Genomic DNA, 144,179 nt, shown 5'->3' on the forward strand with positions numbered 1-144,179 from the left:
AGCAATTTGATTTAATCTTATTCTTTGTGTTTAATGGATCAGATTGCTCTTGCAGGAAACCTAAAGCCCAACCAAATGAAACCCAACTCAGTTAACGAGAAACTTGGAAGAATAGAGAGATTGTAGCACTGAAAGGGGATAAACAAGTGTACTACAATACAAGAGCCAGAAAAGCAACTAGTAGAATGCATCTACGTCAGCGTCAGCAGGGAATGTGGAGGTAGCACCCTCACTGTGCAGATATCGTACGAAAAGAATGAAAAGAAGAAGGGGGACCACATCTGCAATGGGGCTGAGATGGCAAGGAGCAATGCTATGATTGGAGAGGATTTAAAGAAAGCTGGACCATGGATTTAAGGAGCAGTTGAGATTGAAGATGAGAGCCTGATATAAAAAGAAAGGAATATCAAATCAGGGGTCATCTTCAACCTAGAGTCTTAGGATATTTTTACAGATTCTTTTATTTTTGCAGCAATTTTAGTTATGCTCCTTATGAGCTAACTTTCTTTAGTAGGTCAAGAATGAGGTAGAAGTAGCCCATTTTGTCTTTGGATAAATTTGTTATGGAACCACATCTCTTTTAATGAATTATGAGATGTTCCTTGGTTTACTGTTCTGATTTTGCAATACCCTTTGGTTTACAACTCATCCTAGGACCACTTGGTCGATTAAACCCTCACAAAGCAGTGCGGAGTAAGATTAGAAATCATAGGGTATTTTATTGTGAGCCAGCGAAATATCCAGAAAGGGGAGCACTGTTATGTGTAAATCACTTTTGCTAGTGATCCCTTCAGCTATGCTCTTCTGAGAAGGCAGACATGATCTCGCTGAGTTTCAACTCTATAACCTCAAAAGTAACGTGTAGCAACAAGCCTTTGCTTCAGGTTATTTTTGACAAACCGTAATGGTGATGGGAGCATAGTTTAGCTAAGGAAACGTGCAACGCTGCAGGTTTAACCAAGAGGGTGAAAAGACTGATCTTGAAAACCTACTTCCTTAATCTTTGTTTCAATTCTCCTAATAACAAAAAAATTAAAAACCAAAAGATACAATTGATATTAGTACTTCCTAGTTACGAATTTTGATAAACTTTGTTTTATTGCTCTCATAATGACTGTTTCCATTTAATGCTCTATTCTTACTGTTCAGTAATGGTTAAGAAGGATACCTAACATTCAGCTACTTAGATTGGTTAACATTGTTTAACTAGCTAGTAGAAAATGCTCTTTGGTGATTTCTAACCAAGAACCATTATTCTTTCATTTTCGTTTATTTATTTTTGTTGTTTCTTCTTTTTGGACGCAAACTTTTACAATTGTTCCCTGAGGACGATAATCTGGGGCTCTTTGAAAACCATGTATTGCTTGACGCGTGCGCTTGCGTTTCTCGGGAAAAGTTGCTCCTCTTTTGATTAATTTCTCCTCGTATTAATTTTTTCTCCTTATTATCTTTTGCTCTTATATTATCCTAGAGCACATCTCGGCCCGAACAAGCAATTGGCGCCATTGTCGGAGATCATTTGGCAAAAGTAGGCATTTTTAAGGGAAGCACTTTTCGTATTTGTTTAATTTAATCTTATGCTATGTCTCATTGCTCCCGTTTTCCTACCATTGTATGGACACAAAACTTAAGGACTTTGGACTAGAGATAATACTATTTGACCTAGAACCTGAAAGAACTTTTAGGAACAGAAGAAGAATTCAAAGATTAAGATATAATACAATGGTAGAAGTTATAAACAATGGTGACAACGGTAATAATGGGAATAATGTAAATGGAGAAGGACCGAATGAAGAAAGAGGGCCATCCTTGAATGATATGGCTGCTCCCTTCAGGAATGGTCCAAACAGAGATTATATTCCTCCACCTCTTAATGTCCCTAACTTTGAAATAAAACCAGCAATGTTCCAGATGATTATGAATGTCGGTCAATTTCATGGATTGCCCATGGAAGACCCACATAGTCATCTGGACAATTTCACTGAAATGGTTGATAATTTCAGAGTTCAGGGCATTCTAGAAGAAAACATGTGAATGAGGCTATTTCCATTTTTCGTAGCAGGAAAAGCTAAGGAATGGTCAAGGACTTTACCCCCTAATTCAATTACGACCTGGGAGTAACTCACAGAGCAATTTGTAGCTCGATTCTTTCCTCATGTGAAGCAAGCCCAAGTAAGAGCAGACATAGCATCTTTTCATATGTTTGATGGAGAAAGTTTACATGAAGCTTGGGAGCGATATAAGGAGTTGTTGTGAATATGCCCTAACCATGGAGTTTCAGATTGGGAGTTTATTCAAACTTTCTATCATGGGTTGACACCTCAATTAAAGGCCACTGTTGATGCAGTTGCGGTGGAGATCTCTTGGATTTCACTTATGATGAAACAATCCGTTTACTGGAAAAACTATCAAAGAAACATATTTAATGGCCCTCGGAGCGAAGAAATGCTCTCAAGAAAACAGGAATTATGGTGTTGGATACAGCTGATGTCTTCTCTGCAGAGTTGGATTTGCTCAACAACACCATAAAAAACTAGAAACTCATGGAGCAATCTAAACCATCCAACTCACCTGAACAACTTTACTTGAGCCAAACCAGTTAAAATGTTCTATTTGTAATAGACCCCATAAGTCTGGTGAATACGGTAATGATTTAGCTACTGTATGTTATACAGGTGGTTACGACAACAACAACAACAACAAAAGCAATAACCAGTATCAGGGACATAACAACCAAGGTTGGAAGAACCAGAACAATGCTGGAAGCAGTGGAGGGAACTATCAAAATAGAGCCTCATTCCCATGACAAAATAACCAAAACTGGGATAGAAGTGAAGGTAGAGTTCAGCCCCTAAAGACCATGTCCAAGGAATACATGAATCAAAATAATGCTTCTATAAGAAAAATCGAGACACAGGTTGGTCAACTGGCCAATGTTCTTAGCCAAAGACTGCAAGGAGCGCTCCCCAGAGATACAGAAAAACCTTTCCAGGACACTAAGGAGCAGTGCAATGCCATAAACTTGCAGGATGGGAAGATCCTTCTACCACTTGAGCCTTTGGTCCATTCCCATAAGTGTAAAATAGAAAAGCAACCTGAGGAAAAACATGAAGCTGAAGCTCAAGATGAGCAAGTACCTCCAACCACCAAAGCTGATGAGATCCCTGATAAGAACGACAAGGAAGAGGACCAGATGGAACCAACAGATTCATCAGCATAACAAAAAGATGAATCACAAAAAAGTGAAAGTGGGAAAGCAACACCTGTTGCAATTACTTCCAAAGATGCATTAGAGACACAAGATGTTGATAAACCAACGGTTGTACCATCTTATATTCCACCATCTAAAAGGAGGAGCGAGCCAATCAAACCTCCTTTCCCACAGAGGTTAAAGAAACAACATGAAGATAAGCAATTCAGCAAATTTTTGGACTTAATGAAATAGCTTCACATAAATGTACCATTGGTTGAAGCCCTGGAGCAAATGCCTTCATATGCAAAATTTATGAAGGACGTTCTGTCAAAGAAAAGAAAAATTGAGGAATTTGAAACTATAGCTCTAACTGAAGATCGTGCAAATATCTCACAAAAATTCCACCTAAGTTGAAAGATCCTGGAGTGTTCACAATCCCATGCACCATTAGGAAGAATTATCTTATAAGAGCACTATGTGATGTAGGCTAGAGTGTGAACTTGATGCTGGCCTCAATATTCAAGCAGCATGGTCCACTACAATTACTTTGCAACTTGCAGATCGATCCATAGTCAGACCAAAGGGCAAAATAGAAAATGTCTTAGTTCAAGTGGACAAATTCATCTTGCCTGCTGATTTCATCATCTTCGACTTTGAAGCTGTCCAAGAAGTTCCCATAATTCTTGGTAGACCGTTCTTGGCTACTGGTGATGCAGTGATAAATGTCAAAAAATGAGAACTCTCCATGAATGTTAATGGAGAGGAGGTGAAGTTTAACGTCATGAAGGCAATAAAGTTTAGTGAAGACAATACCGAAAAATGCTCCAGAATTTCAACTCTTGATTGGATTATAGCTGAGGAGCAAGGAAAGGAATAAGAAGAGCTGCTGCAATCAGAAATTGGCAAGATAGACCATTTAGGTTTATTGCCTCTTGGTTAGATCATCCCAATTTTAATGATCTGATGCAGGATAAGTGGGATAAAACGATTGATTTTAATCAGATGATCAATGGTTTCGTCCCGCATCTTAAAAAGTGGAACAAGGAGGTGTATGTGAATATAGGCAGGAGGAAGAATATTTTAGTTAAAGACATTGCTTCAGTCCAATTAAAGAGATCTTACGCGGATAGCCTGAACCTTCAAGAGTTGGAGAATAGCTTGCAGAACAGTCTTGACCGAGTGCTTGAGGAGGAAGAAATGCTGTGGTTTCAAAAATCTATGCATAATTGGATTGTTGATGTAGATAAAAATACGAAGTTCTACCATTTGAAGACTGTTATCAGAAGAAGCAGTAATAAAATCTCCAGGCTGCGAAACGAGAATAATCAATGGATTGAAAATGCTGATGAGTTAAAGGAGAATGATTGCAGTTCTTATAAAAATCTGTTTACAGAAGAAATTGAAGATCATAGATGGCTTTCGTCTGCGAATTCCTGGACGTCTTCAACTAGTGAACTTAAGGAAGATATAATCAAAGTTCCTAGTATGGCTGAGGTCACTAGGTTATTGAATGGCATGAATGCTTTTAAGGCTCCGGGATTAGATGGCTTCCCTGTAATTTTTTTCCAAAGACAATGGAGCAATGTGAAGGGACAGGTTTATAAAGCTGCCAATGATTTGTGGTTAAACCCTAATCGGGTAGAGGAGCTTAATAACACCCTTTTGGTTCTGATCCCTAAAGTTAAGAGGCCAGAATGTATCTCTCAGTTCAGGCCAATTTCTCTTTGCCCAGTTTTATATAAGATTCTGTCTAGGGTTATTGTTCATCGGTTGAAACCAGTTATGGATAAGCTAATATCTCCATCTCAGGTTAGTTTTGTCCCGGGAAGACAAATACAAGACAATATTGTGATTGTCCAGGAGCTGATCCATTCAATGCATAAAATGAAAGGCAGAAAAGCTTTTATGGAGGTGAAGATAGATTTAGTTAAAGCTTATGATAGGGTTTCTTGGAAATTTTTACGTAAGACTTTGGAGGAGATTCAATTTCCCATGTCGTTCATTAACCTAATTATGCAGTGTGTTCAAACAACCAAGATCAAAGTCTTGTGGAATGGTGGGAAAACTGAGAATTTTAGCCCTTCTCGAGGTATTCGGCAGGGTGATCCTCTATCTCCATATCTCTTTGTTATTGCATTGGAAAAGTTAACTCATTATTAATACGGCTGTGCTGGGTGGTCTTTGGAAATCGATTCGGGTTGGTAATGGTGGACCTCGAATATCTCATATTGCATTTGCAGATGATCTGATGATCTTTATGGAGGCTAAGGAAGAGCAAATTGACCTCTTATTGAAATGCCTTCACTTATTAGAGGAAGTTTCTAGTCAGAAGCTTAGTGTTGATAAAACAAGTATTTATTTTTCCAGAAACTCTAGTGAGGATGTCATTTCAAGAATCACTCAGAAAAGTGGCTTCAAGCGTGTGAGAAACATGGATAGATACTTAGGTTCTATGATGCAGCATGGTAGAGCTTCTAAGGAGTTATATGCAGGGATCATCGACAAAATTAGAGATAAGATGAATGGTTGGAATCAACAAACTCTTTCGCAGGCTGGTAGAATCACTTTGTCTCAGTCGGTGGTGGCTTCAATGCCTTATTTTCAAATGCAAAGTTGCAAGATCCCAGTGTCTGTTTGTAATGATATTGAGAAAATGCAGAGAAGTTTTATTTGGGGTGATAAGGATGGTAGAAGAGCTAATCATCTTATTAATTGGAGTACCATAACAAGGTCTAAGGATATTGGGGGTCTTGGTCTTAAACGGTTGGAGGTTATGAATGATGCCATGATTGCTAAAAGAGTTTGGAGTTTTTCTAATAATCCTGATCACCTTTGGGTCCAGGTTTTGAATCGAGGAGTAGGAGAGCTGATGGTTTTGTGGTTTGTAATGGTGACTCTTCTTTGTGGAGGAATATGTGTCGCATTTGGAGGATGATGGAGGGGAGACTTAGATGGGAGGTTGGAGATGGTAAGACTATTTCTTTTTGGAAGGACAACTGGCTTTCATTGGATCAGCCTCTTCACGAGCTAGCCATAACTCGATTTCAAATTTTAACTGTGATATGTGTGTAGCTGATATGGTCAATCCAAATGGAGAATGGAATTTCGATTCTCTAGTCCATTGGTTTCCGAGTAGTATTATTGATATTTTTCGTGGGACATTAACACCAGTTGCAGATGATGGTCCTGATAGTAAGCATTGGGATCTAGATGGTGGGAACACTATATCAGTGAAGGAAATTTATAAGGTGCTTGTTGGTTAGGATTCAACTTCTGTTATCGTTGCTGATAGATGGCAGCGGGTGTGGGATTGGAGCGGGCCACAGAGGATAAAGTTGTTTATGTGGAAAGTCTTTCACAAAAAGCTCCTAACTAGAAGTAGGACTGCTCTGTGGGGGAGTGGCAGTGATTTTTGTCCTATTTACTGTGAGGAGGGTGAAACTTTGTTACATGCTATTCGGGAATGTCATGAGGCTAAATCAATTTGGTCTTACTTTGTGCCTTATGATAAGATCGATAATTTCTTCTTTGGAGATGCTGATCATTGGATAGCGTTTAATATTGATATGGACAGGAATAGGATTGAGAATGGTTGGATGACTTTGTTTTTTGTTATTTGTTGGAGAAACTGGAAGTGGAGAAATGAATTGGTGCATGGTTCTACTATTCCTAGTTTGAACGTCAGAAAAGGTATTATTTGTAGCTTAGTGAGTAATATTCAAATTGCTTCGGTCAATGCTCGTGATAGATTGCCAGCAAAGATTTCAATGCAGATGGATATCAGTTGGCAGTTCCCTAGAGTTGGCTATGTAAAGATTAATATCGATGGTACTGCTAGAGGTAACCCTGGTCTAGCTGCTTGTGGGGGTTTGATACGTAATTCGCAAGGTAGGTGGCTGGGGGGTTTTTCTTATAAATTGGGATATTGTTCTTCGTTCAAAGCTGAACTTTAGGGTGTTCTTCGGAGTTTGGAGCTAGCTTGGAATGACGGTTATCACAATATCATTATTGAGAGTGATTCATCTAGTGTGATCACTGTGCTCACCAGGTCGGGTGCAGCAGCCCGTGAGCTCCGTTACACGGACACGTGTCCGACACGGACACGCTCGGACACGCGGTCAAAATTTGGGGACACGCGGTCAACTCTCCGACACGTTCCGACACGCGGTCAATATTTGGGGACACGCGATCAACATTTGGGGACACACTCGGACACGTTTTTTTTTTTTTTTTTTTTAATCTTAATTTTATTTTGTGAACTAAATATAAAAGAAATAATTTATAAATTAATTTTTTTCTGTTATAAAATTTGACATTAAAAATTAACAAACTACGAAAAATTATTTATATTTATATTTATGTATGAAATTTAAATATTTAATTGGTTATATGACTTATTATGAATTCTTATATGTATTAAATATAAATCATATTATATATATTAAAAATTTTATTTAATATCAAAACATGTCCCAACGTCTCCAAATATGACATTTTTTAGAATTAACGTGTCGGCGTGTCGTGTCGTGTCCCGTGTCCGTGTTCGTGCATCATAGTCCGTGAGTGTCATCTGATTACTCGTATACGGACATGGATCAACAGAAGCTGGTCAGTTACTCTGATGCATTCTTATAGGGAAGGAAATGTCTGTGCAGATTGGTTGGCGAATAACATGTTGGATACGGATGATTACATTACGTATCACTTTTGGAGGGATCCTCCCCCTGGTATTCTGCATCTTCTTCTTGGTGACTTTACTGGTGCCAGTAGGTCAATGGTACCATTTTCTAAAACGCCACCGTTTTCTGGCTCCTCATGGCGAACTGGATCAACCCCTTCTCGCTGCATAGTATATAAATTGATATCTAATTTTGAAGCGTGTAATTTATTTTTTTTACTTGCATTTTTTTCTCGCACCATTTTTTTATTTAATTAGTGATGTTTTATATTTAATTTATAATTTAGTATTTTACATATTAAAGACATTTTTTAAATTTTATATAATGAGAATATTTTTATCGTAATTAAACAACACATATTGTAACTATAATATATTTAGGCTGTAATGTTTAGGGTTTAGGTTTCTATATTGAATGTTTAAACCCTAATGTTTTATATTAAATGTAGATACATTATCTACATTCGTTTCAATTATTTTGTATTGAAAAATTAAAAAATTATAATAAAAAAATTATTATAATCTTAAAATAAATTATAATTATAAAAATATCTTAATTTCTGACTCAAAATAATGTCATTTATTTAATATAGATAAATTATTTACTTTAATGATAGAAAAGTGAATCCATAAATTTAACTGATAAATTTAAAATCATACAAGCTAAGGGATACATGTTAGCAAGTAGTGGGTAAGAAGTCATCTGAAGCACAGACGCAACCTTTTTCGGGAAAAAAGCGTGGCGGACATTGACACGTGTTCGACACACGGTTAATTTTTTAAGACACGTTGATTAGAGGGACACACGATTTTGACCGAATCCGACACAAGGTCAACTTATTTGAACACGTTTTGTAAAAATAAAAAAAAAATTACAATTTAAAAATAAAAGAAAAAAAAATTAATAAAAATTATTGGATTAGAAGCCTATGTTCTGTCTTCACGCTGGACGGCGCTGCTACTCCTTTTCTTCTTCATCTTCTCCGTCGCCTCTCGCTCTCGCTCTCGCCTCATCTCTGCTCGTCGTCTACGTCTCCGGTCCGAATCAGAAACCGTTCCTTCCTTTGATTTTGATTTCAACTGTTTAAGGTATGTAATGTTCTTAGGATTCTTTTGACCACAAATTATTAGAAACCGTTCCTTCTTCGTCATCGCCTCTGGACGCGATTTTGATTTCAATTAAATGGCAGATATTCTTATGATTATTATTTATTATCCGCTCATGGCAGCTATGCATACAGAGAGTCGCTGTCACTCCCAAGTGAATGTGGTGTAAGCATGAAAACACCACCAACAGAGACAAACCAGAAGAATTGCGGTATGTAATGTTCTCTAATTCTTTTGACCATTTGATTCCAATTTATCGAGAATTGTGAAGTTATGAGAAATGATGAGTTTTGGTGGGAATTTACGAATGCTGTGGAAAATAATCACCTGGTGCCTTTTGCTCTAATTTATTGTATTTAGGTGCCTTTTATTTTCTATAATTTATTTTTAATGTGATATCTCTAACTTTGACTTGAATTTATGGAGATATTGATGATATTAATCAGGTGACATAATATTGTTGATTTTAATAATCTGAAAGGCTTGAAACTATTGATGATGTGATTTGAATGTTTTTCTTGTCCTTTTTTTGTAACTTGTTCATCTCTCTATTCATCTTTCAACTGTTGATGTACAATTTATTATCTTAAAAGCTGGTGATTATCAGTCTTGTGTCTCTTGTTGCTTGTCTGTTGGTGAAGAATTAAGATACAATCTAAGTTTCTGGAAATGGAAGTTACTGAACCTTGGAATTGTTTCTCTTTCAAATCCTTTGCATTGTATATTTTTTAATATATTATGGTAGAAGTTTTGTGTGATCAAGATGATTTTGATTCCTTTTATGGAGATGAAGAAGGTCTAGATAGATGAATTAATTGCAGAATATGATTGACAGAATGTTCAGACAGGGTGTTTTGACATTGATGGTAACTTATAGGGAGTGAAGGAGATTTTTCAACAAAAAAGTGCTGAGGCTGAAAAAACTGTTTGTTTAGGCTTCGAAGATTCCAGAAAAGGCAAGATTAATTATGAAGATGATGAAGGTCTACTTCCAGATGGTTTAAGAATTCAGGAAGTGTGTGTTGACCTTGATGGTGATTTACAAGGAGTGAAGGAGCTTTTTCAACAACAAAGTGTTGGGGTTAGCAATACTTTAAGTTTAGGCTGTCTACCTGCCATAGAGGACAAGAATAGTCTTGTAGGGGGTCATTCTATTAATACTGGTTGTGAAAAAGGAATTCTGCCTTGTCTATATGTTGAAAAGCTGAAACCTTTTGGCCAACATTTGAGGGCATTGGACGTGGAAGTTATTCTATGAGGTCTTGAAGCGATGCAAGTGATTTGCGTGATCCACAATCACTTCTTGGTTCAATGGAGTTAGAGAGCTTCAAAGATTAGCAACACAACAACAGTAAATTATGGAGGGCCGAAAGGAATTAGAAGGCTTAATTAGGTTCTTTTGAGGCTTTTGGATTGTCTTCTTTGTTGAACACAAAGGTGGTGGTGCTTTTTTGTTTATCTTAATATTAGCTTATCCCTTTTGTTGTGTGTGTTGTGCGGAGTGAGTTTCCAAAGAGAGTTTTGGGGCATTTGTGGTGGCTTCCTTATCTATTTTATCCTTGGGTTATGATTTTTTACCCTCAGCTTTGTTGTTTGTTTTGGAGGACCTTCCTTTTATTTTCTCCTTCCTATCTATGTGTGTGTGTGTTCAGATATACAGTTTTATCTTTTATCTTTACCAAACAATTTACAGCTTCAAAATTGGCCTATTATCGCGGACCATTTTGAACAAGCTTTTCATAATTTAAAATTTGATGTTAATTAATAATTTTTTCCTGTAGATATTTATTGGTAGCTCCATAACATTCTTAATAGAGCAACATAATTTGAGTTACGCAAGCTCATATCCTGAGACAATGTTGGGGGTCAACAATGGTAATTCTGTGTTTCCTGTTTTCTTGGATGAGACTTAATTTCAGTATCAAATTAATGCAGCAAATCAGCTGCAGTTGTTTGTAAATAGTAAGTTTTCTCCTTCATTTTGCCATGAAATAATGAAATTAGAATGGGGTATCTCTTCCTTGTTTGTTGGACTTAACGCTTTTTTTATTAGAATATGTTTGTCTTTGCTGGTTCACTGTTTATAATGTTTCTTGCTATAATTTTCTTTGCCTGTATTCTTACACAAGTACTACTTTAAATATTGTACTTAAAATACTGTCCACCTTTAGCCTTATATTTGCCACAGACATGATTATGGCCTCTTTCCTCCGAAAAAGGAGGGAATGCAAGATTCTGGATTATGACTTCTTGTTGTTACATATGTAATTCTTGTTCTTGTGCGATATGTGTGGGCCTTATGTTATGGGTAATGGTAAGTACTGATTTCTTCACCTACTTACCATACACCTTTAGCCTTATATTTGACGCAGACATGATTATGGCATCTTTCCTCTGAAAAAGGAGGGAATGCAAGATTCTGGATTATGACTTCTTTGTATTCCATGATCCATGTGTAATTTTTTCCTTTTGCGATATGTGTGGGCCTTTTGATATGGGTAATTGTAAGTACTGATTTCTACACCTACTTATCATGCATCAGCTCTAATAAATATTGATATTGAAAGTTTTAAACCTTAATAATTCTAAAGTGACCTTTACATGGCATTTTATAAGCCAAAATGCATGTAACTGAAGGTCCTTCTTCTTACTTGAAATCTTGAATCATGTACCATGTCAAAAGCAATTGCAAATTAATGATGAAACTGAATAACTGATTGTTATTTTCCCTTTGAACCAATCATCCTTAGATGCCTCGTTACAAAGATGAGCCCCCAGCGGTTCGCGTCTACACTGTCTGCGATGAATCCAGGTCACTTTCTATTAAAATACCCTTCTTTTCATTTACCCATAAAATTCTTTCTTTCTTATATATATATATATATATATATATATATATATATATATATATATATTTTTTTTTTTTTTTTTTTTCCTTTTCATTCTCTGAACAGTTGGAAGCTTATTGTATTCTTTGGTTTGGAGGGTGCAGATATTTGACTGTGAAGAACGTTCCAGCATTAGGTTGTGGGGATGATTTGCTGCAACTGTTTTCATCTCATGGAGAAGTTGAAGAGTAATTTTGTTTCCTCACTTTGCAAAAACTGCTTCTTTCATTCATGTTTTTTATTTGAATCCTTTTTCTGTTTCCAGGTGTAAGCCAATGGATGCAGAGGATTGTGAGCCATTCACTGATGTCTATTGGATCAAATTCCGCCTTTTCAGCAGTGCCAGGTTCCGTTCTGTTTTTTTCCCTTGCCAGATGAAATAGTTATATTATAAATTTGAGTGTAGGGTATGTTATGTTGAGATGATTGAGTTGAGGGAGCATCTTATTTCCATCTATCATTTCAGGTTTGCGAAAAGAAAATTGGATGATTTTGTTTTCCTCGGGAATCGACTGCAGGTTTCATATGCTCCCCATTTCGAGAGCCTCTCCGACACAAAGGATAAATTAGAGGGAAGAAGAAGGGAGGTTTTAGCGCGATTGAACCGTAAGTTAAAGCCTGCAATGGTTGCATTTCAAACTTAGGCATATTATATAGGACACATGTTGGACTCATGTAATCAGACTCGTGCAAATATAAGTAAGGCTGCATGTTATAAACCCTGCCCAGAGTAGGAGTTTTATAGCACAGGGTTGCCTTTTTATATTATAAAGGATACACAAATGCTTATTATATGAATTGCTATAAAGGCATTTTTATCATTATCTACTTATCCATGTGTTCCTCATGATATCAGCTAGAAGATCCAAAGAGACTACAGCCTCAAGCTCCGGACCTCTGATTGCCTCAATGACTAGTTGCGTATCAGAACATTTAGATCCTAATGAAAGGTAATTTATTTTCTGTCTGCACTCTGCAATCCCGTGCTTCCTGTTTAAGGCAACGTGAATAGGTGATTCTCTTTTCTCACTGCAGGGATGTAGAATTCGAAGGAAGGTCACGCAGTGGTAATCTTCCAATAAGAACGGTTTCCTCTAATGAGGTTTGTTGCTTCTTTGTCATGCACATATTAAAAAATTTACTCTGTTCTACTTACTCTCACTTTTGAATTGAAGGAAACATTTTGGGTGGGGAAATGAACGAATTTTTTCCTTGGTTTTTAATGTTGCTGGAATATTTGCCAGGGCAATTTTAAGTAAATCGAGTTTCTTGTCGTTATTAACCTAGTCTCTGAGGACCAATTGGAAGAAACCTATGTTCAGTAGTATGTTTTAAATGTTCAGCTATCTTCATATCTCTGATGTAAATTCTTTTTTCACAGTAGTAGTTTTTGTTGCAATCTGTTGGTACCTGGATTTGTGGATCTGATATTATACTTTCCCGTTATTAGATATATTAATCTTGCTCTTACTTGGATGTTATGTGCAAAGCGAAAGGAATACTTGCTTTTTATCTATTACCTCATACTAACATGTTCTATAAACAGGATTATTTTGCTTCGCATTCCATGAATCAAACTGTGAGGTTTGTACGGGATAAGCTTGATAAGGTGATGTATAGTATACTACTGCATAATATGTTTTTGGAGTCTTCGTATAGTGTTGAACTTTGACAGAATTTCTTCTCATCCAGATTCGGTCTAGCAGCGAGCATCTACCAGCTGGATCTGCATCAAAGAAAACACGAGTTGATAATAGGAGGAGGATTTAATCTGTATAATTGGAAAGCAGTAAGTAATTGTGATGTTAGTACAGGTTCTTTGAGAGAGCCTAGTAGATATAGCAGTGGTTCCTAGCGAGTGGTTTTTCAGGCTTCATTTGTGTTAAATCAAAGTTTTCCAATATCGCAAAAGCTAGTTATCTTTACCTTGACTCTGATAATCATTGTAGGATCAAATGTTTATTAGTAACCGAAAGCAATAACTATTAAATAAGAGTGTAGTTCTTTTTCCTTAAATCCATTAGCAAGCGTTTTCTGACTTTTTTTGATGTTTCTTAAATTGTAGGAGATAAAATTATTTTTTACATACACATAAAAATGTACGGGGCTTATGTGAGGTAATGTGAAGAGAATGGAGAAAAAAAAATGAGTCTCGTACACTTTTATGATATGTAGGAGATAACATTATCTCTTACACACTGATTTTAAAAATTAAACCCTAAGTTATTATACATATACAGATATACTGATTTTAAAAATTATAAAATTCGCGTAAAATATTTTATGATATTATTAATTTAATTAGGGTATTATGTCAAAATATTCTTATTATACATATTTATTTTGTCCATACTATATAAAAAATTTAGAACTTTTTCGTAATCCCGTTTCATCCTTTATCAAATTGAAGGTATATGAATTCATTGAGTTCAGATAACTTTTTAGGATAGCTGGATTCATAGTTATATTTTTTATTATAAGTTTATGTGATGAAAAAATTAAATATATATATAATATTTTATTAATAAGAGATAATGAGTTTCAGTTTGATAAAAGAAAAAAATAAAAAATCATTATTAATATCTAGTAAAAAATTTGCATTAGTATTTATTTAAATTTGGCACCTACAAATACAATCCAGTGTGAAAGCATCTTGTCACTGGTTAACATGGGAAACAAATTGTTGGGAATTGTTCTTTAAGCTTAAGCAAATAAAATGATTTACATATAGGTAGGTGGTGACTGGTGAGTTTGTCCAGTGTGAGGTATCTGGTGTCCTCAGTGAAGACAACAATAAGGAACAGACCATCAAAGTCATGTAGTCATGCTTGAAGGTGTATAACTTAGAGGAGACAAGGAGGTTGGAAATGATGAATTTGATAGAACTGCCAGAAGCATGAAAAGAATGAAATACATAATATATATCTGAACCGCAAATTCCTCAAACTACTAATCCGAAAAAGAAGGTTATCAAATTCCCCTACATCGTATATTTGGTCCTTTTTTTTTTTTTCACTTTTAGTCCTTTCTATCACTGTTAAAAGAAAAAGAAAAAACGTATCCAAAAAAAAAATAGAAAAAAATAAGACAAATGATAAATAGAAGAAAAAGAAATTAGTTTTGTAAGTTTCCATCAGTTCTTTTTTTTCTTCAATGTGTTGTGCTTAGTTTATTTTCTTCTTTTTTTGATTTAGACATATTTGATCTTATTTTTTCTTATACTTTTTTTTGTTTCTTCTTTTTGATTTAGACTATTTTCATTTTTTTAACTTTTAGATTTTTTTTACTTCTATCACAAATTTATTTTCTTCTTTTTGATTTAGTTATATTTGATCTATTTTTTCTATTTTCATTTTTTTTTTTACTTTTAATCTTTTATGTAAGTGTTATAAGTTTTTATTATATTTAATTTTTTTTTCTTTTTTCTTTTTTGTTCTCACTTTATTTTCTTCAAGAAATAGGCAAATTACTTAAGTTTCTAACGGTATTAAGGATGAATTTGATTATAAAAATCATAGGGGAGTAAGTAATTAAAAAAAATAAAAAATAAATGTTTCAAAGCAAAAATATATGGAAATTTTTTAAGTTTTCCCTTATTTTCAACATATTTATTTACGAAGGACATATATTAAAACTTAAATTTTATTTATTTTTATTTTTTTTGTATGTAAAAACTTAAATTTTATTGGATTTGATGTAAAAGGAAACGGGTAAGCTGGGAGTAGCGTATCTGCGTATGTAATTCTATTTTGTTTAATTAATAAGTGTAACGCTAGTTCTACTTTGTTTAATTTAAAAGTGTAACATACGCAGCCATAATAGTGTTGGCCACACTTTAAAAAGGCACACAGTCTTCCATTTTCTTCAAATATTTTCAATACCTTCAAATCATCTCTACCAATTATTAAATACAATAAAACAAAGGGTACTTCTTTTCTCATGTTGTAAGAGAATTCTTTCTCTTACTATAGACACAAGATGCGATGGGTCCCACCTCTCATTAAAAAAAAAAAAAAAAAAAAGTTGTTGCACACATTTTGATGTATCACTAGTAGGAGAAATAATTCTCCTATAACATGAGAATTCTTTCCCCCTAAAACAAATCACAGTAACTTCCTCAATCCTTAAAAAATAATGGAAATGCTTTACTAGCGTAGTGAGAGAATATAAATGATTCCAAGACATTTGTTATCATTTATATTCTCTTTCCGTGTTACAACCCATCTCAACGTAAGGCCCAAGAAAATTAGCAAGAGGCCCAATTATATGGATCAGTACAAGTGTTAGAGAAAAGACATGAGTCAATTTAATTTTCGTTTTTCCTATAAGTGTTGGTAGTCTATGATATGTAATATGTGGGGTACTCAGGTAATAGTTAGCCTTGAGTCAGTTAAGAATTTGTCAGAATGTATTAAAGCTTTGATGAGTAAGGAAAATGACATGAAAAGTTTGACAATCTCTTCTCTCTTCTGCTATTTTCTCTCTCTTTCTCTTTCCTCTTCTCCCTATTCTTAAAAATTCAAGAATATTCCTAACAATTTGGTGCTTTCATTGCACTCAATTCCCTCCCAAAATTCATGGCAAAAAACACTCGATTAAAAGATGTTACAAATCATATGGATAATCTGCAAATGGAAGTCAATCAACGCACTGATGAATTGCAACATCGTTTGGAGATTTCTAAATCAATCCGTGAACAACAATTCTTAAACCTTCAAGAATCCCAATCACAAGTACAAGAAACTCTCACGTGTCTTCTGGCTCTTCAACAACAAAACTCGGGAAGCATCTCTTCCACGAGTATCTTAGGGGCTGGACCACACAATCACAATAATAATTCAGGATCAGACACACACAGATTCCGTCAAATTAAGATTGAGTTTCCCAAATAGCTAGCCCTCTGACGGATTTACTCACAAAAGAGGGAATCATTGGTCTGAGGAAACAGCGACAGCCTTTCAGAAACTAAAGACACAGCTCACTTCAACTCCAACTCTGGTCCTTCCTAACTTCAAGGAACCTTTTACCATTGAAACTGATGCCTCGGGTGTGGGCATAAGTGTTGTGTTATTGCAGAAGGGCCACCACCCCATCGCATTTTACAGCCGCAAATTATCCCCAACCATGAGGGGTAAATGGCGTCAATATCTTCTGGGGGTTCCCTTTACCATTTGCACCGACCACCAGAGCCTCCATAACATGATGAATCAGGTGATTCAGACACCTGAACAACAACAATTCCTCTCAAAGTTGTTGGGATTCAACTATACTATAATTCACAAGTCAGGCAGGACCAACAAGGTGGCTGATGCCTTATCCCGCCACCCCAATAATCAATCAAATGCAAATTGTCCCCTATTGGTAGCTTTCACAGTACCTATCAGTGATTACAGAGAGATATTACGGGATGAACTGAAGAGAGATCCATATGCTTCCTCTATTTTCCAGACCCTCAATAACAACCTCGCAGCACTACCTCAGTGGCGTTTTAAGGACAACTTATTGTATCATCATCGACGACTCTTCTTACCAGCTGAGTCATAGTTGATTCCTCATCTACTGCAGGATCGCACTCCTCGGTACAAGGTGGACACTCAGGAGTCATAGGTACACTAACACGAATCAGCCAGAATTTTACCTGGAAATCAATCAGAAAAAATGTTAAGAATTTTGTGCAAAATTGTGAAATCTGTCAAAAGATTAGGCCACCCAATCATTACCCATTGCGATTGCTTCAATCCATTTCTCCACCAGACCAAATTTGGACAAACTTGGCAATGGATTTTATTACCCACCTGCCTAGTTCATCTGGATTCTCTGCCATACTGGTAGTGATTGACCGCTTCTCCAAAGGTGCCCACTTTGTTCCTTTACCGCCTTAGTACACAGCATACAAAGTAGCACAAGTTTTCTGGAACACGATTGGAAACATGGAATCCCCCACTCCATTATATCTGACCGTGACCCCAATTTTCTAAGTAACTTTTGGCGAACTATCTTTCAACTACAAGGAACCAGTCTCAGGTTCAGTTCCGCATATCACCCCCAAACAAACGGAGTCACAGAGAGGTTGAACAGAAGCTTACAACTCTACCTTCGTGCCTTTACACATGACTTTCCCTCGTCTTGGGTCAAGCACTTAGCATAAGCCGAATACCATTACAACAACACCATTTATAGCTCTACGAGCATGTCCCCTTACCACATCATATTCGGTAAACCTCCACCAAATATGCTAGCATACACATTGGGGTCTTCATCAAATGAGGCGGTAGATTTAGAAATGACAACGCGAGCAGACATCATCGCAAGAGTAAAAATTCATCTGATTAGGGCTCAGCAACATATGAAATCAGTCGCAGACAAAAAAAGGAAATATATTACCTTTGAGCTTGGAGATCAAGTCCTGTTACGTCTTCAACCATATCGACAGCTGTCGGTGCAACGAAGTTCATCCCATAAGCTTAGCCTGAGATACTACGGGCCCTTTAAAGTCATGGAGCGGATAGGTCCAGTAGCATACCGATTGGACCTCCCTGCGTCCTCACGCATACACCCAGTGTTTCATGTGGCTTTACTGCGACCATTTCATTCCACCCAAACACCTCAAATTCATCAACTTCCTCATTCACTGACAGAATTTTCACCCATTCATAGACCCAAGGCTGTTGTGGCATCTCGGACCATTTGGCACAACGATGTCCAAATACCACAATTCTTGATCCAGTGGGAGGGTCTACCCCTAGAAGATTCAACCTGGGAAGATAAACGAGAAGTCAGGGAAAACCCTTCCCTTTTACCCGAGATTCCACCGAAAATAGAGCCAAGCTTGGAGCTCTCACCTTCCAAAACCCAATCCACACATCCACAAGAACCGAAAGCCACAATCTTGCAATCATCTCCTCGTAAAGGAGTAATCTTCTCAGAGCCCTCTGTTGCTGACTTAGAGTTGACAGACACACAACAACGCAACCCTAACATTCAATTAGAGTCACCACCGCCAATTGCAATCACAGCCATCCACCTCAAACCCAATCCCATTCATCCAACAGCTGTTAATGACCTCTTTCCAGCTCGCCACCAAACCACCGAAAAAACCACACTTGTCACTACTATTGACCAGGACAGCCCATATTCCAGCCACCTCAGGGACGAGGCGGATTTCAACAGGGAGGGGATGTTACAACCCATCTCAATGTTAGGCCTAAGAGGGTTAGCAAGAGGCCCAATTATCTGGATCAGTACAAGTGTTAGAGGAAAGACATGAGCCCATTTAATTTCCATTTTTCTTATAAGTGCTGGTAGTCTATGATATGTAATATGTGGGGTACTTAGGGAATAGTTAGCCTTGAGTCAGTTAAGAATTTGTTAGAATGTATTAAAGCTCTGATGAGCAAGGAAAATAACATGAAAAGTTTGACAATCTCTTCTCTCTTCTGCTATCTTCTCTCTCTTTCTCTTTCCTCTTCCCCCTATTCTTAAAAATTCAAGAATATTCCTAACATTATGTATTTCTTCCCTTCAAATATTGATAGGTATAAATTTAGGAGTAATAATTTTCAACATGACCTACTGACAAGACACAAACACGATACGAAAAATTCGTGTTCGGGTCGACCCGTTTTCAAATTTGTGTCGTGACTTTGGATTGACAAAAATTTGTGTCGTGTCGCGTGTCAACCAACGAACTCAAAATTGACCCGTGTTCATATTCCTACAGGTTATTCATGTCGTGTTGTAAACAGATTATTCATATCTTATCGTGTTATGTCGACCAGCATAATAAGTGATACGGTTTGGAGTTGATGGGTTATTCGAGTTGTGTCATATCGTGTCAACCCACATAATAAGTGACACGCTATATGTAACATCACGTTCCAGACCGGTCCGTTAACATACATATGGTAAAAAAGCAGCATAAATATATGCCTAAACGGAAGCCTTATATGTACATGTCAATCAATACAGAGTGTAAACATACGAACAAATTTATTTCTTTATTTATCTTTACCTAAAGCCTATAATAATCCTTTTTAAATTACTTACTTATCTGTGCAATCCCAAACCTGCACAGAACTCTTACTTACTTAATCAGTGACCATACCTAACGATCATCAACTATCCGAATATGATTACTAGTACCATTTCGGACAGAAACTTAAAGACAACATAACAGCTATAAACTGGACTAACCAGAGATCAGTTCCCCCAATAATCTTCAACCTGTAATCCAAAAAAGTCCAATATACTAAATATCCATATTAACAAATTCAGAACACATTCATGGACTCCTACTCAACTTGGCTCCATGCCAATCTTAGTAAACTTAACTTGTACATATCTATAATCTCATGTCGATTCTTATAAACATAACATATAGATATATCGCTCATAACCATACATTCATCCACTACTCATAATATAAAACATAAACATATGGGAAAAAGGTGTATCATTTTAAATGACACACCTTACATCCTTTCACTCGCACAAAGAGATGGGACCCACATCTTTAAAAAAATTTCCCCCACTCTCTCTCCTATGATTTATCTCTTTCTCTCATTTAAAATGACACAACTTTGTATCCTTTAAAATGATACACACTTTTCCCTAAACATATATACATATACTATTTCCATAACAATAATCGACTAACCTATTGCTATGTCTACTAACAATCATAAATATATCTCCTTAGAGAGCTTAACTACGACCTGAGTACCTGAAAACATTAACCCCAGACAGAGTGAGATATGAAGTATCAGTTAGCTCAAGGTTTATGGAAGGATTCTCCGCCCCTGAGTTCATTTCCTGCATGAAAGGTTAGAACACATAACATAGCAGAAACATATATCTTAACTTATCCAAATCTTAAAGACTTATCTTAATACACATGAACCTGAACACATATCTTGATACTCATAATATCTTAACACATAACTTAATACCTACTGATCCTTAACCTAGACTTAATACCTACATATCCTAAACCATAATTGAAGACATACAAATTCGTAATCATGATTTAACATATAAATCATAAATACTTAATTCAATGAACACAAATCCTACTATCCCGTATGGTTATCCTAATGGATTCATACACTAGCCGAAGCTACACCCTCTATACTTGATATATACATACTATAATCTCCTATATAAATCCCCTAGGATTCTATCATGAAGTTAAACCTCAAACAATAAATAATTCTGAACACTTGAGCCTTCACAATTGTTCTAAAGAACCAATCCCTTACGGAGACTTCATATAATTTATCACGTAATCACTCACATAATCCGATCATATTTCCCGGTCAATTATCTGGTCACCAAATCAAATCATTATACCCAGTCACATACTCGATCGTAATGTCAAACTTTAATACATAACGACAAGAAGTATTTTCCCAATATGGAAAAATCTGTATTATCATACATAACATATCCATGTAAATTCATACATAATATATTTGTATAAATCATACATAAAATATCCTTATAAAACCATACACAACATATTCGTCTTTCATATAAACATGCTAAGATATGACAATCTGAAAATGTAAGTCCTGCCTCAAATAGTCCATACCTACATCTAGGGGTGAAACTGGGCCGGGCCGGCCTACAAGGGCTTACAGCTCGGCCTACATCAGGCTAGACCTGACCTAGTATATTTTGTATAATAGGCCGGACTCGGGCCTTAAAAAAGTATGTTTAATAAAAAGGCCGTAGGCCCACTTTCAAAAGGTCGGGCCTATAAGCCTACAGGCCGGCCTATATTGTACTATTTATTTTAAATAAAATAAAATAAAATAGAGTAAGTATGCCTTGAAGAAGAAAAAAAAAGATATAAATTTAATCAATTGCAATTATTTATAACTTAATCATATTCGATTATATTTTAACAGAAATCTTACTTTATTTCTTATATAGGAGGAACCAACATCTCAACATGTTAGATTGTGTATATGAATATATTAAAAGATTTTTGGCAGAGGTTATACTTACTACAAACATCATGATGTGTTTGTTGGATTCATGTAGTTATTTTAATTTACATAGTATGGATTTGTTTGTTGGATCTGATGAAATATATGTTATTTAATTTGACCATTTTGCTTTTGAAAATGACTTAAATGCATATTGTATTAGTTTTGTTATGATTCATAATTCTGTTTGGACGTTGAAATTATGATTTTTGGTGTAGTAACAAAATTTGAGTACTTTGTAAAGTTGATTCATGGTTCTGCTTAGAAGTTAAAAATTAACAGGCTAACAGGCCAAGTTAGGCCATTTCTTTTTTTCATAAATCGGCCAAACAAGGCTAACAGTTAGACTCATACTAGGCTTGGACCGGGCCAAATTGAAATTTTTTGACGTAGGCTTGGACTTTTCGGGGCAAAGCTCGGCCCAGCCCAACCCAACCCACTTTCACCCCTACGTCTCTAAGCAACATAGTACTCACAGAACCATAATATAACATAATCTCCAGGCATCCTAGTACTCACGGAGTATGTTCATTGGCCAAGAACCGTAATGACATATTTTCATACGTACCTATTCAGACATAATAGCGTAACATATAACATATCCATGATGTGTGTTTTCCAAAACAGAAATTCCACACGTGAAGTATTCCCCAAAATAGCAACTGTAACATAACATGTAGCATATATATAACATATACACCCACTTAATGCTTTCTTGTGAACTCTTATTTTTTGCTTCTCTTCTTTCTTTATGAAAAAACTTAGTCAAACCCAATTTTATAAAACCTCTTCTCATAAAATGAGCTTTTTCTTTATAATGAAGAAAAATGAAAAAACCTCCCAAGAGGAGCTTTTCATAATATGTGTTTTAACTTTTTGAATTCTTATATTTATTTTTCAATTTTACTATTATTCTACACAATTTTTTATAAATTTTATCATTTACCCTAATAATTTATCCTAATAATAAATTATTTCATCTTTTCTTAAAAACGTAAGAACTTTATATAATTATCAAATAACTCCAAACTTTATTTTTCAAGCTCTTTTTTAACTTTAACTTAAAAATAGTTTTTAACTAAAAATATATGTGAAACATAGAAATGTAAATGGATCAGACAACTTATTAAGAGCCTAAGATCCAACCTACATATGCCAAATTTGGTCTATTATATATACTAAAATAAAACAAGCTCAAGTTTCTAAAAAAACCTTTTTAAAAAATAGACAATGTGCTTTTATTACAAGGCACGACCTAAAAATTTATAGGCTAACTTATATTATATTATTTATTTAAAATAAAATAAATAAATTTATTATTTAAATATTTTAAATAATAAAATAATATTTTTTAATTATTGAATAACTAATAAGCTTAAAAAACTAACAAGCTTAGGCCAAGTCTTTTATTAGAGTTATTTTCTCCTACTAGTAACCCTTCAATTTTCGAGCAGTATTTTCTTTTGTTTTTTTATTTTTTTAATAGATACGAGCCCCACATAAGACATGTCTACAACATGAAGAAAATTTCTCCTACCACATAAGAAAATCGAAACCCTTAAACCTATACAAGATTAACAAATCAAATTAGACCTAAAAAGTATTATAGACAAGTCTAGCCAATTTAAACCAAAAGTGAATCCGCCTAGCTCATTTACACCCCTATGTAATACGCTCTTAGACTAAAACTCGCCGAGAGACAGTTAAGAATGCTTTAATGAGATATTCTAAGCATGAACACAATAAAAGAGGAAATCGTGCAAATGTGAATGGGCATAACACACTCACGCATGCATCCGTACAGTTTCTGAAGCATTTAAAGATCTTGAGAGACGCACGCAAATGTAACTGGATGTAACATTCTAAAATACTTATGTTTCTAGAGTTAATAGTTCTGCGGCATAGTCATTTTAGATGCCCCTTGCTTGAATGATTTTATGGAGGGCGAGAGTTGCGATCTCCCTTCAACTCTTGGTCCTTGCTCCGCTACCATAGGTCAACCACAAATTCATACTTTCCCTCAATAATACAGAGATTAATAATCCTAGCAATCCTCCCTAGACCAGAGCTTCAGAAGCCTCTGAACACAAATACAAACATAAGCAAAGAAAGAACCCTCTCTTGAAATGTAGTTCCTGCATGCTTCCTAGAGTTAGGGTAAATTCAACCCACTCACCAACATATCAATCAATTAAAATAGTTTATCATAACACCTAGAGATATGAGACTTAAACCATCCACATCCCCCATATAATCAAACAAACTACTAGACTGAGGTCATTCTGCCTTATAAATATGTTGCAATTCTTGTATGAACAAGGCAAGAATTGCAACTTGCAAATGAAGTTATATTCCCAAAATACAAATCCATAAAACGCATTGAAATCAATTTTGAACTACATCAATAATCAAAGTTTTTTAAAACCATGTGCCACGTGTTTTCTAAAATTTAGTCATTCAAATCATTGTACTATCATTAAACAATTGTACATTGCACTGACTAAAAGTTAAGAAGTAATTAGCACAAGCTATAATAGCCATTCAATAACTGGATACAACCACAATCAATCTGAACATACACACAAACCAAATCTGCTTGATGCAAAACAATCTAGAGAAGGGGAGAAATTGACATGTGGCCCACACAACCAACATCTTGGTTATTTACAATTCCAGAAGCCTCCTTAATTGGGATCAGACTTGTCCAAAGCTGCAACAAAATGTAACATCAGTGTAAAGTGTAAACGAAATTATAATATAAACCAACAAACATGAGCAAAAAAGAATAACAGAGGGAGACAGAAGTTACTATTGTAATTCAGAAGCTTCTCAATGAGGTCAACATGAGTCATAAGCATGCGTCTACAGCAATAACGAACCAACCCCAAAGCATCCAGTGCATCTCTGCATCCCATCATTATGTGTTAATACTACAATATGAGAACCCTAGATACTAAAATGCTGCCAAGGATTCAAGAATTGAGATAATGCCACCTAATATCCACTTAAGAGATGCAGTTGGGGAATGGGGAAAAGCAATATTGTACTGTATGTGGTAATGCTTTTCAAAAATCTTTGCCAAATGCCAATAAAATTATTCTCAATAACAAACATTTTTCAACCTTTAAAAAAAAAAACCTGCAACAATTTCTTAATTTCTCAAGTTCCAACACATTTCATTTTGGGTGATATAGGAAATGAAAAGGGAACAAGTTAGTTATAAAACCCATGATCTTTATAATCAGGACTGGGGCTACGAGAGCTATCAGCTCAGTGACAAGTCCCAACAAGTTTATTTGCGGCTAAGCCAGACGCGTGGCATGTGTACACCATCACTCAAGTAACATATATACCAGCTAGCAATTTAAGTTGTGACCACTGAGGCACTAAATTTGCGACAATGAGGCAAAAATGCAACAAAATTATACAAGGAGATAACTTTAGAAATCTCAATAGACCAGACAAGTTTCTAGACACAAAGTTGTTTTTCCATCCATACCTGAAATGAGTGGTTCTAGGAAAGTCAACAATTTACAGAGAAACATCCTCATCCACAACATCTCTTACACAAAGTGCATTTAATGATATAAATACAAATTGATTATATGTTCATAATCACAAACGCAGTCCAGGGACGAGTCATGCTAAACTCAGGTAATGCTGATTGACAAAAGAATGTCAAACACAATTTAATTTAAAAATACAAACAAACACCATGATATCAATATAAGAAACTAAAACATTTACCAACAGCTCCACAAGAAAAACAAGGTATTAGCACGCCTCTCGCACAGACAACAGGAACAAATTCAATAACATCTCTATAAAAGGATAATCACTTAATCAAATACATAAAAAATTAAAAATCGGATTAAACTACTCAATCTCTGAAACCCCAATAGGACATATTCGATTTCAGCAAGCACAAGATAGCCAGCAAGAACCAATGACGGTTATGTAACATACCCAATAGGCCAACGAAACTAGAAAATTAAATGACTTGCCCCAATATAACAAACCAAAAAAAAATTGAATCTTTCGATTAAAACCTCTATTTTTTGTACCAAAAAATAAAAAAAGCACAGAAAAAAAAATAGAGGGGTTGATATTTGAGAAAGGTACCCTTCACTGTAGTCTGCCTGGAGAAGGTCGAGATAAGGATCCCATTTGTTTCCAATGACCTGAATGTGAGAAAACAAATTGGGTATTAATTAGCCAAAACCCTAAACCCTAATAAGTCTCAAAATGGTGAGTGAAAAAGGGCTTGTGAAAAGCCCTTTTTCTGTTTAGTGGTAATGAAAAGAGAGTGTCGGGAATGGAAGTAAGTACCTTTCCGCATGTGAAACAGCGAACAGGGATAATCATCTTGTTCTGTGCGTGCTCAACTCTCGCAGGTTCTTTTCTTGTTTGCTTTGCCCTGTGCTCACAGTATTCACTCCTTTGGTTGTTTAGTTTTTATTTGCAAGCAGGCTTTAAGCTACTTTAAGCCCAAAAGAAATTTACTAAACAGCATTATTAAATCCTTCAAAAATATACTGGCACAAATTTACAAACTTTTCCACGTGATAATATAAGTAGATATGCACTAATGTTAAAACTTTATAAATATTCACTAATCTTAACATGATTTCACTTTTCTTTTTCTTTTTTTTCGTAAGCTTATTTAATGTTTGTGTAAAGAGATATACACAAATTTTTTACGTAACAAGGGGCATATGTATAAGTTTTTTTTTCAAAATATATTTTAATGTTTAAGTTTGCTAGAACAAAAAATCTCTATCAACAAAGTTCAGCACAGTTGGTAAATAGCTGGATTTCTTAAGCATGCTGACAGGGATTCGATTCCTGGCCGTGCGTACAGAAAAGACTTTGTTGGAAGAGGTTTACCTACTTAATGTGATCTCCCGCCTCGAAATGATTAGTCTCCCACTGTTAGTTGTAGGATGGATACCATAGGAAACCAAAAAAAAAAATCTCTACTAGTGTGCATAAGTATATAGGTTTTGATTAAATTTAAAATATTATTTTTAAAATGTAAGATTAAATCTTAATAATTCAAATTAGTAATGTTACAGTATTTTTCTTGGTCTTAAGTGTGGAGGCAAAGAAGGAATTTTGTCTAATAATCTCAAATAAATAAATAAATAACGAGGAAAAGAGGTGGATAGCCCAGACTAACTTTGTATGTTCCTTGCATTTGATTAAACAATCATACATACTCATTGGATAATCCGTTGATCAATTTCATTGTCGAACCAAACTGAATTAGTTTTAATTGTTTGGTTGTTCAAATTGAAACGATTTTAGTTTTCAAATCGGTTTTTCTTTTCTTGAACAAATTAAGAATCGGTTTGGAACTGGTTGACCGTTAAAAATTGTTTTGGAACTAGTTCCAAAATCATTTTTGAAATCGGTTCAAAATTAATTTGTCTCCTAATTGATTATGAATCTGAACCCATTCTAAACTGATTTTGAATTTATTTCAAACTAGTTTTAAATCAAATTTTAGGATTTTGAGTCATTTTCATGCTTTTAAAATTTGAAATTATTACCTTTGACTTAGGATTGTGAGTTGATTTTATAGTAGGCTATATTCATAGAATGAGTTGTTACAATGATATTTATTTTTCTTTTGAATGATGATGTGCTCCAATCTATTTATCTTTTCTACGCAATAATTTTCTTTTGAATTTCAAGTTTTTAATTTGTAATTTATAGAAAGATATTTTTTTTAACAGTAACTTTTTTTATTTTTTACACAACGCTATATATATTTATTTATATATACACTATTTCAGATTTATATAATTTTATTATTTAATTGATACTAAATTTACATATTCTTAAATTCTAATTTTAGTACGTACTTTTAATATGATACGTTATGTAACATGTTTTTGTTTTTGAACATTATTCCTAAAATATGATAAGCTCACTTTGACGTAAATAACGTAGTTTTTTTTTTTTTTTTTAAGGTGAGCAATAAAGTAGGTTTTATTCAAAGAAAGATGGCAACCACAATCACAGTATTAACCCAATTAACTTTAAAATATTTAACAAAAAACTATTCATACCTCTTTATAAAATTAAAAAATATGAAAATGATACTTTTTAAAAAGTAATAATATTTACCCTTTAAAAAAATTGAAATAAATAAAAATATTTTTTAAAATTTTAAAAGGAAATTGAAATTTTCTTTAATTGGGTTAAAAATTAGTTTAGATCGGCTCTTTTGATTCTTAATCGAATTCAATTAAAATGATTTGGTTCATAAATCACTTTAGATAAAGTGATTCAATTTATTTTACCAAAAATAAAAGTGATTCAATTTAAAAATTAATTTAGAAAACATAAAAATCTTTTGTTGCAATTCAATTCGATTCTATTAGGTTGTTTTAAATTTCTTGCACGCCTCTACCTACAGTTTGATTACATCTAGTAATAAATTTGAAATCAGGATTATGCTATACATGAATGAATGTTGTAGATTATGAGTCATCTAACCTATTTCTATCGTGTTGAATTCGCCTTCTCCATTTAATCGCGCCCCGACTGGTCAAAAAATGTAAAATAAATACAAAATAAGTATTCCTAACATTGTCAATATCATATAATAGACAATATGCACTTTTCATTAAAACCACATTGTTTTAGGACGGAAATTAAGGTATTTTTATAGTTATAATTTATTTCAGAGTTATAATAGTCTCTTTCATTATAATTTTTTTATTTTTCAATCCAAAATGACGTCGTGTTGGGGATGAATGTAGATAACTTATCTACATTCACTATAGAAACATTAAAGCCTATATATATATATATAGGGATTTACATTTCTACAGCTGTTGTACGTGCAACAATCAAATACTTGCCATATATATACGTGAAAGCATTAAATGCGAGGAATCATAACCATACAAATGATGAAAGCATTAAATATGGAGAATCGTAACCATACACATGTCGTTGCTTACGTAAAGCGGCTGCATAAATGATTTTACTATATATATATATATACATATATATATATATATAGCTTATCGTTTCTCAAGCTGATTGAGACAATGTTATTTCCGGCTACTAAATCATAACCGTACGAAGATGGATCAATGGTGATAAAGGAAGAGAGAGAAAAAGGGAATCACAACCATTCAAAGGTGAATCAATTAATATAAAGAAATAAAAAAACAAATCGACGTAGTTTTGGGGTGGCCGAAGATAAACTTATCTCAAGCAGCTTGAGAAATGTTTTTTCCATATATATATGATAACCGTTAATTGGCGGAAATCAACGGTTAAGATGTGGTAGTAACATTATTTGGTTGTCACAATATCATATCCCATATATATATATATATATATATATATATATATATATATATATATATATAGACTTATCGTTTCTCAAGTTGTTTGAGCTAATTTTATCTCCGGTTACTAAATCATAATCGTACAAAGATGAATCAATAATGATAAAGGAAGAGAGAGAAAATGAAAATCATAATCATTCTGAAAGGTATCAGAATTCAGAGAAAGAAACTGAAAATGTAATCTTGTATATTTAGAAAATGAAAACTTAGTTATTGAGTATTACAAGTGCCAGCTATATATACTAAGCTATTCTACTCACTAAATGCTTAAGCATTGGTAACAGAATACAACTGTCATCAAACAGTTATAACTGAATATATCAGTTGCAATCCTAACTGATTATATCAGATACACTGTCATCCCCCCTCAAGCGAAGTGGTCAATCTTTTTGACACACGAAGCTTGGTTCGAAAATCAGAGAAAGAAGTGTTGGATATAGCTTTAGTGAGGCCATCGGCAAGTTGATGAACAGCTGGGACATGATGAACTGAAACAAGCTTGTTGATAACTTTCTCACGTACAAAATGAAGATCAAGTTCAAAGTGTTTTGTACGGGAATGAAACAGGGGATTAGCACTAAGAAGGACTGTGCTAAGGTTGTCACAGTAAATTGTTGGAGTCTTGATCAGTCCAATATGTAGCTCACTTAGAAGAGATCGTATCCACATGACTTCAGTGATGGTGGAAGCAAGGCAGCGATATTCTGCCTCTGTACTGGAGCGGCTGACAACTGATTGCTTCTTGGAGGACCATGATATCAGGTTGCCACCAAGGAATATACAAATTCCAGAAGTAGATTTGCGGTCATCAGGATCGGATCCCCAATCACTATCACAAAAGGCTGAGAGATGGAAGTGAGAAGACTGACCAATGTGAAGGCCATGAGAGAGTGTGCCACTTAAGTAACGAAGGATTCGCTTTACAGCCTTCCAATGTGTGTCAAGGGGGCAGTGCATAAATTGGCAGACTTTATTGACTGAGAATGTTATTTCTGGACGAGTGATGGTTGCATACTGAAGAGCACCCACTATAGATCGATACAAGGAAGGATCATGAAAGGCTGAACCATCCTTGGAGGATAAACGTTGGCCAGAAATCATTGGAGAAGGCATGGGCTTACAATCTGTCATATTAGCTTTCTTCAAAAGGTCAGTAATATACTTGGACTGAGAGAGATGCAGTTGTCCAGTGGAGGATTTATGAGCTTCAATTCCGAGAAAATAGTGCAATTGACCAAGATCTTTGAGAGAGAAGGCAGCATTCAGATCTTTAATAAGGGAAGAGATTACTTGGGGATGTGATCCTGTGACCAAGATATCATCAACATATACAAGAACAAAGGTAGTGGCAGAAAAGGCATAAGAAACAAATAAGGAACTATCACATTTGGTAGAAGTGAATCCCAAATTAGTTAAGGTAGAGCTGAGTTTTGCAAACCAAGCTCTTGGAGCTTGTTTAAGTCCATACAGAGCTTTAGTAAGTCGACAAACAAGCTGTGTGTTTGGAGTAGCAAATCCTGGAGGCTGTTGCATGTAGACTTCTTCAGAGAGCTCACCATTTAGAAAGGCATTATTTACATTAAGTTGATGTATAGGCCAACTTCGAGCAAGAGCAATAGTGAGAACAACTCTAATGGTGGTTGGCTTGACTACAGGGCTGAAGGTTTCTGCATAATCAAAGCCTTCAACTTGATGGAATCCCTTGGCCACAAGTCTAGCCTTATATTTGGAAATGGAGCCATCTGGATTATATTTTGTTCTGAAAACCCATTTGCATCCAATAGGTGATCTGGCTTGAGGAAGAGAGACAAGCTTCCATGTGTTGTTGCGGAGAAGAGCACTAAATTCATCCTTCATTGCTTGGAACCAGTGTGGTTGAGCAATGGCTTGAGCAGTAGAAGTAGGTTCGATGGAAGTGAGAAGTGCTTTTGGTTTGAAGATGCCAGCCTTGGCTCGAGTAACCATGGAATGTTTATTGTTGTTGGCAGTAGATGATGATGCAGGTAAATCAGTAATAGGTTCTATAGGTGCTGCAGGTGCGTCAAGGGGAGCATCAAAGTGAGAAGAAGTTGGTTGAGTATTCTGTAGAGTGATTCTGCACACAGAAGAAACCAAAGGCAAAGAAGGTGCAGGCAATGTAATAGTGTTAATGGTGTTAGTTGAATTGACAGCACTATGGTCACGGGTTGTTGGATGAGGTGTAATGTGAGTTGTGGGAATAAAGGGGACAGACACATGTGACACTGGAGTAGAGACAGGGATTGGGTTAAGTTTGGGAGTTTTAAAAGGAAAAAGTAACTCATTGAAAAGGACATGTCGAGAGAACACTACTTTTCCTGAAGTAGTGAGGCATTTGTAGCCTCTATGAGATGTGCAGTAACCTATGAATGTGCATTGATCGGATCTGTAATCAAATTTGTGTTTATTGAAAGGTCTGAGGTATGGATAACAAGCACATCCAAAGGGTTTTAGAAGGGAGTAATCTGGACATTGGTGAAATAGAATTTCAAAAGGAGAGATATTGTTTAAAGTTGGGGATGGCAGCCTGTTAATAATAAAGGTGGCAGAGATAAAGGCATCTTCCCAATACTTTAGTGGAATGGAGGATGCTGCCATAATAGTCAAGGCAGTATCAACAATATGCCTATGTTTTCTTTCGGGTGTACCATTTTGCTGATGAGCATATGGACATGTCAAGCGATGGATGATACCAAGACTTTGAAGAAGAGGAGTGAGTTTTAAATACTCCTTGCCATTATCCGTTTGGACAGCTTTTATTTTGGTTCCAAGTTGTAATTCAGCCATTGTTTTAAATTGGTTGAATGCAACAAAAGTTTGAGATCTGGTTTTCAAAGGGTAGATCCAGGTATATCTACTAAAGGCATCAACAAATGAAATGTAATATTTGGAGCCATATGAGCTATCAATGGGAGCTGGTCCCCATATATCAGAAAAGATCAATTCAAGAGGCTGATGATAGGTGGAAGTAGACAATTGAAATGGAAGTTGATGCATTTTTCCTTTACAGCAAGCATCACAAATGATGGCATCCATTTTATTTTCAAATGAAATTTTACAGTGATTGAGGACAGCTTTTACAGTTTTGAAAGAAGCATGTCCTAGTCTACTGTGCCACAAATCTAAAACTGACTTATTGTTTACTGTCTGTGTATACAAAGCAGAAGGAACAGAATTGAAAGTTGACAAATTGTTTTTCTTGAGAACTTTGGCACCATCAAAGGCATATAGTCCATTTCTAAGAGTTCCTTGGAGAAGAATCTCCTTGGTAACCTGAGATTTGACAAAACAAGAGTTAGCATGAAATTCAAAGAATACATTGTGTTCTTTTGCAAACTGTGAAACACTTAACAAATTCTTGGACAAACTCGGGACATGTAGCAGATTGGACAAGGTAAAGGATAAAGAATTGAAAGGAGAGTGAAGGATGGAATGACCTATGTGCTGTATATTCAAATTAGAACCATTACCTATTTGCACTGACTCTTGTCCTTTGTAATCTGATCTTGCAAGAAGATTAGATGCATCTGGTGTAAAATGGTTCGTAGCTCCAGAATCAGGATACCAAACTGGATCAAACGCTGAGTACGAATCTGGCACATCATCATTCTTGAATTGTTGAGAAGTTTGACTAGAACTAGCTATAGCAACATTTGCATGAAGTTTCTGGTTGCTGTTATTTTGTTGGCCAGTTGAAAACGGGTTTGGGTAATCTTCAGAAAAACGATGATGGCACTCCCATCCCATATGGCCAAATTTGCCACATACCTGACATTGAGATCTGCTATTTGTGCTATATTGATTAAATCTGCCTCCTTGATTGAATCTGCCTCTGTAACTTCTGCCTCCTGAATTGAACCTGCCTCTATAGTTTCTGCCTCTTGGATTAAAGAAATTTCCTCTGCTTGAACCATTGTACTGGTTATTCGATCTTTGGAATTGCATCTGTGCCATATTTGCTTGTAGTGACAAGCCTTCTGTTTTTCTATGCTTTTCAATCCTCTCTTCTTGAGCCATAAGTAAGGCTTCCATCTCATTAACAGAATAAGAGTCAGTTCTTGAAGTGACAGAAATTATAAAAGGATCATAATCCTCACCTAAGCCATCAAGTATAGCTTCAATATGATCTTCAGTAGAAACTTTGGAACCTACAGCAATGAGAGAATCAACAATTTTCTTGATTTGAAGTAAGTATTTGGAGATACTTCCTTCTTTCTTCATGTTCTTGAGCTGAACCTTGAGTTGCTTGATTTTGGCTTTTGTGTGTGAGGTAAAGAACTCCTCAAGATTTTGCCAGATTTCACAAGAGTTTCTGCATCCAACTATCTTTGTGTGTGTCGAGTCAGACATGGAGGCCAACAACCAAGACATCAGTAATTGATCTTGCTGTTCCCATAGATCATCTCCATACTCTATTCTTGCGGCTTCATTATTAACTGTGATAAACTTCTGGAGTTTGAATCCCTTGATTGTAGCTAGAGCTTGCTGTCTCCAGGGAAGAAAATTATCTTCACCAAGCTTGATCGAAACAGGATTCGAAAAATAGTGAATTGAAGGCTGAAAAGTTGCAGGTTGGGTCTGCGTAGCGGAAGGTTGGGGATTGAGTGTCTCCATGGATCAAGAGTGCTCTGATACCATGAAAGGTATCAGAATTCAGAGAAAGAAACTGAAAATGTAATCTTGTATATTTAGAAAATGAAAACTTAGTTATTGAGTATTACAAGTGCCAGCTATATATACTAAGCTATTCTACTCACTAAATGCTTAAGCATTGGTAACAGAATACAACTGTCATCAAACAGTTATCTCCGGTTACTAAATCATAATCGTACAAAGATGAATCAATAATGATAAAGGAAGAGAGAGAAAATGAAAATCATAATCATTCAAAGGTTAATCAATTAATATAAGAAAATAACTAAATAAAACGATGTAGTTTTGAGCTGATCGGAGATAAATATATTTCAAGTAAGTTAAGAAATATTTATATATATGGAAAAATATTTGTCCTTTTAAAAGATCTAACTTTATGTCATTTTAGATTCTAACCGTTGAATTCCGTCAATCAATAATTAGGATTTATTGAGTTTTATTGTGAATTACTAATTAATTAATAAATTTGACCCAATAAATTCTAACCGTTGATCGATAGAAATTACGGTTAGGATCTAAAATAACACAAAGTTATATCTTTTAAAAAGACAAATATTTTTCCCATATATCTATATGAGTGGTGATATTCTTACTACTAGAAAAATTTACTACCAACCCACTATCTCCATAATCACCATTGGATCAACATTTTCTCTTTCTTCAAATACTTTTTAACATTCTCTCTTTGATCCAATGGTAATTGTGGAGGTAGTGGGTTGGTAGTGAATATTTTTGGTAGTAAAAATATCACCCTCTATATATATATGGAAAAAATGTGTATCATTTTAAAGGATGTAAAGTTGTGTCACTTTAAGTGAGAGAAAGAAATAGATAAAGGAAGAGAGAGAATGGACAAAAAAATATAAAAATGTGGGTCCCACATCTTTGTGAGAGTAAAATGACATAAGTTATGTCATTTAAAAGGATAAACACTTTTCCCTATATATATATATATATATATATATATATATATTGACCTATTATTTATTTAACGAAAAAATATTTTTCTTGCAACTTAAGATAAGTTTATCTCTGGTCACCCCAGAACTACGTCGTTTTGTTTATTTATTTCCTTATATTAATTGATTCACCCTTGAATGATTATGATTCCTTTTTTCTCTCTCTTCCTTTATCACCATTGATCCATTTTTGTACGGTTATAATTTAGTAACAGGAGATAAAATTATCTAAGAAACGATAAGTCATATATATATATAGGGGTTTACATTTCTGCAGCGGTTGTACGTACAACAATCAAATACTTGCCATATATGTACTTGAAAGCATTAAATACGAAAAATCGTAACCATACAAAGGATTAAAGCATTAAATGTGGAAAATCATAACCATACACATGTCGTTGCCGTACGTAAAGCGCCTGCGCAAATGATTTTACCATATATATATATATATATATATATATATATATATATATATATGGCTAAATGATTTCTGCAGTTACTGTACTTACAGCAAGCAAGGATCCGCGTCCGAATTCTAGGATACGGCAACGGATCCTGAGTTTTTTTTTTTAAAAAGCCGTGGGACCCACTTTTCTGTGTCAGTAGATAACACTATCTACGGCTGCTGCAGAAATGTTAAGCCATATATATATATATATATATATATATATATATATATATATATATATATATATATATATATATATATATACCGACCACTCACTCGTACCAATCACTCGTATTGCAAAATCAAGCCTGAAAAGTCTCTCAACGCATTTTAAAGCTTGTGCGTGGGCCACTTAGTTGGATACTCTAGCATTTTTTCTTTGCTTCTTTTCATGTATATGACGTATTTGCTAGGTAATTAAATAGACCAGTTAGGTTAGACAAACACAAATACCACTTTGTTAATCAATTATCACAGTCAAAATTTTATGTTTTCACACGATGTGATTGTACTCTTCATTTCTAAAGTCACCTATTGACCATAACTTACGTTTAGAAGGAATGATTCTCTCATATCATGTTAAAATAGATGTGAATTTTTTTTTGTCTATATCTCTCTTCATTAATATTGATTACGATCCAACTATTTAATGCATATATAAAAAGAGAAATAAATACAAAATTTTCATATGTCCAGCATTTAGAAGTTAGAACATAAAGAGAAGGAGTATGAGGCTGAATTAATGCTTCTAATTATAACATTCAGCTGCCACTACACAAAAGGTAAAGCCAGAATTATTCTTAGGAAGAATCACGAACCATTTGACCATTCCCCTCCCAACCCAAACCCTGTTTGTGGTTTGATGTGAACCAAGTAGTTGGGAAATTTAGTCGGATACAGAAACGGAATCCTTCAACTCAAAAAAAAATAATTGATGGTGATTTACAATCCCATATGTTAAATGCTCAAATAATGGATCTATGACCATAATCTATTCCTTACACGGTTTTGGAATAATAAATGTCAACACGGCTTAATTTCAAGGTAGGGAGAGATGCTTGATGCTTCCATTGAGATAATATAGAAATGTTTCAAAATATAACTTTGAGAAAGATTAGAATTTAAACAAAAAAAAAAAAGATTTCTTGAAAAACTAAAACATTTTAATACACTATTTTATAAAGGGTTTGCATTTTCTGCAGTTACTGCAGATAAGTTATCTACAGTAAACCCAATACGACGTCCTTTTGAAGCAGAAATCATGGTATTTTTGTAATTTTAATTTATTTTAGGGTTATTGTAGTCTTTATAATTATAATTTTTTAATCTTTCAATTCCAAAACGACGTCGTTTTGGAAGTAAATGCAGATAACTTATCTGCAGTAACTGCAGAAATATTTTTCTGTTTTATAAATAATTAAACTACTAACTTTATCCTAATTTCATCTAAATTTTATGTACATAAATTATTAACTATTTCTGTATTTAAGAATGGGTTTGGGATGTTAAAAAGTAAGAAGTAATTTTAAAATGTCATAAGTTTAATAATTGCTTTTGTTTTACAAAACTTTTGGTGAAAATTGATTTTATTTTTAAATTTTAATTATATAAATTGATTACTTTACCTACTAAATAACTTATTTAATTATTACAAAAAAATAGCTTATTTAATGAATTGATTTAAGATCAACTATGTTTTTAATGAATTTGTTTTCATTTTAAATCAATTTAAATCTAATTTTTTTTATTATGAGGTCAGAACATAAAACCTAATTTTTAAATAAAATAAAATAAAATTATTTATTATTAAATATTTCAAAAAAATGAAAAAGAGCGCTTAATAATCAATATGTTTTAATTATCTATATTTTTTGTGTCTAGTTTAAAATTTTCAAAGAAAAATGATACTAACTCTGATTTAATTCTTAAAAAAAAAAGAGTGAAGTATCTTTTGGATGTTCAACAAATATTATGAAGCCCAATTTAATCGCTTAGAAAAAAAAAGTCAATTCGTAGTCCTCTGAAATTTAAAATAGACTTATATTAGTCTTTTTGAGGAAATAACGTGAGTCTTCATTGAATTTCAAAGAGACCATGATTTTGAGTGAATGAATCTATTTTAAATTTTAGATGAATTATAAGTCAACTTCTTATTTATAAGGGATTAAAATAAATCCCATAATTTTTATTAAGGATATTAAAGGTATTTTAATAAAAAAAAAAAGAAGAAGTAGAAAAGTCATCTAGGTCACATATGCTATCCAATAACTCGTACAAAAGTTTGTGAGGCATTTATTATCATTTTTCTTGTAAGAAACGGTGCCTTGAAACTATTATTTCGAGGGGAATAGATCCCTTTTTTAACAGGAAAACAAAACATTATTCCTGTTAATCCGTCAATAAATGTGTAAGCATTCTTTTTGTTTTTTAATTTTTGTTTGATAACAAAGCCCACCAAAATTTGTATCTGCAGCACTTTTATTTTTTTTCCTGTTAAAAGAAGAATGTATTTCCCTTATTTCAAACTCAACTATGCGACTTTTATTGGCAAAAAAATATGTCAATTATGCAATCGTCTTTTATCACTCAGGGATACATTATTTAAATTTGTACGAACGCTTATATTCAACTAATTCAACATGGACAAATTTATAAAATATAGGGTATATTAGGTAGTCGGAATAATCTTAGTTTAATTTATATTAACTTAATTTAATTGATTTATTAATCACCCTAAAAATGAACCCTTTTTTTAGTGAAGATTCGTTTAAATTTTTTTTTTTTAAAAAAAAAAGAGAGAGACAAAACTCGACTCAAATTATTCATTAGTTGTATGAAATTGTAAATACTAAGACACCCCATTAGCTGAAAACTTTTGTACATACATTGTTTTGAAATTGGTAATAGCAGTTGGTGATAACTTATGACTTAGTAGGTTCTAATTAGGACTCTCACGTTAACCATCTTGTCTTAAAAAAAGTATTTTTTTTTTAATTAGTGATAATGGGATTAGTGTTGTTTATGTTACTCCAACCTTTTATGTAAGAAAGAAGATATGATCTGAAAGGCAACAATATTTATTATATCAGAGAGTTAATGACCGAATTAAACAAAAAAATAAAAGATTTTTCTTTTCTTTTTTTTATTTTATTTTTTGTTGCGTTATGGTACGTGTTAGGTGTTGCACCTAAAATTCCGCGAACTAATGGAGACTCCGGATAATGGTTACCCGCCAAAATAATTCGCAAAACGACACATCCTAAACGACAACAACAGAAATAAAAATGGTAGGGTCCTCCATTAATGTCAGTCAGCATAGCAGGGAAGGGTGCTTCCGTGCCGGCCAAAGCAGCGGAATCAGCTTTTTAAATAAATAGATACATACATGAAATTGACACAAATAGTATAATGGATCATTGTGTGTTTGAAATTTTACTATTTTTATTTAAAATTTATTAATATAATTTTTTTCAATTTAAGCAAATTTAAACAAAATAAAATAAAATTATAAGCTTTTCTATCAAAGTAAAACATTAAAGGGTTAATGCAAATAAGTTATCTGCAATAAGTTTAATACGTCGTGATTTTGGGACAGAAATCATGATTTTTTTGTAATTTTAATTTATTTTAGGATTATAATAGTCTTTATAATTATAATTTTTAATATTTCAATCCCAAAACGACGTTATTTTAAGAGTAAATACAGATAACTTATCTACAATAACTGCAGAAATATTTTTCTGAAAATTAAAATATTCAACCCATTGATTTACGAGCCATTGGAGCCAATATTCAACATAATTAATGGAGAAAATTTAAGTTAATGTAATTAACTTAAAAACATGACATAAGAGAAGAAAAAAAAATGGGGTTTTAGTTTGTTCTTTGACATGACACGAAAACTTTTTTACACACACAATATTTTATGAGGTTCACATTTTTTAAAACAAAAAAAAATAAAAAATTAAATCACGCAAAACGAATTTCTAGAATATTACACAATCATTTTTCCTACCACATAACTTTTATAAAACCCAAAAACAATTTGAAAAAATGGATAGAGTAAGTTTTGTTTCGGTGATTCTTGGGCTCCAGCCAACCATAGCCATCTATATTCAACAATTCACGATAATATCAATGCTACGATTGGCATTCGATTAAATTTCAAAGGAGACATTATCATACTATTATTGGAGTGATATTTTCAAGAATGAGAAATGCTACATTTATTTTTTCTCCATTCTCTCACCACTTTCATCAGACAAATGATTTTGCAGCACAATGTTATCATAGTGGCTCTAAAATTGAACCATGAAAATTGTTCAAAGCTCAAAGCATCTATGGATGATGACATGCTCTAAGCTTTGTATCCACTCTTTAAGTTGTTTGTTTGGTTGGATTAACTTTATAAATTTGATAATTCAAATCAAATAAACTAAATTTCTTTAGATTACTTTAAATCACTAAACCGTTTCGCAGCAAATCAATTATAATTGATTCAGTTATTGGATTCATTTATGATTTTTTAAGGATTCAGATATACCTCTATAATATATACTAATGTACTTAAGCATCAACATCAACATCAACAACACCTTTATCCCAAATTAATTGGGGTCGGTGGTAGATGAATCCACATGAAAGATACAAAACGGTTGAAAAAAAGTTAAAAAATAAAAAAAATAAAAATAAAAAAGTACAAAAGTAAAAAAAGTCAAAAATAAATAAATAAAAATAAACAAATAAAATAAAAATATAAAATAAGATAAAATAAAATAACAATATAAATTAAGCATAATGCTACAAAAAATAATAATAAATTTGACCTGCTCACAAGATAATAAATTTAATTTTTGAGAATCACACCAAACCCGAAATTAAGTTATTCAAATCCGTTAAGTTTTCCGTCATCAATTAGTATAAAAAAATATAATAATAAGTTGATATAAAAGATAATTGGCGATGTTAATATGAAATTAATTGAGTTAGTTAAAAAAAAAATTTGTTTAAACTTTTTTTTTTCAATTATAAATACTTGTAATCCAATTTGGAAAGACTAGGCTATCTTATTTTATTAAAATGATGTTATATTTAGTTTTCAAAAAATGAAAAATTGTTTGGTTAGCATTTTCTGTGAAAATGTTTTAATGAAGTAAAGCTAATTCTCCAGTAAAAAGGCAGTTGTTACAAACAATTTTTCTATATTTATTGTAGCTGTTGAAAAATAGTTTTCTAGTTTATTACTTTTAACAGTAAAAAAAGAAGTTAATTATAAGTTACATTTTCTTTTTATTTTCTTTTTTACATAAAAGTTACATTTTCAAATAACGACAAAAACACTAACATTATTATTTTTTTTAAAGTTCTTAAAATGTGCTGATTAATATATTAAATTGATATTAATTTTTAAACTGTTGAGATATGAAATCAATGTTGATTTCTTTAGAAATTAAACCGCTGTAACTACAAAAAAAAAAAAAAAAAAACTGATATCATTTCCATCTTTCAAGAAATAAATTGGTGTCAGTTACATTTTAAAAAAACACATTTTTAGATTAAAAATACTTCCTGTCCTAAAATCTTGTCTAAGACTAACAGTATTTATTTATAATAATAATAATAACAATTATTATTATTATTCCCCACCGCACTACCTTTCTTTCTATTTTACATTGTCATCTGCATCATCCATATTCCACAACATTCATCACTAACCACAACGTTTCTAGATCTCTCTCACCCTCTCTTTCTTTCTCTCTCTCCTCTTCTTTGCAGAGGGTTCCAACGTTAATCTTCTTTTCCTATGGCTTCCGATTCTCTGGTTATAAAGCAACTAAGGTATTTTACTGGTTTTTGTTGCTTCTATCTTTCTTATTGTTTCATTTCATGTCTCAAAGATTTAGAGTTTGTTATAACATTGTATTTTCCTCGGCTTCGGAGACATAAGGTAAGGTTGTGGTTTCTGTTTTTTCTTTTGGCCTTGATTCAATAGTTTCCATATTGGTCTTCATGTGAATATCGGAAATGATTTTTTTTTTTTTGGGTTTATTCATCTCTTGCTCCTTTGATTTTGTTGATCATCTAAACTGGGTAAAACTCAAAATTTTATCATCAATATATATATATAATCTGCAATTAAATGTTCTGTTTTGATTTGATTAGTCATCATGTGTTGGCCTTCTTATAGAAGGCTTCTTTTATTCTCTGTTGTTGTCACATTTTAATGGATATTCATCATATTTATTTGGAAAGTTTTGTAGTCATTAATTTCCATTTTTTTTTACTGAAAACTTGTGTTTATATAAATCGGCACTCTTGCCTCTTACCTGCAAGGATTGTCAAGTTTATACACTCTGTTGAAGGGGTTGAAAAAGATTCTTCTTTTGCAGACACTGAGGTGGGCATGTTTTTTGTGTGTTGAAGATGTTTTTGATCCCTTTTTATGGAGATGATGAAGGTCTAGATAGATGAATTAATTGCAGAATATGATTAACAGAATGTTCAGACAGGGTTTTGAAGATGATGGAATTTAGGCTACGAAGATTCCAGGAAAGACAATATTAATGTTGAAGATGATGAAATTTCTACTTCCAGATGGTTTAAGAGTTCAGGAAGAGGGTGTTGACCTTAATGGCAATTTACAAGGAGAGTTGAGGTTAACGATAAGTTTAGGCTGTCAACTTGCCATAGAGTAAGGATTGTTTTGTAGGAGATCAATAGTCATTCTATTAATAAGGGCGTAGATGTCAGGGGCTGCCTACTTTAGGCCTGACTTGGCCTGAGCAGGTTTAGGATTTTAGAAAAGTTCATTTAAAAATTAGAATGTAGGCCCATTTTAAAAAGCCTGACCTAGAAGAGCCTACAGGCTATCCATGTGATCTTTATGAACATTAAGCCGTGTTAGGCTTTTTAGTTTTTTTATAATAGGTCAGGCCAAATTTATAAATTAAGCCTTTAATAGGCTAATAGGCCAGTATAGGCTCGGCTTTAATAAATGTTTTACATAGGCTTAGGCTAACAAAGCCAAAGCCTGGCCTAATCTGCCCCCCCCCCAATTTACACCCATAGTCCTAAATACCTTAGTAAAGTTAAGTAGGTAGAAATGGAGCTTCAAAGATTAGCAACAACAGTAAATTATGGAGGGCCTAAAGGAATTAGAAGGCTTAATTTGGTTATTTTGAAGCTTTTAAGTTGTCTTCTTTGTTGAAGGCAAAGGTGTTGTTTTTTGTTTAACTTTTCCGAAGAGACTTTTGGGGCAGTTGTGGCGGCTTCTTTATCTGTTTTATCCTTGGGTTTTTTTGTTTTCCTAAGCTTTGATGTTTATTTTCACCTTCCTATCCATGTGTGTGTGTGTTCAAATATACGGTTTTAGCTTTTATCTTTACCAAACAATTTAAAGCTTGAAAATTGGTCTGTTATTGTAGAACATTTCATGTTAGCTTTTCATAATTTAAAATTTTGACGTTATTTAATCTTTTTTCCGTGTAGTTATAGAGCTACATAATTTGAGATACGCAAGCTCATATCCCGAGACAATGTTGGGGGGCAACAATGGTAATTCTGTGCTTCCTGTTTTCTTGGATGAGACTCAATTTCAGTATCAAACTAATGCAGCAAATCAGCTGCAGTTGTTTGGAAATAGTAAGTTTTCTCCTTCATTTTTCCATGCTATAATAAAATTGTGCATTGAATAATTTATCAATTTGGGTGTGGTTGTTACATGGGGTATCTTTCCTTGTTTGTTAGACTTATGTTCTTTTATAATAATATGTTTGTCTTTGATGGTCCACTGTTTATAAAGTTTCTTGCTATAATTTTCTTTGCCATTATTCTTACACAAGTACTACTTTATATATTGTACTTAAAATACTGTCCTCCTTTAGCCTTGTATCTGTCACAGACATGATTATGGCATCTTTCCTCTGAAAAAGGAGGGACTGCAAGATTCTGGTTATGACTTCTTATTGTTCCTTGTGTGATGTTTTGCTTGTGTGATATGTTTGGGCCTTATGTTATTGGTAATGGTAAGTACTAATTTCTGCACCTACTTATCATGCATCCGCTCTAATAAATATTGATATTGAAAATTTTAAACCTTAAAATTCTAATGGGTCCTATCCATGGCATTTTATAAGCCAAAATGCATGTAACTGAAGGTCCTTCTAACTTGAATCATATACCACATCTGACTGACAAAGACAAAAACTGGTTGTTTGTATTTGCTGTTGATAGCTGCGATGTTCTTATTTTGTGTTGCCAATTAAAAATTATTACTTACTTGTGTCACATACTCTTTTTCTTGTTGTTGCTGTGCATTTCCTTAAATAACCATTTAAATTCGTTTAATTTTTCTTAAAAATTCTGGTAGTTTGTCTATAGTTTTGCCATATCACTGATTGACGAATGTGAAATATCTTGTGCAGTACAAGCTGGATGCAGTGTTGACCCAGTTAATTATTTTGGGAATGAGCATATTAGTTCCATGATTCGGCCTAATAAACGAAGCAAGGAATTAGAAGATATATCAAAGCAGCAAAAGCTCCAGATTTCCTTAAATTACAATGTTTGTCAAGATGAAGCTGATGGTTCAGCAAGCATTCCAAACCCAAACCCTGTGTCAACAGGATTGAGACTTTCTTACGATGATGATGAGCGTAACTCGTCTGTTACTTCTGCAAGTGGCAGCATGACTGCCACACCTTCAATCATACTATCCCTTGGTGACAATATCAGAACTGCGCTTGATAGGCAGCAAGAAGAGCTGGACCAGTATATTAAGCTTCAGGTAATATATCGTTGTAGCTCTATATTGTGGGAAGTCTTCTGTCATTGAGTCACTTATGTTATACACCGTCGCTTTCATCTTATGGTAGATGATTTCACATTTTGCTCTATCTATTTTCTTCTGATTTCCTGCATTTTCAGATATATTATTATGCAGATGTTCTGGGTAGGATTTTATATTTTGTTGTAGGCCTTTTATTGAGTGATTATAAGTAGTTATTCTCTTGAAGAAATATTGCTTGTTGAACACTACTATCTCAAATGTTTTACTCATGGAGTAAGTCACAGACAAATCATGCTTCGGACCATCTGTTCCCAAAATGACAGATAACACAAGAAACAGAGAGATAATTGTTTTGAAAGCTGATTTCCAGTAAGAATCAAGTCAAATTATAATGAACTCAACAATACAGAAATTAAAGGAAAGAAATGAATTCTGCTACAATACTGCAGAAATTTGACTACAGAATAACGTAAGCATGACAAGGATTTTCAGTAGCTTTAGAGAGGCTATGGTCTCTCCCAAAGTCCAATCCCAAATCTTGCCGAGTCCCAAAGGTACCTCCCTTGCTCTTTCTTTCCCCTATTTAACCACTTCAGCACCCTCTGCATTGATTCACATCCTCCCTCCAACCCGCAACTGATTTCCCCATAACAAACTAGGGAAAATTCTTTATTGACTTAGCGCATGTTAATAGTGATCCCCTGTATCACTTCCTACAATAAGTCTTCACTATTGGGTTTTTATAAATACTCCCTTCCCAAACTTTTACCTAGAGGTGAAGGCAGATTGCAAAAGCCATCCTCCAGGGTGCTTGTGATGTAGTGTCCTACTTTTGCAAGAAGCATTATAGTTTCCACTGGAATTCCATTTCTCTACAACTCCCATGGGTTGATAATTATATGGAAGCAACATGAAGATCGTCACACGAGAAGTCAAGTTTACTTCTTCGTATGAATTAGTTATTCCAAGCTCCTCATTAATGAAAGAAATGTCATGTAAATCAAAAGCTTTACCAAGACAAAGCTTATAAAATGCAGCTGACACTAGTAGATTCCATAATTGATTCTAAAAAACTTTAGCCACTACACATGGCGGTTGCCATTCTCTCCGTTTCCCTTGCCAAACTGCTTCATCGGGAAACCTGTTCAGTTCATAATGGGAGATCATCAAAATCCAAGCAACAACACTAATTTGAGGTATTTTATCTAACATCTTATGAGCAATACCAAGTGCACTCAATTTCGCATAAATCGCAACAATTGCATGTTGAACAAATGAATCCAGGCCACAGCCAGAAACCAAAACTCTCGAATGAATAACATTGGAAGGGGCTTTGATGAGGGGATTGAAGAGGAGAGAATCGGGGTTGAACACGGAACTGATGGCATATTCTGCTTATTCTGATTGCTCTTCAGTATCCTCCAGCTCATGTTTTCCATCCCATTTTTTGGCTTCCTTGAAAGGAATGAAAGGATCTCCAATTGATTAAACCCTTGAATTTGACTCAATAGAGACAGTTAGCGACCGGTCAATACCCTTATGTATCATCGATCGCAACATATGTTTGGACAACATGTCAACCTCCTCCTCTGAGATTTCGCAAGTTTGTGTCTGGAGCCATGTAACAGCAATTAGCGCCCAACCCATTTTTATTTTTTTTTTCGAAATACTGCTCCATGTTGATGGGCCATCTGGAGACTTCTTCACCATCAAATTCTGGAACCATCTTTTAATCGGAGCTGTGAAATCAATTGTTAGGATTCAAGTTCCCAAAATGACAGATAACACAAGAAACAGAGATAATTGTAATGAAAGCTGATTTTCAAAAAGAAACAAGTGGAATTACAATGAACACAACAGTACAGAAATTAAAGGAAAGAAATGAATTCTGCTACAATACTGAAGAAATTCAACTACAGAATAACATAAGCATGACAAGGATATTCCAGTAGATTTAGAAGGGCTACTTTCTCTCCCAAAGTCCAATTCGAAATAAGTGATTCCCTGTTTGTGGGCAAGTGATTCCCTGTACCACTTCCTACAATAAACTTTCCCTATTTGGTTTCTATCAGTTTGCTTATGAGGTTTTATCATTTTTGTATTGTTCCATTACACTAGGTTTCATCAACATAAGTTGTACTTTGCAAATTGAATTATCGTTTATGCATGACTCATGGTTTGGTTGTATTGCAACTTTATGAGACAATTTTTCAATTACTTTCTTCACAGAAGGAACAATTGTCAAAGGGAGTGAGAGATCTGAAACAAAAGCACATGGCTTCCGTCCTTTCTGCCATTGAGAAAGGTGTTAGTAAGAAGCTTAGGGAAAAAGATGCAGAGATAGAGAACATGAACCGTAAAAATAGGGAACTAGCAGAGAGAATAAAGCAGGTATCTGTTGAAGCACAAAACTGGCACTACAGAGCAAAGTATAATGAATCAGTTGTCAATGTATTAAGGAACAATCTCCAGCAGGCAATTTCACAAGGAGTTGAACAAGGAAAGGAAGGTTTTGGAGACAGTGAAGTTGATGATGCTGCTTCATATATTGATCCCACTAACTTCCTGAGCATTCCTGGTGCACCTAAATCTACCTCGAAGTACCCTCATGGTATGGATAATCTGACTTGCAGAGCATGCAAGGCAAAGGAGGTTTCCATGTTGTTGATGCCTTGTAGGCACCTATGCTTGTGTGATGAGTGTGATAGATTTATCAGTGTTTGTCCTGTTTGCCAATTGATAAAAACCACAAGTGTCCATGTGCATCTGTCTTAACTTATAAAGGGTGAGTATTTAAAGAAAATGGAAAATACATCACTGTTATGCTTGTGTGATTTGTCTGCTTAAGTTATGAATTGTAAAGCACTTGTCACTATAAAAATTAACTTCCAATGATATCTATATTCTCTTTGCAGATTGGCTTATGTTAACCCTCCTTCCCTTTTTTTAATCATTTTATGGATTTGTACCTTATTGCTGATGCGATGCATCAATATTATATGATTCGAATATAAAAATATTGGGAGGTACATGATTTTCAAGCCCTGCATTTGGTTCATATAAGGAATATTTGTGGTTTTCTATTTAAAAAATTAGTTTTTCAGCATATTGACAAAATAGGATTAGTTTTGTTATATCTATACATGATTTGGATGAAACGGAGAGGTACATGAATGAATCGAATACACACCTAAAAGAGAGGGATTTCAGAGACTGTGCAGGTATGAGACTATACAGTTGAAGATGACTTAAAGGATTTAATACGTACTACTTATATTAACAAAATGCATCTACTTTTCGCTAGCTCGGAACAGAAGAACTCCATAGGTAAGTGTGCTTGACTTGGAGCAAGAGTAATTCTGGGGTGGGTGATCTCCTCATAAGTTTTTCCAAAAAAGTGAGTGAGGACAAAGTACGTCGAAAAATCTCGTGTTAGTTTATGAGTACAAAATCATTGATTTTTGAAGTAGCCGGGTGTTACAAGCTACCTCCTACATATATTTTCTGACTGTTGCAGAATTACAGCGAACATATATTGCCTTTTCTTAAGCCATTAACGTTGTCATAGAAATAAATTAATTCGCGAGCAGCAACTACATTCTAAGGGACTTAGAAGCTCAGTTCAATTTTGTTATCTATGTCTCACTTTTTCTTGTCTCGTTCTTGATAGGTTTAAATTCCTATCGTGAAGAGAGAGAGAGATTTTATTGAATTAAAAGAGAATTACAAGCAATAGGAAAAGAGCATAACTGCTCCCAGCATTGAAGGATCTCTCCAAGCCCCTACTATGCAGAACATAAATTTCAACAAGAAAACCAGACTACCCTATCATAATAACTACTATGCTATATATCTTCTATCCAACATATTCTCTCTCTTCTAAGTTCTAACTGCTCTTCCCACGTCTTAGAATAAATAACTGCCTAGCATAACTTCCCTTTTGGTTTATTTCTACAGCTATAAACATATCTAAGTGGCTGGTTTGAGTAACCCATCCTTCAGAATAGGTTGTGGGCGGTCCAGATTATTGTTCGGATATCCATCAGTTCTAAACATCTTTAGGGAAAGAGAGTTTGAAATCAGGGCTCTATCAGATTTGGGAAATCTGGTCACCGTCGATAGTGGCAGAAGAGGTCAACGAGAAAGAAAGGGGTAGAATGGAAAGAGACACATGGGACCTAATATATCAAATTTTTATCAGGTCTAATCTCACCTCCCTAAATCCGATTAAATAATACATCATTTTGATATATTAAAGTATTTTGTTGTGTAAGCTTATACTATATATACTATACGATGATCATGTCAAATAATTAAAAATATAATATATAGTATAAACTTATAATGTCATGCCTTATACATTGTATCAAAACATGCCCTTAACATAGTACTGCTATTATTTTTCCTTTACCTTTTTTTGGTATTTTTTTTTTTTAGTTCATGGAATGTGTTTCACAGTGAATATGATAGTGGTTAATTTTCACTTTTTTATTTTTATAATGATTTTTTAACATTCTATGATTATTTCATTGCTAATTATTTAAAAATGAGAAAGATTAGAAGAAAAAAATGTTTATATTGATTATTGACGGAACAAATATTTTCTGTATTCTGATTTTTTTTGTTAATAATAATTGTTTCATTATTTATTATTGTTTTAGAAAGTAAGAAACGATCGAAATATACAAATTTATATGGATCGAACAAATGCGCTTAGGAATGTGAATGGTATTGACTGTTGTGCTTAGTTTTCCTTCGCATTTTGCAATTCTTATGAATCACTTTGAATATGGTAAGAATATTTTTTTTATCAATTATTAAAAAATAGAAAAAACAAAATAAAACTGAAAATAGATTAGTGTTTATCTTTTTAAAGAACATAAAATTGTGTTATTTTAATAAAATTACTATGTTCTATGGTAAAAAAAATAATTACACAATAAAAATCATGGTAGGTGAAAATATTGTTTTATGGTGAGAAAAACAATTACAATATAGAAACTGAAATTTTTTTAATTTAAAAATTAAATAAAAAACAATAATTCTAACTAAAATGACCGTCTTTTAAAAGAATAAATATTTTTTTGCAACTGAAAATATTTAAACGGGTTGAATAAATATGCTGTTGACTGTGATGAGTACTATGGTCATTTTCTGACAATTTTTATGAATTATTTTAAATTTTTGTATGAGTATTTCATCATTAATTGTTGAAAAGCTTGAATTATTAAGGAAAAGTGGAGAGCTTTTATAACTAAACAGAAATGGGTTTTGCTCTGAAAATCTGCAGGTTTGTTTATGATATATATTGTATGTTACGGGATTCAAAGTATAATGGGATGGTCGGTTATCCTCTTAATATATACAAGTGGATCCCTGGTTCACGGTGCTGAAATGTATGCATACGAATCAGATTCGAGACCAACTGTGTTCATACTTCCAATTGGGCATATTGAAAATTGAGTCAAACAATTGAAATACGCAACATGACATGATATATAGGTAGGTGTTCACTATGTCTTCGAAATTATCATCAGTAAGCCAAAAAGCCAGAAACTTAAAAGGCTTGGAACCATGAAAATTAATATTGGGATTATCATCCATTAAAATTATAGACCTGTGATCGAAACTGATGGAAGGTGTCTGATGGACTTGCTTGGCCATATAACGTTGCATGCTTCAGTGAGGAGTGAGGTTGCAGTTGGAGAGCCACTCTCTAAACTCATTAGCAGCACCCCAACAGAAGGGACCTCCACCAACCTTCTCATTAGGGACAAGCAAAGCGTTGAAGTCTCCCATGACTAACCTAGGGGATGACCCATCCATAACAAGGTTTGAAAGTTCACTCCACAAGGTCCTTCTATCACATTTCCTTGAACTAGCATAGACAAAGGTAATGAAGTCCATCTTGGAACTGTTCTTATGAAAAACCTTCGTGTGAATAAACTGGTGATGGGATCTTAGAATCTGTATTGAGAATTCAGCCTCCTCTCACAGTAACCAAATCCCCCCGAAAATTCCAAGGGATCTTGCCTGAAAGACTCATTAAAGCCAAATTTAGGAATGAGCCTATACACTTTATCTCCGCTGACTTTCGTTTCCAACAAAGTCAAACGACCAATATAAAATCTAAATTTAACATCTCTAACGAGGGTCAAGAAGCCCTTCTTGGCAACCCCTCTAGTATTCCAGCTACAAATAAACATAACAAAAAAATAAAAGGAGGGAGCCATTTACCCAAAGGTCAAAAAGGGAGGGATAAAAAATGTCCATTCGCAGTAGGGTTGGCAAAACGGGCCAACCCGGTTCGACCCGGCTCAACCCGCATGTAATCCGAAAAAAATGAGTCGGGTTAGGGTTGACTCGAGAAAAAAAAGGAGAGAAAACCCAACCTAACCCGACCGAGTCGGGTTAGGGTTGGCTCGCGGATTGACTCGAAAATTTGGCTCATGGGTTGGCTTGAAAAAATAGCTCGCGAGTTGGCTCGAAAATTGCTCGCGGATTGTCTCGTTTTCAGCCTATTTAAATGTACATGTAGTATTAATGTATCAACTATGTGGCTTCCAACGACTTAAACAAAGGGTTACAAAATGAGGAATAAAAACAAAATATTCTAATTTCAAATTTTTTTCTCCACAAATTTGCACCAACATCAAGAAAATCACTTGCTACCAAGTGGCTAAGATATTTGAACCAAACAGAGCCAGCACAACTTAACAATTTAAAAATGACAGGGATGTGAGAAGATTAGAGACTTACATTTAGAGAAGGAAGAAAGACGATGACAGCATGTGTGGGTTTTGTCCATTTTTGTATATTATATTTTTTATTTTTTATTTAAAAAAAACTCGACCCGCGGGTTGGCTCATTTTTTTCGAGCTGGCTTGGGTCTGGTTGGCAGCTCATTTTTGCCAACTGGGCTCATTTTTGACGGGTTACACCACTGTAACATCCCGATCTCGAGCCAGTTCAATTGACATACACATGATACAAACACAAACAACGAAAGACTTAACTTACGAAAATACGAGCTAACTTTTTCTTTTTCTTTAATCCTTTTTCACATGATATCTCACATTGCACACTTCTCCTTATTTAGTTCTTATTTGATAAAGACGAAAATCGGGCAGAATAACCTTTGAAAATTGGACAACTGGGGAATTTTCCCACTCTCAAGGGTTCCTGATAAACAGTTTATACCATATATGATTTCAGAAATATCAGATATCTATATAAGACAATATACCCATCCATGGGCGCATGCATAACTTGGCTCTGTGGCACTATGTCTAACAACATATATATTTCAGCACATGCACATATCTGAATATACAAATGTACATGCATCAAATATGAACACATGTACAAAACATATACGGAGCATATATTGTATAATGGATCAAACATCATGATCACAAAATGAATAGAACACTATACAACAATACATATTCTCCAAAAATACATCTAAAATAAATAGTAGCCTCCGACAATTTACCAAGGTTCCAGCAATGACTAATCCATCTACATGTCCCGGCAAAACACCATGCATGTCTTCCTTTGTGAAATATAGCAGAGGAGGGTCTGGTTTGCTGAGGTCTTCCTTGAATTTGGGGCGATCCTGAATAGAGAGGACCTCTTTCAAATACTTCCGTTTGGCACTTACAGTGTTTCCTCCTCCTCCAAGGGCTCCACTAATTACGTTGCAGTCAAATTCCGCTTCCTGGAACTCGTTATGGTTGGAATCATTTTTCTGATTCCTTTCATCCTTGTTTTTCTTTTCAGGAATCAGGATTTTACTTCTATTTCTATTTTCCGACTTCCTTTTGTTATTTTTGGAACCTTGGGTTTTGATAACGTACTGGCGTAATCTTCCATCTCTAACAAATTTCTCCACTGCACCTCGGAGATCCTAACATTGATCGGTAGTGTGACCCGGACCATCATGGAAAGCACAATACTTAGACTTGTCCAAACCTCCTCTGTCAAATATGGGTCGGGGTCTTTCTACTTTCTTCATCTCCGTCATTGCCACTTTCCTCCAGATTTGAGAGCGTGGTACATTCAACGGTGTGTACTTCTCATATCTTCCAACTCTATCTCGACCATCCGGGATTCTGGCCCTTAAGTCTTTTTTCTTATTGTCAACTCTTTCTTTTCCTTTCGGAGCCAGGCTTCTCCTTCTCAGGCTAATTCTTTTACCTTTTTCAGATTGCGCATTTGCAATCTCCATTTGCTCGAGTTCGAGGTACTTCTTAGAATGGATTCTAAATTCTTCCAACGTCCTCACCGGGTCCTTATAAATCGACTTGGCTAGCCTGGATGCTCCATCCAAACCAGCCACAATGAGATGTACGTGGACATTCTCTTGTAAACCCGGCACTTGCAATGCATCGTCCTTGAACCGATTGAGGTATCTCTGGAGGGTTGTCGTATCTTTTCAAGTGAGAACTCGGACTTCAGATGTTTCTTGCTTGTTGCAAAATTTAAGAGGAACTTCTCCCCAAATTCCTCAAAAGACCCAATGGAGTTGGCAAGTAAGGTAGAGAACCATGCCTGCGCAGCCCCAGTCAGGGTTATGGCAAATATTCGAGATATGAGAGGCTCTTCTATCCCTCAGATGTACATGTTCGTATCAAAAGCATCGATATGGACCTGTGGGTCTTGACTTCCATTATATTTCGACAGTCGCGCCGAATCAAAGTCTTCTGGGAAAGGTGCATTCAAAATCTCTCCAGTGAAGGGGTTGTTATTATACTGCCCCCTGCTGTATTTTCTCCTGTAGGCACCAGGTTCCACCTGTCCTATAATGATATGTGCATCCCAGTTGGGGCGGGCTCCATCCTGGTGTCTTTGCCCTTGGGGCGGGTTCCATCTCGTTTTGAGTCATGGCTTGTGCAACAATATTCTTGTCACCCCTTGTCAGGTTATCCAAGTTCGGATTCATCGTGTTCACCGGCTTAGGCCTTTCTTGGTTTTCCACCTCAGCGATCCGATTTTGGTGCTCCGGGTTGCGATTCCCTTCCCGGCCATTTGCACCCTGGCCATCGGTTCCTCTCGTGTCTGGTTCAGTCGCCCCCATTAAGCGTTGTTCCAGATCTCGCATTCCTCTGTTATGTTCCTCTCGTATCGTCTGGAAGTCTTGTTGCCGCTGAAGGTTATTACAATTTTCCATCTCTGTCATTCGCTGCATAATCGCAGCAAACACATTCTGAGCCTGTCGAGAGTCTGGATCGGCTGATTAGGCAACGCGAGCAGCAAAATCCCTAGGATGCTGGGGAGGGTTATTTCTTACTGGAGCCATAATTGGAGTCGTACCCCTATCATGACGCACTGGAGTGGAAGCGGTGTCCGAGACATCTTCACAGACATGGACATGATCATAATCCACATCGTTTCCTAGCTGGTGTTGAGGCCGATTTACCTCTTTCAGAACTGGATCTAGCGGTTGGTTCTGGTTTTGGGGTGGCTGCTGGCTACCGCTCCTTGTTTGGATTGACATCCTTCGTCAGATTGGTGGGAACTTCAAATTCAAAGAAGACAAAATTTCCCCACAGAAGGCGCCAATGTTCTGTCCTTGGGACAGAGATGTCCAGCCCAATAGGCTGGTATGTTACTCTTAGATCTAGTGCCTTCTCCAAGGTATCTATGAAGGAGATACCCTTGAGTCAAGCAGATCACTGTGCACAGAATACTATAACGACGTTAGCCAATGGGGTGTGTGTGTGCGCACAGTGACAACATAACAGTAAGAGAGAGTGTAACGTACCTTTAGGGTTTACCTTGTATTTATAGAGGTTACCTGTGGGTAGTGTGGATGGGCCTTTGGTGCCTCTGATAGGTGTCCAGGCCTGCTTGCTATGCTGTCGTATTAGGATTAGTATCCTTGATGGATATCTATCCGTGATAATCACTGATCCAGATCTTGAATTGCTCCTTATTGGGCCTATCACTTAATGGGCCCCTTATACGGGTCTATAACAGTGATTGATATATTAATTGTGATTGGTACATTAATTGTGATTAATACATTAATTACAATTAATTGTCATTTTCCTTCATTTTTTATTTTTTTATTGTGATTGGAACATTAATTCTGATCGGGCAATGAGATTGTGCCACCTAGCACACCAAGTTCCCTACCCCTGGTAGCGAACTTCGTCCAATCAGCTTTTCCTGCAAAAGTGTGACATGTGTCACGAAATCATTGGCTACCAAGTTCTCTACCAGTCGTAGCGAACTTGGACACGTGGCAGTCAACTTGTCTTGCGAAAATGTGCCACGTGTAACAAAATCATTGGCTACCAAGTTCGCTGGGAACTATAGCGAACTTGTTCGCGTGGCATATTGGGAAATAACACTGTTCGCGTGGCTTTTGGATAAAAAAACTTAATGAACAATGACATTTTGGTCACTGTTCCTCTTTTTTTTTTTGTCAAATAGATAACCTAATTACCTAGAAAAGTATATATATAAAAAATTATAATATTTCGTAATTTTTTATTTAAAATAAAATATTTTATTCCCCCATGTCCTAGAATAGGACCAAAACCATGAAGCATGTTCTGTTTATAAGCAGAAACTAGTGTATTACTCTTGCAATGCACAAAGAAAAAAAGAAATCAGTTTGTTTATATTGTAAAAATTAACGCAAATTGTAAAAGCATATCGCTGCATTTTAGCTTGTCCCGTAGTCATTCAAAAATTACAAAGTTTGACTCAACTTCTTTCAGTATTTCTCAGAGATGGACTTTCATTTATAAAAACGTGTTAGCAGGTTGGATGGGCCGACCCTTCGGGCTGAGCCCAATTTGCCACATCTAACTATCAGCATTTTTATCAGCATGTAATAGGTTTTTATACTTATCCACACAAAAATGTTCTTATAGTCGTGTCTAGATTATTATCTATCTATATTTTTTTATAGTTACCTCTAAATCGATCCGATATGTGTGTATTTGTGACATATATATCAGATGAAAAGTTGGCAAATATTTGAGTTAGTACATTTAATATTTTAGTAAACACTTCATAGTTGAAGTTTAATATGATAATATCAAAAGACCAATCATTAGCTCAATTACATAAGTATAAATAATTAATTACAAAATTAACATATATATAAGCATATATTTAATGCATGCTATTTAATCTCAATAATATTTCAACTCTATCAATAATAATTTGGTGAAGAATATGAAAAGTCAATTACTCACTGGGTTAGAAACAACTAATTATATATAACATTAAAATAATGATATACTGCAAAACATTGAATTATTATTCCTTTTAATTGAGTAATTATAAGAATATAATTATTTTTTGCAAGAATTTATGTCCTTAGTATTTGGAATTTTACAAATTTATATCTACAAAAATTGAAATCAGATTTAGTAATTTAATTATAAAAGTATAAGGGGTGAAATTTTAATTTGATTATAAAAATGTTTTGGCAAGCGGGGGCCGAACCCAGTCCGTCACCTCTAACTATCAGTATGTAATAGGTTTTCATATTTATCCTAAAAAATAGGTTCTTATAATTGTTTCTATATTACTATCTATCTATGTATTTTATAGTTGCCCTAAAATTGACTATGTGAGGTGTGTGTATTTGTGACATATATAATAGGTGAGGAGTTGGCAAATATTTGAGTTAGTACGCTTAATATTCTATCCAACTCTTTATAGTTGAAGTTAAATAGGGTAATATCAAAAGATCATTCATTAGCTAAATTGCATAAGTATAAATAATTATACACAAAATTAACATATATATAAGCATATATTTAATGCATGGTATTTAATCTCAATAATGCTTCAACTCTACTAATAATAATTTGGTGAAGAATATGAAAAGCTAACAACTCACTAGGTTGGAAACAACTAATCATAAATAGCACTAAAATAATGATATACTGCAAAACATTGAATGGTCATTCTTTTTAATTAAGTAATTAATAAGAATAAATTATTATTATTTTTTGCAAGGATCTGTTTCCTTAGTATTTGTAATTTTATAAATTTGTATTTACAAAAATTGAAATCAAATTTAGGAATTTAATTATAAAAGAAGAAGAGTGTCATTTTAATTTAATTATAAAAACGAGTTCGCAAGTGGGGAGGGTCGGCCCCTTGGGCCGAGCTCAATTTGTCAACTCTAACTATTACCATGTAATAGATTTTTATATTTATCCTAAAAAAAAGTTCTTATAGTTGCCTCTATATTATTATCTATCTATGTATTTTATAGTTGCCTCAAAATCGACTATGTGAGGTGTGTGTGTTTGTGACATATTTAATAGATGAGAAGTTGGCAAATTTTTGAGTTAGTATGTTTAATATTTTATCCAACACTTCATAGTTGAAGTTGAATAGAATAATATCAAAAGACCATTCATTAGCTTAATTGCATAAGTATAAATAATTATTCAAAAAATTAACATATATATATATATATATATATATATATATGTATATATATAAGCATATATTTAATGCATCGTATTTAATCTCAATAATACTTCAACTCTACCAATAATAATTTGGCGAAGAATATAAAAAGCCAACTACTCACTATGTTGGAAACAACTAATCATAAATAGCATTAAAATAATGATATAACACAAAACCACTGTTGTAAAACCCGGCCTGACCCTGTCGGGTCGACCCAGAACCCGGCGAATCGGTTATCTGACCGATTTGGGTCAAGTATTGGATCGGTCATGCATCGACCCGGTCAAACCCGATCAAAACTCAGACAAAATCGGTCAAACCCGGTGACCCGGTCGGGTCATGCATTTTTTAAAAAAAGAAAAAGAAAAAATCAAAACTGTTTCATCTTATAAAAAAAATGTAAAACTCATTTTAAATTTTTTTTGTAACTTTATTTGCTAGTTTACTCTTCTACAATGACCTCTTAGTTTCCAATACTGAAGCAATTTGTGGAATAATAAATTAGAGAATGTGAAATATGTCATTTTAATGTAGTTAAATTTAAAAAATATGAGTTCAATATCATTGTGATGTATGTTTATGGGAATTCTGAGTTGCAATTTAAATTGACATAGTAATAGCATGTATTTTTATTTAATTATGCTTCATGTTTTTTAGCTTATTTAGTGAATTTTGTTTAATTCATTTTACATATGGAGAATATAATTGAATTTATATGTTCATATTTATATATATTTATATATATATATATATGGGTCGTCCGGTCCAACCAGTGACCCACCGGTCCGACCAGTGACCCAATAACCCAATACCCCGATCGGGACGATACCCGGGTTGGGTTTAACAACACTGCGCAAAACATTGAATGATCATTCTTTTTAATTGTGTAATTAATAAGTAAATATTTATTTATTTTCAAGGATTTATGGCCTTAGTATTTGAAATTTTACAAATTAGTATTTACAAAACTGAAATTAGATTTACAAATTTAATTATAAAATATGAAAGGTGAAATTTTAATTTAATCATAAAAACGTGTAGACGGGCGGGGCAAGCCAAGCCCAGTTTGTCATTTCTAATTATCAGCAATTTATATTAGCTTGTAATAGGGTTTTATATTTATCCACACAGGAAAAGATTCTTATAGTTACTTCTAGATTACTATCTATCTATGTTTTTTATAGTTGGCTCTAAATCGACTTTCTAAGATATGTGTATTTGTGACATATATATTAAATGAAGAGTTGACAAATATTTGAGTTAGTACATTTAATATTTGAGTCAAACTTAAAATCGTGTGTCCTTTAACTTGAAGTCTATCTCCTTATTTTTTATTTAACATTTACGTGTGTCTTTAAATTTTTGTAAAATATACTTTTTATCATGTATTTTACAAAACCATTTTATTTTTAAATTTTTTATAATAAAAAATTCGATTTATTTCCTTTAATTTATGTCTACGAATAATTTATTTTAAAAGCTTTAAAAAATAAGTTTAAAAAATAGATATATTGTAAAACACATGCAATAAAAAACAAACCAAGTCCTCACCAAAAACAAAAAACAAACCAAGTTGTGCATGGTTAAAATATGTTTTCCATTAAGTGTTTTTTAGACTATTTTTGCATCCTTGCATTTTATAGACTGTTTACGATAACTATTTCTCCATTATGAATGTTCAACAGAAGGATCAAGAAATAACTTTAATGATATATATATATATTTTAAACTTATTATTTGAAAACTAATTTTTAAGCTTATAACAAAAGCATTAAGGTCTTAAAACATAAAATATAAAATAGATTAATTATTATCTAAAAAAATTATTGTTGGTAAAAATGAAGTATTATTGAGATTAAATATGATGCATTAATATAATGCTTATATACAATTATTTATTCTTATAATTAAGATAAGTATATTGGCACGCTATAGGTTACATCCAAAAAACACATATATAAGGTGGATTTTTAAACTTTGGCATTGAATTGAATCAGAAAATCACAAAACTATTGTCAACATTTTTAAAGTGAAATTTTAAACTTAGTTTTGTATTAAACTTATAGAAAAATATTTCTGTAATTACTGTAGATAAGTTATCTGAATTTATTCCCAAAACGACATCGTTTTGGAATTGAAATATTAAAAAATTATAATTATAAAGACTATAATAAGCCTGAAATAAATTAAAATTACAAACACACCATGATTTCTGTCCTAAAATGACGTCGTATTGGGCTTACTGCATATAACTTATCTGCAGTAACTGCAGAAAAAGCGAACCCTTATAGTTTAAAGTTTCTAACAAAATAATGTTTTGTTTGTTTTTTGTAGTAGCGAAATTGATAGGCTTAACAATTTTCCATGCAGAAAGTAATGTGATTTTATATTGGTAATGAATGCTAAACTGTTTTTCCACTAATCAAGTTCAAAATACAAATTTGAAAAGTTTTGTAATTTTGTAATGATTGCTGAACTCTTTTCTCAACCATCAAGTTAAAAATTCAAATTTGAAAAGTTACTAAATTGGAAAAATTAAAAGACCATTCACTAGCTTAATTGCGTAAGTATATTTTAGTATTCACAAAAGTAACATATATATATATATATATATATATATATATATATATATATATAAGCATATATTTAATGCATCGTATTTCATCTCAATAATACTACAACTCTACCAACAATAATTTAGTAAAGAATATGAAAAACCAACTACTTTCTAGACGTTAAGCAAATGGTCGAATTTAAAAAAAAAAATTAGTATCTCAAATTTTATAAATTAGTATTTACAAAATTAAAATCAGATTTAGGAATTTATTACACACCTGACACATCCATTCAAAGAATATTTATTTTTAAGTTAGTTGTGAGAATCATTACTAAAGTTTTAGAAGTATTTTTTAACTCCTAAAAAACAAAAGATATTATTTATGCAATCAAAAATTAATTTGTAAAAATAATAAATAGAATAAACATAAAAATAGGTATAATATATATATATGTGTGTGTGTGCGTTTTTTTTTTTTTTTGCGATGAGAATAAACATAAATTATGGTCTTGTAACAAAAACATCAAATGCTCTGAGGCTCTTCTAATTGTTGTAAATCATCGCAAAAGATTTAAAACAATGAGATTTAACATTTTTTTATGTACTGAAGACTTAAAAAATAAAATTAATTTTATATATTTTAATATTTTTTAAAACTTTAAAAAATGAAAATTATTTTCAAAAAATAAAAAATTATTTTTAAACTAGTTTTCCAAAAATTCTTAAAAAAAATAAGAGTAAAAGAAAATATAAGGAAATAGATTATTTCATCTCAAATAATATACGAAATTTTGTATCCTTTGAAGTTTGAAGATAAAATTAGTGGATGCATGGTTTTTCATTATTTTTTTCTAAAAATTAATCCTTAATTATGTTATTTGAAACATCTATAATTATTCCAAAGAAATAAACAACATTGGAAAGTTTGATGATGTGTTACTCTCTCCTTCAATTTCACAATTGTGTTCACACTTGAAAATGTTTGAAAAGTTTCTTCTTTTGGTAATTTCTTTAAATCGAAAATTAAAATTAATTAGTGGGAAAAATAAAAGATCCTTATCTTTGTGGGGTCAAGCTGGATTAAAGTTCCACTATTTTATGCATGGGTAATTGTTATGTGCATTTAATATTTAAATGTAAATTTAATACGCTGCACGATAAAAGAAGTTCAAAGAATATGGTCCATTTTGGAGGGTGTGTATATATATCCTATGTGCTGCTTGGTTTTTTCCTTTGGTCATCGCCTTTTGTGATTCTTCACCTCCTCATCCTGTTCTTTTTCGCTATATGTTGCATCTTCATCTTCTCAACCTGTTTTGGTGTCACATATGTACTCCAGATATGATTTCATTAAGGATCTTAATCCGTCGAAGGAGGATTGGAGGATTAAGGTGAGCGTGGTTAGGACTTGGAAGGTTCCTAATTTTCAGCAAAAAGATTTTGACGACAATCTGAACATGGTTCTATTAGACGAGACGGTAATACTTTGTGTTCTGTTAATTCCTTTTTCTTTTCTTTTTTTGTTTTCTTTTCGTTCTTTTTTTTTTACGACTCTTTTGTAAAGGTATCTAATGTATTCCTTTTGTAGGGTGGAAGGATACACGCTACGGTCAAAGGATCTCTACATGTGCGTAAAAATATTTGTGAAGGGGATGTCTATTTTATAAGAAATTTTGGAGTTAGATTAAATAGTGATAATTTCATGCCAACTAGACATGATTATCGTCTGTCTTTCAACTTGAGGACCGATGTTAAATCGACTGTTGATGCTACTATTCGTACTAACGGATTTTGTTTTGTTGATTTTGACGTTATAGAAAGGGAATCAGCTGACTCTCCTCATTTTTGTTTTTGGATTACATTCGGGTATCCCCACAGCCGATAGCCATGAAACTAATCCCTTGCCCCGGGTCAGCGCACAAAGCGGTAAAGAGCTGGCCACAGAATGCTTTCCATTCACAAGAGTTGGGGTTCGAACCCCCAACCACTTGCTTAAGGGACGAGATGCTGAACCATCACGCCCACCCACGTGGTTCTGACTCTCCTCATTTAGTAGGTAATGTTTTTGTCTCTGAGTTTACTGATATATTTAATGTGCTGATGTCATTGATAAATGTTCAACTTCTTTTTCTATAGACGTCATCGGTTTGCTGTTAGGTATTGGGGAAGTTCGTGAGCATGTTGTATCCGGTAGAAAAACAAAGATGGTTGTTTTAGAACTTGACGACCTCAGGTATTTTTGTATGATTGGTGCGAAGTATATTTTCATATGAAATATATTTTTATTTCTTCCAATTGCTTTGTAAATAGGGGTCACAAGCTCGAGGTACTTTGTGGGAACAACATGTGGATAAAGTGCAGTCTTTCTTGGCAAATAATCAGTCTCCTCAAAATCTTGTAATCGTCCAGCTTGCAAGGATTAAGGGTTTCATGGGTATTTTGAATAATTTGTGCTTAATAAATTTCATGTTTATATTTGGTGTGTTTTCGAAATCTCCCTCACTTTCATTTACATCATTGAATAGGTAAGATAGGGATAACGAATACAAAATATACGACGAGGATTCTCTTTGATTCCAGTCTTCTCGAAATTGTAGAATTCAAAAAAAGGTGAGCTTTTTCTTTACCCACTTCGTGCAAAAAAAACATAAAAAAAGAAGAAGAAAAATATGTGTATATGTCTTCAATTAATTGTTGTTTTGAGTATGTATAGTGATTGTTTGCTATTGTGTTGCGTTTTAGGCTTTCGTCTGATCCAATAGCTAACGGTATGAGGTTGACTCAGTTATCCAATCAATCATCGTATTCTTTTGAAAATGATTTTCTGAAAGACACAGAGAGGAAGTCTATTGGTGACATTAGTAATTGCGGTGAGATTACCACTTGCATTACTTATGGAACAATAAAATCAATTGAAAGCAAGTACAACTGGTGGTACAAGTCTTGTAAGAAATGTCCATATTCTGTATGTGAAGATTTTGAAAAATTGTATTGTAAGAATTGTCATAAACATTGGGACGATTATTATCCAAAGTAAGTATTATTTCATGAGCTTTTTTGATTTTGTTATTGAATCGTTGCGCTGCGCAATTATTTGTGGACTGTTGTTTTTCGTATGTGAAAAATTTAGTGTTCAAGTGAGAGTTATGGATGACATGTATTCTGCGTCTTTCATACTATTTGATAGAGATTGTGTTGCTTTATTGGGAATGGGTGCTGCTGAAATACGCAAACAACATTTCAAGCGGGTTTGATACTCATTTCTCGCATTTTGTCATCTATTGTCAATATTTCTACTTTGGAATTCCTTTTGAGGTTTTTTCTTTTTCTTTTTTCTTTTTCTTTTGTAGGGTGCTGATTTAGAGCTTTATCCCGAAGAACTTAACATTCTTAACGAGAAATCCATGTTATTTAAGGTCAATATGAAAAAAAGCATGTAGACTCATTGAACGAGCCAAAATATCAAGTTTCAAGAGTTTGCAGCACGAATCTATTATCAAGTCATTTCTTAAGTCTGTGATGGAATCAAATGTATGTTGTTTTAATTTAAATTCATAGTTTTATTGCATTTTTTATTTTTGTATGTTTCTTATTTTACTTGGTTTATTGAGATTAAATTTATACGTTATAAAAAAAAATGCAGGATGAGACCACATTCGATAATACATACGACAATGATGTTGTATCACAGGAACGAGGATGTGTTGTGGTATCTAAACATCTATTATCATAATCAATCAAATAAATATTGTGTCCATTTTTAATTACAGACAATTGTGAATATTTCGTAATATTTTGATTTGTTACCAGGATGTTGAGAGTCAAACTTGTGAAAGTATAGGTGATGCAGACAAAATTTTAATAATGGCGTTGAGGACAAATGTAATTCTTCTATTGTCCGTCCTTTGAAAAAGATTAAACTAGAGAAAGAGTTAAGTGCTTGCCTGTTAATTCTTACTTTGTTCTGTACTTTATTCATTTAAATTATAAGCATTATTTGTTTAAACACTGACACACGGGGATTAATTTTTTTGAAATAGGTTTGATGGTGAAGTTGGAGACACAAAATTGGAGGAAGGAAATCTGTGACTTATTACGTCGTGTATGGACCGATAAGTAGAGTGTGTGGTGGAAAAGAGATTTTGATTAAACAGTGAATGGTTGCAAATGTTTTGCAAAGTCTTATGATGCATGGGCATAACAAAATGCTATATTTCTAGAGATATTGCTCCATTATATACAACAATGTTTGAATGGAGTAAAATATAATTATATATTTGCTGTACAAGTAAGGATGTCCTTCGCTGTTAAATACGTGGTGACTTTTTTTAAACATATCTTTAAAAAAAACAATATGTCCAGACCGTGTAAATTCAGACAAATTTTTTTATCATTGCAATTATGTAAATGAGAGTGGATGGAGATTGCTTAACGTGGAATTGCTTAACCAGTAGAATGGGGTTCTGAATAATTAATCAATTGTTATACTTCATAGTTAATAATAATGGGTTTAAATGTTGTTACCATTGATGTTTCATGTGATAACTTAAAAAGTCTCTGTTATTGAATGCCTTTGAATTTTTTAAACAATTACTGATGGACACATTGGAAAACGAAATGCCTCATGTGTGTGAATTATAATACCATTAATTGCTAAACCTATTAGGAGATAGTTGTTTCACTTGAAGTAAATGGTCATTAAGAATAAGTGGAGCTTCTTTGGAATTTTAACATTTTGTAAATGCAATCAATACACAGCAGACCATCTATGTGAATTATAATACCATGCGATTATGTAAATGAGAGTGGATGAAAATTGCTTAACGTGGAATTGCTTAACAAGTAGAATGGGGTTCTGAATAATTAATGAACTGTTGTACTTCATAGTTCATAATAATGGGATTAGATGTTGTTACCAATGATATTCCATGTGATATCTTGAAAAGTCCCTATTATTGAATGCCTTTGGATTTTTAAATCAATGGCTGATGGATGCATTGGAAAATGAAAAGCCTCACGTGTGTGAATTATAATACCATTAATTGCTAAACCTATTAGGAGATAGTTGTTTCACTTGAAGTAAATGGTCATTAAGAATAAGTGGAACTTCTTTGGAATTTTAACATTTTGTAAATGCACGTAGTACACAACAGACCGTGGTTTGGGTTTCCATCGTTATTCATTAAATTTTTTGTATTCAAAGGGAGGGAAAATGACACTCTTCAATTTTAACGAAATATCTATGCATGATGAGTCGATAACCCAACTCCATTTAATTATTCCTTTTGTAAGCCCTAAACCATTCAACTTCTCCATCTTAAATGGGCATTTTATCATTAAATATTTAGGACAATACCGGTGAATGGGAGAATGTTTTACACATTTCAACTGATATCCTTTAATGCAATTTTCTTTTCTCGATAAAGCGTAACGAATAGTCATGGAAGATGAACTTCATTAATTTGTTATAAATAATGCTTAACTCCTCAAAGGAGGGTGCAATCATTATTAATAACAATTCAGCTAACTTCCTTTTGTCAGTTGTTTAGGCTTTGATCGATGGCTGGTTCTTCTTCTGGAAAGCAGATGATGATTGAGAAGGAACAAGAGGAGTGTATCAAATCTCTTCCGTACGATTTGTTGTTGGAAATTTCTGCATGGGTGGCAGCTGGTGGGATCGTTGATATCTACATGCTTCAACTAACTTGCAAGGAATTTAGTCATTTTCTATAGGACGACTATTTATGGACACGTACAATACAACTTCTGCTGTATGGAGATAATTGAGATGTACAACAACTTCCTCATGTGTGGGTGAAGTTTTGTTATCAGAAAGTCTTCGGAATAAATAAGCATGATGTTTTGATATATCAAATGATTCATTTTTTAGCTTTTTAAATAATTTTATTCCCATTTCTTTAAATGAACGTAAATAGCCTTTTTTACATTAAATTGGAAGTTCTTAAGTCTTGAATGGTTTATGTCTATTGGAAGTTTAAATCTCCAAATGTTGTGTCTCTATGTGAACTGATTTATCAAAGCTTATAAAAGTTGGCGAGATAAATATCATTCTTGAACCTACCCTACTCTTAGAAAAAGTTTTCTACTGATTTACAAAAAAAAAAATGATATGACGAAAAATACTTCTGACATCAAAATGCTTCCAAGAGATTTGTGGTTATATATTTTCGCAAATGTTGCCTCTCATCAATTGAGGACATTTGCAACGTAAAATTGGGCTGCAAATATTTCTAACAGATAGCGGAACACAATTTTGTTTACAGGCATGTTTCGTTGAATAAGTTTGCAAAATCTGACTTGGAATGGATTACCCGGTATGTGTTTCGTTTCGGGGATGAAGATGAATCAGTGTACAACGTTTGAGTGTTTGAATTTGAATTGTATGAATTTGAATTGTGTCAATTGAAAAGGTTCAACAAGGAGCGAGAGGTGAAATTCTTGAAACGTTGCTATGAGAGTGGCAACCCACTGATGATGCTTGGAAATTGAAATGATTTTGACGGCAATCTGTTACCTGTCCTTAGTTTTCTTTGTTGTTGTTTTACGAGTACTAGTGTAAGATAATCATGTCAATGTTTAGTCTTTTAAAATTACTTGGATGTAATCATATCCACAATGATGTGAATGCAGTCTTGAAATACTAATATTCATTATTTTATGCTATTACAAAACAACTTCATTGTATGCAATGCCCTTTGCACTTCGTTATCAGTTGATTATGGTTCCAACAGGGTCAACGTTTGATGAGTTAATTGTATGCTGTTGAATAATTAATGGGGAAAATGTATTATTAAGTTGAATACAAAGAGTTTAGCATAGATGAATTGAACAACACATATCCCAAATGATAATTTATTGCACATCAATTCTAAACCATTATACATCGAAAATATGGAAATTTAAGAATCTAAATTATTAAAACTTTAAAAATGGGATGTGTTAATTGAACACGACAATTGGTCCATGTTCAATTTGTCTATATTCATTTGAACCATTTCATTTGAACCATTTAAACGTCTTAACTTTGTATTAAATGACAAATCATCGTTTAACGTAAATGTCAAATGGAAAGAGTTAAAGGTTTAATTATGGTTTCATGCGTTACGTTTTTTATAAACAGCCCATGCTTAAACGTCGTAATTAAGCCTTGGTCCAAACGATGAATTCAATTACTTTTTTCAAAGTTAGTTGAGTATTTCAATCGTTGTTTCTTCCCTTCAAACAACTCATGCTTCATTATATATAGATTAGTTCAATAAGCCCATTACATTTTTCTATCAACTATAATTAAAATTGTTCATCTTTTCCCTATTCAATGGCTTCATCTTCTGTCAAACGTGTAAGAGTTGTGAATCGCGATCCTGAATCCCTACAGAGTCTTCCATCGGAATTATTACTCGTGATATTTAGAAAAGTGGCCTCTCATTCCATTGAGGATGTATCCAATGTCAAAATTGCTTGCAAGGAATTTCTTCATCTTGCCGAAAGTGATTATGTATATGAACGTGTTTCGTTGAAAAAGTTTGCGCTGGGGCCATTAGAATGGATTACCGATCAAAAACTGTTTCTTCATCAAGTAGAGAGTAACTGTGTTGATGACCATGGATCGGAGAACAGAGAAAATGTATCTGAACAATACTTTAATCGCGTGCAAGGGTTCAACAAACGAAGGCAAATAAAATCCTTGGAACGTTGCAGGGAGAGCAGCAACGCTGAAGTTTTGTATCGTGAATGATTGGTACAATATTTTCGAGAGACATCCAGTACTCAGACGGTTGTGTTGGCTCTTGAAAGAATTAAAACCGCAGCACTAAAAGGTCATGAAGATGCCAAGTATCTTTATTGCATGATATTAATGACGATGGATGATGACAATCAAAGAAATTTGGGATTTCAAATTTTTTGTTCTCTAGATAAGTCGAACAATTTACAACAATGTAGAAAACGTGTGAAATGTTTTGTCTTAGGCTTGTGGGTAGGGGTGTCAATACGGGTTGACCCGACACGAATTCGACACGACACGAATACATCAACACGAACACAACACGGATTTTTATTCGTGTCAAAATCTTCAACACTGACACGACACGAATTTTTTGCGTGTTAACACGACATGACACGAATAACACGGAAAATATGGGTCAAAACGGTAATTGATAAAAAAATTTAAAAAAATATATCGAAAATAAAAATTTTAAAAAATAATAAAAAAAAAAAATACGGGTCAACACGAACACGAATTCATAAACACGAACACGACACGAATTTTTTTACGGGTCAACCCGAACAAGAATTTTCGTGTCGTGTCGCGGGTCGACCCGCGTGTCAAAACCTATATTGACACCCCTACTTGTGGGTGCATAGAGAAATCGTTCAAAATCCTAATTTAGCAACCTTCTGCAATTACAAAACATGCAAATTGACATCGGTTTCTGATGTAATGTCTCCGTGGGACAATGATGGAGATAAGAATGATAGTTTTGTTACATGTCAATTTTGCAATGCAGATTTTGAATTTTATTTGTTTTGTGTAATGACGATAGTCTAATTTTATTTCTTAGGATGATAAGTTTTAAATTCGAGTCTTTGTATTCCTTCTTCTGATGTTGAAGGAACGGTGGTGAAGACTTAAAGTGTTGCATTATATCTTTCTGGTGTTATGTAATTTGTACCCGTTTCGGAATATATTAAGTGAAGTTTGCATAATACTTTTCTTATATCCATTGAAATAAATAAATCATTATAATGCAATTATCGTCGTAATAATTATCTACAACATGAAAAGTTCTAAACATTATTCATTGCTCATTTTAAAAGAAAAAATATAAAATGGTTAGTACGGCAATGGACGCAACTCTGCAACCATGTCGTAATGAAATTTTGTGTGTGTGTGTGTGTTTTTTTTTTTTTTTTTACTTTGTGTTTGCACTTATACTGTAAGGAGTTCTTTTTTAATCTTTTCGTGAACCCTAAGAGCAATGACTAAAAGGAAATCAAATAACCAATCAATAAAATTATGCATTTAAATTAAACAACGAAATTGTAACGCAATTATTAATTTATTGGGTGAGCAAAAATTAAAATTGAACAATAAATAAACATTTTCCAATATTTCAGAAATATGTGTGTGCTATTTGTAACACCCTGTATATATCCGGTAATGTTATCATATCATCGTATTAAGCTGCGCTTAATTAAAAATGCGGAATATCTTTTTCTTTTCATTTATGACGTCATTATCATTACCAACTTGCTTAATTAATCATTTAAATAAAACCATGTCTGTATGTAAATTGCAAAAGACAGCTAACTGAATACCTCATTAATTAAAATAACAGATATAAGTCTCTAGTCACGAAACTACAACACGTAGACTAGACAGCCTACTAAGTTATACAACTCAACTTAAAGTACTAACATAAAGTGGCATGGACAAACCCCATGCTCACCCAAATAAGGCACAAGCCCAACAGAAGTTTCAACATCATCATCATAATAAAAGCAACTAAAAACATAACATCAACAGAATATCTAGCATCCAACATGTCAGCATAATAAAAAGCAATAATCATCAACTAAGCTCTGGCCTCCTGCCGCTAGAGGCATCAGCCCCCATAATACCTGAACCTGAAATAAGCGCCCCAAACGTGGGGTGAGATCTCTAAACAAGAAATCTCAGTAAGACAAGGGGTCCTCAAATATCTTCCACCCCAAGCTCACTTACATGTGCAATATAAGTTCTAAAAGCAGTACTTCAATATCAGTTCCAAAAGCAGTGCAATGCAACAGATATTCATGTCATGTGTGTTATAACAATTCTACTGATCAAAGAAGTGCAGGAATACGTCTATTACCCACACTGTATCAGCCCATGCTGTACCAGCCCATGCTATATCCGCCCACAGGAATACCCCATGGCTTCCTGTTTAGACGGAACACCACATACATATCATATAGCATTTGCACTTAGCAGTTCAATAGCATTTCAACAAAACCATACATGAAAACACATCATGCGCATAACCATCCCCCCATGGAGTATGGTGGAACAGACAATGGCTAAACCGAGGACACGAAAGCTTACCTTGCAAGTTAGCTATCCAAGCCAAGAGTCCACAATACCTCAGAGTCCACAAACAGCAAGATCACAATCTGTTTTAGGACCAACAAACATATTATCAAACATAGCTCATAAGCATAAACATAAAGACTACGTTTCTCTTTTTACGTTTTACGTCTTAAGGCTTCCCACAAAGCCACAAGCCCTAAATCCCTTGATTCTGACTTAAATTCATTATTACAGAAGTACCTCATCATCATACTAGGGTCCACAAACACATACGTCTATCCGGATATATGTCAGGGGTATATCCAGATATCCAGATCCTCATATCCAGATATCAATATCCGGATATTCATATCCGGATATTTCGCGACAGAATGCAGTTTCTGCATTTCGCGAAGATATCCATCAAAGGCCCAACTTTTACCAATTAAGAACGTCCAAGCATGCATTTTTAACCTCTTTTAAGTTCATAAACGGATTACATACTTGTTTAACTTATTAAACATGCCAAGACATCTCTTTTAACCAAAAGAGCTCATGATCAAAGGTGGTAACACTTATCCAAGCTTCAAACTCAGCAAGAGAATGCTCTTGGAGCTCACTTGAAGCTCCTAAAGATTCTGACTTGGTCCAAACACAAAAATGGAGCACAACAAGGTTCTTTCCTCACCAAAAATGGCTTCTTGAGCCAACAAGAACAAGGCACAAACTCTCAACCAACCCAATCCATGAAGTCAGCCTTCACAACTCACACACAGAAGCTGGCCATCCAGAAAAGGCTGCCTCTCACCCTCACAAGGCAACACACAAGTGTTTACAAGGAGGAAGTGTGAAGAAATCAAGAAAAGATATCAACTTGGTCTCAAAAATGGAGAAGAGAACCCATGGACAAGGTTTAGAGAAGCTGGTCAGCCACCCTTTCACGTAGGAAATAACTGAATGCCTAGGGTTTTGTGCTAACAAACATATATATAGTCACTTAACACTAAAACACACAGTATTAACTTTAATTGCTACGTTTAACATATTAATCCCAAACTCAGGATTCTTAACCTAATCAATTTTACAAGAATTATCATATTTTTATTTTTTTTTTCGCAGCACCTTTCCGGTACGCGCTTTTCATAGCCAGTATCAGTTTCTGGCACCATCCCTCATTATTTTAACTTGAAACTCGTTTTACAAGTCCTATATATTATTCTAGTAATATTCATGCACTTATTATAATTTTCCGAAATACTTTTTCGGTACGCATTTATATCGAGTAGCAGAACCGGTATCTGCACTTTTCGTCCGAAAAGAGACTTTCAGCATTATTAACCACTTTCTATATTTATTTAAGCCTCATAATAATTATTAGGGTCAATTATGGAATTATTTCCTATTTTCGCATAATTAATTAATTAACTTCCTTAATTAACGGTGCAGATTCTTACACTATTATTATTGAATACTCCAAAGTAGAAATCCTTTCAAAAAAATATGTGTGTGCTATTATTATTGAATACTCCAAAGTAGAAGACCTTCCATATTCTTTCAATTATGATAATTAAATGTCTTTTTAGTCTTCCAGTGTTCAACTTCATTTATAAGTGACCTTTTTTCATTTTTTCTCCTTTTTCGTGTATAATGAAATCTAAAGGTGAAAGGACACAACTTCTACTGCATTGGACTTTTGCAAAAATTTTAGGGTTGCATTTGCAGACCATTATGAGGAAAACTCAATTAGAAACACAAACTCCTTCAGGTAAAAGAAGGAATATTGGTCATTTTAGTGATAAGTTATGTAATTCCTCCCCTACAGACGATAATATATAATAACCCTAATTTGGATAATTCAAAATTAGAGAGTTATTATGAGGACCTAAAGGTCATTGATGAGATGAGGAAGAAATTATATGAATTTTGATATCCATATTGTTGGTATTTTAAATAGGTGGATTTCTTCCTGTTAATTTTGACTACTGATGTAGCAATAGACAGTAGAAAAACCCTAACCAGGTGAATCTGAGTTAGAGAGTTATTCTAATAATATCAGTATCATATGTGAGTTTAGAATTCAATTCTGCAAAGATTGACATTGTGGGTATTATGAGAAAGTGAGTTTTGACCTAATAGTTTGTACTACTGAGGCAGTAACATGTATCTAACTAACCCTAATCAGGGAATCTGAGATAGAGGATTATTCTAAATGATATAATTATCATTCACTACTATAAGCAATATGTTCGTTAGTGTGACTTTTAAATTCCCAAAGCTATAAACCAAAAAAAGAAAACAAAAAATACATTTTATTGACAATCTATGTTGCACTGACACCGATGTCGGACATGGGATACGGCACGACACGATACTCCGATACATTAATTCTAAAAAATGTTAAATTTTGACACGTTAGGACACGTTTGATATTATATAATACTTTTATTTTATGTAGTGTGTATTATATTTAATATTCAATAATTTAACAAAAAAATAAAGCTAGACTTATAATATCCATCAATTTTGCAAAGAAATATAAGATATCTCAAATGTTTATGTTAAACTCAATAAAGTAATAACTGTAATTCAACGAATCTAATAGTTGGAACTCAAAATGCAATGCAACATAACCTTTGAACATTTTTTGAGTTTTTGCAACGAGTATTCACTACAAGAAAAAATCTTATTAGTGTCGCAAATTTCGTCACTACATATGAAATTTCGTCACAAATTTCTAAGTCGCAAATTTATTTGTGACGAAATTTGATTATTTGTGTCGAAAATTGTCATTTGTGACAAAATTTGTGACGAAAATTTTTGTCACAAATAAACTTTTTTCTTGTAGTGATTAAAGTGTCAGAAAGTGAGTGTCGGACACGACACATCAGAGATCTTGAAGTGTAGATGCTTCATAGTTGACAATTGCTCAAAAGAAACCAAAAAATAAATAAACAAAAAAAAGACAAATTTATTCCAATGACTTTTCACATCCTAACATCATCAACCGTCGGAGTTGTAAATTTCTTCAGCAAAGGACATCTGCATGGCACGTTTATACAAAGAAAGATCTTGTACAATTTTACGAAATTCCTTACAGGTTAGTTGGACATTGTAGATGTCACTGATGGTTTGAGATTCAACCCTTGCAAAAATCTCCAATAAAATGTTGTTTGGAAGAGTTTTAAGAGACTCATTTCCTTCACTGTGAGAGATCCTTGTATGCTTTGTAGAAGTTGATTCAGCCATTGAGTTTTTTTCTTGAACTCTATTCAAAAGAAAAAAACAAACAAACGATGTTCAAATTATTGATATTAGAGCATGCTTACTCTGATTATATAATACGTTTTCATCAAGCTTATGGGGTACTTCACCATATAATCATAAATAGCATTTAAACTTTATCTCGGTAATATGCACACTTGGTGGCTTTGACAGTGAGGACAATGAACCGAACCATTTAAAATGGAGAATACATAAAGTCCATATCTCATAAAACAATACGGTGAAAAGCAGTTAAATATTATACAGTAGAAAACTATTTTTGGTTAAAAAGACAATGTGAAAGTTAATAGAAGAATACAAAGGATTTGGGCAAAATAGTATTAAAAATATTTTCTAGTTACTTGTGGCTAGGGGTGTAAATGGGCTAGGATGGGCTGGACTTTCGCCTTTTTGGCCCAAGCCTACGTCAAAAAAATTCAGCCTATCTGGCCTACTGGCCTATTAAAGGTTTTATTTGTAAGCCAAGCCCGACCCATTTTTAAAAATAAGAAAGTCTTACATGGCCTACAGGTCTTGTAGGCCTCCCACTGTAGATACTAAGCAAAAAAAATAATTGTATAGAGCAAAGAAAGTTCCATTCATGCATGCACTAGTACTTCTCATAAGAAAAAAATGACAAACAAGAAAGAGTCAACATAATACCCCAGCTCTAGAATGTATATCATAGAGGAATAGAGTCAAAGAAATGGAAAAAATAAGAAAAATATAATTACCGTACGCTGAAATAAAGTCTACAAGAGAATGTCATTTATCTAAAAATCTTTAAACCACCATCAAGACAAGGGAAAGAAGAGTATTATTGAAAGATCTTCATCAGTAACATCATAATCCAGCAAGGTACCCATTACTCCATGGTATTAAGCTGCAACAACATGTAAAATTTGGAAACATTAGACAAGTTTTTCTTTCATAAAATAAAATAGCACAAAAAATAAGAGATATTGGTATTTTGTACTTTGCGTCTTTGCCACATAAATAAATATTATTTTATTATTTTATTTTAATAAATTAAATAGGCCAGCCTACAAGGCTGTAGGCTGGGCTTGACAAAATTGGCCTATGGCCTATTTGTTAAAAAAGCTTTTTTTTTTTTGGTAAAAGTTAAAAAAGCTTTTTTATAAGCCTAAGCCTACTCTACTTTTCTGAAAGACCGGGCCTGGACTGGGTTCAATGTAGATCGGACCGTAGGCTGGGCTGGGCCAGCCTGGCCCATTTACACCCCTACTTGTGGCACCGTCGATACTTTGAGAGAGGTTTGTGGTTTGATGGAAGCAGTCATAGACAGTTGTGTGTAGGGGTGAAAGTGGGCTGGGCTAGGCCAAGCTTTGTCCAGAAAAGCCCAAGTCTACATCAAAAAATTTCAATTTGGCCTGGCCCAAGCCTAGTACGAGTCTAACTGTTAGCTTGGTTTGGCCTGTCTATAAAAAAACAAAAGGCCTGGCCTTGCCCGTTAGCCTGTTAATTTTTAACTTTCAAGCAGAACCATGAATCAATTTTACAAAATACTCAAATTTTAAATCATAATTTCAACGTCCAAACAGAATCACGAATCATAACAAAACTCATACAATCTGCATTTAAGTCTTTTTTAAAAGCAAAAATGCTCAAACTAAATAACATATATTTCATCAGATCCAACAAACAAATCCATACTATGTAAATTAAAATAACTACATGAATCCAACAAACACATCATGATGCTTGTAGTAAGTATAACCTCTCCCAAAAACCTTTTAATATATTCATATACACAATCTAACATGTTGAGATGTTAGTTCCTCCTATATAAGAAATAAAGTCAGATTTCTATTAAAATATAATCGAATATAATTAAGTTATAAATAATTGTAATTGATTAAATTGATATCTGTTATTTTTTCTTCAAGGCATACGTACTCTATTTTATTTAAAATAAATAGTACAATATAGGTCGGCCTGTAGGCTTATAGGCCAGGCCTTGTGAAAGTGGACCTACGGCCTTTTTATTAAACAAGTTTTTTCAAGATCCAAATCCGGCCTATTTTACGAAATATACTAGGTCAAGTTTGACCTGACGTAGGCCGAGCCGTAGGCCCCTGTAGGCCGGCCCGCCCAGTTACTTGTGTGTCAATTCAAAAACCGACCAATGACGTATTGTCCCGCCAACATCTTATGACTTTGGAAATCATAATCACACACGATAACAACAATGCCTTCAGTGGCAATATCATAATATTTCAACGACCCAATGGCATTAATATAAACATAAGCCCAATAAAAGAGTCAAAGGGTTCTTCTCTCTTTGTCCCTCTTACCCAATATTAAAATATAGTCATTAAACCAAAGTTCCAAGTCAGATTCACATACATAGCAGAGGTGCGAATTCCCAGGTAACCTCCACTCTTCTTTTCATTTTGTTTCTTGTTCTGACGCTAATGCAATTATATATATCTGCTTCACCTCATACAGTTGTGGGTAGTTGATGTTCAACTTGATTTATTTCCCACTTAACAGGCTTTTATATTATATGTCATAGTTGTGTGTGTTTGTTTATGTTTTAATTAATTTTTCTAAATTATGTTGTATTTTTTGTGTTTTTAATTTATATATGAATTAGTTAAAGGATAGCTGTTTAGGGATTTGTCCTTCGTGGAATGGGAGGGTTATGCTTTCATTGAAACTGGCTTGAAAATTAAGCTATGTATATGTTGTTGCTAGTGGAGGAGCTTTTGTCTTGTGTTCTTCACTCATTGAATAAAGCTAAGTTTAGGAGAACTATCAGCATATGAGCGAATTGATAAATCTAAAAATCCCAGATCATGTATGTATATAATATGATTATAAAGTCCCCAAATATGTAAATTTGCTTATCTTGTTGAATTATCACAAAGCTGGAAGAAAGGAAGCAACTTGATCCTTGATGTGCTAGGATCATCCTTTCTCTGTCTATTCCAAAATGGCAGCCTTCTTGATGGCTCATGGGATTTAATCTTAATATAAATAGGCTAGAGAGGGGTCTTATGCAAAATATGGCAGCCTTTTTTTTTTTTTTTTTACATTCATCAATTATAGACATCGTTTACTGTAGACAATTGCTGAATCATGTAAATGGAATTCTTGGACTCAAAATATAATTGTTTCTTTTGGGGGGGTTATGGTTTGATGCAGATTGTTTGATCTTTGCAGGGGCAAGCACATAAGCAGGCCAATTAATAGGATTCATCGAAAATTGGGAACTGCATCAGAATTCAGAACGAGGAGATGAGATCTGAAGGGCCAAAGGCCATTACTATTCATGTAACTGGATTTAAAAAGTTTCAAGGGGTTCCCGGAAACCCTTCTGAGGTTATTGTTAACAATCTGAAGAATTATGTTGAAAGGAGAGGTCTACCTGCTGGTGTTACTCTTGGGAGCTGCACTGTTCTTGAGGTGGCTGGGGATGGTGCACTTCCTCAGCTATACCAGACCATGGAATCTGCTATCCCCAAAACAGATGCTGGGAGCAATGCAAATGTTGCATGGGTTAGTTTACTTTTCCCCTATTCAGCTTCTTGTAATATTAGATCTCAATTGAATTGTTGAACATGATGTTGCCTTTATAGTTAATAATAATAAATGGGATAGCATATTATTACAAAAATTTGTATACTGGAGTATAGTAAAGAGTCAGCTACTTGGGAAAGTGCTGAATCTGCTCTTTGAAGGTGTTCTGCTGTTTGCTTGCTGCCTCTGCGTTCTGCTGTTTGCTTGCTTCCATTGTGCAACCATCTGCTGATACTGCTCTTTGAAGTTGTTTTGCTGCTGTTTGCTATTTAGATTAACTTGAAAAAGGGTAATCAGAAAATATTATTAATTGTGTAAATAATCTGTACAAAGAGGTCTCTATTTATAGAGAATGAAAACCCTAATACTTGACCTAATGGGCTTGGCCCAATACAACAAATACTAATAATAATAAAATAACAAATATTTACAACACTCCCCCTCAAGCTGAGGAATAGATATTTATCATTCTCAGCTTGCTAGTAAGTTCTTGAAATCTGTCTAAAGGAAGTCCTTTTGTCAATAGATCATCTAATTGACGCCCAGTGGGAATGTATGGAGTGGTAATCAACCCGCTATCAAGTTTCTTTTTGATGAAATGGCGGTCGACCTCAATATGTTTAGTCCGATCATGTTGAACCGGATTATGAGCTATACAAATAGCGGACTTATTGTCACATAGCAGCTTCATAGGTGCCTCACATTTTATTTTGAGATCCTCAAGTATAAATAATTGTGTAAATAATCTGTACAAAGAGATCTCTATTTATAGAGAATGAAAACCCTAATACTTGACCTAATACTTGACCTAATGGGCTTGGCCCAATACAACAAATACTACTAATAATAAAATAACAAATATTTACAACAGATTAAAAGGGGATGCTGCCGGTTCTGAGGGTACAAGTGGCATTTCAAGTGCTGTCTCTAATGTCCTTGTGAATGAAGGTTCTAAAACATAAGAATGCTCTTGGAGATAGGAGAGGTGTGGTATGGAAGCATGGTATTTATATTGATGGAGATGCTAGTAAAATTATATGCAAATATTATCACATCATAGTAAGTATCAATTGAAGCATCATATGGTGTGAACATAAAAGAATGTTGGAGCTTGCAAATCTATAGGTGTTAAAGTGAAAAAAGAAATGTGGAAATTGTATCCTTGTTGCAAGATAGATTAATCAAAAATCAAGGATTGATGATGGGTATTTAGAAGTTAGTGAAAAAAGAAACAGGATGAAAAGCTTGAGAGCTCTCAAAATATTTTCAAGAAAAGGGGAGCAAGCATTCAATCCACCATCAATAACATTTTTGAGAAAATTGAGAGAGGAAGTATATCAAGAAATTGCTTATTTTTTCTACAACAATGCCATACCATTTAATGTGGTAAGAAGTGATGAATTTCATTAAATGTCTGAATTGGTTGTACAACATGGCATTGGATTTAAGCACCGTTCTATCATAAAATAAGAGTCAAATATTTGAAACAACAATTAAATTTGACAATGGAGACTATCAATAACATAAAGCTAATTGGAAGAAAACGTGATGCACCAAGGAGGAGGACTATAATAAACTTCCTTGTAATCAACCCTAAAGGAACCGTGCTTCTAAAGTCTATTGACACTTCTCATATATCCAAAACAGCAGGAAAAATCATTAAGATGATCGATAACATTGTTGAGGGGGTTGGTGAAGGAAATGTTGTCCAAAAAGGGTAAATTATCAAGTTTAGTTTAAATTGAAATTTTGTAGTTTTGTTTCAAAACTAATTCATTTCTTTTCCATTATTTAGCTATATACCTCTGTAGGATATCATTAATGAAAGATGGCACAAACAACTCCATTGACCTTTGCATGTTGTAGGCTATTACCTTAACTCTCAATTACACTATCGTCTTGGATTTAAAGCTAATTTTGAAGTGAAAGGTGGACTGTATGATTATTTACTGTTAGAGATATATAAAACCCATTAATGTAGCCTCACCCACTAGCTCAAGCTTTTGGGTTGAATTGGTTCTTTACATGGTATCAGAGCCTCAGTGTCCCGGATTCGATCCTTGTCCTCCCCCCATTTTCTTTGTGAAATTTCTTAGCACAGGTAAGCTGAACCTGATGTATCATCCACCTTTCAAGCCCAATGGACTTTTTTGTGAGGGGGCGTGTTAGAGATATATAAAACCATTAATATAGCCTCATCCAATAGCTTAAGCTTTTGGGTTGAATTGGTTCTTTACATTTACTAAGGTTGGTGAGAAGTGTTGAAGAAATAACTAAGATTGATGCTCAACTTGAAGATTTCAAGAGTCAAAGCTTTTTGGCAGTGTTGTAGTCAAGGCTACAACTAATACCAAAACTCCACCATAGTGGTAGGAATCTTATGGTGATGAGCACAAGAGCTCCAAAATTTTGTTTATTCATTGTATTAAACTTGGCTTGCAATTCCTCTAGTTGTGAGCGTAACTAGAGTTTCTTTAACTTGGTAAAATTTCTACAACATGAAATATGAATTGTATTTCATTTTTAAAATTACCTACTACTTGGTATATATCAATTGCGTTTGTATTTGTTTACGTACACACAAAGAGTAAGACTTTTTTAACAAAAAGACAATGAATGGTGTTGTGTTTGTGATTATTAATTCAAAATTGGCCAAGAAGAAGCAAGCTAAAAAAACTGTTGAGCATAACCTTGATGATCTTTCATCTGATGATGAATAGATTGTGGAAAATGAGGGATGTTCTTCTAGCATTTTTTATATATAGACAACTTGGATTTGGAATTGACACTCTGAATTAAGAAGACTTGGTTGAAGTTGGAGGAGAGCATGCTACTTGTGTTGTTGGTGTCCCTCAAAATGATTTGGAGATTCTTAATTTTGATGAGCTTGATGGAGAAGGAGAAGAAGATGATCCTATAGAAGATGATTAATTGATTATTATGATGATTGTGGCTTGCTTTCTTTTGGTGTTTTAGTTTTATGGATGTGTCTATGTGACCTTCTTATGTTGGTTCAGTTTAAGTTTAATTAAATTTTAGTAGTGATTTGAAGCTTTTTTTTAATTTTTATTTATTTATGTTATTCTTTATGTATAGATATGTTTAAATGTAATTTTATACACTAGGTACGTGTTTCCCCTCCCTCCCTTTCTGATCCTAGATAGGAAATCAATTTTGACTACCAATACAGTTCATACCTTATTTGATGTTATTTTGTTTCTCTCCATTTGTTTTCTATCAGTTGCATGGTAATCTAGTTATTATAGTGAAAGTGTATGACCCTAGTTGATGAGATCATTTTTTTGGTCAGTGGGAAACCAAATTTCAGTAGATACTTGAATAAAGATACTGTTAAGGATTTTACCAAAAAAAAAATTAGATACTGCTGAGGAGAAATGCATGTTTATGATACAGTCTTGTATGTCCTCGATTGTTTTGATAATAGAACTTCTGATTTTATGCTTCAGCTTCACTTGGGGGTGAATAGTGGGGCTCAAAGGTTTGCAATTGAGCGGCAGGCAGCAAATGAAGCCACTTTCCGGTGTCCAGATGAGTTAGGATGGCAACCACAGGTGAGTCATTATCGTCCTTTTTTTTTTCTCTTTTCTAGATGAAATTGTAAAGCTACAAGGTTTTTCTTTATGTTTTGAAGAGTACTTGTATGTTTTGAGTGACCTAAATTTTTCTTTCTTGTTTTTCAATTTTCTTTCTCAGCAAGTCCCAATAATTTCTGAGGATGGAGGAATTTCTCGAACAAGAGAGGTAAATTGTAATAACTTGTAAAATTGTTTGTTGTGATACATAACATGTTGGATTGGACTTTATTGGACAAGTTCTTTTAAAGAAAATTATAAGTTTATGTTGTTATTCATCCATGCTTTTGCACAAACTTTAATTGCTCATTTTGTTTTGTAATACTACTGACTTATTAGATCTTGCCATATTCGTAAGTGGTCACAACCGAAGAAAGGTTGTACTTTTTCTCGAAGTTGTTCTAATCCGTTGAAGGAAAATCTTTCCTCAGTCCTCCTCCATATTATCCTAAAGAGTAAAAACATAGAAACAAAAAATGAATAAATGGAAGACAAACACTGATCACTTTTATATTGGCTTTTTTCACTTTAAATAGTGTGTATAGCACATAATTTATGTTGCAAAATCCAAAATGCCTGGGACTTGTATTTGATTGCTTTTGTGGTTATAGTCCCATAGTTCTGGAATTCATGAATGATTTGAATGGTCAATATTGATGGAAAAATACCTTCAACCAAAATCAACTGGCAAAAGAATACATTGATCCACAGGCGGACCTACTTGTGGGCAAGTGTCTGCAGACAAACTTTTGAAAAAAAAAAATAAAATGCCAAGTTTTGTTTACGTTTTGTACACTGGCGGACCTTTGGTATACTGGTGGACTTCAAAAAACTAGAAAATCACATGGGAACGTTTGGTACTCTGGCGGACATACTTTTTTGAAGTCCTGAATATGGCATGGTTAACACAGGGCAATACCGTGTTGAACCTGAGATCTCTTGTCGGTGCACTGTGGCTGGTGGCAATGGCTTTCTCTTGACTTTTTCCCGTGTTTTTTTTCTTTGTTGACGTTTTATGATACATCAATAGTGGCAGACCTACTGCTGCGCAAGTGAACACAAGTGCGGATACAAACATCCTTTAAAAACAAATTTAGGGGGCAAGACATAAATAAAATTTTCTAGATCCGCGACAGTTTCTTATTCACAAACTGATTCAGGGGGGAATGTTGTTGTCTCTCATTCTTGCATGTTATTGTAGCTATGCTAAGAATTTGCAATTTGAAGCAGTTAGCATCTGCTATGTCTTTCTTATTTTCTGTTTTACTTTTTGCTAACTTCTTATTAATTGTTTGTTGAAGACTTCTTTCTCCCTTGATGCAATCTTGAAATCCTTGAAGAAGGGAGCTTATGATGTGATGATATCAGATGATGCAGGACGCTTTGTTTGCAATTATGTGTATTACCACTCCCTCCGATTTTCAGAACAGAAGGGTAACAAGTCTCTATTTGTCCATGTTCCCTTGTTTTCAAGAATTGATGAAGAAACCCAGATGCGGTTCACAGCCTCTCTTTTGGAGGCTATTGCTTCTGCATGTTAATGCAATTGATTGAAATGTTTATAAGGACTAATTCATGTAAAGAACCATGTAAAGAACCAATTCAACCCAAAAGCTTAAACTGTTGGGTGAGGCTACATTAATGGTTTTATCTATCTCAACAATAAGGACTGCCATTTCCACTTGTCATCTGGTTGTGCACGTAAATCATCTGTCTCAATAGCAATATAATTGTAAAACAATCTATGAATGAGCAATAAAATTGTTCCTTTTTTTTTTTTTTTGGGTGGAGGTAAGATGAGAGATACAATTGTCTTTACCATTCATGGTAAGTCATTGATGTATAATGCGTGGACATGTCTTAAACTCAGCATAAATTGGGTGGTAAGTGCTCAAAATATTTGTCATTGTTAATTTTTGGGTGTTTTATGTTAATATTTTAAATGCTATGTAATTAAGTTTCAAACCAGAATATAGTTCAATAAAGTTTTAAACAATGAAAGTTTCACCCTGCAATGGGAATGGTGATATTTCTATGTTTTGTAATGTATATACAGGGAATTCAAATCTGTTGTCCCCTTCGTTGTCCTTTTAGATTACAATATTTTTTTTTCTTATTTGGATTTTTTTATTTTTGCCGAAGTTGTCATTATTAATAATTGGAAGGATAGAAAAGAATCCAGGTGATTTAATTTGATTTCATGTTTCAGATGGTCTATATTCAAGTGGAAGGAAGGGGGATAAGTTGGTTACCCTTTGAAATTGGAATGTCTTGAAAAGGCATTGGTTGGTGGTAAAGTGCTATGTGGGGATTATCTTCTAAGCATGGTTGGTAAAGGATGATCAGCTTTTGTGGTGTAATGTATTGAAGCTTATTTAAATGTTATGGTTTCTAAGTCACTGTTGTAAAAAATGCGACTATAAATTATGATGCACGGACACTGACACGAGACACGACATGACACGCTGACACGTTAATTCTAAAAAATGACATATTTCGACACGTTGGGGCATATTTTGATATTAAATAATATTTTTAATATATATAATATAATTTATATTTAATAGATATAACAGTCCATAATAAGTGAAATAACCAATCAAATATTCAAATTTCGTAACATAAATATAAACTAAAATAATTTTTCGTACCTTGTTAATTTTTCATGTCAAATTTCATAACAGAAAAAAATTGATTTATAAATAAATTTTTTTTATTTTTAGTTAATAAAATAAAATTAAGACTAAAAAAAAAAAACGTGTCCGAGCGTTCACCACGTGTCGAAAAAAATTGACTGCGTATCGAAAAAACGTGTTGGAGAGTTGACCACGTGTCCCAAAATATTGACCGCGTGTCGGAGCGTGTCCGTGTCGGACACGTGTCCGACACACATTATTCAAAAAATTTGCCGTGTCTGTGCTTTGTAGACTATAAACATAGAAAATTGAGATGATACGTGTAAAAACATAACTAAAAATAAAAAGGGATAAAAATACCACGTAAAAATGTAAAAATGATAGAAATGCAAGTTTTTACGTTTTTAGAAGTTGTTAAATTTTATTGTTTCGATGTTTTGAAACTTTGTTATAGGAGATGTTAAACTCTTTTTGTGTTTTTGGACTTCTATCTTATATACAGGGCAATATCCTTTTGATACCAGTGTCAAACTTTGAAATTTGACACCAGATTTTAATTAATAGGTTTGATTGGCGGAAATTATAACCGTTTATTGGTGAAAGACTAATAAGTTTTACACCATATCTCAATCGTTGTTGGATAGAAATTATTGGTTGGTATTTGTAGAGTAATTAATTATTAATTAATATTAATTAATTCGTATGACTTCCTAAATTATAACCGTTAGATGCATGAAAATCAACAGTTGAGATGCGGTGTTAGACTTATATATATATATATATATATATATATATATATATATATATATATATATATATATATATATATATATATATATATATATATATATATATGGACAGGTTATATTTACAAACTTTTTTGTTTACAAACTACACTATATTCTCCAGGGAGAACACAAACTTTTACAAACTACACTATGTTCTCCCGGGAGAACATAGTGTAATTTGTAAAAAAATTCAAAAAAGTTTGTAAACGGATCCTGTCCCATATATATATATTTGATTTATTATTTGTACTATCACTGTCTATAATGTTTCGTACTGTCAGCTAAAAACACGTCGTTTTGGGTGGGATAAAGGAAGTCTGGTGTAAGAATATCCTGCCTCTATATATATATATATACGGTAAAATCATTTCTGCAGCCGCTTTACGTACAACAATGACATGTGTATGGTTATAATTCCCCACATTTAATGCATTCATCATTTGTATGGTTATGGTTATGATTCCCCGCATTTAATGCTTTCAAGTATATATATGACAAGTATTTGATTGTTACACGTACAACAGCGGCAAAAATATAAACATATATATATATATATATATATATAGGCAAAATGATTTCTGCAGCTGTTGTACCTACAGCTAGCCAGGATCCGTGTGCGGATTCTAGGATACGACAGCGGATCCTTGTTTTTTTTTTTTTTTAAACGCCGAGGGGCCCACTTTTCTGTGTCAGCTGTAAAGAGTGTTATTTACGGCGGCTGCAGAAATGTTAAGCCCATATATATATATATATATATATATATATATGTATATATATATATATATATATATATATATATAATTTTGTATCTTGACCTAAAGTAATAGAAATTTTACGTTTGGAGTCGTTTCTACTATCTCCTTTATCTTTTTTAGGTAGAAACTTGATTTTGACAACATCTACTTTGGAAACTTTGCAAGTGATAATTGGAGATTTTTTTGACAAGTATAAATATTAGTAATATGTGATTAATTAAGTTATATAGCTAATTATTTACTAATTAGGTGACTTAATTCACGCATTTGTCGTTTTGTCTTAGCTTAACACTTCAAAATTTCATCCAAAGAGAAATGGGAATTACTTTGGTAGTCATTTTTTTTAAAATACTGATGAACTGCAGAACATATTATTAACTCTTAATTATATTTAATAAATTTAAATATTTACTATGAAATCAACAATATATAGACCAAAGCAACCTTAACCAAACAATTGCAAAGTACAGATTGTGAGAGACTCATATTAATGTGTCTAAATTCGAACTTAAAAAATGCTGAAACTGTGGTGGTCGATTCAAAAGCCTCAACTAGTGTCCTTCATAAGAGCCATAACAATTGGTAGATCAATGCTAATGCACTCAAACACGTTGGCTTCCTTTCGCAATGCCAGTGACTATGTCTACGTGAAAAACCGCGAAATCGATGCTTTCATAAAATCTAGGAACCTGAACTCTGCACTTGCAGTGTTCCACAACATGGCACTGCGTGACACTGTCACATATAACTTGATAATTTCAGGGTGCTTTAGGCTACCGGAGATGGCTCTTCATCTCTATGTCGAAATGGGTTTTCTTAGAATAAGAGAAACATCAACCACGTTCTCCTCTGTTATAGCTGTTTGCACCAATGCTGGGTTTTGTAGAGAAGGTGCTCAGGTGCATTGCAGGGTGGTCAAGTTTGGATTTTTATGGAACGTGTTCGTTGGTGGTGCACTTGTTGATTTTTACATGCACGTGGGACTAAGTGGGGTGGCACTGGAATTGTTTGATGAGTTGCCGGAACGAAATTTGGCTGTGTGGAATGTGATGCTACGTGGGTTATGTGAACTGGGTTGTGTGGAAGAATTGCTTGGATTTTACTCTCGGATGGGTTTTGAAGGTGTGGTGCCAAATGGGGTTACGTTTTGTTATTTGCTTAGGGGGTGTAGTAACCAAAGACGGTTGCTTGAAGGGAAGAAACTTCAAAGCTGCATTTTGAAGATGGGTTTGGTGGAATCAAACGTTTTTGTTGCCAATGCTTTGGTGGATTTTTACTCTGCATGTGGGTGCTTGGTTGGTGCAAGGAAGTCTTTTGAAGCCATACCAGTAGAGGATGTTATTTCATGGAACTCGTTGGTTGCTGTTTATGCGGACAACAACGTGTTGTGTGATGCTTTGGAGTTATTTACTGTTATGCAAGTGTGGGGGCAGAGGCCATCCGTTCGTTCATTGGTGGGTTTCTTGAATTTGTGCAGTAGAACTGAAGACATTCATTTGGGGAAGCAGATTCACAGTCATGTTCTAAAATTGGGTTTTGATGAAGGGAGTGTGCACGTTCAATCTGCTTTGATTGATATGTATGGAAAATGCAGGGAGATTGAGAGCTCCGTAGCTGTATTTGAATGCCTTCCCAAGAGAACTTTGGAGTGTTGCAACTCATTGATGACCTCTTTGTCTCATCGTGGTGCCATTGAAGATGTGGTGGAATTGTTTGGTTTAATGGTCGATGAAGGTCTTATGCCAGATGAAGTAACCTTCTCCACCACACTTAAGGCATTGTCAGTGTCTGTTTCATCAAGCTTCACGAGCTCCCAATTACTGCATTGTTTTGCATTTAAATCTGGACTTGAAAGCGATGCTGCAGTTTCTTGTTCCCTTATGGATGCTTATTCAAGATGTGGGCATGTGGAACTTTCTCATCAGATTTTTGAGAGCCTTCCTTCTCCAAATGCTATGTGCTTCACATCTATGATCAATGGATATGCCCGAAATGGAATGGGGAAAGAAGGACTTGCAGTGCTTCAAGCTATGATTGAGAAGGGCATAAAACCAGATAAAGTTACCTTCTTGTGTGCATTAACGGGATGTAATCACACGGGGCTAGTTGAGGAAGGAAGAATAGTCTTTGATTCGATGAGATCTCTTCATGGGGTTCACCCAGATCGCCTGCACTTTTCGTGCATGGTGGATCTTTTATGCCGTGCTGGACTTCTACATGAAGCTGAAGAGTTGCTGCTACAGGCGCCAGGAAAAAGAGATTGTTTTATGTGGAGCTCTTTGCTGCGAAGTTGCAGGGTCCACAAGAATGAAGAGGTTGGAACAAGAGCAGCACAAGTGTTAGTTGAGCTAGACCCAGATGACCCTGCAGTGTGGTTGCAAGCTTCAAACTTTTATGCTGAGATAGAGAAATTTGATGCATCAAGGCAAATCAGAGAGGTTTCTCTAGCAAGGAAGATGACAAGGGAGATTGGTTGTAGTTCAATTGAGATAAGAAAGTGACTGCCAAAAATAAAGTTCCTAAATTGTGGAAGCATCTTGCCTATTATTCACACAAGATAAAACAATCATAGCACATTTTGCTCTGCTGGTGAAGATGTTGCCTGAGATGGTAAGGTCTTGTCTATTTTGGGGCTATCCTACAATCTAAGGGAAGGGTTTCTTTTGTGAGGAGTTTTTGGTGGGCATGCCAAGAAAAGGAGGGTCGGCATATGTGTTCCCTTGTTTGGTGTAACTAACTGACGGCTTTCTTGAAATAGAAAAATAATTTTTTCTCTCCTTTTATGAATCACATTGTATTATGTCAATATACTTATGCACTTTGAGATAGATTGGAATATGCAATAAGACTCTTCAATGATATGTCATTCACTTCTCTTTCAGGGTGGCAAAGTGGAGATAGTGCAACGGTTACTATTACTTGTGAGTTTTGTAATTGGTTGATGAGTAAAGCAAAGTACTAAAAAAAAATTTCCTTGTACTTTAAGTCTTGGCATGTAGAAAATGTAACACATTCATCCACTTTCAAGCCAAGCCATAAAGCCCTTCAAATCCTTCATTTTCCATAGCTAATCTATGCATATAAATTATAACCAAAGTATTCATTCCCATTAATCAAATCAACTAATCCTTCCAATACAGCCAACAGGAGCAAAATATGGACAAATTCTTCTTGGTTTCCTTACTCGGTTTGCTGATAGCAGCTTGTGGAGTTGCAGGAAGCCTGATGTGTGACAAGATTGGCATGCTTGAAGAACTTGAAAGCCTGGACATAGAAGAAGAAACTGAGGTAGAACTTTCTGACATCCCTTCATGGAGAAGCGAGCGCGGTGGAAAAGTTCTTGTGAATGTTGATAGCTTTGGTGCTGCTGGAAATGGAGAATATGATGATACTGTGGTAAGTTCTTGAGATATACCTGGACTTGCAAATACATGTCATTGTTTGTAGTCCATTGTTTTGATCAACATACACTTCACAAAATGGACAATGTTGAACATGAAGAAACTGTTTTTTTCTGTACTAATCAATCGAGTCAGGCATCATTGAATGACCAGATTAACTACTCTGTGATAATGTTTTGTCCATTCTCCATTCTGCTGGTGTGTTTATCAGGCATTTCAAAAAGCATGGGACGTTGCTTGCTCTACACCACGATCTGTTCTCTTAGTTCCCCAAGGACGCCGTTACCTAGTTAATGCAACAAAATTCATAGGGCCTTGTGCTGACAAGCTAATCATCCAGGTAACACCATACAACTGACCCTCAATCTTATCCTTAAAAGTTGGGGAGCCTTATGCACCGGGATTTTCCCTTTCTAATAGTTTAAGTTTTATTCGACTCATATGATAATTGACATAGTACTTTGAATTTCCCAGATTGATGGAACATTGGTTGCACCGAATGAGCCTAAGAACTGGGATCCAAAACTTCAACGGGTATGGCTTGATTTTTCCAAATTGAACAAAGCTGTTTTCCAAGGTTCTGGAGTAATAGATGGCTCAGGAAGCAAATGGTGGGCTGCATCATGTAAAAAGAACAAGTCAAATGTAATTTTTCAGAACTTAGTCTTTTGTTATTTTGCAAAGTTCATAAAAACTAAAGCTGCAGGCAAATAACATTCTGATTTTTTCCTCCTATTATTTTTCACAGCCTTGCAGAGGTGCCCCAACAGTAAGAACCACTTTCTTAACCACTGTTGAATTTTTCTATATTTCAAGTAGAAGGTTTTGCAAGATGTGTTATTAATATAGTTTAACTTTTGAGAGTTCATTGCAGGCATTAACCATTGATTCAAGCTCAGCTATAAAGGTGAAAGGACTAACTATCCAGAATAGCCAACAGATTCATTTTACCATATCACGATCGGATTCTGTTCGAATTTACGGCATAAAAGTGTCAGCACCTGGAGACAGCCCAAACACTGACGGAATTCATATTAGTGAATCAACAAATGTTGCAGTTCAAGACTGCAAAATTGGCACAGGTTCTGAACTTTAACATTGTTGTTTCTTTTTGCTGAACACTACCTTGGCAGATTTTGAAACAAAGAGACATAGAATAGCTAACTTGGAAAAGGAATTTAAACACAAAAAGTTGATGATAAATTCTGGGAAGGATATTTTGACTGCGGTGTAAGAATAAAAAGTCTTACTTCTCATTTTCGCGGTTGATTTCCATACATACGATGGTTGAAATTTATTATAAATTAGTAATTAATTAATGTATAAAAATCAGATAAATTACAACTGTCAAAAGCACATAAATCAACGATTGAAATGGAAAGTAAGATTTCTTTTTCTTATATCTGAGTCAAAAGATCTTTATCTTAAATTCTACAAATGAGTGTTCCAGAAATAGAGATTAAAAGGAAAGGATATTGAACATTTGTTGTGTTTTGCTATTTCATGATAATTTTGTGTATCAGGGGATGATTGCATATCAATTGTCAATGCTAGCTCTAATATCAAAATGAAGAGAATTTATTGTGGACCAGGACATGGAATCAGGTATCAGCTGATCTTCATGCTTCCATTTAATTCAAGTTATACGTCACTTTTTTTTTTTTTTACATTAATAATTAGAGTGCTTATGGTTGCAGAAATCTTTTCTGAAACAGAATGGTAAAAGACCTCAAATGAATGCATAAAAATTTGTCATCTATCATTTTACACGTCCCAAAAAAATTTAGCCACTCATTTCATTATTTATGAAAATTTTGCGTCTAAAAGTTTTATAGTAAATACCATATTTAGTCCTCAGCAAATTTCATGATGTCCGCTTTAGTCCCTAGCAAATAAAAAGGCCCATCGTGGTCCTTAAGAAATTTAAAATGGATCTATTTAGTTGAAATCGTGATCCCTCGTAAATTTAAAAAAGACCCATATTAGTCTCTCAAAAGGACTAAAATGAGTCCGTTTTGAAATATTTTAGGGACCACGATGAGCTTTTTTATTTGCTAGGGACTAAAGTAGGTATCGTGAAATTTGCCGAGGATCAAAAAGAGTATTTATTCAAAATTTTATCAAACTATAAATTTTTGGAATTGTGTCACTTGAACAAGTTAATTGATATCTTGACTAGCCAAAAGAAAATGATGCCACGGTTCCTACCCATTACGTAGTAGAAGTGTTAGTTACTGGAACTACACGTAATGACGTAATGAATGTTTCAATGGTTTATTTCTTTGTGTTTTATAATAGGGAAATAGATATATATGTTCTAGGAAATTGGTTGTGTCATGCTATAGACATAACCAATGTAGACCTCACCACTTTCTTTTATTTTAAAAATGGTGGGGTCCATATTGATTGTGTCTATAACATGACACAACCAATTTCCTACAACATGATACATCCATTTTCTTTTATAATAGTTATGTTGTAGGAAAAGTGATTGTGTAATGTTATAGAAATTTGTTTGTTTTTTTTGCTTAAAAAAATATAAGTCTCATAAAATATTGTGTGTGTAGGAAAGTTTTTCTGGTGAGGACAAACTAAAATCCCTATTTCTTTCGTAGATAACTAACTCAAAGTTATAATAAAATTATAAAAAAATTGTATCTATGATTCTATATTTTTTTTCTGGAATACCCTTTTTTTTTGTTTCGAGTAAAGTAGTTTTAGCCTTTTTGAAAGACTACCATTTTCAGCATTGGAAGCCTTGGGAAAGACAACTCAACTGGCGTAGTCACGAAAGTGATTTTGGATACAGCAATTCTTAGGGAGACTACCAATGGTGTCAGGATTAAGACTTGGCAGGTACTATTCTCGAATCTTGATAAAACTATTAGCCAAATATTTCACCCAAAAGCAAAAAATATACGAGAAAGTTATATCGAGAATTTTTTTTTCTGCAAACTTACAAATTATATTATGTAATATGGATAATGCATTTTGTGTTGGTATGTATGTATATAGTATTAGTTGTAAGAATTTATAATTTTTTTATTTGTCAATATAGCCATTCTCAAAAATTTAATATATACTATGCTATGTACAACCCATCAATCGGAGGATGACACAAATATTTTTTGAAAAGAAGAAAGAAAAAGAACCTTTAATAGTTTGTAATTTCGTTCTGAACTACCATACAATAGTAATACTGAAGATGCTCTCCACCCAAAGATAGCAAAAAGATAATTTGTAAAAAAAGATAGCAAAAAGAAATAAAATAATAATTTTTAAAAAATTAAATGCGAGCGCATATATATATATATATATGGAAAAAAACATTTATCATTTTAAATGACACAGTTTATGTCATTTTATTCTTACAAAAAGGTGAGACCCACACTTTTATATTTTTTTGTCAACTCTCTCTCCTTCTTTATCTATCTCTTTCTCTCAGTTAAAATAACACAACTTTACATCCTTTAAAATGATACACACTTTTCCTTATATAAATATATATATATATATATATTTACATTTTTGCTGTTGTTGTACGTGCATCAACCAAATATTTGTTATATACATACTTGAAAGCATTAAATGCGGACAATCATAACCATACAAAGGTTGAAAGCATTAAATGTGAGAAATCATAACCATACACCTGTCGTTGTTGTACGTACAACGGCTGCAGAAATGATTTTACCATATATATATATATATATATATATATATATATATATATATATATATATGTACATTTTACTCTCACTTATATATTAGTTTTTTCAAAAAAAAGTTTAAATTCAATTTAAATATCACTCATAGCTGATTTAATTGATAAAATATCTCTTGGTTTATAAAAAATAAATTAATTACTGTTATCAAAAAAAAAAATTAATTAATTAATTAATTACTCTCATTTTTAAAATTTTAAATAATTAATTCAAATCCCTATTATACTTATTATGTATTTGTTTCTCTTATTTTATATAATACTGAATCAATCATCTACTATAGTTATTTTGTATTTATTATAATTATGATTGCTAATTTTGAATAGAAAAACAACAATTAGTTAAAGTTTGAGTCATAATTATTTTCACTTAATATAAGTAATAAAAAAATTCTTGAATATTATTTTTTTCTTTAAAATAAATTCGAATTCCATTTATTGTTGATTTTTTTCATCTCTTTCAATATGAGTCTATGAATTACTTTGTCTGTTAAAATTCAAAATTAACGTATTATAACATAATGGTGTAATCAATGTCACATAACCTTGCATTGGCAGAGCCATTCGCTACAAATAATTGTATATAGATTTATCAAAAGAGTTTCACACTTACTCCGAAAACAAAACAATTGCCTAAATCTAAAAAAATTAAAAAAAAATTGCGTAATACATGTTACCATGCATGTTTTTTAGCATAAACGTAGGAGGAGAGATATTCTCAGTATCAAAAAATTTTCACTATCAACTTACTACCTGTCTAATCATCATTAGATTAATATTTTTTCTCTCTTCAAAAACTTTTTAACATTCTCTCTTTGATCCAATGGTGATGTGATGAGTAATAACTTAGTAGTAAGAATTTTTAGTAGTTAAAATATCCTCACTCTAAACGTAGTATGCAAATTTATATTAAAAAAAGGTAGTATGCAAAGTTTCTCTGCATTGGAGATTTTGTAATTCTAGAAAACTTACATTTCAAAATTGTGAAAAATGATGTTTTGAGAATGACTAAATATGGTTTATTTTGTTTTGATGGCATATATAGGGAGGTTCTGGATATGTTCGTGGGGTACGCTTTCAGAATGTGAGGGTCGAAAACGTTTCAAATCCCATTATTATTGATCAATTTTACTGTGATTCGCCAACTACTTGTCAAAACCAGGTACACTCTCCACACTCCACAGTTCCCTCTCTCTTCTTCCCACATTATCACGGTTGCATAAATTTAGTGCATTTGAATTAGATATATTAGGTTAATTATATTATTATTTTATCACTAATAATTAATTAATTGTAACAATGATTTTTTAATTAATAATGTGATCCGTATAATATATCCAAGAGGAAAATTTTAATACCATGTAATACATATCCTTTTACTAAAATTAAAAATAAGTGAGTGAAGATTTACTTAACTTAATGCGGAACACTCTCCTCATATTAAGTTACATTGTACCCTTACATAGTAAAATAAAATGATCATAAATAAGAATCAAGAAACATGATATGGTTGACTAACTAAATTTTGTATGTGCAGACTTCGTAGAGAGTTTCAAAATTCATTAAAAACACATTATGACCAAGATCAATTTGATATATGTTCTAGAACAATCTTCACAGCCCAATATATATGGGATGGCTCGCAAGGGCCCATTAAGGGGATCAAATTCCTGTCTTTTCATAATGAACAAATGGACCTCATCTTACGAGGTGTTTGGTTCAAGTTTTTTTAGAGGATGCCTAGGTATTATATATTAGAATTTTGTGTGATACATGTTTGGTTCAAGTTTTTTAAGAATATTGGTAGCAAACCAACTTGCAGACTTTTAGAATTGTTTATGCACTATGCCAAAATACCACTTTGGAGATGGTATTGCAAGATGCATGGCTAAATGGAGAAGTGGGAAACAAAAGCATGACAAAAATACCCTCCTATAATTTGGAGGAGAGTAAATTTGGAGGAGAGATGTAAACATTCAAAAATTAAAAAGGGGTTAATTTGGTAATCTTGCCTCATTTCCCCATCAATATTTTACCTTCAACCAAACATAGACTTATAAAATTCTACCCAATTTTTTCGGTAAATTTTTTGCCAACCTAACAACTTTTTTTTAATTTTTCTACCAAACTTATTTTCTCACCATATCCCTAGTAATTATATTTTTCTAGTAAAAAATTTTTTCCTCTACCAAACACGCCGTTAGAGTATTCCTCACTCTCTTGCATAGTTCACTGTAGTACATGTAGTGGTGCATGTCATCACCAAGTAGTGAGGCATTGGACAAACGGTTATGACTCACCTCTGATTATTAAGGAATATTTATCACCTATAAATACCTCTCTTCTCTATTTGAAGAAGCATTTTGTATTCAATATTTTTATGAGTTGTTACTCTGCTGAGTTCTAAAGTCACTGTAACTTTACCTAACCTGAGATTTGGTTCATACCACTGCAAATTTGAGCACCCATATAACGAGGTAAGGGATACATATCTATTTCTAACTCCAGAATAACTCAAAAGCACCTAGTGATTTTATAAAATAAAGTTAATTAGAAATACTAATGCGCTTATTTTAAAACACTCTGGACTTTAAACATTTGTTTAAAATTTAAAACATTTTATGCTTGTTAGAGAGAATTGCAAATTTGTGCAATAAGAATATTGTGGTTGGTATAAGATATTTTCATTATGATAGAAAAATAAAATGAAAATACAGAGAGGATTAAATAAGAACCGATTCTTTGTATTAGATTATGCTTTACATTTTCTACCACCTCTCCTAATTATGAAAACATTAACTAGGGAACCAACTACTATGATAATTACAGAGTACTTTATTGCAAAGACTTCACACTAATACATAATTTTAAAAATTTAATGAATTAAGTGCCATGGATCTTTAGTGCTTTATTCTATTTAAAATATTATCATGTAACTTAATTCTAAGTTGTTTGGGGTAGCATAGAGCAACCCCTTCTAACAATACTCTTATGAACTCTTCTATATATGGTTTTATCAGTCTTCAGCTGTGGAGATAAGCGAGATCATGTACCAGAACATCAGTGGGACTACCATGAGTGCAAAGGCCATTAAATTTGATTGCAGTGACAGCGTTCCATGCAGCAACTTAGTCCTTAGCAATGTGGACTTAGAGAAACATGATGGCACGGTAGAAACATACTGTCACTCAGCCCAAGGCTTTGGTTATGGGGTGGTGCATCCTTCTGCTGATTGCCTTAATTCCAATGATAAAGTTTCTCAAGTTGCAGAATCATTTGCTGAGGATATTCTTCACACTGAACTATAAGTTATAGCTCTCTATAGATGCATTATACAATAACCCTTTGGTTATAATTTATTATCAAATGGGGTAAATGAACCGGATGTAGCAGTTGCAATGGTATGTTGGAGGAGGTTTGAGGTGAGGTAAGAGACTAATCAAGGGATGTCTTGTTTATTAAATAATTAGAAAATACACTGAAATTTATTCCAGAAAATAGATAGCAGTGGCTGATTCCAGCAGCATTGAAGAAAGAAAAGACACACATAAATTTTATTATATTGATTGAGATTTTATTTAAAAATTAGCTTTATGTTTGCTTGGTTATGTTTGATGGAGTCGTGTTTAAATTTGCGTAACTACTCATTATTAAAAGGTACTGGATTGATTTTGTTGATAATCTTTTATGCTTATTTATCGTTTCTCAAATAATAAGTGACCTGACACCACGTCTATACCAAAAATCTTAATGGATAGAGTTTATGGATATTTCTATTTATATAATCCTCACTTAGTCTATTTCTAACAAATGCGGGACTTCCATCTCATACTTGAATTTCATTTCCAACAACATTCACCCCTCTAGGTTCATAAAATTGGATTGGACTAAGTTGGGTCTATCTAGTACTAGGTCCAATTATAGAACACTGGGGAAAGATGCAAAAACTAGTTTCTTTTATTTTTATTATTTCATAATTAATTTTGTTTTGGGTTTTTCTTCAATTGAAGTTTGAGCGGGTATGATTGGTATAGGCTATCAGTTACAGATGCAGACAAGCTGGGACCAGTGAGATGATACCCTAGCCCAGTCCATACTTAGCCTTAAATTTATTACTTAATGACAACAAAAATGAATAAATAAGATGTATGTATGATCACTACATCAATTAATAATGTTCTTATTCAGTTTCCAAGCGACAAACATATGAATTTTTGCACAACAGTTTATATGCCTGCTAGTGCAAGGTAGTGACAATGTGGTCCAAAGAACAATTTAATCAATTGGGACCAACTGACTAGCCAATTGAAGGCAAAAATCTTGTTTTGTTGCATTGAAATGGGAAAAAAACAAAGAGAAAATGGTTTCTTTAGTAGTTAATGCTGCATAGCTTTATTGGTCTGTATATTGATGCTATACAAATAGGCCAAATGTTAGAGCTGGTAGCATCCTGAAATAAACTGTTTCTTTCAGTTGGTTCTTACAAGCCAACACATCTATCAAAACAATATGATGATACTAACTAAATATTGGTCTTATGGCTAAGAGTTCAACTTATAACTATGTAAGAAATTCAAAGCAAAAGGATGATCAGTCCTGAGTGTCCATGGTCCATGCCACATGGGTTTCAACAAGGTGCTAATCTAGATGGAATCTTAATCTTAGCATCTTCACTTAGGATCAGATTGGATAGACATGACTACAAAGACAAAAAATCATTATTCCATGTGTGGATGTAAGGGTTCAGTTTTGTGTATCAGTTATCTAACAGGTGGCTCTCAGTTTTTTTCTGAATATTAATTTAGGGTAGTCTTCTATGGCTTTGGACCACTTTAATTTACTCTCCTAATTTCTATACACCATGATCCTCTTTAGTCCCCTAAGCACAGGTTTGTCCATGTAGTAGGAAAGCAAAAACTCACAAGCTTGCTTGAATTCAGACTAGTAATGCCACCTAAAACCAAATAATGAAAAAGAATACCTGCTTTAATTTTATTTTTTTCTATAAATTTTGGTTATTATTAATATGTCACTATTAAAATAAAACTTATGGTCCCCTGTTTTCTTGCTTTATATATACAGCTCATTACAGCAAGAGTTATATTTCTGACATGCATGTATGATTTTAAAGAACTTTGCATTAAGAAACATGAATTAAACAATTTAAACTGATATGGTAGGCAAGTGTCATATCTATGATATATGTATGAAATATTCAAAGGAATCTATAAATTGATTAAACAATGATACTAATTTTTTATTTTTTTTTATTTTCTTTTAAAGCAACTCATTGTTTTGCAGCTTCTTTTAAAACGTACGGCATCCCTTTCTGCTGCATAAATCTAGTACATATTCATATCATATCTTACTTATTGTGGAAGCTGTGATATAAATGACACAATGAACATTCTGTAATAGCAAAAACCAAAAGGGCACATGGATATGCATAGTGCACACTAATCATAACCAAAATGAAGTTGTTGTTTGAGTGTGAATGTGTCTCATTTTCTGCCGTGGGATGAGGGTCATGTGCCTGCATTATAGGCCATGAATTAACAGATAAAGGGTCTTTGAGATATCTTCCAATGAAATTATTGATGAAGCAAAAGCTTTAGGGGCTCAAAGCAATCCGTGAATATATATTGCTAAAATGGCTTTTTGTAGACCATGAACACAAGTAAGGGCAAGGTCCACGGAATACAAACAAAGAGATCGAGACAAACAACACTTTTGTTTTTTTTTATTAATTCAAGAATAAAAATTTGAAGATCATTGACATGTATAAATGGATATTCTTCCAATTGAAAACTCACATGCACCTCAAACTATAACATCAGCAGCAGCAACAATGAGAAATCTCCAATGGAAAAATTTCAACACAGATAAAAAAAAGTTATGTTTCACATTCATCTTCAAATTCTAGAAAGATCCGTGAACCAAAAGCTATGACTAGCTAGAAATAGAACTATCTTCACTGTGGCACATTTTCTACAAACATTTGCATTCATTGTTGAGGTAATCAGGAATCTAATTGTTGTTAAAGTGAACTAATTCCCATATTTGGCTTTCTTATTCTTTGATATCATGCATGGACATTCCTATGTATGTACTTTTCAACTAAGCGGGTCCAAGCAACTGAAAATCAGGGAAATGCAATGCATCTTTTTTTTTTTTTTAAGGGAAATAGAAGTATAATGTTGTAGGAAAGTGTTTAGATTACATTATAGAGATACAGATTGTGGGATCCACACTTTTTTATTTTTTTGGTTTTTGAAAACAAGTGTGGGTCTCACAATTTCTATCTCGGTAACATAACCTAAACATTTTTTTACAACATTATACTTCTTTTTCTCTTTTTTTAATTATAGAAACATTCATGTAATGTTCTCAAAATTATCTTAAAGCAACCCAAATATATATATATATATATATATATATATATATATATGGGGTAGGATCATCTTACACCGGTGTAAGAATAATAAGTCTTACACCAAATCTTAACCATTAATTTTTTACATCTAACGGTTAAGATTTATTAGGTCTCACTCATTAATTAATTTTTAATTTCCAATAAATCTCAACCGTTATATGCACGAAAATCAACGGTTAAGATTTGGTGTAAGATTTATTATTCTTACACAGGTGTAAATTGATCATATCCCTATATATATATGTGTGTGTGTGGGAGAAGTGTTTATCCTTTTAAGTGACACAACTTATATCATTTTACTCTCACAAAGAGGTGGGATCCACACATTTACTTTTTTAGTCAACTCTCTCTCCTCCTTTATCTATCTTTTTCTCTCTCTTAAAATGACAATTTTACATCCTTTAAAATGACACACATTTTTTCCTATATATATATAAATATATATATATATATATATATATATATATATATAGGGGTTTGCATTTGTCATTTAACATAACACAACAAACTTTCCTACACACACAACATTTTGTGAGGCCCACACTTTTTGAAGAAAAAAGAAAAAAGAAAGAAAAGAAATTACGGCACTCAAAACGAATCTCTATAACATTACACAATCACTTTTTCTATAACATAACTCTTATAAAACTCATATATATATATATATATATATATATATATATATATATATATATATATATATATCCGCCAACACGCGGTCATATTAGGCCTTTTGGATTACTCACCAAACACAAAAAGATAGTTGGTAAATGTATATATTTATAATGTAAATACTAAATAATTTGTTGCCTTTTAATTTTCTTCAATAAATATGATCAGAAAAATGTCAGTGTGTGACCCTACCATTAACGAGTTCCATAATGTCTAATATATATTACTATATTCTTAATAAGAGATGTATAATCAAACCAATTTGTTGTTAGGAAAAGCAATGAGAGACAGAAAATTTATATGCAATTTATCTAATGAAATATATAAAGCTACATTAATTATTTACCAAAAAAAAGAAGAAAAAAAGCTACATTAATTTGTTGGCATGTCACTATTTTGAAGGTTGGTGGAAGGTAGAATAAGAATATACATAAATGGATGAAATTGATTATCCCTTAGTTGGTGAAAAACATATTCACAAATAATGGATGAGAAGCAAACCTACTCATTTTCGTGTGCATGAAGTTCACGAGAAGACTTTTAAAGTTCACGAGCACATGAGCACAAAAAGACGGCTAAGAAGATTGTGTGGTACTCCTTTTTCCTATCTCTCTCTGTCTTTTTCTCGCATGTTCTCTCTATAAATTATTTTATGATTTTTTCACCGAGATAGAGAAAAAAAAAAATGTAAACTCAGGCAAATTGGAAATAAATAATAAAGGGACCTATAATAATGAACATAATTAATAAGTTTACATGTGGGATTTTCATGAGGTCAGATTCAGAAGACCGGAGACATGTAATAAATTGTGCATGCTGGACATAGTTAACAATTAATATTTTTCTGCTGTAAAAAATATAAAATTAGTTAAAGGATATGAATTCATGATAACATGCCTCCCTTCAATCAATAGGAGATAATGTTTTGTGAAAGCAGCAAAACTTGTCACCAATGAAATAAATAGAGTCACAGACAGGTATAAAAGGTACCAAAATTGGAAATTGTTGCATATTAATTAAGGGGAAAATATTTTTCCAGTCGTCATAAGCTCAAAACAACGTCGTTTTGGATTATAAGATTAAAAAATTATAATGATAAAGACTAATATAACCTTGCAATAAATTAAAATTACAAAAATACCTTGATTTTTGCCACAAAATAATGTCATTTTGAGCTCACTGGAGATAATTTATCTCCATTGATTGGAGAAATTCTTTATCCATTAATTAATATAGGAAAATCGTTTTCTTATGTTATAGAAAAAGAGTTATCTTATGTAGTAGAAGCAAAATTATAAGTGAGACTCATAAATAAAATGAGAAAAAAGAATAAAAATTGAACCCACTTTTATTTTGTGTGTGCTAGAACTTTATTTCTCTTGTATAAAATGAGAGAAATAAAATCTATTAATATAATGGTTGAACAAAGCACAATATTTCCTCTCCCTTCTATAAATAAAATAAGAGTGGATAATTTGGGGCCTTTAAACCTCAGTGATTTAAAAATGTGAATTTTTTTATTGAATTCATTTAAAATTTTGTATTTTATCAAAATAATGTAATGAAATGCATATCAAATATGCGCGTTCAAAATGCGTCGGAAAAAATACGCCACATGACAAACATGCATTTTTTTATGTGTGACTTGAACACGCACATCCTGTATATATATATCTTTATATTATTTTGATAAAATCTTGGATTTTGAATTTGTCCAACAAACAGTTTCCTTTTTTACATCAAATGGGTCAAAGACTGTAGTTGAGAATGCGAAATTCCTACAATAAACTAAGCCAGTGATTCTTTAGCATTCCCGGGAAATTAAGAGTGGTAATCATATTTATCTACGTTTGGTATAAGTTTTTTAAAATTTTCCTGGAAATCTGATTTTTCCAGGATTTGTTTGTGTGTAAATTTTTTTGAAAATACCATCCAGGGGGTGGTATTCTAAGATTTCTATAGCAAAAAAAAGTTTAATACAACTAAACATAGCATTAAGAAAATTAACCAAATATTCCCGGGAATATTTTAGTCTACCAAACACCTTTTTGACAACATTCCTAGAAAACTCATCTTCCTATCATATTCCTGAAAATCATGATTCCTGGTTAAAAAAAATTTCTCCTCCACCAAACGCCTCTAAGAGAAATGCATTTGTTATTATGTGACATGACAAATAAATAATTGTTATGTTAAGAAAAAAATAAGACCAATTTATTGAATAATGTGTCCTCTCATTTTCTTTAATATTATATAGCTTGTGTTTTTTTTTAAAATAACAATTATTTATTTGTCATGTAACATGACAAATGCATTTCCCAATTAAGTATTCTTTATTTCTAGCTTCAGTTTTATTTTGTTTTTTGGGATCATATTATTCAATTAGAATAGTGAATTATTCAACTGGGAGCTGTTGCTGCTATGATATAAATCATAATAACAGAGATAACAAGATTAAGCAACATTGATTGGCGAAAAAATTGGATTAATGGTTATGAGAGAAAGACGCAGAAGATCATTGTTGGAAGCAAATATCTGGAGGGAAAGGGACTTGTGGAAAAGGTCAAGGGTCACAGATAAGCATGAGAATGAATAGTGACTTTCAAGAAGTGGCACTTATGTAAATATTTGGGTGGCAGTTAACATTTGCTTCAACCAGCACCTCATGTACTGAAGAAAGAAACTCTAGTGAATGAAGCGGAACACATGGAAATAACTGAAATCCATATTTGATGATTGATCATTGCATATGATAGTCCAATTCACCTCGTGCCCATCATTGTCACCCCAAAAGAAAATAAGTATTATGGAATCTCTTACAATCATATCTTAACTATTGATTTTTACCAATCAATATTTATCATTTATTACAAATTAATAATTAATTAATGAATTTGCATTTTATCATTTAACATGATCACGCAAACTTTCCTACACACACAACATTTTGTGGGATCCACATGTTTTAAAGAAAAAAAAAAAACTACCGGCACGCAAAACGAATCTCTATAACATTACACAATTATTTTTTTTATAACATAACTCTTATAAAACCATTAATTAATTAGTTTGATTTGCGAAGATAAAAATCATTGATTGACGAAAATCAACGGTTAAGATATGGTTGTAAATGAAAATAAGTTGTAACTTTGTAAGTATAACCTTCCTTTAAATATATAATTTGACATTTGAAAGATGTTTCTCTTATTGTTTTGGTCCCGAAAATACAAATTGGTTTATGAAAATTATAATTTATTAACAAGTTCATCCTTTTTGGGATAAATTTTGTATAGACTTAAACTTTCTAGCACCTATGAGTCAACCACAATTTTCTCTTATATATGTAGTGAAAGATATGTAAAATAACATAACATATATCTTTTCTGCAATATGTGTTGCAAACTGATTAATTTAAATCCAAATTGATCCTGAGTTGTCTTCGAACACCTAAAGCATACACAATAGTGATTCATTATAAATTAAAATGGCATGCTTGTCACATCCTCCATGGTATCTATACATGGAAACCTTATTATGCAGAAGAGATACACATGGAGGGTGTGACAAAATAGGAAATAAAAGAAAGTATGGTCTGGTCCCTTGAGTTGAGTTAGAACAAAAAGATTTCAGAATCATTACCAGAATCTAACCCTCAATCTGTTTCTAGAAAGTAGTATTGGCACCCATCAAACTGATACATTCCCCACACTCACATTGGGATTTTGACATATGATATAATGAAAGTGAATTTTCTTATTCATTTGTTTGATTTCAGCTAACTTTTTTTCTTTCCAATGTTTTACTTTTCTCTGTTTTTGGGGCCTCAATAGATTTGAAAACCTCATGCACAGAAATGTTGTCCAGGAGGAACATGATATGTACTTTTTCTTTTGTTTTTATTCATATGAACAGAAAATGTTGTCCAGTATAAACATGAAAAGATGTTGCAAATCAGTGGGCGCGAGGAGGGTTTCTCACAAATCCTTCCTTGCAAGTACAATAAGTTGCTTCATTTTTTTTTTCATTAAAACTTTTATTTCTCTCAAATTTTCACTTTTGATTTAACAAGGAAAAGAGGGATAGAAAAGTAAAATTGGAGGAAATAGGCTAAGGAGTGTCTTTATGACCATATAGGAGTGGCTCATGGCTTAAGAAGACAAAGTGACAAAAGTCTAGGCCCGTGAAGGTATCATGTGATCATGAAAGATCTGTTGTAATTAGTGTGCCCTTGACCCCTTATAGACCCACTCACGTGGATTTCTTTCTTTCTTTTCTTTTTTTCTTTTTTATGGCTTTTGCAACAAATCTTGATTTATTACATTACCAAATACCAACAAAAGTCAATTTTTTATTTTTTATTTTTATGCACAATTTGTATGAAGGAAGCAAACAGGTGAAATGTGATGCATACATCTGACTATTGACAAAAATGGTGAAGAAGGGTATATAGTATAGGGATCTAAGGTCCACCTTTTGTCCTAAACTTTTTCTTGGTTAGTCCCTAAATGGGTTATATTAGTGTCAAACTCCTTTCTCCCTTTAATAGGTCTTGTATTTTAAAGCATGTTCCAGTACCGATGACATAGTTTCATTCTGTGCTACTGAAAATTTGCCAGCCCTATAAGAAATCTTTGTTGCTCTTCACTTCTAAGTTGTTTATAATTTGAATAAGCATAGAAATATTAATGCTATTTGAGTATTTGTCGCTGATCAACTCTCCTAAAATGTTTAAGGTGTTATCAACAACCATTGGTACAAATGGCAAGGAATTTGTTCTCCTTAATCAATGTCTCTTAATTAGATTAGAAGTCTTAAATTTGAGTTCTGAAAAAAAGAAATGGTATTGGAAGAGCTATCCCTAGTATAAATATAACAATACTCGAATTTGAATTGGATAAAAAAAATTTAGATATTACATAAGTAATTTTATTATATCTCTAAGTTCAATATTACTCTAAGCCAGAGAAATGAAATAAAGTTGCACAAGACAAAACGTAGATTTGTCCTCTGCCCTCGTCCAATAGGGCAATTATGATGGGCATGTAGGCACGGTTAAAATACAATGGTAGCCCCCTAACTGTCACTTGCTTTGGTCACATGTAATGACTTTGGATATGTGGCAAGAGAATTTGCAGCCCCACAACTCACTAAGCAAATTCATACAAAAAGGAAAACAAACTAATTAATGAAAACACAAAAAGAAGAAAGGAGAATGAATCATAAATGCTTGGCATTATCAAGAATATTTTATACTTAAGTGATAGCCCTACACAATTATTATTAGCCTTGAAGTGCTTTCCTTATATATAAGCATAACAGTCTGTTTGTTTTATCAGCAATACAAAGAAACTATATCTCTCTCTCTGTCTCTGCATCTCTTCTGAATTCTACTACATTTCCACATAAACTACTAAAAAATGAGTGGCTTCAGGGTTTTCACATACATGCTTCTCATTGTGTTTCTTATTTGGTCTTCCAATTTTGAAGCTTGTATTGCTAGAAGGGGCAAGCATTGGAGGCACAATAGAGCTGTCTCAGCTTCTATGTTGAAAAAGAAAGGAAAGAGTTATGGCAATGGTCACAATAACCATGGTGGAGGATCAAAACCAAAGGCTCCATCACATAAAAGCACTCCCTCACAACCACCACCATCTCCTAATCCAAAAGAAGATCCCCCCTCGACTTACAATGGTGGGCATTCTACCACCTTTAATGTGCTAGATTTTGGAGCTAAGGGAGATGGAAGTACTGATGACACAAAGGTAAACTCTTTGAACCTCATTACACTCATCAGCAAATGGTTTTTTTTTTGTTTTTTTAGTACAACTCAGCAAATGGTTTTAATGTAGATTTTGCTTACAAGTTATCATGTAACACTAAGACTAAGATTTTTCACTTTATCGCAGAATTCTTTGTTCCCATTAGAATTCCCTGGAATGCATAATTAAGTTATTGAATTTACAGGGATAGTGAGTATAAGTGGACAAGATTTTATGTTGCTTATGGTTATAATTTTCACAATATTACATTATTCAGTATTACCCTTTTTTTTCTCAGTTGTAATGATCTGGGTTCAGCTACACAAGTTGATGGTAAAATAAAAAGCCATTATGAGTACAAAGAATTGTTTTCCTTCTGTCTTTTCTGTTTGGGATGCAATCTTGAGTTAGTAAATAGGGTTAGCTTTTTCTCATGTCACATGACAAGATCATTTTCCTGCACACACAAATCAAGTGTGGATTCCACGCTTAAAAAAAAAAAGTCAAACCAAAATCAGGATACGGCGCCGTATCCTCAAGATACGTTGCCGGATCCTTGTTGCAGGAATGAACAGTGTCCTGCAACATGATTCTTATATTTCCTAGTAAATATGCTATTAAATAAAGTTTACTATGAGTATGACCATAGATGGAAAGCTAAATAGTGAAACAGTACAGAAAGGTGGACCCAGGAACAAACCAAAAGGGGTGGGACCTACTTGAGAAATTATTCTCGTTACGACAGTTAGGTCACGATTCCTATAATAATCTTAAATTTATAGCACACAGATATATGTTACATACTACAACTAAGGGAGGAAAGGTAGGCTTTTCAATATAGTTTAAGCTTAATTTGCAAAATCAGTAATCTTAGTTTCACCTATTACTTAATAATTTTTTTAACCTAGTTAGAAAAATTATTTACAGGTTAAAACTTTTAAATAGGTATACATATTATATACTTTTTTTTTATGCCTACCTTGTATACTAATCTCCAACATCATTAGATCAGAATCTCAATTAACTTCTTGAGATTCTGATATAATGATATTAGAGATCGATAGGTAAGGTATAAATGAAAAAAAGATACTTAGAATAACTTATTCCTATATATAAAGACAATGAGTTAGCACTATATATATTTATTAATTTATGTTGGTATTGTAATTGAAGTAGCTATTCAATGAAATGCAATGCAGGCATTCCAAGCAGCATGGGCTGAAGCTTGTAAGGTAGAGGCTTCAACAATGCTTATCCCAGCAGATTATGTCTTCTACGTGGGGCCTATTTCATTCTCGGGCCCATACTGTAAACCCAACATCGTTTTCCAGGTAACACATCCACCTAGAAAGAGAAAGCAGCTGAGAAAAAAAGCAAAACTAAATAACATGATATATCCCATCTCCACATGTTCATAACCTAAGCATGATTTGACATGAGAAAGTAACATTAACATGTATCTGCCTTTTTGGCAAAGTCAGAAAATTACATAATAATCAGTTATGTCCCCTAAATCTTATCAAAATACATATTTACCTTAGTAAGTGAGACTAATAAAGTTGTATTTTGTCAGCTTGATGGGACCATTGTTGCACCAACTAACCCCAATGCTTGGGGCAGAGGAATATTACAATGGTTGGATTTTACAAAGCTGGTAAAAATTACCATTCAAGGAAACGGTATCATTGATGGAAGAGGCTCACCATGGTGGCAAGACCATCCATATGATAATCCTATTGATGATGAGGAAAAACTCATAGTCCCTTTGAACCACACAGTAGGAAGGCCTTCAATGCCGGTAATTTTCCTTCTAGCTTTGCACCTTACATAACAATCTTTGTTGCTCACTGAGGCTAATCATTTATACCTTTGCAATTGTACTAGATACAAAATGAGCTGGGAGGAAAAATGCCAGGCATTAAGCCAACTGTGAGGACCATTTTAAACCTTTCACATAACCCATTTGATTCATCTTCAGGATATTTTGGAATATAATGATTGTAATTTTTTTATGCACAGGCACTGCGGTTCTATGGGAGTTTTTATCCAACAGTTACAGGCATAACAATTCAAAATAGTCCACAATGTCACCTCAAGTTTGACAACTGTAATGGAGTCCTGGTCCATGATGTGACCATATCATCTCCTGGTGATAGCCCTAACACAGATGGAATTCACCTTCAGAACTCCCAAGATGTATTGATTTATAGCAGCACTTTAGCTTGCGGTAATATTTTAATTACAGATAAGTTATTGCACATTTCCATTTTATTTTAACAACAGAGGCTATAAGCTAAGTTTGAGCATGGAGTAATAAAAAAGTCAATGTTGTAGATAGGGACAAAAAAGAAAGTGAAAATAAAAATTGAAAACAAAAGAAAAAAAGAGAAAAACAAAGCTTGGATGCATGTTATATGAACCTCAAAGGGGCAAGACATTATCTTATCCTATCCCCACACATGTTGGACACATAGCAACAGACAATCTCCCAATGCTTTAAAAATCAGTCATAATTACATGGCACGTGTCAAGCCCAAAATCCACACTGAATCATCCAATTGTATACTATACTCTTTTAATTCTTCTTGTATATCTTCCATTATTCTTGTCTTTATTAGAAAATAGCATATCCAATGATCCTTTACAAACTGAGCCAAAGTTCTCAACAGATAAAACTTGGGGGCAAAAATGGTTGCATCTGGACAAAAATCAAAAGCAAAACACATTATGTAGATTAACAGGCATAAATAGTCCAAGTTGGCTTATGTGTTGTTTAAAATTTCTACCGTTGTGCAGGAGATGACTGTATTTCCATACAAACTGGATGCTCAAACGTATACATACACAATGTCAACTGTGGACCAGGGCATGGAATCAGTATTGGAGGTCTAGGAAAGGATAACACCCGAGCCTGTGTCTCAAACATTACTGTCAGGGATGTCAATATGCACAACACAATGAATGGTGTCAGAATCAAAACATGGCAGGTAAAATATGTGCAATACAATATAGTTATAATTAAAAAGATTCCTAAGGTTATACAAGACAAAATATCTGTTCCACAAGTTAACCAGCAAATTTGACTTCAAAATTATATCGTACAATTACTTTTGTTTCTTTTATGGAAAAGAATGATCAGCCATTATAATGACATTGGTAATTTTTACATAAGCCAATTTTAATATCCCTCAACTGCTTTCTACATAATTTTTCAGGTAATGAGAAATCTCCTAACAGAATAACTATTCTGAGATGCAGTAAAAAAAAAAATTATTTTTTTTATTTTTTTTAATAGTCTGAAATCCAATTCATTAAACATTTGTATGTTGTTATCAATGCTAAATATGATTCAATCAAATGCTGCAAAGTTCCCATTCAATCCAAGGTCTCTAATCACTTCCAACATTAGAGCTTGATGGAAAAGTTTGATCTCTTACAAATTAAGTAACATATCTGCAGGGTGGATCAGGTTCGGTACAAGGAGTACTATTCTCAAATATACAGGTTTCTGAAGTTCAACTCCCAATTGTGATTGACCAATTCTACTGCGATAAAAGAAGCTGCACAAACCAAACATCAGCTGTGGCTCTGGCAGGAATCAACTATGAAAGGATAAAGGGGACATACACAGTTAAACCAGTTCACTTTGCCTGTAGTGATAGTCTTCCTTGTGTAGATGTTTCTTTAACCACTATTCAGTTACAACCAGTTCAAGAAAAATACCATCTATATGATCCATTCTGCTGGCAGACCTATGGTGAATTAAAAACTCCAACAGTCCCACCAATTGCTTGTCTCCAGATTGGGAAGCCACCAAACAACGGGATTCAGACAGATCGCGATTTATGTTGATCTTAGATATAAATTCAAATGGTTAGCTGGTTAGATAAAGTATGTATATTCTATAAGTCCTTTTTTATAGGAAATTTTCTTCATTAGGGTGATACTGATTTACCATTGTGTGAGTATACTGGCCCTGCTATTAGCAAGAGGTCAAAAGTAGTATGATAGGCATATTGGTGTGAGGATATTATACGAGTGTTAGCATCTATGAATGAAAATATTGTTATTTATACAATTTCAGAATTAAGGAATTTTAATCAAAGGACAAGACAAAAGATCAGAATATGCTGGCATTATATAGAGAATTAGAAACTCATCCGGATCAGTTTCCTCGAACTATTTATAACTTAAGCAGAGAAAAAGTAGCCATGCATCAACAAAGAAACTCATATGACATCAAGCATGACTAATACATATTAAGGAAAATTCAGAATACATATGTTCTATTCCTAAGAAGCAGCTAGGTTGAATTGGATAGGCTGTCTGAGTTTCAAGGTGGGGTTAGCTAAGATACCTAAAAACTCAATTTCCTACAAGAGCAGGTATCTTAACACACATCAATAATGTGTTTCTCGTCTTTGAAGTAATTCATCCATAAACCTGTTTATTCTTGACCCCATAATCAAGTACTGATCAAAGCACAAGACTCCATAAACCTAAACTTTTGGTCTCCAATTTTTAATTTCAAATAACAAGATAGGAAGACAGCAGAACAAAGCAAAATTGCAATCATTCACTGATTGATAAAAGGTTAGATCATACCTTACCAGACAAGGGAGTGCTTTGCAGCTACACCATTCACGATCCAACAGGTTGAGGACCTTAGGAATCAACTTGGATCTCAGACCAGTTCATCCATAAAGACAATCATGAGATCCAGAGAAAGAACACCTAACTCTAATTGTAGTTTCTAGACATTTGAAAATGGGGTTTGAATTTGTATTTAACGTAACAGAAGAAACTTTCTTACACTTTATAATATTCCTAACCTAACTAAACAGTAACATGTTATTAAGTAAATTGGCATGTATTAGTGAGTTAAAATAAATAAAAGGCCTAATTAAATTAATTAGGGTCACTTTTGAGGTAAAAAGTGTACTCAGTAAAAATTAAGTGGTATAAATAAGTGTGGGCAAAAATAGCCAAAATATAAAAATGGGAGTGGAAATATTCCTAGAAAAATATTTCAGACACTTGGGTAAAGTTTGGTGATTAATGGAGTTGAATAGATAGATGAACCAATACCCATTTTATTCCACTTAACCAAAGTTAAGTGACCATGCCATAAAAGAACCCCAAATCTCTCTCATTCCCGTCGACAACAAGAAAAGAAAAGAGAAGAAAGAAAGAAAGAAGGAGAGGAGGAGAGGGAAACCCTAGCTCCCTTCATTCTTAACCTTTTATCTTGATTCAAAAGTCTAAACCACTTAGATTCTTCCCCTCATCCTTAATCCTAGCTTGGTTCTTAGTGGGGAGTGGTGTGTTGTGGGATTTCTCTCTCCAAAGTTTCGACCCATTTGGAAAGTGGAGAGATTTGTTGGCTTCTACCTCCATGGAAGCTTGAGGAGCAACCTTGCCTTGTTGTGTGATCCATGGTGGTGAGTTTTCCACTCTCTTTCACACAAATTCCTTGGGTTTTGCATGATTTAGGTTTTGATGAATAGTGTTTTAGGGTTTTATGATAATGTGAGTAGATTGGCTATGTTCTAGGAAGATTGAGACTTAGTGTATGTTGTGAAAAATGCTAGGAAAGTTAAATAAACGGTAGAAATAAGTTTAGATTGTTATTTAAGCTATGTTCAAAATCTTGGAAAATTCATGCTTGAAATATCGAGTTTCTTGCATTGTTGAGCTATGGCTTGGATTGGTTGTGTTGATGGTGTCCTTTGTGTTTATAGGATTGAAGCAAGAGGAACCACATTGAGTGACCAACCATTAGTGGAAGCCATAGAGCTTGAGTAGCTCATTTGGATTGGGTGTGTTGGTGATTGGAAGGAATTACCAAGTTGAGATCCCAAGAAGGATTGTTGGATAGGTGAGCTACAAGAAAGCTTGCAAAAGGAGGGAAATCATTAAGAGGTAAACCTTTGGATCTTAGAGGTTAATCTCTCTTGTTGTTCCACCATTGCTTTCGTGGAAGTGATGGTTTATGAATGGATGATTGAGTGGTAATGTTAGTATTATGGTATGTTTGCATTCATATAGTATTGTTGTGTCATTGGAGAAAGGGTCAATGGACAAGCACTAGGGGCTAGGTTGTATGCTTAGTGGAAAGGACTAAGATGCAACTGAAGCGTGTGTGATGATTTGATTGTTTAATTCTGTGGCCATTTGAATGCATGAGTATGCTGTAATTAAATTATTACTGTTATTGCCTCTGGATATATGATGCATTACATGCCATGTGGATACTAACCCTTCATGCAGGAAGTGAACTCTGGGGTTGGAGGAGCTCTCCAAGAACCCTGGGTTTATTGAGTTTTATCTCACCCCGTGTTGTGGGGCATCATTTCAGGTACGGTTAGAGGTGAGGTTGACAGAGGCAAGAAGCGTGAGTAGATGGTACCTAGCATATGATATTTTGAGATTCCTTACATGTAGAGATACCATGTATAAGACTTCTATTTGAAAGTCAATTGTCATATGTATATTATGCTTTATTGGATGGACTTAGCCTATGCTCATCTCTTTTGGTACCTCTTTTGTTGTTGAGAGCCAAGGGATTGAGCATAGTTATTTTGTAGCTAAGTCCCATGAATTGTAATTAAGACTTGTTGTAATTAATGAAGATGTATGTATGATCAAATGGTATGCATGCTTCTCCTAGTGTATGAGTACTTTGAAAGACTAGAATTCATGCATTGAAAGAATGATATGATTGTCAATTAGGTGAAAGAAGACCTCTAGGTTGAAAATTCAAGTAAAAGTAGAGATATACCATCTTGTTGTCCAATTTTCGTATCCAATATGATAGATTTGGATACTCGTGTCCTAATGGAAGTTGTAGATCTTTTTCTTAGCTTTCCATAGAGATCAAGATTGTGTAAATTGGATGAGTAAAACTCAAGTTATGAGTAAATACCATAAGAGGTCAAATTGTCCTGTTTTGGGTGTTTGCTGCAGAACATCCACGCTCTGAGCGTGAGGTTCACGCTCTCAGCTTCAACCTTTCTGTTTGCCCACGCTATGGGCGTGGGGGTCTTGGGAATTTTGCACTCTTTTCTTAGAAAATGCGTAACTTGAGCTACGGTGCTCTGATTTGAGCGCGGTTTGAAACCACGCGTAGCTAATGAAAAATCCTATAACATATTAGAAATTGGAGGCCATAAAATTAGAATAGGAATTTCTTAAATAAATAAAGAATGGATGCGTTTAGTTTCTAAAAGCAATTAAAGTGGGACCTACAATGATAATTCCCCATATAGTTGAGTTATAATCACAATACAGGGATTGATTTAATTACGGAAATGAATTTTGAACAAAAGCTTTTATAAATAAAAAGGAAAAAAGGTTATCCGTGTTTTAATTCAATCTTGTGATTATAACTGCGCATAATGCCGTACGTAATGATAACAATTCGGTTCTAGAATGGGGTGTTACATTTAGTGGTATCAGAGCAGGGCCTCTCTTCCAGTACGGTGTGGTTCAAGGAAGAATCAGGTGGAAGCTGGTGGGCATGTAACATCCCAAGAGCTGGCAAAGGCAGGGAGTGATCGCTGGTGCGAAAGGGCACGAACAATGAGCGGCTCATGCCAAATCTTGCAGCTTGGGGGTTCATGAATGAATCGAATCAACACTCGAAAGAGAGGGATTCCAGCGACTGTGCTGGTATGGGACGGTACAATTAGGAATGGCTTATAAGAATTAATTGGTACTACCTATACTAACAAGATGAATCTACTTTTCGGTAGCCCAGAACGAAAGAACTCCATAGTTAAGCGTGCTTGACTTGGAGCAATTCTGGGATGGGTGAACTCCTGGGAAGTTTTCCCGGGAAGTGTGTGAGTGAGGACAAAGCACGCTGAAAAGTCTTGTGTTAGTGTGTGGGGACAGTCGTTGATCCTTGCAAGTTGCCAGGCGTTACAAGTGGTATCAGAGCAGTTTTGTAGGGAAACTTGTGGACTATTGTTATGTATATGCTTGGTGTTTAATGCTTTATAGTTGTTTTGGTACTCTTTATGATTATTGCATGTGATCACTAAGTATGAGCCTGATCAACTCATTTCTTTGTGTAACATGTGTAGTGACATGACAAGGAACCGGAATAACCCTGAAACATTGAATGCCAATGCTCAGCCAGACACTGTTTTGGCTGCTCTTGATAGGCTCCGAAGTGGCCGTGTGGCAACGGGCGGGCAACCGGATCCCGTGGCTGAAACTCTTGCAGCCGTTCAAAGGGAGTTAGCTGCTAGCCGGCAAGCCAATGAAAATTTGTTGAAGACAAATGAAGACTCACGGAATGCCATAGCCGTGATGATGAACGAGTTGAGGACGTTGAGGGGTGCCAGACCTGCATACCGGCAACCCACTCCTCCTCCTCACACTGCCACGCCTTCTCCACCTCTTTTACAAGAAGAGGGTGTAGTGGGTAACAATGAGGGTGAGGGTAGTTACCATTCTGATAGTCATAGTCAACATGTTGAGGTTCGTCAACCACGTGTTGAGCATTTTGATGAACATGAAGCTGAAGAAAGGAGACTGACGGCCTTTCGAAAACACAAACCACCTTCCTTTAAGGGAGGCTATGAACCAATGGCGGCAGCAAAATGGCTCTAGGCAATGGAGAAGATCTTCAGGGTGATGAGATGCCCTGATGCAATGAAGTTGGTCTACTCCGTGTATATGCTGGAAGAGGAAGTTAAGGATTGGTGGACCAATACAGTGCAGCCCTTAGAAGCTGAAGGCCGGCAAATCACCTGGCGATTGTTCGAGACGTTATTCTTGGACAACTACTTCCCTAGGGAGGCTAGGGAGCAGAAGCAGAACGAGTACAATGATCTAAAGGAAAGGTCGATGTCAATTGACCAATATTTTGCTAAATTCAACGAATTGGTGAAGTACGCCAACTATGGGAGAGCCTTACCTACTCCGGCCGAGATGACCTTTAAATTTCAATGGGGTCTGAATGAGAAAATGTCTCAGAAGATGTCTAATTGTGATATCCGAGAGTTTAGCAAGTTTGTGAACCAATGCCGGAAAGTAGAAGAAGTTTATAATGTGGCAAAGAGCAAGAAGTCTTCTGGGACACAAGCGTCAGGTGCTAGTGGAGCAACTGACTCTACTTTAGAAAAGAATAAGAAAATAGATGACAAGAATGGAAAGAAGAAATTGCAAGCGAAGCAATCTGATGATAAATTTAAGAGAAAAGGCAACCAAGGAGAGACAGTTGTGAGTGAATTCCCCCTGTCTAAATGTGACACATGCGGGAAGACACATAGAGGCACATGTTGGTACGAAACAAAGTCGTGCTTCAAATGTGGCCAACTGGGTCACTTTGCTAATGTATGTCCTACTAGGACTGATCGGATTTCAAATGTACACGCAATTGTTGGATCTCGAGTTGGAGGTCAAGATTATACCTTAGAGCCACATGATAGGGAGGAAACTCTCAGGCAAATTGAAGGTATGATTTGAAAATTTCTTTCTTGTAAATTGTCCACCCAGTGTAATGATGATAGACATGTTGTTGCATAAAGTGTAATGCATGCATGTGAGTGATGTATTCTTGATGATGCATGCAATGTCTGTGAGAGTGAACATTGTGTTGAATTGACAGATTTGACATTAGTCTGATCAAGTGGAGCGTAGGCTCTATAACCACAAAAGTTAAAGTTAACAAAAGAATTAATGAAATGAAAAGCTAGAATTATAGACCAAACTGTAAACCTCTAGGTTTAGCTTACGGCTAAAAACCATTAGGAGGTGAAGGTATAACAAAGAAAAGTAGTCTGATAACATGCATAGTTATGCCTGATTGTATGTTAATGTATTGAGGCAAAGAATAAAAGACTATTGCATGAGGGTGTGAAAATGATTGTTCTTGTGAGTTTATGTTATATGAAATTGCATTTAAGATGGATGTGAATTATTAGCGAAGAAATTCTCTAAATAGGAGAATAAGTGGATACGGGGCTTTCTTAATGGAATAATTCCTAAGAGTAGTGACTCTTGGAAGCACCCAGATAAAAATTTGTTTTAAAAGAAATGTTTCCCTAAGAGTAACTCATGAAGTGAGAGGAAAGATGGTATGGTTAGTGAAAGGACTAATGTACAATTGAACGATAAAATCATCAGTGAAAGGACTGATAAAATCATCAGTGGAATGACTGATGTGCGTGCCAGTGAAAGGATTGGTGCGTGATATTAGTGGAAGGACTAATATCTAAGTAAAAGTTTATGTAAGGATTGTACTATCAGTGAAAAGACTGATAGGGTCATCGGTGAAAGGGCTGATGGTCCATTATGAGTGTAGTTAGTATTATCAGTGGAAGGACTGAAGCACTGATGTTTCAGTGGCATGGTATTATCAGTGAGAAAACTGATGTACAAATAAATAGGAAAGTTTACTATCAGTAAGAAGACTGAGCTACTAAAGTACAAGTAGATGGTAATATTAGAAAAATGACTAATATTAGATTGAGAACTTAGAAAGGGTTCACAGTCGTAGTGAAAGGACTAGTTCACGAAATGGAAAATTTTGTGAGGTTTACTTTTAACACCCTTGTAATGATAAAACATGAGAAAATTGAAAGGAAAAGAACTTGGAGTTGATAGACAAGCAAGATAAGAGGTAAAAGGTTGATGAGGTAAGACCATGGTAGTTTATGGTTTCGTACCAGACAGGAGGATAGAGACCTTGATAGGGTTAAAATAAATAGGCTTGAGGGAATCAAGTATTACTTATAAGCTCAAAGGTTTGCACCTAGTGGCAAGGTGTGTATAAGTATAGTGGTAAAAACCATTTTGATGGTCGAGATGCAGTGGGAAGGCAAAAGGCCTGACCTGTCCAGTTGGTAACGGGGATAGGTAAGTTCCTGATTTTGCGGGCAAAATCGCTAAAAGGTGGGGTGAATATAATATTCCTAACCTAATTAAACAGTAAATTACATGTTATTAAGTAAATTGGCATGTATTAGTGAGTTAAAAATAAGTAAAAGGCCTAATTAAATTAATTAGGGTCACTTTTGAGGTAAAAAGTGTACTCAGTGAAAATTAAGGGGTATAAATGAGTGTGGGCAAAAGTAGCCAAAATATAAAAATGGAAGTGGAAATATTCCTAGAAAAATATTCCAGACACTTGGGTAAAGTTTGGTGATTAATGGAGTTGAATAGATAGATGAACCAATACCCACTTTATTCCACTTAACCAAAGTTAAGTGACTATGCCATAAAAGAACCCCAAATCTCTCCAATTCCCGTCGACAACAAGAAAAGAAAAGAGAAGAAAGAAAGAAAGAAGGAGAGGAGGAGAGGAGGAGAGGGAGAAGAAGAGAAAGGAGAGGGAAACCCTAGCTCCCTTCATTCTTAACCTTTTATCTTGATTCAAAAGCCTAAACCACTTAGATTCTTCCCCTCATCCTTAATCCTAGCTTGGTTCTTAGTGGGGAGTGGTGTGTTGTGGGATTTCTCTCTCCAAAGTTTCGACCCATTTGGAAAGTGGAGAGATTTGTTGGCTTCTACCTCCATGGAAGCTTGAGGAGCAACCTTGCCTTGTTGTGTGATCCATGGTGGTGAGTTTTCCACTCTCTTTCACACAAATTCCTTGAGTTTTGCATGATTTAGGTTTTGATGAATAGTGTTTTAGGGTTTTATGATAATGTGAGTAGATTGGCTATGTTCTAGGAAGATTGAGACTTAGTGTATGTTGTGAAAAATGCTAGGAAAGTTAAATAAACGGTAGAAATAAGTTTAGATTGTTATTTAAGCTATGTTCAAAATCTTGGAAAATTCATGCTTGAAATATCGAGTTTCTTGCATTGTTGAGCTATGGCTTGGATTGGTTGTGTTGATGGTGTCCTTTGTGTTTATAGGATTGAAGCAAGAGGAACCACATTGAGTGACCAACCATTAGTGGAAGCCATGGAGCTTGAGTAGCTCATTTGGATTGGGTGTGTTGGTGATTGGAAGGAATTACCAAGTTGAGATCCCAAGAAGGATTGTTGGATAGGTGAGCTAGAAGAAAGCTTGCAAAAGGAGGGAAAGCATTAAGAGGTAAACCTTTGGATCTTGGAGGTTAATCCCTCTTGTTGTTCCACCATTGCTTTTATGGAAGTGATGGTTTATGAATGGATGATTGAGTGGTAATGTTAGTATTATGGTATGTTTGCATTCATATAGTATTGTTGTGTCATTGGAGAAAGGGCCAATGGACAAGCACTAGGGGCTAGGTTGTATGCTTAGTGGAAAGGACTAAGATGCAACTGAAGCGTGTGTGATGATTTGATTGTTTAATTCTGTGGCCATTTGAATGCATGAGTATGCTGTAATTAAATCATTACTGTTATTGCCTCTGGATATATGATGCATTACATGCCATGTGGATACTAACCCTTCATGCAGGAAGTGAACTCTGGGGTTGGAGGAGCTCTCCAAGAACCCTGGGTTTATTGAGTTTTATCTCACCCCGTGTTGTGGGGCATCATTTCAGGTACGGTTAGAGGTGAGGTTGACAGAGGCAAGAAGCGTGAGTAGATGGTACCTGGAATATGATATTTTGAGATTCCTTACATGTAGAGATACCATGTATAGGACTTCTATTTGAAAGTCAATTGTCATATGTATATTATGCTTTATTGGATGGACTTAGCCTATGCTCATCTCTTTTGGTACCTCTTTTGTTGTTGAGAGCCAAGGGATTGAGCATAGTTATTTTGTAGCTAAGTCCCATGAATTGTAATTAAGACTTGTTGTAATTAATGAAGATGTATGTATGATGAAATGGTATGCATGCTTCTCCTAGTGTATGAGTACTTTGAAAGACTAGAATTCATGCATTGAAAGAATGATATGATTGTCAATTAGGTGAAAGAAGACCTCTAGGTTGAAAATTCAAGTAAAAGTAGAGATATACCATCTTGTTGTCTAATTTTCGTATTCTATATGATAGATTTGGATCCTTGTGTTCGCATGGAAGTTGTAGATCTTTTTCTTAGCTTTCCATAGAGACCAAGATTGTGTAAATTGGATGAGTAAAACTCAAGTTATGAGTAGAATACCATAGGAGGTCAAATTGTCCTGTTTTGGGTGTTTGTTGCAGAACATCCACGCTCTGAGCGTGAGATTCACGCTCTAAGCGTCAACCTTTCTGTTTGCCCACGCTATAGGCGTGGATCCCACGCTATGGGCGTGGGGGTCCTGGGAATTTTGCACCCTTTTCTTAGAAAATGCTTAACTTGAGCTACGGTGCTCCGATTTGAACGCGGTTTGAAACCACGCGTAGCTAATGAAAAATCCTATAACATATTAGAAATTGGAGGCCATAAAATTAGAATAGGAATTTCTTAAATAAATAAAGAATGGATGCGTTTAGTTTCTAAAAGCAATTAAAGTGGGACTTACAGTGATAATTCCACATATAGTTGAGTTATAATCACAATACAGGGATTGATTTAATTACGGAAATGGATTTTGAACAAAAGCTTTTATAAATAAAAAGGAAAAAAGGTTATCCGTGTTTTAATTCAATTTTGTGATTGTAACTGCGCATAATGTCGTACGTAATGATAACAATCCGGTTCTAGAACGGGGTGTTACAAATCTCATTTGGTTCCTGTTACATATGCTCCATGCTGTTCTGAAAGGGAGAAGAAGTAATCTAAATGCTAAAAACAATTATGACACTGTAAAATAAATACCATTGAGGAAAGCACTTGCAAACCAGCTGACTGAACAGTTCTTACTATATCATCCTCCCCTGTTTCTTGAGCTAACTGACAGAGTTTTGGGATAAAACCTTCTAAGTTGAACAGGTAAGTTCCATCAATCTGGAAAAATAGAAACTTTTGAGTCTCTAATATTGCTCCACTCAAAATTGAAATAAGATAAAAAGAAATCAAAGTTGCTGATCTATAAGTTCTATACAATAACTTAAAGTTATGTAGCAGCAGAAACAATAGTGTGACCAACCTGATTATTTACAAAATCAAAAAGAGTATGACATCCTATAACTCTTATTTCATCCTGCCGTGTTTGATCCAGCAGAGTGTGAATAATATCTAGCAAGCTACTAGCAAACAGCGGCCTATCAACAAACATGGAAGGAATAAATCCACCAGATAGTTTGACTTATCCTAATTTCAGGAGGTTAGGCAAAGACCACAAAAGAACTGCTTGTAAAAAAAACCACTCCCCATTAAACCCCGACTAGTGAGGGAGAGGTGAGGAGAATCCTTGTATGTAGCCTTATCCTTGTATATTTGCAAAGAGACTGTTTCTCGGATTCGAACACTTGTGACATTTCAGTCACAAGAGAACAATTTTATCACTACTCCATCCTCACCCTTTTCAGTAACAGCTATAATTACCACACAAAAAATCTTATGCTTTTTGTCACCCAACAAGAGAGACAGAGAGAGAGAACATTAGCAGGCTATAAACTAAAAAATCTCTGCAAAATTAGTAATATGTTGCTCGTGGTTTGTGTGAAGGAATAGAATACAATAGACTAGTATTAGTACAACTGCAGTGACAATCAGAAACAGAGTAGAAAACGGAAGAATTAAACCCTGCATCAATCCATTCAAAGCATATATTAATGAATCTACATCTGCTACAAACACAACAAGGATGATTATGCTTCCTTTGACATTACTTTCCACAATTAGTAATGTTAAAGAATGAACGTAACAGACAAAATTTTTATAATGATATTCATAACCAGTTATATCAAATGCTCAATTCGAAAATTCCGAAGGTTTTCAGCTTAGAGCTGTTAGCATTTCTGTATCAAACATTTCAATGAGGAAAACTGCAAGGAATTTTCAATAGTATGGGAATAACTCTGTCAGATCATAAAGCAACAAGCAATTAAGATACAATGATATCTGATTTTAGTTCTTGAAAATTAGAACAAGACTGAGTATTTCAATTAGGATGGTATCTTGGTAGTTTAGCGGATTCATGTTGCTAAGTTACTGGGATCAGTTTACTGTAAACAATTCAGATAAAAATCCTACAACCTGCTTCTATAATTTCAACAGATAATCATTTAAAAGATAATTATTTTCCTATAAACGCATTTCATGATCAGCAAAGTTATATCGGCAAATGCCAAGCAAGCACTACCCAAATAGACACAATGTATATACAGAGACCTTATTTTACTCACGCTTCTTAACCCACCTACACTCTCAGCAGGTGTTCATATCACATAGATGCCAGATCAAAGATATTCAAAACTAAGCCACTTCATATGCCCTCCCCACTTATGCCTCCTGTTATTTTCTGTAGCACTCTTGACTTTCCCATCTCTTTAAATATACTCTTGACTAAGTCCACCACCAAATGACTACATGAAATGTATCATTTCTTTCCAAATATCTCCTGATTCACTCAATTTTCATTTTTCCCCTTATTTATTTGATGAAAAATAGAAGGATAATAATGCAACAGATAACTAAAGCACAATTGATTATCTCTCTCCGTTATTCCTAGTTAATTACTTTCTGCTCATTTTTCTTATTCAAAAAAGAGAAGGTAAAATTTAAATGAGGACAACAACACTTCACAATGTGAAATAACCGTTAATTCATCATCGCACTTATCAATTATCTACCTGGGCTAGCAATTAATTGATGATAAAAACCACTCCCCATCAAATCCCAACTAGCGACAATATGGTGAGGGTAATCCTTGTACGCTACCTTACCCTTTCATAGTTGCAAAGAAACTGTTTCCCAAATTCGAACCCATGACTTTTCAGTTACAAAGGAACAAATTTACCACTGTTCTAAGCTCGCCTTCTTCTAGCAATTAATTGATGATATGATTGCTAATTGTTGCTGCTTATTCATACCAACAACTCATAAATGCCACATATATTTTGTACAGGTCAACCTATCACGTTGAACTTTCTCTTTTAATGGTATGGTGCATCTATCCGTTTTTTGTTTAGAAGGCATTTACATTAGTAAATTTCTAATTGGTTACAAGAATGAAGAAAAGCAATTTTCCAATGATGACAGAGAGAGAGAGAGGAGAGGGGTGGGAGTAAAAGAGATCATGTAACAACTAACAAATCTTTGAACAGACAACAAATGATTTAGGCATAATTAGTGCAAAACTCTTCAATAGACACATACAAAGCCATCTGAATATAAGAATAAAGATAGGATAGATATGAACTTACATTTGTTCTTTACAAGAAAACAGCAATTTCCTGTAAATGCACATGACTATTTTTGTTGAATGGAAATTCTCATTTCGCAGTTCCTTGTAGCACCTTTGTTCAAGGGCACTAGTTATCTGATCACAAATTATATAAACATAGTGATTATAGCAACAACCTTGGAGCATTCATAAACTTGAGCTTTTCTTAATTAACCAGCAGAACATTATGATTAAGTTACTGAAAAAATATGAAAAGTATTATATTAGATAAATCAAAGAAGGATAAAAAACCAAAAGAAAGGATACTAACAGAATTTTCATGATTTTCCCCATTTTTTTTCATAGATATCATTTCAAAATTTATCACGTGTTAGCATCTGAAAATTTTGAAATTTGTTGATTCAGAGAAAGAAGCAAGAAATTGATGGCCAGAATATACTTAAGTATCATACTAAGGAGAAACATTGTCGAAGGTTGAGAGTGATATGCATAAGAATGCTACTCAAGCCTAATGAAAATGTATGCCAATTGCCAAGTGAATTGTACAGTAGAAGAGAACAAATTGAGGATCATTTCCGGTGGCTACAACAGAAGTAAATCATGATCCCCCTACGTCTGTTCAAGATATGAAGCATATTTAGAATGACAGAGATTAGAAAATTACTGGTGTTTAAATGAAGTGAAGAAATGAATTTGGAATTTAAGTGAACGTAGAATACTATATCCCTTTTCAGTGTAACAACCTAAATGACCACAAAGCTTCTGATTTGATCTCCGTGCTTGGTATGTTTGAATATTTTACATCATCTGTTCACCTTAGGTGTAGATATAGACCTCGAATCTTCCAGATTTTTAAATTGTAGATCTTTTTCCTGTTTCTGAATATAGAATCCTTCCTCACATCACAACTTCCTTTTGTAAGTTTAAATCTGACTCCAAGGTTTACGTTTTTGATTGGAAAGAAATAGTTAATAGGCGTTATACTAATGATCTGCCATAGTTGCATAGACCACACAAGGCCTTGTCCCCATATGTCTATGGTATCAAGACTGGAAATGTGGGTAAGCTGTTTAGGATGTTTAGCATGCACTAAATTTGTCCTCCCACACTTTTCTTTTTCTTTTTCTTTTGTTGTTGAGTGGATTTATGCTCATTTTGCAGGTGAGTGGTGTGCATTTGATTAGAGCAGATTTCTAGAACTTTCAGTGCGCAGTTGCTGCAAACAAGTAAAACTTCTTTGGGATAGGATAGTGATACGATCCTAGTCAGCAAAAGAGTATTCTGTTAGAAGGTGCAACACATGCAGGGAGTGGAATTGATCAAGCCTAGCTGATGTGGCTGACATGGATAACAGAATTGGAGAGATTGTTGAGGAGGGTCTGGTTGGTTAAATAGGGTAGTGTGCATTGGTGTCAGGCATCTTGGAAATTGCTTGGACATGGAACTCTTGGGAGAGTGTGAGGCCTCTCAATTTGTCTCACATTATCTTTTCTTCTTCTTTCTGTATTTTCCATTGCTGTAATTGTCATTTCCATAGGAGTATACTGATACTGTCAATGTAATTTTCCTTTGCTGAAATACTATAATCTCCGGTTTATATCAATATACAGTTCCTGAGGTATTACTTTCCATATTTTCTCAATTGTTCTGTTGATCCCTATCAGATAGCTTTTCTGGCTTCTTTGTGGATTTAAACACATGATTTTTTATAGGATTTCTATGTCAAGTATGAGGTAATGGAGAGAGAGATCTTTTAAGCTGCTGTTTTACATTTCCCCTTTTCTCCTTTTATCAGCTTTAATAAGTTTTCCATATCATAAAAATATTTCTTATTTAAAAAGAAAAACATATTCATTTCGTAGAACTTAAAATAAAACATTATACCGGAATCAATCTATAGCGTCAATTCACAAAATATGATACATCAATATTTCTATGTACATTCATTGGAAAGGGTAAAAAAAAAAAAAAAAAATCTTCACCTTTGGGATGCGTAAAGGATTTCTAGCAGCATAATCACACAATTTTCCTATTTTCCTATCATTTGCCCCTTCCTCCTGTCAACTCATAAAAAATATGAAAACAAAATCAATAGGGCGCAGATTTTGTTAGACAAATAATAACACAAATCAAACATTTAAGTTATCTCAAGTTTAATTTTTAAATGTTAATTCAAAATGCAGACCACAACCATGTTTATGGATCTTTCAACTGGTATATATCATGCTTGTACATTTTAGCTACAGGAAAGAAAAGCAAGCATTTCAATTACAAAAACAAAGCAAAGTTGCAAACACTAAAAGGAAAAGCACTTGACACATGGATATCATGCAGCCTAGACATCTGAATTGGAGAATATTTGCCTGCAAATTCAGTTCCCTACTTTGAATAGCATAATTGAACCTTAAACTAACTTGAATTACAAATTTACAATCACTATAGGTCCTTCCCATCCTCCTCCTATTTTAAACATATAGCTCTGAACAAGCAACCACTATTGCCCGGACAATAAAACCACTCCCAGTGAAACTCAGACTTGCGAGGGAAGGGGTGAGAGAAATCCCTGTATACAGCCTTATTAATGTAATTTCACAGAGAGACTGTTTTCTGAATTCAAAATAGTTTTACTAACGCTCCATAGTATAAACAATTTTACCAGTGCTCGAGGCTCGCCCTCTTACTATCGCATTGACAATGTGAAATGATCAAAGACATTAGACATGTAAAACATTAACATAATAGCCAAAATTGCAGACCTGATGATTACGAGGAAGAATGTCTGCAATGAGCTTCTTGTACCTCTTCACAGGCTGTCTGGACCTTGCTCTCAAGGATGGACAGAAAAAACAAAGGGTACCACAAGCTGGAAGAACTTGACGCGAAATTACACCAGAGACAGCACTCATTTTCGAATTCTAATATCAAACAAAAATTGAGGGCAAAGAAAAAAAAAAAAAAAATTAGAAAGATTTTCAAGTTGGCTTGAAATTGTGCTTTCTTTCCCCTTCAAAACCAATGAGAAAAATTGGATTTTGCACTCCAACAAGGGAAAGAAAGGCTCAAATCTCAACTGGGTACCCCTCAAATTCAACCAACACAGCCTGCAAATAGCAAAAAAAATTAAGGGTATAAATCTGCCTGAGAAGGGACAATGTAAATACTAGAATTTGACATATAATTTAAAACAAAAATGTAATAAACATAGTTTGATAATTGTGCATAGGTTGACAACGTTTATTTTTTGTAAAATTCAAGGTGAGGAAAGTACCTCGTACCAATGTATGCAAGAGCTGAGAGGTGAAAAACCCTTTAAGCCATGGAAGATTTTTTTGTGGTATATTATAAGAATTTTATGTGCAGAGAATTGTTATGGTAATTGTAATGATGGATATGAATATAAATTAAGAAGGATTGGAGGAAGAAAGGGGAACATTGCAAGCCTGGCACCTGCAAATGATGCTTGAACATTTTCCACTATACGCAACGGTTTCTGGTGTTGGGTGGCCCCATTCGTTAGGATTTCTTTATGTTTATTATAATATTAATTATGACCCATGATTTATTGATATGGTCCCTCCCCTTGGACAAAGTAAATGCTAGCTATTTTTTGGGTTATATTTTATTTTTGAAATTATTGTATTTAAGAATATAGCAATTATAACAAGATGTAGTATTATGCGAGTTTAATTATAGAAAAATATTTATATTTTACTAACAAGCACATGTATCAATTAATATGGGTTGTTTCAATTTATCAAGTGACCTTAAAGAGAACTTTGTCACGTGGTTCTCCTTGGTTTCAATTTTATTTTTCTAACCTTAACTTCGTTAAAAATGTTTATAAAAAAAATAACAACTTACAGTTGCACGGAGTCGCTTTTTAATTTTTTTTAATGAACCTTTTACAATATTTAAAATATTTTCTTATACAGAAAACTTAATTATTCAGTTTATCTGTAAGAAAATCAGAAAAGAATCAGTTTGGTTTGTGTGGTTAAATAAAAAATAAAATCTGTTAGCGAATAATATAAATAATTAAAAAAATTATCACCTATTCTAATACCCTAAGATTTTTGATGCACTTACAGTTGGCCCATTACATATGGCTCAATCATTGATTCAGGAAGCTCAGAGTCAACCAGAATTGTGGCTCAATAAATATGCTTCAATTGTTAAAAGAAGCAGTAATTTAAAATATAAAAAAATACAATCAAATCCAAGTCCAAATGAAGTAGCAGATATGATTGTGATTTGTTTGACAAGAAAACAAAAGCAACACATTTGGCATGATTTGTGATCTAAGATTCGGAAGGTATTTTGAATGATTTAATTGCAATTATTTTATATATATTTAGAGGTTAATTACTATTATATTTATTTTAGGAAGTCTTATTATTTTTAAAATTTTGAATTTTGAATCAATTTGTAATTAGTCTATAAAATGGTGCTTAAGACTCTTGTTTTTGAAAGCTGGAAATGGCCTTGAAGGTCGATGCATGCTGGAGGGAAAAACAAAACTTTTTCATTGCGGAACACCCATGCATTCAAGATCATGCTTTAGGAAAGCATGATGTTACCTTGTTCGTGAAAACTCGTGATGATCAAGGTAGGTCTGAAGGGTTCAGACCCTCTAACGTTGATCCACACCACCCACTGCGTCTAGGTGCAAGAACTCCTTCTTGTGAAACCGCCAAGTGATCACTACAATAAGGCTTGCTAAGCGCACACTGTGTGAAGAGAAAGGCTAGGTAAAAGTGTTTGAAAGAGTGAAGCTTTCAATGTGAAAACTTCACAAAAGTGGCGCGGGAGAGGAGAAGAGAATGGCTTGGTTGGTTTTATAAAAACCCTAGAAGGAACATATATATAGAGGCGCACAAGAGGAGCCTATTTGTTAAAAACAAATCAGATTTTTAATCAATAAAAATCCCTTCCAAAAGGGCGCTCCATCAAAGAGAGAGAATATGATTTGTTGCAAATCAAATCTCATCAAATCTTGCCAACAACATCCTATCATATCTTTATGATATATTAGGTTCAAAACCTAATCAAATATCTGATCATAAATCATCATATAATCAGTTATATGGTGCGCCCCATATAGCCTAAATAATGACCAGATACATTTGAGTAGTTGCATTCAAACTTGAATCAAATCACTCAAATATTCTCCCAACAGATCGTATCTTCTGGAGCTGATTCTGATGACTAACCAATAGCCAAATCAGCACCCCAAATCTTCTTAGATTATGTCCAAAATATTTCCTCTTGATATGTTCCAACAAGATCTCATCTTATCCTTTTGTTATGAAACAACTTTTCATAGCCAATTCAAATTCGAATTTCAAACATTTGAATTCAAACTTTCAAACACTTAAATTCTAAATTCAAATTCAAATTTCAAAATTCAAATTTCAAATTTCAAAATTCAAATTCAAAATTCAAAATTCAAAATTCAAAATTCAAAATTCAAATTCAAATTCAAAATTCAAATTTTAAATTTCAAATTTCAAATTTCAAATTCAAAATTTAAAATTTAAACATTTGATAATTAATTTAACTAATTAAATTAATTAGTAATGTCTTGGACTATCCAAGCCCATTACTTAGATCCATGCGCCCTCCACCCTATCTGTGGAGTTCCAAACTACTTCTTGGGCTAATAACAATTGTTAGGCCCAATACCATTAATGCTAGAGCATCTAGACAATTAGGTGTTAGTGTGTGACCCATTAGGTCCAACATAGCCACTGACATAAATGGGCTTGGGCCCAATAAGCCCACAACCCATCTAATGACAACACAGAGCACTAGCAATGCTTTGTTGCCCCAGAACTAGTTAGATTAGTGACTTGATCATCCTATTGCACATATTTGGTTTCCGTATATATTTCCTTTCGTCTCGGTTACCTTCCCATAAAACCTACGGTAAGGAAGCATATCAACCCCTGCGGTTTAGGGTAAGCTTTATTCGAAATAGGGAATCTTCAATTTACAGACTCTAAAGGCAGATCATCTCATGATCTCTTTTACTATGCATAGATTCCCGAGTCCCTGTAAATGTCATCCCGATTTCTCCGGTTTACATATAACCTAATCTCTCACAGAGATTTGACGAATTCCTTCAGCTTATCACCCTAGCCCTGTGTTCTTTCAGGACAAGCCCAACAGTATACCTATGAGTCTCCATGTTTCAGGCAGACGAGGTGCACAATCAAAGCATGCCTTCTAAAACACAGTCTAGGTAATAACTTCTGGTCTTAGGAAAGACATACCCAAATATAAAGAGACTACTCTAATGATACTCTCTGTGAGAGTTCCTCGTAGAGTCTCTTTGTGGGTCTGTTCAGTGCGAGCTATACCCTTATAGGTCCACCCACGACTTTAACTAAGACATCTCCATATCTGTAGCACATGAGGTCTATACCTTGTATCCATATACAAGTAGATAAGTCGTGCTAGTCTTACCCGAGATTACTGACCCCATTCTCAGTATCTCTAGACTAGGAACATAAAATTAGGAACAAACATCCGGTATTCTTGAATCCTCATGATTGTGATATCATCACAGATACTCAAGAGATACCTATTTTATTCCATGGGGTTTATCAAGTTATTCATAATATATTAACATTAATATCGAGACAGAATTATGAAACAAGATAAAGAGTGCTTTTATTTATTTTCGACAATATTAAAAAAAAGGTCTACATCTATGTCCTTATTTAATCATAAGATTGTCTCTAGGACACCCAAATACTAACAGTTTTAGGAGTTAAATTTTGTTATTTGTTAATTAGAAATTGTGAACCAGAGGGTTAGTCTTTTGTGAAATCCTAACTTTCTATTTAACTTTTGGGTTGAAGTGGTTTTTTACATGGTATCAGAGCTTCCTTGACCACAAGATCACGAGTTCGATTCTCACTGCCCCCACTTTCAAGTGAAATTTAAATAAGCACAAGGTAAAGCAAAAAAAATTGGACATGTGCAATATGTACACTTCAAGTCCAAAGGACTCTTATGTGAAGGAATATGTTAGCGAATAATATAAACTATTAAAAAATATATCTCTTAACACCTTAAAATTTGGGGTTGAAGTGGTTCATCGTTATTTTAGCTTTTAAAGTAAGTTACAACTCATAATTTATAATTATTTTTAATTTAGTTCTTAAAAAATGTGTTCTTAATTTTAAAAAGAAATCTACAATGCTATTGTTGGAATAATTGGATCTATGAATGTGTAAGGGACCATTATGGTTTGGAATGTAATCAATCATCTTAATTTTTTATCTTTTGGGAAAAATGAATGTCCTTTTTAATGGACACAAACTTATATCCTTTTAGCAGGTTTTTAATTATGCATTTCGGGAATGCATAGTTATAATAATAAAGTTGTATTTTTTTTTTTCATTTTCTACATCAGTAGACAATTTCTGAAAAAAGGAAAAAAAATAATTTTAATATGGGATAGGATATTTTAACAACCAATTAGTGTTACTATCAATGTTACTATCAATCAATTTTACCATTAGATCGATTATGTTAATCCAATGGTTATATTTATTTTCATCTTTGTATGTTCATGATTCCCTATATTTAATGTGAAAGCATTAAATATGAAAAATCATAACCATACTAAGGTGAAAATAAATATAAAATATTAAATATGGGGAATAATGACCATACAAAGATAGAAATAAATATAACTGTTAGATCAACATAATCGATCTAACGGTGAAATTGATTGATAGTAACACTAATTGATTGTTATAATATCTTTTCTATTTTAATATTATAACTATGTATTTATGATAACACATAATTAAAATTGCTAAAAGGACTTGTATCCAACTTCGGTGAACTCTTTTTTGTTTTGTTATATAAAAGTACACTTCTTTTAGCGCAGATAGGTATCACTTTCCTGCCGGTTAATATTACGGAATCTACTTATTACACAATCAAATCTCCTTGCTACATACAACTCCATGATAAAAATTGTTCCCGAGATATGTAGGTCTTCCATACTATTCTTGAGATGGAAGAGTATGTGGGTACTAGAACTCTCTTTTTTCCACAAACACCTCATGAGACTTATAACTATAATATATATGGAGGGTAGAAGAAAAACTAAAGTCTTCTTAGAAGAAAACTTTAAACTCTACTTGGGTTTCTCTTTCACATTTAAATCCAAAAAAACTATTGCAAGAGCACAAGTCTTACCGTGGTTATATGATTTTGTGAGACAAAAACAAAACAAAACAAAACTGAATAGACCAAAGGAATGGTTTATCACAATAGACAGGCCATAAAACTTGGCAAATGGCAGGGAAAGAAACGTACGGGCATTATCATGAATCTGTGTTTTCTTTTTATAATTAAAATAGTAATGGAAATGTAACAAAAACTAATAATTCAAATGACGTATTATTTATAGATGGTGTAGCGCAACAATACAAATAAACAATGCAATTATATTGTCAAGAAGGATCAAATCATCTGCAATTATTTCATAAGTGTATAAAATCTTGTTCATTAAATAAGTTTTACTCTATGATAAAGTTATTTTTAAAAGTGAAGTTTACTAAATTAAATGATCATAAGACACACTCTCCTCAATTTTCTCAAAATAGTAAAGGATTTATATCTTTTGAAAGAAAAAAAATTAGAGGGAGACACAGTTCAACAACACGCAACTCATCCTTCACCTTAGTCGGATTAAGTAAGCAGTAGTAAAAAATAATAACTCATGACAGAATACAAATATGGGCTTAACATTCAAGTTAGGTAATTTTTGTTACCATGTTTCAACGGCGCACCTATGTTATTGCAATTGTCTGCACTTGCAGACACAAAGTAGAGAAAAAAAAAAAGATTGAAAGAAAAAAGATAAAGATTAGTGTAACCCAACCACCCCTTTATGTTAAACATGATATACTTGATAAGATTGATAATGAAGATATAATACAATATTTTCAAAGAATGAAGAAATGAAGAATGTTTTTGTAATCGTTCTATTGTAACAGCTCAAGTGACTCTTGATTATTATTATTTTAATGTTAATTTAAAGTTTTTTTTTTCTTTTCTTGTTTATATTCTTTTATATTTTCTTTAAAAAAAAATTAGGGGCTCCCCACCCCTAAATATGCATGCATAAAGAAAATTTATTGGATCCGTCAGTGCCATGTTTGAGTAACCTATTTATTGGTCAAAATAATTGTATTTCATATAAATGAATATTATATATATTGATTTGATGTTTTTTATATTGTATGAAATAAAATTACGTACTACACACGTATAAAAACATGTGAGACCTGTTATCAAAAAAAAAAAAAAAAAAAACATGTGAGACCCATGTGGGGTCATGCGAAGAGAAGAGAGAAAAATGGCCCCACATATTTGTGTGTGTAGGAGAAAATTTTATCTCCTATAATATGAAAGACATTAAACCCTATATATATATATATATATATATATATATATATATATATATATATATATATGAAAGATTAATGCTTTTACATACTGTTTTTTATTTATTTTACAAGGCTTTTACATTCTGTTAATAATAAACATTTATTAATTCTTAATTGAGATTAATTAATTAGAACAGTAAAACCGTTAAAATTATTTTGAAGTATCACGTCACAAAGGAAGAATATTGTGAACTAACAAAAAAATGATTTAAGTATACAATTCATATTGTCACTAACAAATTATATGCCCGTAAATAAAATGACCTTTTTTGTAAAAATTATAAAATTCCGATTTCAATCTTCTAATAACAGTAACAACAATAGTAAATGAGTATTGGAACAAAAAGGGTAAATCAAATAAAAATGTAAAGAAAGAGGAATATGACAGAGTTTGCACTGATGACTAAAGGGAACAAAAGAAAGATGTTGCTTTTGCTACCCACTTTTGGAACAAAGAAATGGAATGAATGTCTTCATGACTCATGATTAAGACATGAACAAGAGAATTCTAGCACATGGTGTAATCAACATGTCACATGCAAATGAGAAAAAAAGTTTAAACGTAAAGCTCCTTTCACTAAGTGTATGCAGCCTATATGCAATACCATATTACCTTCCTTATACATTACGTTCTAATTAATCCTAAGAATCTATTTTAATTGACTAGATTGTAATTCATCCCTATATTTCTGTCTCTGCTATTGCGCGTTGACTGATTCAAAGGGGCTCGGATTATTTGACTGCTTTCAAGGGGCGTTTGGTACAGGAGAAATCTTTTTTTTTATCGAGAAACTTTTTTTTGCTGAAATATGGTAGGAAATATTTTTTCTCTGGTAAGTTACAAAAATGTGTTTGTTTTACACAAATTTATCCTGGAAATATTTGATTAAGTTTACTGAGTTGTGTTTGATTGACTGTGAAATAGTAGTAGTAATGTGAAGTTATTTTACAAAAATAACCCCACCTTTACTTTTTCATTCATTTTTTTTCTCCAACGTTCATTTCCGCTAGGTTCTCCCTCTCTCTCTCTATCTGATATTCAACCTGTTCTTTACTTTGAGCTTATCCCTGAAACCCTATTTTTTTTGTTTTCGTTTTCCATGCTTTACTCTTCACACCATCTGCAGCCAGAGCATCTTTTATGTATGATAATGCATAAAGCATGGCAGATGAGCACCTACGCTTGTTCCTTCAATAACAGATGGGGATGTAGTTATTACTTAACAGAATAGCTCTTATTTCAATACACAAATGCAGTGGCTTGAAAGGGGAAGGGAGATAGTGTATTGTGCTTTATGCTACGTTGCACTGAGCTTCTTCACAAAAATGAGGGTTAATTTGGTCCTCAATTTTGTTGTTGATTTGTTACTTCCCCAGGTGATGAAAAATTCTAACAAATCTTTGGGAAAGTTTTGATGGTATTCGTACGAAAATTTGCAAAGGAGAACGAAATTTGGAAAACAAATGTATTCGGAATTTTTTTTTAATTTTTTTGTACCAAACATGACATTCCATAAATCCAAAGTGAACTTTCCCATGTTTTTTTAAAAAAATCTGGATATCAAACGCACCCTTAAAGTTCGGTTGATGCGATTGTGTGAATTGTGAAATACCTTCAAAATATTCCCACACTAGAGTCAAGATACTTGAGGTGAGAGAAATATAAAAGCAAAAAAAGAATGAATGTTAAAAAAGGAAAGAATGAATGGATAGACTGAAGCAGTGTTACACAAACCGTCCCCATCCGACTATTGGATCGGTCATGCATTTGACTCAATATGAAATTCAAATTTACAACACGTGGATTATAACTTATAACACTTATCACTAAACTAACTTCAATTATTAGCTAAAATACTTTTAATATTATATTTATTATATTTTATTGTATATATTTAATTCATGCAGTTAACAAATGATTCACTGATTAAACCGATGACCTATTAACTTATTACTCTGATCGAGTTCATGAGTGGTCCGAACTTGATAACGGTGGACTGAACTTTTAAGACCTCAAATGTTAGGGGAAATTTTCATCCGTATTTCGCATTGCAACAACTATCAAAGTTAAAAATAATAATTATTTTTAAATATGTGCATCAATTACCAAGAGGTTATTCGAGCTTAATAATAATATCAATTTTGAGTTTTGGATATCCAACAGTATTAAAAACTTAACGAGGAAAACTTTGTTGCCTTTATAGGAAAATAAATTAAAAAAAAAAACTTTTTTAGCTATATTTATTCTATTTACTCTTTTATGATTAATTCCATATAAATTTTATATATTTTTATTTTTATTTAATAAAGGGCATGATATACTTACCACCAATTAAGTTTATCACTTCTTACCATCAAATCTTAACAGTTGTGTAACACCCTCAAATTTATAACAATTTTTAAAATATTCTTATGATAAATAGATTGCCAAAATTCACATTTAATTATTTATTAAAAATTTATAAGTATTTGCAAAAGCTAATCTAAAACTAATTTGAAGAAATGTTTAACTGAAAATTTGCTCCCCAAAGGATCATTGCAACACAAATACAAAATTCAGCAAACGCTAGTAATTCCAATCAAAATACAATTAACATAATTCAAATATTCATATAATAATCAAATCAAATATCAATTTCATAATAATCAAATCAAATCAAATAACAATTTCATCATTTATCATATTTATTTTTATTAAGTTCGTTTAGTGGGAAGAGAATCATGGTAGACTCGAGAAACCCTGTCACTGTCAGCCTACCCTGTAATCTAGGAAACTCTGTCAGTCACATATAATCCAATTTGGCCATTATCAAAATATCTCTTCCTAGTGTGCACACCTCTTCCCAAAGTTGCTACTAGTATCCCGAAAAACCCTATTGTCATATACCACTTTGAAAAGAACGGATAACATCATTTTCACATCATATAATATCTAAGGCATGAAGCCTAAAAGTTATGTTCATCACTTTCAAGAGAAACCATATCAAAAGTTATCTTCCCACTATTATCTTATCACAATCACACACAATTCAGGAAAATTTAAATCTTATCATCAACTACATATCTGGAAAATTTCCTCAAAGAATTTTCATAATTTCCATATCAATTATTCAAGAGTGTAATTTCCAAATCAATTATCATAATTTCCCAAATCCAACACCCAAATATAACTATTTATACAATTAATTCTAACATTTTCTAGAGGTTAAAGTTTCCAACAATATAATTAACCTAAAAATTAAACCCAATAATGTTCCCAATAATATTCATATAATTAACCTATTTCTAGTGACTAAGATTACATGTAACAAATTTCATATAAAACTAATTTGTTACTTCTTAAAGATCAAAATCACACTATCAAAATTCATATAAAATTAACTTTTATGTTTTATAGAGAATATCACATTATTTCTTAAAGGTATTCTAATAATAGTAAAAATAATAATACTAATAATAATAGTAATATCAAAGGAGAATATACGGAATTAAATTTAGGAGAAATAATTAATTAAAACTAACATCCTTCGTTTATATAAACATGGATGTGGATTCGTATAGAACCTTATACATGCTACATATTTAACAGCAAAAGTCTACTTTCTAATCTACATCACTATTTTACATCAATCCTACATCCTACATTAGATTACACCACTTCATTATATATTTTAAGTTCTAAAGTCACATACTAATACATGATTCTTGTTTAGTCTAAAGTATATGCATAAGTCTCCACCCTGTCTGCATAAAATACAGATATAGCTCCTTGATTTCCCACCACAATGTAGTATTCCCAACGGTCATCATAAAAATTTACAAGTAATATTATTTCATCCTTCTCTGTAAAAAGACAAGCTAGACATCTAGAAAGGTTAGCTGAACAAATAAAACGTGAGAAAATTCTCGGTATTATTGAGATTTTCCAACTATAATCATTTCCAGCCGTAATAACAAAAAATACCATTCTCTCAATTAATTTTATAAAAATGATCAAAAGCATAAATAGACACTTTTACTTTTGAATAACATCACGTATTTTCATATTGATTACTTTGTGATGCTTGTATAAATAGACAGAAATAAGTGCATAACAAAGACTTAGAAACAAACTAAAAAAACTCTGCAATATTTACTGCATGACCTACACAGGTCTTTCTTTCCAGCTATCCAAACCCGCTACCTTATACCACCGCAAATTTGTTGCGTTCCGAACCATTGGGATAGTCAAAGTAAATTGTTGTTTGCTGCCTAACCCTTCATAAATTATTTGAACCTTTTGTTCGTGAATTTAACATTGCTCTCGCCAATCTGGTTTACAGACTTAAATAAGGGGTTCATCACACATACTTGCTGATAAACTCATAGTTTATAATGTTTCAAAGAACTAAAATTACCTTTATATATAATCAAAAGCATAAAAATTTAGAGTTATTTGACTAAAAAATATTAACATTGAATTACTGACTCATGTTAATAATTTTGCTTGCTTTGTATGCCAATTAAGTTAAATTGGAGTATTGGAGCAATGGTTAAGCTAAAAGAACTTAAAGTGATAAATAAGGAGCAACGATTTAATAAAAATCTTCCTAAAATTACCTTCCAGCCAACTTTTCATTTAAAATACGATGGATTTGGATCTTGTGTTTTTCATAGAAATTGTAGATCTTTCTTTCATATTTCTAACGAGACCAAGATCACATCAATATACAAGTATAGCTCAAGTTATACAAAAAATATGAAACTATGTTTTTACTGTCAAAAAGAGCATGTTTTAATGCGCTGAACACGAAAAAAAGGTCAATTTTTCTGCCAGGGCACGTTTTAAAGCCCATTCATGACCCATTTAGAGCCCATTACATGGTTTTCACCTAAAAAGAATTCTTCAACCTATTTAAGCTATTCTTCGGAGAAATTACTTAGTCTAAAGAAGAATTCTTCAACCTATTTAAGCTATTCTTCGGAGAAATTACTTAGTCTTGGGCAGTACTTGACAATTTTTTATATTGGAGGCATAGTTTATACTGTAGAAGCGCGACCTTCGTGCTTTGAGAGCTGGAGACAAGTCAAAGGCAAGATTACACTGAAATTCTTGAAGATTCTCCACGTCATCACACCAATGGAGTTTGGGGAAACTTTATTGATTTCTTGTGTTCTTGTTTTTACTATGTTAGGCTAGTTTCGTTGTAGTTAGGGTTAGATGAAACCCAATCAAATTTTTATGTTATGAATAATTTTTAATGTCCAATTTCTTTTTATATTGTATGAATTTATCTTTTCTTCATGCCTTTTATGAGTTTTGATCTTGTAGATTGATCTATGGTTTGTGTATGACAATAGGGATGTTAGTAAATGAACCGAGCGTGATAAATTCATCATTAATTCTAATGACATTAAGGATAGACATAGGAATAATGCAATTTTTGTAATTCTTGAATTTAATGCCTATTTTCTTTAAGAACAACCGGGGAACTAGAATTCTTCAAAGAGAATAAAGAATTACGATATCAATGGATTTGGGAATCGATTGACGATATATAAAAAGACATTTAATTAAGAGTTTTTATTCATAAAATAAAGGGAAGATTATATGAAATCGAAACCCTAACTGCATTTTTTGATTGTCAAGTTCCTCAATCATTGCTTTCTTATTTTGTTATTTTGTTTTGTTTTCATTCACTCATACATTTTATTACTTGTAGCACCCGTGCACACTTACCGAGTTCCCAACACTTGCCGTTGATATCATCATTAAAACATTAAAGAATCGACCTTTCCCAAAGTTTGATCCAATGCATGAAAGAAGTATCTTTTAAAGAAATACAGGTAAAGTAATTGAGCTATCAAATAATGATACGATTCCACCTGTGATATAGAAATAAAAACATCTTCAAATTCATGTTCACATCTTTGTTACTATAAAATCAGGCACAAGAAAAGTGCAATTTTTTCAAGTTAAAATTCATTCAATATCAACTCTAGTCCACACCTACGCTCTTGAACTACCGCCATGATCCCTTTCAACATGCTCCACAAGGGACACAGGGTCTCGAAATCCCCTACTACACTTAGGACAAACATCAATTGTAACATTCACCCCAGATCGGTTGCCACTCCTTTCGTGAACCTTTTGCACATGATCCACCAAAGTAGCGACTGACGAAAACTTTGCACCACACTGAGGGCATTGCTCCACTTGACCATTCCTATGATCACTGCTACTGCTCTGTCCCACCCCATCCCTAGCTGTCTGCCAGGCTTGGTTAATGTCGCCACCCAACTTTGACATGCCTGCCTCGGCTGAAGCTCTAATGTTAGAAGCCGCATTAAGAAAGCTTGAAGTCCATTTAGATGATGAGGTTGAACTTGACTTGGGGTTTGTCTCTTCTTTTCTACTCCTATTCAAAAGACTCATAAATGAAAAACTTGTTTCCAACTTTTTGGGTCCGGGACATTTATGATCAGGTCCAAACCGATGCTTCAAACAATGGTCTACCAAGCAGTCCCTGCACTTAATTGTGTTTGAGAATACCAAGATTTCTTTGCATCCGGAGGCAGGGCATTTTTTCTTCTTCGTGGCTTTCTCATAATTTGACGGGTCGCACTCAGTGTTAACATGATTCTCCCAAGTTATATTTGGATCTTGGTCAGGAACTAGACGAACTCCTTTGGCACAAAGTGGACATATAACTACAGTGACATCTAGCTTGTCAGCTTTTGTACACTGATGTTTAATATAACTTCGGTGCTCCAAACAATACACCTGCAACAAATTTGGCTGATATGGTTATGTAAAACAAAGAGCGTCTTAAAATTGAACACAAGGAGAATACTGATCCATAATTCCATACTGACAATCCCCAGAATGTCATCATGCAAAATCACTACTCAAAATATTATTACTTGCATGAACTAGAGAAGTTGAAGCGCTACTCAGAACTAAAGAAAAATAATGACTAATATGTAACCAAACATGAAAATCATAAACAGTTGTGTACCTTAATCTCTAATTTTGAAGGGGCAAGTTTTTTAGGTCAAGTTCCAAGATTTAGAATTTAAAAACATGAAACATCACAACATCCCTTCACATTTGTATATATAATTTGATGACATTTATATTTTGGGGACTTTTAACTTTGAAGCTCATCGAAATAAAATTAACCAGAACTTCAATTATTAGGAGCCAATCATTCCCAGAGTTTTGTTCTCCCACTCTTAACCATAACTCTCCTAGCTTATAACCGTGCTCTCAACCAGTGTATTTTTACTGCCTTTCCTAATTAAGGAAGCCATAATAATCAACATCTCCTCTGTTCTTTCTTGAATACCTTTATTCAGCACACTAGTATAACTAACCAACTTTCCATTCTTCCATAGCTTATCATCTCAAAATTAATTCATTTTCGTTATCCCAGTTCCTAGAAATTCTTATCAAGAGCAATAACTTGTCTAGCAAGTATGAAATGGATAAGCTTAGGAGAAATGGATTTTGGCCGAAGCATACCACGGCAAGCAAATAGCTACTGGTGAGGGTATTGCAATCGAAAGTCATCAACTTATAAAACTAGATGATATGATGGAGCAGATCAAGTGCAAAAGGGAGCTAAGAGCATAATTTTCAACTATCAACATCAAAATCACCTTCATCTCAAACAAGTAGGGATTAGCAAAAGTTGAACCCATAATAAATAAAAAAATATAATATAACACATAAACATATATATATATCATAGTTATCAAATGCGGATTGCGGCGTGTCGCGGCCAACCCCGAAAAACGCTATAGTGTTATAGCGGGTTGCGGAAATAGCGGAATAGATATATAATTGAAATAATGACAAAAAGAAATATTTTTTAAAGACAGAGATAGTAGAAGTGACAGAGAGAGACACGGATAGACTAAGAAACCCTTAAAAATTTTCTGTTACACATTTAAATTTAGGACAAAATTGACATTTTGCCTTATGACAACAATATGGCCGCAAATGCGATCGCAATGCCCATACGGCGCGGCTCGTGGCGCTATTGCGGCGCAATTAACTACTATGATATATATATGTAACAAATAAATAGAAAGAGTGCATAATTCTATCCCTCCACAGAACTAATATCTTTTCTCCACAGGTGTAAGATAATCCTAACACAAACTGCAAGTCAATCCATTTTCTTCTTCTTTTCTTTTGGTAGATACCAACTAGTGTCCCAAGTCCTAATGGACTCTACTAATCCAGTTTCTGGTTTGAATCTCTCCACCCTCCCCAGGAATTGCAACTCTCAGGAATCGAACCAACTACCCTTTGGGCAAGTCAATCCTGAAGTCTAAATGAGTCACTGCTGGACCAACAACTCTTGGGTATTCAATCTATTTTTCACTATTAAATCTTGTTTTACTATTTTCCCCAAATAAGGTTGAGTCAATCTATTCCTTTCATTATGGCATGAGAGCATAATACTATTACAAAATAAAAAAATTGAAATAATTAGGGGAGCAGCTGCAACTATATATCTATCATCACCTATGCAAACAAAATAACAGGGCTTTGCAGTAAGTACTCAAGTTAATATAAACCTTAATACGATTTCTCCTTCTATAATAACAAGCTTCAATTCACTTCAAGCAAAAGCAATGGACGTACAATGTTCAGGGAAAAAAAAAAAAAAAACTCATATTCATTCAAAAAAAAAAAATGGAGAAATGGAAAAACCTGATTGCAGCGATCGCAGGTGAAGGGCAAGAAATCAATAAGCTTGCAATCGGAGACAGCACAGTGCTTTCCTAGATCTGGGAATTCGGGAGTTCCCATCCGACACTTTAGAAACGAAATTGAGTAAATCTGAATGGAAATTGAAATGAGATTCAGTGTATATAAGAAAATTAGAAAAATAAAGAAAGGACCAAACAAGACTAAGAGAGGGAATGTGGAATGATATATCTATATATATATATATATAGAGAGAGAGAGAGAGAGTCGTCCCCTCGTCGAAACAAGTCCTCTAAGCTTGACTTTCAAACCATCAAATCCCCAACCAAAAGGCATGTTTTTTTATTTTTAGAACAAAAGAATTAAAAAAAAAAAAAAAACACTTCTTTCAAAATGTTTCTTTTTCTTTTTTTCTTTTTTTTTTTAAAATGACTTTTAAAATAATAATAATTTTTTAAATTTTAAAATTAAAATTCGAGAACTATAATAAATTCCTCTTTTTTGGTTTTATTATTTTTTGGTGACAGTTTTGTAATTAATGAAGATTTATTGATAATATTTCTGTAAATAAAATATGTAATCTCTCTTTAATTTTTATTTCTTGTTGATAAATGAAAATAAATAGAAAATGTATAAATATAAGAGAAAAACAAATAGGATGTAACTACACCAAAAGCGATTGTAATCTAAAGATTAAAAAAAGTTAAGCTTGTATTTAACAATTTTATCATAAATATATATATGAGTTTTATTAATCTCATGTTAAAGGAGATAAATTATCTCATGTCAAAGAGATAAATTTGTGGGCTCCACCATCTGAAAAATAAAAATAAAAAAGTGACACAGTTATCGAAGGGTGTGTCAGAGAGAAAGTTATCACATGTAACATAGAGTAATTTTTCCCTATATATATATATATATATATATATATATATATATATATATATATATATATATATATATATATAAGAAAAAATATTTGAAATTTTAAATAACATATATTTATGTCATTTTAAATGAGATTACTATATTTTGGTGTATGTTTAATAGTTTTTTATATTCTCTTACCTCTACAAAATCACAAGAAAAGAAAAAGTGAAAGTATTATGGGAAGAGGATAAAAATTTATCTAAATACAATAATTTCACTTAAAATCGTCATATACATATCTTCATGTTATTATTTTCTTGATGAAATGAGATAAGTGTGTATATATAAACCAAATTTTTATAAACAATTTATAATATATGAAATATAGCCCTGCAAATTCACGAGCATCGTACAATCAATAATCAATATTTACGATTAAAAATGGAGACAAGTTCATCATTAAAATAAGATTTTTTTTTTTCGGTAAACAAAATAAGATATTTAAATGGTATTTACAATAAACTTGTAAATGAGAAAGGGAAAAGACAATAACTCAAATGGCCATAATTCAACCTACCATTCTCGAACAAGAATAAGTTTTCTAATTTTACTTTTTTTTATGCCTTTAATATTTTTATAGTGAAGTGAATATAAGTAAGTTATCTACATTCACTTCCAAAAACGGTATCATTTTATGTTAAAAAATTAAAAATTTATAATTAGAATGACTATTATAACCCTGAAATAAATTAATACCTTGATTTTTTTTTTCTCAAAACAACGTCGTTTTGGACTCAATGTAGACAAATCCTTTTTTTATAGTACTTCAAGTTTTCTCAACCTCGCATCATGAGACAAAGATTTAAATTATTGGAACACACAATTACATAAACAAACCGAAATCATTATATTATAATGTACACATGACAATTTACTCTCCTTTAGTTTAGTTAGAGATAAACAATTAAAGGAATAAAAAATTAAAGAAAAACTATATTAGCATATATTTTATATTCTTATATTTTTAGCTTGTTCCTTTTTTTGTTGTAACCGTTTTCTAGAAGCTGATGTGTAATTTTGGTTTGGGCTGATGGTGCTGATTTCTGACACCATTATGTTATGCCCCTTTTTCCTTTCTTTCATATAACTACTTGTATTTTTGCTTTTTCAAGTTCATGGAATATACAGACCTTTTCATTCATCATGCTTTCCTCTTCTCTATTACTGAAAGCTAATATGATATAAGTGAATTCTTCGTAAACCCGAGCCCTCTTCCATGGCTCGTGGTAACAACGCCAATCGCCCACCACTAGCGGATAATTCCTCTGGTTCTTCTTATTCCATGGATGATTCCTCCCGTCCCTATTTTTTGCAAAATGGAGATCATCCTAGCTTGATTTTGGTCTTACATTCCCTGATTGGTTCCAACTTTAGTTTTTGGCATCGTGCGATGCTCCTTGCTCTTACGGCGGAGAACAAATTGGTATTTGTTGATGGTACTGTTCTTCGCCCTCCTTCTAATGATCTTATATTTTCCTCTTGGAACTGTTGCAATTCCATGGTTATATCCTGGATATTGAACTCTGTTACTAAAGATATTGCCAATAGCCTTCTTTATTTTTCTATTGGATATGAGGTTTGGTCTGATTTGAAGACGCGGTATTCTCAGGCCAATGGCCCTCGCATTTTCCAGCTTAAACAATGCATTTTTCTCTATATAGGCTCTCTTGATGTCAATGCCTACTATACAAAGATGAAGTCTCTTTGGGATGATTACAGGACTACCTACCCCTTCCTTCTTGCACTTGTGATGTTCTCCGTAAGATTAGGATTGATAGGGAACATGATCATGTTTTACAGTTTCTTATTGAACTCAATGAGTCTTTTTCGTCTGTTCATGCACAGATCCTTTTTCTCAATACATTGCTATCACTTGCGAAGGTTTTCTCCATAACTCTGCAAGAAGAGTGCCAACGTCAGCTTTCAGTGGCTTTGCCTGCTCCAATTGTTCCAGATACTCCACTTCTTAATTTTGTTGCTTCCTCTCCACCTACTGTACCCATGGTGGCCGCTGTTCTACGCCGTCCAAAATCCATTTGCACCTTCTGCAATCTCTCTGGTCATACACAAGACAAATGCTTCAAACTACATGGGTACCCCCTGGGTACAAGCCTCGAGTCCCTAAGCCCAATTTTACTGCCAACCCGGCCCAAGCCCACTCCGTCCAATCTCTGCCTCCCAACCCTAATCCCAAATTTTTCACTCCCTTATACACATTGAACCTTAATCCGCAATCCTATGAAGTTCCTCTTTCTTTTACCCTAACCCAGTACAATCAGTTTCTTACGCTGATACAATAGAGTTCTGCATCATCCCCTTCCATCTCCACTTCTTCCATCGTCGAGTCCTCTCCTTCGGTCGCAAGTTTCAGTGGTAAGTCACCTCTTGTTCTTCCTCCTTCTTGTCAGGTTTTAGACACAGGTACCACGCACCATGTTTGCCTTTCGATCAATCTTCTTTTGTCATCTTCTCCTAAATCTTTGGTTTCTTTTTGTCGTGGTTACCGTCGTTAGTTTGGTTTCCATTTCTGATCTTTTCACCCTACATAATGTCTTTTGTGTTCCATCTTTTTTCTTCAATCTTCTCTCAATTATCGCCTTAACCCGTGATTCCCCTATCTTTACCCATTTTTCTGACTCTCATTGTTTTCTTCAGAACCGTGCTTCAGCAAGGACGATTAGGATTGCTAGAACACACAGAGATTTTTACATACTTGACACCACAAACCTCTTTCTTGCATATAATGTTCCCCATCCCCTATGTTTTTCCTTAACTGTAAAAGACCTTTCTTTTTGGCATTCCAGATTAGGGCATCTTTCTATTTTCGTTTTATATTCAATGAAATGTTTGTTGGGTTTTTCTGATAATTTGAATACTGAGCATCATTGTTCTGTGTGTCCCTTGCCAAATAAAAATGTCTCCTTTTTATTTTAAATCCAAAATTATCTGCATCCCTTTCGATCTTGTGCATTGTGATATATGGGGCCCATTTCATACCGTTTCTGTAGATGGATCTCGATATTTTCTCACTATTGTAGATGGTGCTACTAGATTCATATCGACTTATTTTTTGCATAAAAAATCTGATTTCTCTTCTATTTTTCCTTCTTTTTATAACCTTGTTCACACTCAATACTCTTTACCTATTAAGTCTCTCCGTTGTAATAATGCACCTAAGTTCCAATTGTCATCTTTTTTCTCCTCTAAAGAAATTCAAGTCTTCCATTCCTGCATTGATCGCCCTCAGCAGAATTCTGTTGTAGAACGCAAGCACTGGCATCTTCTCAATGTGGCATGTGCTCTCCAATTTCAATCCCACACCCCCTTGCAATACTGGCAGGATTATATACTTACTGCGGTTTATCTCATTAACCGCACCCTATCTCCCCTTCTTTCTTCCAAATCCCCTTTTGAGCTCCTCTGCCGTAAACCTCCAACCTATGCTCATCTTCGTAACTTTGGTAGTTGTAAGAACCCGCACCATTAATTAAGGAAGTTAATTAAATAAATATGAGAATTAGGAAATAATTCCATAATTGACCCTAATAATTATGATAATGCTTAAATAATTATGGTAAGTGGCTAATAATGCTGAAAGTCGATTTTCTGAAGAAAAGTGTAGATACCGATTCTGCTACTTGGTATAAATGCGTACCGGTGAAGTATCCCGGAAAATTATAATAAGTGCATGAATATTACTAGAATAATATGTAGGACTGTAATTTCAAGTTTCAAGTTAAAATAATGAGAACTGGTGCCAGAACTGATACTGGCTATGTAAAAACGCGTACCAGAAAGGTGCTGCGAAAAATAATATAAAAATATGATAAATCCTAAAAAAATGGCTAGGTTCGGAATCTAAAGTTTGAGATTAAAATGCTAAGTGTAGCTATTATTATTAATATTGTGTGATTATTTTAAGTGAGTCTATAAATACAATTTTTGCACAAAACCCTAGGTTTTTTAAATCCAGCGGCTGAGTGTGGCTTCCCTTTGGAGTTTCTTGGAGTCTTAGCCTTCTCCTCCAAAGTTTTCATTTTTCTCCTCCTCTCCTCCATTGAAACACCACTCAACCATTAAAGCTCTAGTCTTGTTGAAAAAGAACTCATTGTTGAATGATTTGGATGCTCTCTCAACCTCTCAAGCTTTTATTTTTTTCTGTTCTTAAAAGGATCCAAGATAAACTTAATTATCCGCTTTGTAAATCCATAAATTTTGATTATAATCCTTGTTAAATGCTACTGAGATTAACTATGCGCTACTTTCTTGGGTTATCTGGACATCTGTGCTATTATATTTCTTATGTTTGCTTGCATCGAAATGCGTGGCTGCAAATGAAATTTCAGTATTTAACTCACATTGGTCCCCGCTATTTATATATATATTAAACGGGTTTTCATTTTATCCTTTAACATAACACAACAAACTTTTCTACTCTCACAACATTTTGTGGGGCCCACACTTTTTAAAACAAAAAAATAAATAAAAAATTAAGGAACGCAAAACGAATCTCTATAACATTACACAATCACTTTTCCTATAACATAACTCTTATAAAACCCATATTAAACTAATACTTTTGTTCAAATTCTGAAAAAAGAAAATGCTTTCGTTCAAATTCTGAAAAAAGTACGCTTTCTTTCAAGTTCTGATCATGGATACTTATATATATATATATATCAATGTTATTACCCAGGGAGCCGTTAGAAAAATATGCTTTTGTTTAGAAAAGGATGCTTAGAAAAATATACTACATGAACCCAGGGAGACGTTATGCTTAGAAAAGTATGCTTTCTATGTTTCATTTAGACGTTAGAAAAATATGCTTTTGTTTAGAAAAGGATGCTTAGAAAAATATACTACATGAACCCAGGGAGACGTTATGCTTAGAAAAGTATGCTTTCTATGTTTCATTTAGAAAAGTATGCTTTCGTTATCTATAGTTTCGTTATATATATATATATATATATATATATATATATATATATATATATATATATATAATATAATATACGTTTTCTGGCCAGAATCTATTTTCAAACGCAGATGATTATGTTCAAAGTAGATGTGCAGAAAGTTATAAAGAAATACATGTTATATATAATGTAGATGTGCAGATTTTTATAACAGAATGTATGTTATATATACATATATACAACTAACGTGTATT

The 144,179-nt window shown here is 33.6% G+C and overlaps 11 protein-coding genes, 1 long non-coding RNA gene and 1 other non-coding gene across 17 annotated transcripts; 8 read left to right on the plus strand and 5 right to left on the minus strand.

The window, feature by feature from the left end:
• Positions 1–2,174: 2,174 nt before the first annotated feature.
• LOC133298351 (small nucleolar RNA R71) lies at positions 2,175–2,276 on the minus strand. The gene has a single exon (XR_009749787.1). It is a non-coding gene; the product is annotated as a small nucleolar RNA R71 (small nucleolar RNA).
• A 6,525-nt stretch (positions 2,277–8,801) lies between these two features.
• Positions 8,802–13,789, plus strand: LOC133298341 (uncharacterized). 3 transcript variants are annotated; one of them, XM_061497607.1, is made up of 11 exons: positions 8,802–8,960; positions 9,101–9,189; positions 9,856–10,415; positions 11,729–11,790; positions 11,971–12,054; positions 12,132–12,212; positions 12,333–12,472; positions 12,723–12,816; positions 12,902–12,968; positions 13,413–13,475; positions 13,559–13,789. In XM_061497607.1, exons 4-11 carry the CDS (start codon positions 11,729–11,731, stop codon positions 13,634–13,636), a joined length of 669 nt encoding a protein of 222 aa, XP_061353591.1. In that variant the 5' UTR covers positions 8,802–8,960; positions 9,101–9,189; positions 9,856–10,415; the 3' UTR covers positions 13,637–13,789. The 3 variants fall into 3 exon arrangements, with proteins under 3 accessions (XP_061353591.1, XP_061353590.1, XP_061353592.1); XM_061497606.1 differs by lacking the exon at positions 9,856–10,415; XM_061497608.1 differs by lacking the exon at positions 9,856–10,415 and having other exon boundaries at positions 9,113–9,189.
• A 10,499-nt stretch (positions 13,790–24,288) lies between these two features.
• On the minus strand, positions 24,289–26,303 carry LOC133298346 (DNA-directed RNA polymerase subunit 10-like protein). The gene is made up of 4 exons (XM_061497614.1): positions 26,185–26,303; positions 25,978–26,036; positions 24,665–24,759; positions 24,289–24,565 (listed from the first exon to the last, which is right to left on the minus strand). The coding sequence occupies exons 1-4, from the start codon at positions 26,218–26,220 to the stop codon at positions 24,540–24,542; spliced, it is 216 nt and encodes a 71-aa protein (XP_061353598.1). The 5' UTR covers positions 26,221–26,303; the 3' UTR covers positions 24,289–24,539.
• Positions 26,304–40,984: 14,681 nt separating this feature from the next.
• On the plus strand, positions 40,985–47,033 carry LOC133298342 (E3 ubiquitin-protein ligase BOI-like). The gene is made up of 4 exons (XM_061497609.1): positions 40,985–41,144; positions 42,795–42,947; positions 43,730–44,091; positions 46,324–47,033. Exons 2-4 carry the CDS (start codon positions 42,842–42,844, stop codon positions 46,867–46,869), a joined length of 1,014 nt encoding a protein of 337 aa, XP_061353593.1. The 5' UTR covers positions 40,985–41,144; positions 42,795–42,841; the 3' UTR covers positions 46,870–47,033.
• A 13,396-nt stretch (positions 47,034–60,429) lies between these two features.
• LOC133298335 (uncharacterized) lies at positions 60,430–63,010 on the plus strand. The gene is made up of 8 exons (XM_061497600.1): positions 60,430–60,579; positions 61,412–61,535; positions 61,627–61,711; positions 61,844–62,134; positions 62,232–62,349; positions 62,452–62,517; positions 62,745–62,810; positions 62,912–63,010. Exons 1-8 carry the CDS (start codon positions 60,430–60,432, stop codon positions 63,008–63,010), a joined length of 999 nt encoding a protein of 332 aa, XP_061353584.1.
• An 11,736-nt stretch (positions 63,011–74,746) lies between these two features.
• Positions 74,747–81,876, plus strand: LOC133298347 (uncharacterized). 2 transcript variants are annotated; one of them, XM_061497616.1, is made up of 6 exons: positions 74,747–74,821; positions 75,618–75,953; positions 79,442–79,546; positions 79,689–79,736; positions 80,869–81,001; positions 81,777–81,876. In XM_061497616.1, exons 2-6 carry the CDS (start codon positions 75,693–75,695, stop codon positions 81,824–81,826), a joined length of 597 nt encoding a protein of 198 aa, XP_061353600.1. In that variant the 5' UTR covers positions 74,747–74,821; positions 75,618–75,692; the 3' UTR covers positions 81,827–81,876. The 2 variants fall into 2 exon arrangements, with proteins under 2 accessions (XP_061353600.1, XP_061353599.1); XM_061497615.1 differs by lacking the exon at positions 81,777–81,876 and having other exon boundaries at positions 80,869–81,349.
• Positions 81,877–84,293: 2,417 nt separating this feature from the next.
• LOC133298336 (putative pentatricopeptide repeat-containing protein At3g05240) lies at positions 84,294–86,247 on the plus strand. The gene has a single exon (XM_061497601.1). It carries the CDS (start codon positions 84,337–84,339, stop codon positions 86,245–86,247), a length of 1,911 nt encoding a protein of 636 aa, XP_061353585.1. The 5' UTR covers positions 84,294–84,336.
• Positions 86,248–86,902: 655 nt separating this feature from the next.
• Positions 86,903–94,179, plus strand: LOC133298350 (probable polygalacturonase At1g80170). The gene is made up of 9 exons (XM_061497620.1): positions 86,903–87,142; positions 87,359–87,487; positions 87,622–87,792; positions 87,896–87,916; positions 88,022–88,229; positions 88,671–88,752; positions 89,895–90,003; positions 91,917–92,033; positions 93,892–94,179. Exons 1-9 carry the CDS (start codon positions 86,903–86,905, stop codon positions 94,177–94,179), a joined length of 1,365 nt encoding a protein of 454 aa, XP_061353604.1.
• Positions 94,180–103,315: 9,136 nt separating this feature from the next.
• On the plus strand, positions 103,316–107,587 carry LOC133298339 (polygalacturonase At1g48100-like). The gene is made up of 7 exons (XM_061497605.1): positions 103,316–103,738; positions 104,935–105,066; positions 105,309–105,533; positions 105,620–105,664; positions 105,755–105,962; positions 106,532–106,722; positions 107,195–107,587. Exons 1-7 carry the CDS (start codon positions 103,394–103,396, stop codon positions 107,585–107,587), a joined length of 1,539 nt encoding a protein of 512 aa, XP_061353589.1. The 5' UTR covers positions 103,316–103,393.
• Positions 106,013–108,491, minus strand: LOC133298340 (uncharacterized). The gene is made up of 5 exons (XR_009749786.1): positions 108,346–108,491; positions 107,363–107,588; positions 107,173–107,295; positions 106,522–106,663; positions 106,013–106,433 (listed from the first exon to the last, which is right to left on the minus strand). It is a non-coding gene; the product is annotated as an uncharacterized LOC133298340 (long non-coding RNA).
• A 3,866-nt stretch (positions 108,492–112,357) lies between these two features.
• On the plus strand, positions 112,358–113,212 carry LOC133298337 (uncharacterized). The gene has a single exon (XM_061497603.1). It carries the CDS (start codon positions 112,358–112,360, stop codon positions 113,210–113,212), a length of 855 nt encoding a protein of 284 aa, XP_061353587.1.
• Positions 113,213–119,920: 6,708 nt separating this feature from the next.
• On the minus strand, positions 119,921–122,811 carry LOC133298338 (protein SEMI-ROLLED LEAF 2-like). Its single transcript, XM_061497604.1, has 3 exons — positions 122,662–122,811; positions 121,888–121,959; positions 119,921–120,040 (listed from the first exon to the last, which is right to left on the minus strand). The coding sequence occupies exons 1-3, from the start codon at positions 122,809–122,811 to the stop codon at positions 119,921–119,923; spliced, it is 342 nt and encodes a 113-aa protein (XP_061353588.1).
• Positions 122,812–135,237: 12,426 nt separating this feature from the next.
• LOC133298348 (zinc finger AN1 and C2H2 domain-containing stress-associated protein 13-like) lies at positions 135,238–138,273 on the minus strand. Of its 2 annotated transcripts, XM_061497618.1 has the most exons (3): positions 138,083–138,273; positions 135,601–136,141; positions 135,238–135,534 (listed from the first exon to the last, which is right to left on the minus strand). In XM_061497618.1, exons 1-3 carry the CDS (start codon positions 138,179–138,181, stop codon positions 135,368–135,370), a joined length of 807 nt encoding a protein of 268 aa, XP_061353602.1. In that variant the 5' UTR covers positions 138,182–138,273; the 3' UTR covers positions 135,238–135,367. The 2 variants fall into 2 exon arrangements, with proteins under 2 accessions (XP_061353602.1, XP_061353601.1); XM_061497617.1 differs by having other exon boundaries at positions 135,238–136,141.
• Between the last annotated feature and the right edge of the window lie 5,906 nt (positions 138,274–144,179).

Source organism: Gastrolobium bilobum, unplaced genomic scaffold, assembly GCF_033153095.1.
Source record: "Gastrolobium bilobum isolate Gb01-03AN ecotype WA unplaced genomic scaffold, APGP_CSIRO_Gbil_v1 utg33134, whole genome shotgun sequence".
Taxonomy (NCBI): domain Eukaryota; kingdom Viridiplantae; phylum Streptophyta; class Magnoliopsida; order Fabales; family Fabaceae; genus Gastrolobium; species Gastrolobium bilobum.

Coding starts and splice junctions, on each gene's coding strand:
- LOC133298341 (XM_061497607.1), top strand. CDS start 11,729: ATGCCTCGTTACAAAGATGAGCCCCCAGCGGTTCGCGTCTACACTGTC. Junction 12,213..12,332: donor CGCCTTTTCAGCAGTGCCAG/GTTCCGTTCTGT, acceptor CTATCATTTCAG/GTTTGCGAAAAGAAAATTGG. Junction 12,969..13,412: donor GAACGGTTTCCTCTAATGAG/GTTTGTTGCTTC, acceptor TTCTATAAACAG/GATTATTTTGCTTCGCATTC.
- LOC133298346 (XM_061497614.1), bottom strand. CDS start 26,220: ATGATTATCCCTGTTCGCTGTTTCACATGCGGAAAG. Junction 26,037..26,184: donor GCTGTTTCACATGCGGAAAG/GTACTTACTTCC, acceptor TCTCACATTCAG/GTCATTGGAAACAAATGGGA. Junction 24,760..25,977: donor CAGGCAGACTACAGTGAAGG/GTACCTTTCTCA, acceptor GATGGGATGCAG/AGATGCACTGGATGCTTTGG.
- LOC133298342 (XM_061497609.1), top strand. CDS start 42,842: ATGTTGGGGGGCAACAATGGTAATTCTGTGCTTCCTGTTTTCTTGGAT. Junction 42,948..43,729: donor GCTGCAGTTGTTTGGAAATA/GTAAGTTTTCTC, acceptor TATCTTGTGCAG/TACAAGCTGGATGCAGTGTT. Junction 44,092..46,323: donor ACCAGTATATTAAGCTTCAG/GTAATATATCGT, acceptor CTTTCTTCACAG/AAGGAACAATTGTCAAAGGG.
- LOC133298335 (XM_061497600.1), top strand. CDS start 60,430: ATGTACTCCAGATATGATTTCATTAAGGATCTTAATCCGTCGAAGGAG. Junction 60,580..61,411: donor TGGTTCTATTAGACGAGACG/GTAATACTTTGT, acceptor CTTTGTAAATAG/GGGTCACAAGCTCGAGGTAC. Junction 62,350..62,451: donor GCAAACAACATTTCAAGCGG/GTTTGATACTCA, acceptor TTTCTTTTGTAG/GGTGCTGATTTAGAGCTTTA.
- LOC133298347 (XM_061497615.1), top strand. CDS start 75,693: ATGAGATCTGAAGGGCCAAAGGCCATTACTATTCATGTAACTGGATTT. Junction 79,547..79,688: donor AGTTAGGATGGCAACCACAG/GTGAGTCATTAT, acceptor TTTCTTTCTCAG/CAAGTCCCAATAATTTCTGA. Junction 79,737..80,868: donor GAATTTCTCGAACAAGAGAG/GTAAATTGTAAT, acceptor TGTTTGTTGAAG/ACTTCTTTCTCCCTTGATGC.
- LOC133298336 (XM_061497601.1), top strand. CDS start 84,337: ATGCTAATGCACTCAAACACGTTGGCTTCCTTTCGCAATGCCAGTGAC.
- LOC133298350 (XM_061497620.1), top strand. CDS start 86,903: ATGGACAAATTCTTCTTGGTTTCCTTACTCGGTTTGCTGATAGCAGCT. Junction 88,753..89,894: donor GGACCAGGACATGGAATCAG/GTATCAGCTGAT, acceptor TACCATTTTCAG/CATTGGAAGCCTTGGGAAAG. Junction 90,004..91,916: donor TCAGGATTAAGACTTGGCAG/GTACTATTCTCG, acceptor TGGCATATATAG/GGAGGTTCTGGATATGTTCG.
- LOC133298339 (XM_061497605.1), top strand. CDS start 103,394: ATGAGTGGCTTCAGGGTTTTCACATACATGCTTCTCATTGTGTTTCTT. Junction 105,534..105,619: donor TAGGAAGGCCTTCAATGCCG/GTAATTTTCCTT, acceptor CAATTGTACTAG/ATACAAAATGAGCTGGGAGG. Junction 106,723..107,194: donor TCAGAATCAAAACATGGCAG/GTAAAATATGTG, acceptor ACATATCTGCAG/GGTGGATCAGGTTCGGTACA.
- LOC133298337 (XM_061497603.1), top strand. CDS start 112,358: ATGGAGAAGATCTTCAGGGTGATGAGATGCCCTGATGCAATGAAGTTG.
- LOC133298338 (XM_061497604.1), bottom strand. CDS start 122,811: ATGAGTGCTGTCTCTGGTGTAATTTCGCGTCAAGTTCTTCCAGCTTGT. Junction 121,960..122,661: donor TTCTTCCTCGTAATCATCAG/GTCTGCAATTTT, acceptor AGTTGACAGGAG/GAAGGGGCAAATGATAGGAA. Junction 120,041..121,887: donor ATCCTTTACGCATCCCAAAG/GTGAAGATTTTT, acceptor ATTTGTGATCAG/ATAACTAGTGCCCTTGAACA.
- LOC133298348 (XM_061497617.1), bottom strand. CDS start 138,181: ATGGGAACTCCCGAATTCCCAGATCTAGGAAAGCACTGTGCTGTCTCC. Junction 136,142..138,082: donor CCTGCGATCGCTGCAATCAG/GTTTTTCCATTT, acceptor AATTTGTTGCAG/GTGTATTGTTTGGAGCACCG.